The 144,179-nt window shown below is 38.0% G+C and overlaps 2 protein-coding genes across 2 annotated transcripts; both read right to left on the minus strand.

Moving 5' to 3' along the window:
• Positions 1–7,400: 7,400 nt before the first annotated feature.
• CCDC169 (coiled-coil domain containing 169) lies at positions 7,401–50,364 on the minus strand. Its single transcript, XM_065895911.1, has 10 exons — positions 50,284–50,364; positions 49,374–49,450; positions 47,788–47,867; positions 31,662–31,772; positions 31,539–31,579; positions 17,387–17,485; positions 17,115–17,168; positions 11,105–11,133; positions 10,737–10,784; positions 7,401–7,500 (listed from the first exon to the last, which is right to left on the minus strand). The coding sequence occupies exons 1-10, from the start codon at positions 50,362–50,364 to the stop codon at positions 7,401–7,403; spliced, it is 720 nt and encodes a 239-aa protein (XP_065751983.1).
• A 3,017-nt stretch (positions 50,365–53,381) lies between these two features.
• On the minus strand, positions 53,382–93,527 carry SPART (spartin). Its single transcript, XM_065896094.1, has 9 exons — positions 93,519–93,527; positions 82,345–83,156; positions 78,455–78,652; positions 76,075–76,230; positions 73,475–73,598; positions 68,870–69,064; positions 67,680–67,838; positions 67,512–67,602; positions 53,382–54,255 (listed from the first exon to the last, which is right to left on the minus strand). Exons 2-9 carry the CDS (start codon positions 83,152–83,154, stop codon positions 53,985–53,987), a joined length of 2,004 nt encoding a protein of 667 aa, XP_065752166.1. The 5' UTR covers positions 83,155–83,156; positions 93,519–93,527; the 3' UTR covers positions 53,382–53,984.
• Positions 93,528–144,179: the final 50,652 nt, after the last annotated feature.

Below are 144,179 nucleotides of genomic sequence, written 5' to 3' on the forward strand. Positions count from 1 at the left end.
AGGGCATAAGGGGCTGGAAAGGCCAAAAACTCTGAGAGCCAAAAAGCAAGAGATAAGACCGAAAAGGGTTTTGAGCAACAAGAGGCCACTAAGACAGCCTGTGGCAAAGATCAGATTATGGGTGTTAGCTTTATATCCTAACCTATTATTTCAAATAGCTGCCATTAGGTAGAGAGAGAGGCCAAAGAAACAAATCATGCTCTAAAATTATCATTATTATACATGGAATTGACTACTATTTTGATGGAGCTATATTATCCAAGAAACCATAAACTTAGACTGAAAAGCTTTTGACTACTTGAACTATGATGCCACCACCCATGGGAATCCAAGTTTGTTCTAACAGAAAATGAGCTCTAAAAGCTGTGCATCTCTAAATGAGGGTCTAACCTCCACTGCCTACTTCAAATATGAACCAGAAGACTGAAATGAAAGAAACTCCCAAGGAGTAGAGTTAGAGGTCATTAAGAAAAATGGAGAACATTCCTACCAGGAAGCAGAATCAGAGCCTGATCAAGGAACCCACCCAACGCCCAGGGAAGAGGGCTTTCACCATATCTGCCCAACAGGATTCCATAAATGCTATGGATCAGTGATGCTGTGCATTCTTCCTTTTCTGAGTGAAAGTGATTAAGGGTATCTTCCCCTCAGACGTGGATTGGTACATTACACGGTTGTTTGGGCCCAGCCTCTATTTGGCTTAGACTGTGCAGCATTTGTACAAGGCTTTAAAGAGCAGTATCCTAGAAACAAATTGATGAAAGAGCAAGAGATTCTGTTTAGTAAAAAAAAAAAAAAAAAAAAATTATTCTGGTTATGTTCAGCAGACTGGAAAATACACTGAGTTAGAGTCACTTTAAAAATATCAATTGAAATTCTAGATTCTGACTGAATGGTGCAGGCAGGCCAGGGGCCATCACTATCAACGAATGGCTGAATTTATCTCTATGTAGTTGCAAAGAAAGATACCATTATCTACTGAAAACAATATCCAAAGACTTGTAAGTCTTACTAAAAATATTGTTTGATACTATATTAGTGAGCATAGGCTGCTTCAACAAGTAAAATCCAGATCTCAGTAACTTAACACACACACACACACACACACACACACACACACTCACTCACAAAAAGGATTTACTTTTCACATACACCACAATCAAATGAGGGCTAGCCAGGTAAGAGAAATGGATTTGCTATATGTGATTTTAGTACTTATTTTGTATCACATTGAGATATCAGAATTGAAAACAAACTTATGGCTACCAGGGGGTAAGGGCAGAGAGGGATAAACTGGGAGTAGATTAGGATTGACATATACACACTACTATATATAAAATAGATAACTAAAAAGGACCTACTGCATAGCACAGGGAACTCTACTCAATACTCTGTAATGACCTATGTGGGAAAAGAATCTAAAAAAGAGTGTATATATGTGTATGTATAACTGATTCACTTTGCTGTACACCTGAAACTAACACAACATTGTAAATCAACTGTACTTCAACAAAAATTTTAAAAAAATAAAGCAAATAAATGTTTTTTTTTAAAAAAAAGATACCAGAATTGTTTCAAATAAAAGGGTTTTCCAGCCCCCTCCCCTTCCCTATCACATACACATAAAGGTACCTTTGAAATCAATTAGTTCTATCTTCATTCTACAAGTAGAAACTTAAGACAGGAAAGTTAAGTAAACACCCCTAAGTTAATTAGCTTGTTAAAACATGTTCCCTTCTAGTATTCCACAAGTTTCCTCTCTCCCTCTCCACCTATCTCTGAATCACCACTTGGAGCCTACCTCATCTTCCCCTGTAGAGCTGGACAGGAAATTTGTGTAACAGAACGCACTTTTGGCACTATCAGTAGACTGAAGCCCTCTTTTTGTAGCCTCTCCTATATTTTAAAGTTGTTAAAATCATATTTTATGTGTGACACTGTACATTGTGTCAACATTCTAACATTAAGTCCTCCCACGATCCTATAAACTCTTGCAAACATCCATTTAAGTTAAACAAAATGTATTAAGTGCCTGTCCTACGCTAGGTACTAAACTAGCTGGTGACAAATGATGAATAAGAGTGTTCATTACATTAAACTGCTGGAGATAAATTACACTGAAGTACTTCAGAACACAAGAAATACATGAGAAGAAAGAATTTTAGTATAAGATGGCAAATGCTAACTGCTGCATAATATTTAACCATGTGGATGAATCACAGTCTGCTTAAGCATCTCCCTATAATTGTGCATTGAGAGAGTATCCATTTTGGGGTATTATAAATAATACTGATAAAGTGATTGTCCTTGTATGTTTTCTATATGCAGGATTTTTCATTAGAATAGATTACTAGAAGTACAAATATTAAGTCAACATATTAACATTAAGGCTATTCAAGAATATAATAAAATTGTCTTCCAAAAGAATTATATGAATTTGTACTCCCACCTGCAGTATATTAGAACTTCTTAACTTCAGATCTATTAGCACTGAAAATTATCTTTTTGAAAACCACTGTTTATTTTATAGGTGAAAAATGGTATCTAATTTCAGTTTACATTTAACAAATGGACATTGATACTATTACACCTGATTTTGTTAGTTTTGGCTAGTGGTAAACAGCCCAGTTTTGAAAGTTCATATTTACAGCCTATACATACACAGCCTATATGATGCAACCAACATATATTTTAGGGAGTTATTTTTTGGCTCTAGTTTCCCTATCGGATAAATGGGCAGGGAATCACAGTATCTTAGCATCAGAAGGGATATTGGCAGTCATTGAATCCAACTTCCACCCACTGCAGGGGTCCTTTCTATAACATCCCTGACAAAGGGACACCTAGCCTCTGCTTGAACAGCTCCGATGATGATAATCTCACTGTTGGGTAGTTCTCTGGATGATAATACTCTCTCTGTAACTGAGATAGAAATATGAAATTGCTTTATAAAGTTAAAAGGATGCTCTATAAATTCAAGATTTTTTTAATTCATAGGTCAGATTAATCTGATGTTAACTTGTTTTGAAAATAGTGCCCTACTGTCAAAATCATATGATCTTGGGCTTCCCTGGTGGCGCAGTGGTTGAGAGTCCGCCTGCCGATGCAGGGGACACGGGTTCGTGCCCCAGTCCAGGAGGATCCCACATGTGGTGCAGCGGCTGGGCCCGTGAGCCATGGCTGCTGAGCCTGCGCGTCCGGAGCCTGTGCTCCGCAACGGGAGAGGCCACAACAGTGAGAGGGCCACGTACCGCCAAAAAAAAAGATATGATTTTGCATTTAAATAGTGCTTTATTATTTTAAAGATACTTTCATACCTCAATCACATTTAGTGATTTTAATAGCAGTTTTTAGGATTCTGGTATGCTTACCTCTCTTCAAATGCCAAAACTCCTAGCATCACTGTTGTCATAATTCTGTTTTTCTGGTATTAAAAAAATTAAAAATCTAAATTATTTACATCTTGAAATAACTATAATTCAATTACTCAATTTACTTAAAAAATCACATATAATATGTGGTCTAAACAGGCTCCCACTTGGGCACACAGCAAAAACAAACCAATTATTGCAAGACATAATTCTTAGTCCAAAATAAAGTTTCTGGTCCAGTAGAATATGACTTTCAAAGTACTAAAATTGATATAAGTAACTCTGCACTGTAATCTCCAGATATACATGATAAAACTAATGAAGATGATGAAAACTAGAAAAATTTTTTGAAACAAAAACTATATAGCTCTCTATAAATTAGAAAAAAAACCTAGTCCTAGTCAAAAGTCAAAAGGTGTTTTATAAATATCTCTACAAGGTTATTAAACAAGAGATGGGATTATTCAAAAGAAGTCAAGGAAATACTGGGAAGTAGCATATAAGCTTCATTGTTCTTTTGACTAGCGTAGTATCTGAAACAGCTTCTTAGGTGGAAAATTATGCTGATAATATACTCTTGACTCAACACTGGCACTAACGACAATGCATTTTGATGTTTAAGATCATATTTTCTAAAATCAAATAATATTCCATTAAAATTTATCTGCAGGCTTCCCTGGTGGCACAGTGGTTGAGAGTCCGCCTGCCGATGCAGGGGACGTGGGTTTCTGCCCCGGTCCAGGAGGATCCCACGTGCCACAGAGCGGCTGGGCCCGTGGGCCATGGCCACTGGGCCTGCGTGTCTGAAGCCTGTGCTCCACGATGGGAGAGGCCACAGTGGTGAGAGGCCCACGTACCACCAAAAAAAAAAAAAAAAATTTATCTGCTAGTTTATATTAAAAGGTTAACATATGTTTAACATTTTTTTATAACAGCTTTATTGAGGTATAAATCATATAACATGCAATTAACCCATGTAAGGTGCTTTCCATGCTTTTTGGTTCATTCATGAAGTTGTACAACTATCACCATGATTAATTTTAGAACATTTTCATCACCCCCCCCAAGAAACCCTATACACATTAGCAGTCATTCTCCATCACCCACCCTTCCCTCAGCCCTGCCAGCCTTCAGCTGCTACTATTAACCTATTTTCTGTCCATATGGATTTGTCTATTCTCGACATTTCATATAAATGGAATCATACAACATGTGATCTCTTGTGACTGGCTTCTTTCACTCAGGATAATGATTTCAAGGTCCATCCATGTTGTAGCATATGTCAGTCCTTCATTCCTTTATACTGCTGAATAATATTCCACTGTTTGGATATACCACAATTTGTTTACCCATTCATCAGTTGATGGACATTTGGGTTGTTTCCACTTTTTAGCTATTATGAATAATGTTGCTCTAAACATTTGTGCACACATTTTTATGTGCACATAGGTTTTCATTTCTTAGGGCTGTACACAGAGGAGTGGAATTGCTGGGTCACATGGTAACTCTATGTTTAACCTTTTGAGGAACCAACAGACTGTTTTCAGAGTGATGGTGCTATTTTACAGCCCCACCAGCAGTGTAAGAGGGTTCCAATTTCTCCACATCATCATTATTATTCATTAATATCTGTCTTTTTTATTATCACAACATCTGTTTTTATAAATGGTACTTTTTAATATTTTGTAATATATTTAGACATTAAAATTGTTTTAATATATTAAATATTGTTTACTGATATTTTGCTTTATGAATTCTGAACTCTTCAAATACTGATATTAATACATATTTCAGTATTAAACAAAACAGAGACCCCAAACTATCATTTTTGCACTGATTATTTCAATAAATAATTGCAAGTCCTCATAAAGCTTTACATGACAAATTACCTTCAGAGCTTAGTATTAGGTACAGCTTTTTCTCCACTTGTATATTTCCTTATACAAAAAAATGAGAGCTGTGTAACTCACTCTTTCTTTGTGCTGATTACTAGAAAGCTTAAAGATAGAGCTTTTTCTTAGTTGGGAATCTTGCAAAACTTTAACTTTTATTTTTACCTTTTATCTTATGAGTCTTGTTTTTATATCTCTATATTTAGTAAAAGGTAACACAATCCTTTGTAGAGAGAAAATAGGGTATAAAAAAGTAAACAAATACATATGTAGTATCTAGCAATTATTTAATAAAATGAGTCATGGTACCTGATATCTATAGTTAGCTTAAGAATGGGGGAGAGGGGGCTTCCCCGGTGGCGCAGTGGTTGAGAGTCCGCCTGCCGATGCAGGGGACACGGGTTCGTGTCCCGGTCCGGGAAGATCCCACATGCCGCGGAGTGGCTGGGCCCGTGAGCCATGGTTGCTAAGCCTGCGTGTCCGGAGCCTGTGCTCTGCAATGGGAGAGGCCACAACAGTGAGTGGCCCGCATACTGCAAAAAAAAAAAAAAAAGAATGGGGGAGAGGGACTTCCCTGGTGGTGCAGTGGGTAAGACTCCACGCCCCCAATGCAGGGGGCCTGGGTTCGATCCCTGGTTGGGGAACTAGATCCCGCATGCATGCTGCAACCAGGAAGTCCACATGCTGCAACTAAAGATCCCGCACACCGCAACGAAGGTCCTGCATGCTGCAACTAAGACCTGGCGCAGCCAAAATAAATAAATAAGTAAATATTTTAAATATATATATATATAGAAAGTTACTTTATATTTCTCTGCATTACTTTTTAAAGTCACATAAAAGAATTATTTGTCTATATGAAATGCATGCATTCTTCCTTAAAGAAGAAAAGTGAGTATCTATAAGTAGTTATAGAAATACATTTGGCATTCATTACTGGTGATACTGAATAGAATTTAGGTTTTTGGTGCCAGAAACTATACTTACTTCTGAGTGATTTCTGTAAAGTTAAAAGTCCAATAATTTCACTTATTAAGTTAGGGGAAAAAATCATATGTATCTTCCAGACCTAGGTGACAGTAACAAAACAGTCTAAACACAAATAGGAGAATTGAATAAAAGTTTTAACACCTTAAAAGAACACTTCTTGGGCTTCCTTGGTGGCGCAGTGGTTGAGAGTCTGCCTGCCGATGCAGGGGACACTGGTTCGTGCCCCGGTCCGGGAAGATCCCACATGTCGTGGAGCGGCTGGGCCCGTGAGCCATGGCCGCTGAGCCTGCGCATCCGGAGCCTGTGCTCCGCAATGGGAGAGGCCACAACAGTGAGAGGCCCACGTACCGCAAAAAAAAAAAAAAAAGAACACTTCTTGTACCCTCATTCTATTTCCACTCTATACTTGAGTATCATGAACGCTTGGCAAAGTTTGGTCCAAAGGGCCATCACTATAAATTAATAAACATCATAAAATGACTTAAATTACCATGTGCTAAGTGGCAGGACCTTGCAGTTGAGTAAGTATTAATTTTCTAGAATAGTAGGAACCTTAGCAATTGTATAGTTTGCCTCAGTCATTTTACAGATGTGGGAAATGAAGATGAGGTGAAAGAACTTGCCCCAAATGTCCTAAGTTCACAGCAGGGTGGGAACTATACCCAAGCTGATTCCTGTTTCCACAATACCATGATAGTTCAAATCAAAGTTTAAAATGCATCTGCTTTGCAGCTTTGTTTAAACCTTGAGTTTTAAAGAGCTGAACATGATATAGCGTAAAATAGCAAAAAGTTTTGATGAATGCACATTTTTAGCTAACAGCCAACTAGAATCCAAATAAAATAGCAATGTTACTATCAGAGCAGATCATGGGTATATTATTAAAAGCAAGTGTAATGATGTCAACCTTAAGGCTTTCTAGGATATTTTTAAAATCGTAAGAATGCTATTAGATGGTATAGGGTCACTTGAGAAAATTACTTTCATACAGGCAAAGGAACAAACTTCTGGAAGAAGAGCTAAAGGGAAGTTCAATAGCTCTTTCTTATCTATTCCAATCCCTGAAAAGTGTGTGGAACATTAACTTCACAAGTTGAAGATTACAGATGAAAAAAGGGAAGAAATAGTAAACCATACAGTTCTGGAATCACAGATTGAGTTTTGGAAGATGGTTTGATCTTGAAATCTTTTTTACTGGTCCTCTCATGGCATTCATTGTCTTCTGATTAACTGAATTACATCTTCCCCTGAAATAAAATAAGTGTTAATCGTGACTTTTCCGTTGCTGTTGTGTACAACAAAAACATTGTATGTCACGTGGGAAGGACTGTATATTTCACCTAGTTGACCCAGCTCACAGTCCTTCATAAAGAAATTTCCCTATGCAGATTTTCTGCTTACTGTATAATCCTAAACAGCCATATGTTACACCATATCATCTCGTCAAGCTAGAGAGGCAACTAGCTCAAGAGCAGATAATCCAAAGGCTTGGAAGCAGCCCATGAGGCGGCCTAATGTGGAGAGCTTTGTCCCAAGAGGGATGAGATGGACCATTCTGATACTTGCCTCTGGAAATGTAAATTAAAGCTAGGAAAATACATAGAGAGAGGCCATGAAGTAGAGCAGGGACAAGGTGGAAATAAGGATCCATGAGTAAACCAAAGATATGTGACCTAAAATTACAATAAAATTGAAACTATGATATATACCAAGGTCTATGATATAAAAGTGATATAGAAACTGAAGATAGCAGTTGGTAATGAGAAGAAAAATGAAGTGGAGAATAAACTAGGGGTCTATTATACTACAAATAGTAATAACACCATTTTTATAGCATATAATCTGTGTCAGGGACTGTTCTAAATTTTATTTTTTTATTTTTTGTTTATTTGTTTATTTACTCCTATCAACTTCACAAAATCCCTATGGTGTAGACACTATCATTAGCCCTGTTAGATAGAAGAAAGAAACAAAGTTATATAGTTAGTAAGTAGATCTGTAATTTGAATTCAGGAAGTCAGAGTTCAAAGCCTGTGCCTTTAATTTCCATTCTATATGGCAAATCACTAAGGTGATGATCCATGAACATCTGCTAAGGTCTTTAAAGCTTCCCTGAATTCTAATTCTAATATCTGTGGGCCCAGTTATATTGGAATTCCTGTTCTTAGATTTCCATGGGATCATCTTTCCCTTACTGACTTATATATCTTTATAAAGCCAACTTCCCCGTATGCTCACTTGATGTAGTAAGAGCCAGCTTCAATTCCCTGCAAGGTGCTTTAAAAATTATTTTTCTCAGGGAGTGATGTCAGCAAAAATGACGGAATAGAGACCTCCAAAAATTATTTCCTCCATAAAAGCAATGAGAAAATCGGCAAAAATGGTCAGAAGCAACTTTTTCTGAAGTCTAAAAATTAACCAAAGGCTTGCAGCAATCCTGGAGAACTTAATAAACACACACACACACACACACACACACACACACACACACACACACACAACTGAAACTCTGCAAGAACATTGAGCGTTGTAATATTTTAACTTGCCCTACCCTGCTTTCCTCAGCTCTGTGGTATTGCTGTGAAGAAATTGACAAACTAATCCTAAAATTCATATGGAAAAAGGGACTCCGAACAACCAAAACAATCTTGAAAAAGAAGAATAAATTTGAAGGACTCAGACTCACTGATTTCAAAACTTTCTGAAAAGCTAGAGTCATCAAGACAGCATGGTACTGGCATAAGGACAGACTTATAGATCAGTGGAATAGAACTGAGAGTCTAGAAATAAATATATGTTTATGGTTAATTTTTTAAAAGGGTGCCAAGGCAATTCAACTGAGGAAGAATAGTCTTTTCAGCAAATGGTGCTACGACAACTGAATAGACACATGCAAAAGACTGAAATTGGACCCTTATTTCACACCATATATAAAAATTAACTCAAAGTGGATCAAAAAGGAGCTAAAACTATCAAACTCTTGGAAGGAAACCTGTATAAATCCTTATGTTCTTGAATTAGGTAATGATTTCTTAGATATGATACCTAAAGCATAAGCAACCACTAAAGTGATCCTACGAAGCCAATATCAATTGGACTTCATCATCAACAAAACTTTCAGTCTTCAAAGAACATCATCAAAAAAGAAAAAAAAACCCAAAATTGGAGAAATTTTTTGCCAATCATATATCTGATAAGGTCTAGTAACCAGAATATATAAAGAACTCTTACAACACAACAAAATTAAGACAAACAACTTATCAGTAATTGAAAAATGGGCAAAGGACTTGAACAGATATTTCTCCAAAGATAATATACAAATGGCCAGCAAATGCATGGGCACTAAGTATCTAACGAGGGTCCCTGGAATACAAAACTTTACATGTTGTCACAACTCATTGCTGGAGGAACTAAGTCTGTTCCTATATGACTCCACTGGGGGACTTTTAGACACTTGTGCCTGGTTTCCTCCAAACTTCACCTCATACACCCTTTTCCTTTGATGATTTTGCTTTGTATCCTTTTGCTGTAATAAATCTTAGCTGTGTGGGCACATAGATGCTGAGTCCTGTGAGTTGTTCTAGTGAATCATGCACGGGAGTGGTCTTGGGGCCCTCCAACACAGAAGTATAGTAGTTTCCAGAGGGAAGTCCTTTTCCAGAATTTACTTTAATGTTTTAACTATACTGTATTTCCACTGATGAAAATGTACAAAGATAATGAATTATAATTTAAAGTATTTATGATTACTCAAGGAAGAATACTTATTAGTCTAGCCAAATATTGAACAAATTGTTGCTTTCCCATGAATTTTCACCAAAGAAACTTGCTATATTGCATGCACCTTGAATGCCTGTATTTGAAAAGGATTCTGATCTATAGCTAATTTATATCTTCATTTACAATTTTTTATATTGTTAAGTTATATATGCATATCTTCCCTATGTGAGGTAAGATTATAAAAGAGAAGGATTGCCTGAGTAATTCTTCTGTACTTAGTACAGGACCAGGAAAAATCATGTGTAGATATAACCTCCTAAACTCATAAAATATTCCTCTGTTCTTTATTCATTCTTAATTGTTTTTGTTCACATAGGGAAAGACAGTTTAAACTGCACTGGCATCTACATTTATTTCAGCGTCCATATTTCCTCACTAAAAAGGTTAAGGCTGATAATTTAATTGGATTATATCGTTGGTAATGGTGTAGTTGTATGCTCTACTTGGGAACAGTATTATTCTAGCTTGGAAAACAAGATCTTATCATGTTTGAGGATGAAAAGCATTCCTGGAACCTACAAAATATATATAAATATTGAATGGAGAGAACAAACTTCTTTAAGTTCTCTTATCATCTGCTATTTTACATTGTTGCTATAAAATCTGGACATTCAACTTCCAAAATACAATGGACAACTGTTTTGTGAGTACCACTCACACGTGAATATAATTAATTAGAAAGGAAAGATATAGTTAGACTTAAGTTTTCACTAGATTCTCTTTCATTCTAGGCAGTTGATCCATCTGTTGCCTTTTATTTATTTATTTTTTTAAAGGGATTAAAAATAATTTAATTGAAGTATAGTCTACAAACACAAAAGTACACATATAATAAATGTACAGCTTGTTAAATTTTCATAAACTCAACACTTTCATGTAAGTAGCATCCAGATTAAGAAGTAGTACATTATCAATACCCCAGGAACGCCTTATTGTGTTTTTTTTTTAACATCTTTATTGGAGTATAATTGCTTTACAATGGTGTGTTAGTTTCTGCTGTATAACAAAGTGAATCAGCTATACATATACATCTATCCCCATATTGCCTCCCTCTTGCGTCTCATCTGTTGCCTTTTAGAAACTTGGTAGGAGCCAGAGACCTGAAATACAAATAGTTGAGCATTTATCCTCTTATTTCATGATTGCTTTCAGAGAGAAGAGGAACTGACAATTCCCAATTAACTCTTTCCTAGCCAGGTCCTTTTGTAGCATGACTAAGACAAGTTGAAGAATAATGGGAAATTCTGGCCTTCTCCAGTATTATCAGGCTTCTAAAGATTCTGGAAACCCCTCTATCTCAACCCCATAGTCCATGCAATTTTTAAAATAAATATAGAGTAAATTATGAAAATCATATCATCCATTTGGTAAAGACCATTAAAAGTTTTTACAGACACTAAATATAAATAATATATGTACTCTGCCATTAGGGTTGATAAGACAATAGGAGCTGTAGGTATCTTGAAATGGAAAGACAAGATCAGATTTTCATTTATTGTCTATTTTTAAATTCTTCCAGGATACAAAAGTGGACACACCTTGTGAGTGATGTAAATATAATCTGCAATTCAGGAGAAACTGAGGCCGATGACCTTAGAGATGGTAACTGAAGCCATGAGTAAATGAGATCGTTTGTTAAGAGCACACAGAGAGGTAAGAGAGTTGGTGATATACACTTGGAAAAGCAACTTTTAAGGGATAGGAGAATCACTAAAGATAGGGCCATCATTTAAACAACAGGAAAACCCAGGAAAATATACTGGCATGGAAGTCAAGGGCGGTGGTGATAGTTTTAAAAAGTGAGCACAGTGAGCAGTATGAAATGCCGCAGACATGTCTGCTACCAGGAGGCTTGAAAAGGAGTCATTGTATTGTATTTGACTATTGAGAGATAAACTGTGTCAGAACCCAGTGGTGGGGGCAGAAGGCAGCTGAAAGAGGTCGAGGAGTGAATAGCAAAGGCAGTGAGTGTATCCACTCTTTCATGAAGTTTAGCTGAGAACAAGAAAGCTAAGGTAGTAGTTTTATGAGGATAGGGCAAATAGAAGTTTGTTTTTGCTGTATTTTGTGGAAGAGATGAGCATGCTGCAGACAAAGGACACACCACAGTCAGTGGAAGAGAGACTGGAAATATGAGAAAATAATTATGAAAGGAGTCCTAGAGGCAGCAGATAGACTTGGGAAGAAGTATGGGATCCTTTTTCTTTAAGGCAGAAGGAGGAACGGGAAAGATGGATAAAGATGTGAATACATTTGAAGGCAAAAGGGAAGGCTGTTGGATTTCACACCTGAGGAACTCTTTGCTTTGTGAAGCAAAATGTTAACTAATTTTCTAAAAGTGACAACTTTGGACCAGAAGATAGAATTCATTCATTTATTCACTCAGCAGATGTTATTGAGCATCTTCTATGTGCCACGACTACATTAGGCACTGGGGTACAAGGACAAATTGTGGTTCTTACAATCTATTGGGGAAACAGCAAAATAAATAGATTGTACAATTAGCTGCCTTAGCAGAGGTTTGCATAGGTGCTTTGTAAGCATACAACAGATGCAACTAATTCTGGCTTTAGGGGGATCCACATGGAATAGTAGCCAATTAAGAACTAGGGAAAGGACATTCCAGACAGAGGGAGCAGCACAGGCATCAAGGTATAAAGCAGATGATAGACACAGGAATCACATATATCATTGGTCTGGCTGCAGTACAGGGCGTAAGTAAGGACATAGCTGGAGAGGCAGGCACTGCATGTCAGACAGGACCTTGTAAAACACACTGAGCAGCTTTGCTGAGATCCTTTGGACAATGCAAAGTCACTGAAATTTTATACACTGAAATGTTCTTCACCTGTATTTCAGAGTGATTGCTCAGAGAGCAGAGAAGAAAAATGAGTATGGTGAGGACAAGACTAACAGCTATGCTGTTGAGATTATATCTCAAGTCTACATTTAAACCTGGGAGCTCTATTTTCAAATGAACAATAACAAGATAGAGTTGTCGAAAAAGGCAATGAAACAGCTGGATAGTCTAGAACCTATGTCATGAGGAATGGCTAATGTAACTTAATATTTTAGCTTAGGGGGTAAAAAAAGCCATGAGAAGACGGAGAGCTGTTTTCAAATCTTTGAAAAGCTGTCGTATAGAAAGAGTGTAGACTTCCTCTTCAGAGGATGGAACTAAAAGCAATGGGTTTTAAGGAAGTCTCAAAGAAAAAGAAGAAGGAACAGAAGTTTCAAGGAAGAAAAATAAGGAGTTGATGCTTTAACAAGCCTAAAAATTAGAATTGCCTTACAATCAAACAGAGCTGCCTCAGGTGCCTTATCTGGAAACCAAAGCATTATATTCAACAACTCTCAGATGCATCGCTAGAATTCTCTGTTTGTGGGAATAGAAGTTAAGTTTATTGTGTGTCTCAACAAGCTCTAGTCAGTCTTTCTGCCTGACTGTGAAGTATACAGTGCACTGTACAGGCATACCTTGCTTTATTGCACTTTGCAAATAAATCTGTAGAAATTTTTCTACAAATTCGAGGTTTTGTGGCAACCCAACACTGAGCAAGTCTATCTGCACCATTTTTCCAATAGCACTTGCCCACTTCATGTCTCTGTGTCACATTTTGGTAATTCTTGAAAAATGTTTCAAACTTTTTCATTATTATTATTATATAATCTGAGAAAAGATTCCTTTCAAAATATTACTGCTCATTGACAATGCACCTGGTCACCTCAGAGCTCCGATGGAGATAGACAACAATTGGTTTTCATATCTACTAACACAACCCCCATTCTGCAGCCTATGGATCAAGGAGTTATTTTGACTTTCAACTCTTACTGCTTAAGAAATGCATTTCGTAAGGCTATGGGCTGCCATAGTGATTCCTTTCATGGATTTCAGCAAAGTAAATGGAAAACCTTCCGGAAAGGATTCACCATTTAGATACCATTAAGAACATTCATGATTCATGGGAAGAGGTCAAAATATCAACATTAAGAGGAGTTTGGAAGAAGCTAATTCCAATCCTCATGCATGACTTTGACAGGTTCAAGACTTCAGTAAAGGAAGTAACTTCCATCTGATGGAAGTAATGAGAAAACTAGAATTAGAAGTGGAGCCTGAACATGTGACTGAATTGCTACAATCTCATGATAAAACTTTCACGGATAAGGAGTTGCTTCATGTAGATGAGCAAAGAGAAGTGGTTTCTTGAGATAGCATCTACACCTGGTGAAGACTGCTGAAATGACAACAAAGGATTTAGAATAGTACATAGATTTAGTTGATAACAGTGTCAGGGACTGAGAGGATTGAGTCCAATTTTGAAAGAGGTTTTACTGTGGGTAAAATGCTATCAAACACCATTGCATTCCACAGAGAAATCATTCGTGAAAGGCAGCGTCAATCCCTGTGGCAAACTTCACTGTGGCCGTATTTCAAGAAACTGTCACAGCCGCCCCACCTTCAGCACCCACCACCCTGATCGGTCAGCAGCCATCAACGTCGAGACAAGACCCTCCACCAGCAAAACGATTCTGACCTGCTGGAGGCTCAGATGACGGTTAGCATTTTTTTAGCAATAAAGTATTTTAAAATCAAGGTACGGATATTGTTTTTTAGACATAATGCTCTTGCACTACAGTATAGTGTAAACATAAATTTAATATGCACTGGAAACCAAAAAATGCCCGTGACTTGCTTTACTGTAATATTTGTTTTATAGTGGCGGTCTGGAATCAAACCTGCAATATCTCTGAGGTATGCCTGTATATCCTTTTTTTAATCTTTCATTTTTAAAAACTGAAATAAAATTGATGTATAATATTCTGTAAGTTACAGGCATATACTATAGAGATTGACAATTTTTAAAGGTTATACTCCGTTTATAGTTATTAAAAAATATTGGCTATATTGCTTGTATATTCTTAAAAAGCAATGTCTTATACACGGTGTAACTTAGAAGAATCCTGATATGTGGAAACTCAGTTTCAGTCAAAACAGTGAAGCCAGCAGAAATATAAACAGCAGGCTCAGCAAAAAGCTCTAGTTATCTACTAAAGAATCAATTATTTATGTATTCAGCATGGGAAGAACTGCAAATCATTCATTGACCTTTCCAGTCACCATAGTATCCACATGGTCAGAACCATTTTGACTATAAAGATTAACAATTCACTCTAGAGTGAAAATCCTTATTAACATTTATACAGGGAAACAGGATTAACATCTTCCTGGGAAGCTGTTAAAATAGGCTTTGATTGTATGTTCAGTGATCCTGTATAATCAAACTAGGAACTATTCCACCCAAATGATTTTTTCAGATAAACAAAGCTAAAGGAGGATGGCTAAGGCAAGTCCCTGTTGCAGAGAGAGGGGCTAGGGAGATTGGGAAAGAAACACAGGAAAATAATATTCACCGTTTACTGGAATTTAGAACCAATTATATGCCAAGCATTTCACTCAGCACTTTACTTACATTATACCTCTAAACCCTCACAAATCCCCTGCAAGATAACTACAGTACCACTGCTTCCCTTCTACAGAGGAAGAAAGAAATTGAGGCCCCAGAAGATTGAACGACAGTTAGGCACAAATGTGGTGTTCAAATCCAAATCTGCAGTGACTCCAGAGTCTGTGGTCTTTCATCGTATCACGGCCTCATAAGGGAGGTGGGTGGCATTTTGCTACACCTTGAAGGAGGCAGAACTGGAGTGTAAGAGAAACAATGTACTCCAAGTAGAGAACGTGGTCTGAGGAAAGGAATGTGGGTGTCAGTGCTGCAGGGCTTCCAGCCAAGCACCCAGAACCATAAAGTTTGAAGTGATTGTCCATTTCCTGGATAAGAGACTACCGTGAGCGATGCTATTTTGTCTCAATTTCCTGCTTACCTTCATTGGCACTAGAAGTCCAAGCCTCCCTTTATCCCCTATTGCCCTGACTCTCATTCTCAAGTTGTTCTATGCATCCCCTTGTCGGCTCCAATCCCCAGTGCTAGCTCCCTTCCTCTCAGTCCTTTCATTGAACCTCCGGAGACTCCAGATCAGTGATTAGCCGATTACCTTTATGGCAAAACCAGCCCTCAAGGTCCTCTACCTCCTCGCCTCATGTAGCTATGTCCTGACGACTCCGGCCCTCTTTCTGGCTCTTCTTCCCTTGACTATTGCTGTTGAAACTCTTCAGAGCTATATCTTAGACTATCTCTTCTTTTCACCCTGTGTATTCTCCCTGTTGCATTTCATTCATTCACATGGTAGCATTTACCATCTCTGTGCTAGTAAGTTCTAAATCCATATCTTCAATCCTGATCTTTTTTTTTTTTCCTGAGATTCATATATCCAATTGCTCTTTGGACACTTCCATTTGGATAATGCACACTGAAAATTGAATTTATATCCTAAACTTAAAACATATACCAAAATAAAGTTAGTGAACATTAGATATTTAAATGTCAAATATTAAGCCATGTAAGTACTAAAGAGATGTGATGAATGTTATGAAACACTGAGGTGAAGACAGTCTTTTAAACTATGACATAAGAAGCCATAAATAAAAGATAGGTCTGACAACATCAAAACAAACTCTATATACCAACATCATAAATAAAATGAAAAACCAAATGAAAAACTGGAAAATATGTGCAATGTCTTTCATAATTCACTGATCACTTTCCTGTCCTGTCATTTATAAGTATACACTTTCTAGCAATAGCAATGCTGGGTCTATCTTAGACTTCACCATGCATAACTATGAGGTAAAATGCCTTAAGTTTCATGACAGCAGAGGGATAACCACTTATTTGTCTGAATTCTAGCAATTACAAATCAAACTAAAAGAACAATTAAGGAAGCAAATATGCAAAATACACTCTTAATATGGGAAACTTATATCTCATTTTTACCTTTTTATTAAAGTTATATGTTTTCCTTTTCACCCTCCATATACAGAAACTTGGTACCTTTGTTACCCATAATTCCAACAGCTGTTTCCCTACCAAGCCAAACCAATCAAAAACCTAGAAAAGTGAATAACATAATTTACAGTAAGAGGAAACTCTTAGAACTTGGAAGTAAAAAAAACAAAAGTTACCTGAGACCTTTCGGCAAGGTATGTACAGCGCTCACGGCTGGTCTTGTGGTAATCCTAGGTGAAAGATACAGAAGTAGAATCCAACATCAGAGAAGATTTACAATACTAGCGAAACTACTGCTAAGTTAAGTTTATATCACTATGCTTTTTTAAAGTAATGTACAAAATAGTTTTGTAAGTATATTGTGAGAATTATATAGTAGGTTTGTAGATAACATACTAAAACTCACGGCCATTCCAAAGGGACGTCTTAGTATAGAATAAAAACAAACCTTTGACTCTTGTTCCAGTCTCAGTGCAGAGTATTTTACTTGATTTTCAAGACTCCTTTTTTCTTTCTCTAGTTGTTTAAGCAATGTATTTAAGGCTTCCTGAAAGTATAAACAGTAAATTTTTACATGTGATCACATTCTAAATAACAATAAATATGACCACCAATTTCTTCATTGACAAATTCCCTCTCCTCTGTATCAGTCTGTGATTTCAGAAGTCTTTAATATGTACCTTTTCAGTAATAGTAATAGTAATAATTACAATATTCATTGAACCCTAGCAATATGCCATGTGTTAAGTGCTTTCCATAGATTATTTCATTTAATTCTTATTATAGCCATGGAGATGGCTAATATATTTATTTCCATTTTATTGTTGAGAAAACTGCTAGAGGTTAAATAACTTGCCCAAAGGCACAGAGCTAATAAATGGCAGAGCTGGAATTAGAATCCAGGTAATCTGACTCCGAAGACAACACACACTAACAATTATTGTATGTGTATTCATAAGATTGTTACCAGGGTAACAAAAGCAGAGTGTTAGAACAGGCGATAAGGTTGATAATGAGGGGAATTGTGAAAATATTGTAGAGTAGGACAGTTCTGGAATCTAAGACATCAATCCATGACAAATACCCCTCATCACAAATAGCTGAAGCCAAGTAGAGAGGGTTAGCCAAGTGCCAGAGCAATAATGCACTACACTGATTTGGTTTAAAATTTTAATTCCTAAACTAATAACTGATCTTTTCCAGTAATTCCAATTACTTCCCATATTCTTACATATTAGATTTTAAAATCGCCAAGTCAAATTCTACACAACTCTTGTTGGTCATGATCTAGGTCACCGAATTTATTAAAAGACACATTCAAATAAAAATGGAAGCTGCCGATTTAAATCTCCACAGAGCAAACTGCAAGCTGTTTTAGAGCGCATACCCTTCTCCTGAAACACAGCTCATTTTTGAAAAAATTTGCTTATTCTCTCTTAGATACTTGTTAATAACTATTAGAAGTGTAAAAATTGTATTAATAGGAATAATTAGGTCAGCTGAAACAGGACAATTTCTAGTTTCTAAAAATAACAGCAGTGATAAAACAAAAATCCTTCGGAAGTGACAATTCTCCACTATGCATATGTGCATCCCTGTTAAAACATGATCAGTGATGTTTCTCGGGCAGGCATTATTTGTCTTCAAAAATTATGCACTGGCGTCCTGAATGGTTTTCAATCCCCCTCCCCCAAATACAAACTTGCTCCAGAAGAAAATCAATGAAAGCCCTGTAAATACAAGAGGATAAGCCGACTGAGTTCGCTATAAAAATCAAACCCTTATAAAATACACCAATGCTCAAGGATGACAGTTTTTGAAGGGACAATCAGGGAGTGATGGATATAGTTCAAAATTTTGCTGCATAGACCCTTTCTCCAAGGATTCCAAGCTTAGCCTTCCATAGTAATATGCTTCACTTACATCATTTGTTAAATACATTTTTAGAGATGTAAAATAGGATCTCATCATTTTTAATATTGAGTCAATGGGAAAATGCACTCCAAATTCTAAAAGGAATTAATTTACAAATAAACAACTGGAATAAAATTATTTTTATATTAATGAGATATGGTCCAAAACTGAATGAGATATGGTCCAAAACTCTAGAAGCTCATACAAGAAATGTAGATAGGAAAGACATAAATTCAAGAGCTGAAGCAAAGTATCTGAGCAATAAATAAGAGGCAAGGTAAGATCACTAGGGAAGGCCTTGGTTAGCAAAGGCTTGGTATATGCCAGTTTCGGGAGTCTACGCACTGGGAGCTATTGAAAGTTATTAAAGAAGTGACATGATGAAAGCAGAGGTTTAGGAATATTAATCGAGTGGCAGTTTCTATGACAAAAGGATGATTTCTGTTACTTGTTGGTGTGGATTTGCAGTTTTAACCTTTGAGGTTTAAGCATTTTTAATATGCTTTCTCTGTGTTAGAATATATCTTGCTGCTATTCTCATGCAGACTGGATTCCTTGTCTTGTCTCCTAATTTTACAATTCATTTATTTATTAAAAAATTTTCATCAAGCCCCTCCTGTGTGTCAGGCATTGTTGTAGGGATACCACAGTGAGAATTACAAACCTAGGTCCTATCCGCATGAAGCTCAGAGTCTAATAGGGTGCCTATTAAACCACCAACGTGGTTTACATTGGTGAATGTTACACGTAAGCTTGAGAAGAATCTGTATTCTGCTGTTGTTGGATGGAATATTCTATAACTGTCAATAGACTGAGTTGATTGATAGTGATGTTCAGCTCAGCTATATCTTCATTGATTTTTCTGCCTTCTTGATTTATCAGTTGCTGACAGGAGGTGTTACGTCTCCAACTTTAATAATGGATTTGCCTGTTCTTCCTCCAGTAGTTCATCACATTTACCATATAAGTGTTCCTATCAGTTTGTGTTTGCAGCAGCTTCTGGTCCAGGTTAAGCAGATCTCGGTGACTGTCTGGATTTGTCTATTCATACAGATTTTGGGGTGGGAACTTTTCCTGCAAATTCAGATTTCTAAGGAGTCAAGAAGAGTCATTGATTTTCAGGTTATCCACCTTTTTTTATTATGACATGATTGACGACGCCCAAGCACTATACATATTGGAGCTGAAACCAGAAGTCACAAACTTCTTGAACCTCTTTTCTAATTGGAATGGAAAGAGTGCATTCTCCAAATCAGTGGCTGCATACCCTTATGTTGAAGACTTGTTAGTCTGCTCTAGCAGTGATACCACATCTGGCAAAACAGTTGGTGCTACTAATTGGTTAAGTCTGCAGTAGCCTACAGTCTTTCTCCAAGATACACCTAGTTTATACAGGGGTCAGACTGGCAAATTAAACAGAGCTATGTTAGGCCCTCTTCCTTGGGATAACAAATTGTTCTTGTTTTACAATTTTGGCCCTGGGTGGGGAAGGCACCCCACCACATTTCCATTAGGTTTTCTGCACCATGATAGCTTTTACTTCAGAGATGAGGGCCCAATGGGGGGTTAACTTCAACTGCCAAGTATGTCTACTTCAATTACTTAGGGACTGGAAAAATTATCACTGTGGGAGTAGGGGAGTCCGTGGGCACATTGGGTCCAGTGTGATTTGAACTTCAAGCACAGATTGCCATTCTGGGGATCAATGTCAACTCAGACCTCGAAATGTCTGGTTATTTCCTTTCCCACAGTGTACAGTCACCTGTAAAAGTGGTCAGAGGTCTCTTCAGGGGAAGACTGGAGATATTGTCATGATATGTACTTGGACTGATGTTGTGGGGTCTTTCCTTTTAGGAACCCAGCCACTTCTTTGGTCTATGATTTCTGGATCTGAAAATTGGTTCAGGTCTGGGAAATGAGCAAACAACTATGTCTTCTATTGGGTTAACTGTCCTCAGCCTCTCCTCCTCCATTCTTAATTTTTTTTAATTATAGCTGTTGAACAGCACCATCATGAATTGGCTTGGCAGCCAGGATTGGAGGTGGGGCAGCTCCTGAGGCGGGGGGGAACTGGTTGCCTTGCTGCAGAGAGGCGTGTCGAGCAGCTTCCAGGACAGTGAGTGCTCTAGCCCTTACTAAAGCTAGAGGTGGGCCACCTCTGCCCATCCAGAGGGTCCAGGTGGAGTTGTAGAGCTGACATCATCACGAGCATCCATCCAGCTGTCCTGTCACAGTTTTAGGATCCCTGGTTATCCCCATCAGGGCCCTGCCCTTCACATAACAGGCCTGCTTGGACTGGGTATTCAAATGCCTCTGGAGCTCTGCAACCCTCACAATCGGGTCTTCAGCCTCGCTGTTCTATTGTGGCTGCACTTTCACTACTGGTATAGACGGCCTCTTTAGAAGCTACCACAAAGGCTCTCTGCTTTTCACTCTTAGATATTAAGTGCTTGCTAACTATTCTCAGCCTCTCATTATCCTTATGAAGGATGACAATACAATTTGGCAATAATCCCATATTTTCCAAATGCCTGCATCATGGCTTCTTCCACAGTATTTCCCTACATGAGAACATTTTCCAAGGTCACCATCAGTGAAATCTTTAGCAACTCAACAGCCACACTGAGCCAGGATCTACTGGTGCCACATCTACTAATCAGGACAGCCCCTACTGCCTGCTACATAGTGAGCCAGTGCCAAATCCCATCTAACCTCCTGTTTTCCCATATCACTCCCAGTACCTCTAGTTGTAGATGTGGTCTTCTGAGAAGCAGATAACAAGATGGGGTTAAATGTGAAAAGATTCTATTATTAGAAATGTCTGTGTGAAAGGAAACAGGGAAGGAACAGGAGAGGGCTGGGAAAGTAGTCAACTGTAATGCAAGTCTGACCCCCAGTGAAGGGGAGAGGGAGAGAAGGTCCTGGAAGTGGAAGCATCCCAGGCTGGCATGCAGCCTAAGGAAAGTCTGGCAAAGCCAGCAGGGAATCCTTAAGCCAAAGTCACTGACAGTGGGGTCCCATGTTTCCTAGGAATAGGTCTGCCTTGGTATCCCCACTGCACCTGATCATGGGCCTGGAACAGCCTGTGGGAGGTGTGGTCTTGATGAAAAGCAGTGATGGATTTCGAGCCCAACACCAAGGGTCCCCAGTCAGTTAACCTTCCTGTCCTGGGAAGTCTGTGAGGTGCATTCTCTGAGTGGACAGACCGACTGCTTTTCTTAAGGGCATTTCAGTTTTTCAAATGAAGAATCCTCCAATCTCCTACTCTTTGAGGGTTAATCCTAGCTGCTGGTTTTCTGGGAGTAGGGCAAGGTGGGGAGAGCTGAGAGTTCCATTATCCAAATCACATATTTTCATTTAATTATATCATTTTAGACCTGTATCTCACTCTCACCCTCATCTGTGCCTGAAGGCCCAAAGTCCAAAGCTACTGCAGCTTAATTTTTTTCCAGAAAATAGACAACTGACTGAAGGAGAGTATCCTGGCACATGGGGTGGCAGAGGGGTCCCAGTAACTAACTGCTCCATGTACGTACATATGTTCAATTAATCTCTCAGTTTCCAGCTCCATCCTCACCTCCACCTTCTTCAGCACCTGGTGCTGCCAAGTTCTAAGGCACTAAGTGGGTCTGAAGAGTGACTGCTCTAATTTCATTGATATTCCTCTCGGCAGGCACTTTGCTGTTTCTTCCTCAACTCTAAGTCAATGACTATTCCTCCAACTGAGGGTCTTCCAAAATTTGTTAATACATTTGTCCAAACGCACAGAATGTACAACATCAAAAGTAAACCCTAGGGTAAACTATGGACTTCGGGTGATTATGATGGGTCAATTTAGGTTCATTTTGATGAGTGATGTTGATAAGGGGAACAGCCATGCATGTGTGGGGTAGAGGGTATACGGGAAATCTCCATACCTTCCTCTCAATTTTGTTGTGAACCCAAAACTGCTCTAAAAAATAAAGTGTTATGTAAGTAAATAATTTTAAAAATTGCCTAGAGAGAAAATGAGAACACATTTTGGATTTTGCAGAACTACATTAGTCATTAAGTACCTTGGACCATTAAAAGCAATACATTTGTGATTCCAATTATAAAATTATTATACACATCAGAAATCCTTTAAAAATTATAAAACCATACTGTAATAACCTTAAGGTTCATTCTAGAGTTTGATTCTTTATTTTACTTACTTCAAAATAAACTAGTATTTAAAAACGATTTTATCATAGGCACATAGTCTCTCATCCCATCACTTCCAGTTCATTAGAAGACCCACAACTTAAAGTTCTTGGTCTTCCCAAGGAGCTGGTTTTATCTGATTATATAATCAGTCATCATGTACTAGAAAACTGCAGCCTAAAATGATATCCTAGAGCTACAGCTAAATTGAAGACACCACTAGAAACTACCCACCCCACCCCAAATCACGCACACACAAAATTAATTCTTACTATCATGGAAAAGCTGTTCTGTTTTGTTTTTGAAACTAAACAGATCTTAGCATTCCAAACAGTATCATACTTCACCTATATTCATGTCTTAATTTGCTTGTAAAAAGTCACCTTCCAACAGGAGATTGAAACAACAGGGAAAGAATAAGAAATTTCAGGATACTATTCACATACCTGAAATCAAATATACTTAGATTTTTTTTAAGTCCCTTTCATCTATACCAAGTGGAAAAGAAGCTCTATTAGCCACTTATTCTTTTTAAAACAATCGCAATTACTATACTGAGGAGCACATAAAAACTACAAGCTTAAAAAATCACTCTATTGAATGCTTACAAGAGAAAAACCTGAGAATACAATTAATCACAACTCCTAGATATGCTGTACCTCTTAGTGAAAGCAATTGCAACAATGAATGAGCACGGCGTTCTGCATGCTTAAGTGACAAGCGCCCCCTGGTGGACAACATTGTTATTAGATTTATAAATAAAATCTGTAACTTTTCTCTGATTTGAGGCTACACCTGTCTCCAAATTAACCATTCTGATCTTTGGGGAGAACACGAATCTGGTGATGCCTATAACATAATATCTCATATTGATTCTACAGACTTAGTTTTTAGCTAATTGAACCTTTCTTTAAATGCCTTAAGATATTTATAAGGACGTAGTAAGGATTTGAATTTCGGCAAATTGGCTTTCTAGCAATTGATTCTCTACAAATTGACCAAGAGTCCTGCAGAGAACATTTGAGGTGAGACTAAATATCTTCCCTCCCTTGTGCCTCCCCCAACCAGGCCGTCTTGTTGGCTTTAGGAGCGGGATCTCCTGTGCTCTAACCATCTGATTGACAGAGCATGTGTGCTGGTAAGAGGTTTCCTTGAAGGGTCCAAGTTGTCTGGATGTAGTGGAAAACAAAGGAGAGTACACTGATGGAAAAATTAGAAGCAGAGAGAAATAGGGGTGCTATGGTCTGAATGTTTGTGCCCCCCCCCAAATTCACATATTAAAATCCCAACGCCTGATGTGATGGTATCATGGGAGATGCTTAGATTATGAGGTTTGAGCCCTCATGAATGGGATTAATGTTCTTATAAAATAGATCCCCCAGAGCTCCCTTACCCTTTCCACCATGTGAAGACACAGCAAGAAGGCGTTGTCTATGAACCAGAAAGCGAGCCGTTACAAAGCACTGAATCTGCTGGTGTCTTAATCCCGGACTTCTCAGCCTCCAGAACTGTGACAAATAAATTTCTGTTGCTTATAAACCACCCAGTCTGTAGTATTTTTTTTTAACAGCCCAAACAGACTGAGATAAGGTGTCATTGATTTTGATTCCAGATGAGTCAAGGACCAAGACTCCCGCTGTCACAGAGTTGACCACAGGGAAATGGTGGAAGTTGGTGATAAAGACTTTATAGTAACTCTTGTCGCAAGACATGCTGTCTTGCACATCTTTCTCTGAGGAATATAAATTCCTTAAATTGGTTTGTTTCTTTTTCCCAGATTGTGCTCTGTAATAGAACCTATTGAAATGCCTGCTAAAAAGACCAATGTTCAGGACTTACCCTAGACCTACGAAATGAGGACCTCTGGGAGTAATGCCCAGAATGTATACTTTCAATAAATTATCCATGTGATTCTTATAGAGTTTGAAAATTAAAGAACCACTACTCGAAAGACTGACCAGCAGCTAAGGATGCAGCATTGCTGGGCAGTAAAGGGAAGTTGGGAAGTAGAGGAGCCAACCCACTTTCCTGTTTGTGGCACAGTATCAGAGGTACTAAGCTTGACTTGGCCTGAACAAGCTAATCTAGGAAACAAGACATGCACTGCCAAATGTTAGTAGTGACAGTAAAGCACTGAAAGATTACTCAATTTCTTGCTGGGGAACCCTCTGCAGGGCTGCACGGTGCGAGCCATCAAGCTCTGATAAAGAGTGCAGTGCATCCTTAGCTCTGTAACCTAACTACCTAACTAGAGATTAATGAAGAGGCCTGGAGGGCCAGGTCAGAGCCTGAGAAATAGCTATTGCTCATCAGAGGTGAAACAGCCGGATTAGCCTTAACTTTTAGTTATTTGGTATGCTTAAAACAGATTCTAGCCTTCCAGAAAGGCCACAGATCTTTGCAGGACACACCTGGAAATTCCTGATACATTAGGGAGCCTCTACATTCTTTTTCTGGTGGACACAAACAGAAGGGGCTAGAAAATGTACACCCAGCTAGCCCAAGGGAAGTAAAGGTTCTGTGCCTTTTATTAGAAGCTTTAACTCCCTGCAGAAGCCCCTGCTTTCTGGGCAGGTACAAAGAACCACAAAATTCTGTGAGAGCTTTAAGAAGGTACCAGAAGATTCACAACTGTGTAACAGCAGAGCTAAATAAGTCAAACAGATTGCACATCTCTGGGCCTTACCCTTGCCCTTATTCCTTCCAAATAGATTAAGGTTAATCTCACAACAGACTTGTTTCAATGAAATTTTACTTCTCCTTTATCAAGGGAAGGAAGGAAGAGAACTAACACGCTGCTCACTCTGTCAGCCACTGTGCTTTTGGTTTGACATATCTCTAGTAGTCTGCATGACAACCTTGCAAGAGAGTTTAACTAACTCTATTTTACAGATGAGGAAATTAAGCCTCAGAGAGATGAACTAACTTCCTTAGTGTCCCATAGTTTGAATTTGAACCAGAACAGTTTAATTCCAGAAGCCATGTTTCCATGGCTTACACTCACTCCATTTTCTCACCCCTACTTTCCTCTGCACCACTTTTTTCCCCCAATATCCTCTCTTCTGGTTAGCACTTGCTTACATCCTTCGCCTCTGAATAATTTGCCCAAACTATGGCCCATGCGCTCTATCCTACCCTGCACCAGAAGTTTCCTGGAGAACATCCTCTGCTGATCATTCACAAGCCTTCTCCTCCCTCGGCTTCTGGGATGCCACTCTTGCCCACTTCTCCCCCTCATCCTTTTTCAATATTTTTCCTTCTCATTGATCTTCACTGAATTACCTTAAATGTTAGTATTTCCCAGCGTTCAATCCTCAATCCTATTTGTCAGACTATATATTTTTGCCTGAGCAATCTTTAAACTTTCATGACTTCAAGTGACACTGATGACTCCATGGTCTCTATTTCCAGAGAGACAACGTTCTGCAGTCTAAAACTATTTCCAGTTGCTGACTGACCACTGGTATCTGTGTAATACACACAAACCTAAGTCATTTCCTATTATCCCCACTAGTTCTGATTTCTAGAGCCCTGCTCATTTTAACCCAAAGTTATTCAAGCTTAACCATCCTCAAATCCTCTCCCACTCTCACCCGAGTATCTAGATACTTATAAAATCCACATTCCTCAACATCTCTTCAGTCTGTCACCTCTGCTCCATCCCCATATACTACTGTCCAAGCTGAAAAACACCTTCCCTTACTTAGATTATTACAAGAGCATCCTAACTGGTTTTCCTGCTTCAAGTCTCACCCATCCCTGGGGGATCCTGGGGGGTGGGGTAGGAGATGACTTTAAAACTGTATGCAAAATACTTCAGTAGCTTCCCATCACATATAAAAAGTTCACACTCCCTAACATGGATACAAAATCCTTTATTATGTAGTCCTTGCATGTATTTCCAAGCTCATCTCCCATCACCTCTCTTATTTACTCCTGACATACTGAGCTAACTGTAGACCTGGGGTGTCTTTAGATAGATCGATCCAGAGTGACGTTATCTTTATTTGAAAATTTGAATATGTGCATATCTCATGATCTAAAAACTCCGCTATAAGTGTGCTAGAGCAGCGGTTCTCAAACTTTGGTGTGTATTCGAGTTAGCTGGAGAACTAATAAAGACTGCAGAGGTAGCAAGCTGGATAAAGAATGGGGTTGAACTTTATATTTTTATGAAGTTCTCCAGGTGATTCTGTTACTATGGAAGTTTGAGGACCACTGCCCTAAAGCAAGAGCCAGCAAATTACAGCCTGGACACCAAATCTGGCTGTGGCCTGTTTTTGTAAAGGAAGATGTGTTAGTACACAGCAGTGAAAATGTGTAGTTGCAAGGGAGATGGGGTGACCTATAAAGCTGAAAATATTTTCTCTCTAGCCTTTGCAGAAAAGTTAGCAAAGTCCAGAGGAACACTCCGTACTCAGAGACGTTTATAAGGATGTTCACCTTGGCAATGTTTGTCATAGTGAGATTTTGAAAAGTCTTCAATGTAGTGAAATAGAGGAATACATAAATTAGGATATATACATCTAATGGAATACTATACAGCAGATAAAATTTACTAGATCTTTATGTATTAACATGGATAGAATAAAAAAAAAGAATGCCACATACAGCATGATTTTTTTACACGAATGTTTAGACACAATATATGTAGAAAGGTATTTTATTATTTGTGTGTGTGTGTGGTATGCGGGCCTCTCACTGTTGTGGCCTCTCCCGTTGCGGAGCACAGGCTCCAGATGCGCAGGCTCAGCGGCCATGGCTCACAGGCCCAGCCGCTCCGCGGCATGTGGGATCTTCCCAGACCAGGGCACGAACCTGCGTCCCCTGCATCGGCAGGTGGACTCTCAACCACTGCGCCACCAGGGAAGCCCTAGAAAGGTATTTTAAAATAAACTGGAATGGCATATACTAAATCCAAGATCATCTTGCCTCGACTCTATAAAGTATTTTCATTAAAAAAGCTGAGGTCAAAAAGTGACAAAGATCCAAAGATTTGCAAATACTACAATATATTTTTTGCCATATTGTCCTCTGTGGGTTTTGTTGTATTTGAAATTGAAACCAGAAATACCCTAAACTATTGAACTATAGGGGAAAGTAATTGAACATTAATAATCCAATGCAATGGAATATAATGTAGCCCTTAAAAATGTACATGAAGAAAACGTAAGAAATAATTGATTTAATTGTCCATGGTGAACATACCAATAGAATACAAAATTGTCCATGAAGTAAGGTTACAATTACATATTTTTTAAAAAGTGCAGTCCTTTTTTTTATTCCTTTTTTCCCCTTTTGGTTGTCTTATCTATTGAGTTGTTCCTTTTAATCAATATATATACATACCAAAAATTACTAAGAAGACAACAGTAGATGTGTTTAACTTAATATTTTTCTTCTCTTTTATTTTCCAAATAATATTAAATAAACACATATTACCTTAAAATGAAATGTGGTGATAGAGCTTGTGCGTGGCAGATGGAACTGACTGCACATCCAATGTCCATCTTCCCCTTCGTCCTACTATGCTCAGTTAAAACACTACAAATCTCAGCCTTCCTTGCAAACATGGGTGGCCAGGTGATAAAGTTCTAACCAATGAGATGTACAGGGAAACTGCTGGGTGCAGCTCGTTAAGAGGAAGCTGACTTGACTAGCTTTCACCTTTCCCTTTTCCCTTCTCCTACTTCTTTCCTTGAATGAGACTGTGAAGCAAGTGAGAAGCCATCTTGTGAGCATGGGGACAAAGCCACTCATTAAAGGACAGCAGAGTGGAAAGTCAGGAGGAGTCTGGACTCCTGAAGGCATTATAGAGCCACTGCACCAACCCTGGACTGCATACCTTCCACCTTTCCTATTACATGAGGAAAAGCTCCAAAATACCTTACTTGTTTAAGCCTTTCTCCTATATGCAGCCAAACATAACCCTTAACTGAGACATCTTGCTAAAATTAAAGTTTAACAAATTATACCACTGTAAGGCACTTTAAAGTTTATCTAAGCATACTGCCTTCAGATGAGAAAAGCAATCTTCAGAAAGGTTGAAGGCTTGAAGCCCATCTGTATCCAAACAAGGACTAGAACCCCACTCTCACTTAAGTAAATACTTTTTCTAAAATATTAAAATCAAGTCCACTTTAGTGGTCCAGGTTGAAAATAATTTATTGGATGTTTCATATTTCTTTTTCTAATGATAACATTTAAAGAAATTAGACATGCACAGGTCAAAAACCAGTGCTCATAAGCAAAGCTGCACTTTGAAGTTACTCAAAATCAGTATTCAAACTAACTGACATCAGTTTCTTAAGTATGTGGGTTCAGGTTTCTCCTAAAGACTAAGCAAATCTACAACAAGGATAGAGAGTCAGTAAATTTACAAATGGTGTTTGAAGTCATACTCTGTCCCACAAAACAACTAATTTAGGCCCTTTTCTCTGATTATCAACCTAACAGAAAACCAAAAATATTTGTATTACACAAAGGGTACATGTCTGAATCTCACAAATATTGTTTCTGATATAAAGAATAAGACTCTTTTGTCCTCAGAAAAGAGAGATTTCTTTCCTATACTGGATATAGGATTTTTGGATCCCTAATGCTTTTTGCTCAGTAGTTGGCTACTTCCATCACCAACTCCCTGGTTAGATTCCTAATCCCTGCTCTTCAGACAAACGCCCTCTGGATTCCACTGTGTAAGAAAACCCAGGTACTCAGGGCATCTGCCCAGAGAATAGAGAGGACCAGCTCCTTAAGAGCCTGAACTTTCATTCTCTCTCCTTTCTGCTTAGTATGTGGCCCCACTCTTGGTTCTTCTAACATTTCTTTTGTTCTTTACTGAAGAGAAATATAATTTTCTGCCTTCAGATCTAAACCTCTTAGAGAAAGACATTTTCTTCAAGAATAAGACAAATTCATCAAGGGAAATAAGTATTTTTATGAACACGAATAAATTACAGAGTCTGAGGCAGCAATGAGAAAACTGATTAAATGCTTTTTAGATATACTACAGAGTCTTCTCCCATGTCACACCAGCACTTGTTGCTACCCTCCAGGAGGCTAGATACCCCGTTTCTTGAGCTATGACTGGGGGTAGGCTGTCAAGAAGCAGGAAGCCAGAATATATTATATTCTGTAGGTAGAACTTGATATTTTATATTCTGTAGGTAGTAATAAAATTCTACCTACAGTTAAGAAACACTAAGCTTAAAAGAGCCCTTGCAGCAATTTCTAACTACCACAAGATGGAGCTATGACTCCATGGCAGAGGAAAAAACTTCACCACTTTTCCAACAACAAAAAAACGTTATTTTCCTGACTTTCCAACACACAGACATAAGGGTATTTCTGGGTTGTAAATAACAGAGAGGTCTGCAAAAAAGTTAATTTCTCCCTCAATTCATTAACAAACATACAAGATTTTTCTATGTCTTTCACTAAAGGTTTGCAGTTATTCAAAGAGCGCTCTCCATAAATGCCCAGGGCTTCTGTGAATACAGCAGGCAGCTTAGTGCTCTACCTACAGCTACTGAGAAACACATTATTTCTGATCAGCAGTATCAAAGGGCTGCTGGTATAGCAGAGTTAAATGGCAGAGGTTTAAGAGGGAGAGACTCTGACTCCACATTTCCAGACTGTGTGAAACTGAGTAAATCATTCAATCTCTTTAAGCTTAGAATCACATGTATTAAAATAACAATATAAAATTGTATGTCATGGGGTTTGTTGCAAGACTGAAATAATGTATATAAGTTAATTTGCATATTACATATGTTAATTTAGGACAAGTTATTATAATTATTAGTGTAATATTAAGTCCTGCCAATTGGCTGAGTATTATATTTTCATTTTCATGCAAAGTACCCTTGGTTTATTTACGAGATTTCCATGTTTTTCTGAGTATTCTTGAAATAAAAATTCAGCAAGAGTTCAACATAAGTCATGCTTTGGGCCTCCTCTACATTAAAAAAATATATTAACAAATATTTGAATGAATGAAAAACAAACGAATACTCTTTGTAAAGTAGAAAACATAAATTCATTTATCGGAGATTTAAATTACCTCTCAAAAGAAGAAAGATGTCACTAGGGCAACCAAAAGAAAAAGTAGGTGAAGCAGCCCAGTGCGGTTACAGGGTAATTTATGGGTTCTAGGAACTAGAATGGAACTGTTCTAGATGGGTATGAGAGAGGTATTTCTGAGTTAAACAGGCTCTTTCAGGTTGTAAGGAATACACTCAGGTTTCCCCCCAGCCTGACCACTGAGATCCTTTCACTTCCATTTTGTTTGTACCTGCAACAGAATCCCTGCCCAGCTTTTTACAGGAGAGACCAAGCTGAAGGCCTTGTTTATAGGATTCTTTACATCACAGGAAAGCTCCACTGAATAAGATATTTTATTTGGACCTTGTCACAGTCTTTAAACTTTTGTTTGAAATCTGTCTGGGGAAAAGTACACATAATTTCCTTCAATTATTCCTTTTGTTTCAACATCTTTTACTCACCACTGGCATCCATTCATAGACACGAATAGGAGACAGTCTGTCTACAATAAAGCAAATATGAGCAACTGATGTTTTATCAATTTTAACTCCACTTATAAAACATATATATAGGCGCTTCTGTACCTGAAGGATTTCCACAGATTTTTTCCATTTTCTCTTTGAGAGAAACAATCTGCTTTTCTAGTTGGTCATTCAATTCAAGTTGTGTCTCATAACGGGTTTTCCATTCACCACCTGAGTGAAAAGGTGGGGACGGTCAAGCTCACCTCACCACCTCTCATTTATTCATTAAAACAACATTAATTAGCTCCATTACTATACTGGACTTTATTAGTAACACAGGTGTACTGGAGGGAACTCATGTCTAAGCGTGCGTTCTCCGTTACACAGGATCTGTGCAGACACCAGACTTACCTATTCCCACCCAGCCGGCCTCACTGTCACCATTGTGACCCCTGGTCTTCTTACTCGCCACTCCCTTTTCTCTTTAGTTCCTTGTGTATCCTTATAAGGAATTCTATTAGAGGAAATATCAGGAACATGTTTCTTTCCTTGGAACTTGAAATATCCATATATTACAGCCTAAGGAGCACTAGCTTCCCATACAATGTCATATTCATTTTTTTCCTTTGCAAAAGAATTCTGAAGTCCGTTCAACAACTACCAATTATGTGTTTGCTGTGTTAAAAGCACACAATACCTTACATATATAAACTAATTTAATCCTCATTTACAAAAACTTACCCATTTTACAGATGAGGAAAACAAGGTTCAGAGATGTCAAATAACAGTATTAAGATGACAAAGTAATAAATGGGGAACTGGGGTTTCAACCAGTTTGTTCTGACTTGAAAGTGTGTCCTCTTATCCGCTGTGCTATGGTAACACTCTTTACCTTCGGCTACCTATTCAGGTATCTTCTCTTATCTGTAAGCAGTTTTCTTTCACTAAATCCCTTTGGCTACTGAGGCCAAAACATTTGTCTTCTTGCTCTGGGAGGACGAGGAGGATGCAGCCTAGAATTAAAACCTCCTTTTCGGCTCCAAGGTCCAAAGCTAATTTTTTTTTTTTTTTTGAGTCTTTAAAGTCACACTTTGTAGAGAGAAAAAATGGTGTTTCTAAACTTTAAATGCTCTTTGCATATATGGGGCAACTTCTACTACATAATGGCTGATGGAGGAGTCTAAGCAGAAAGACGTACTAGCTCACACCACTGCCAACCTCCGCAACCTTAACACAACCCTGCCCTCACTCTCATTTCTAATCAGATGTGGTCTACCAAAGAGGGGCAGGAACGCCCTTCCAAACCGAAGTCCAAAGTCATTAATCCAAATGCTTAACAAGTGGATGGAGACCCACAAAACTGGAGATTGATAAAATTTTTGCTTTCTTTTCACATACCAGCATTGCCCCCCACCCACAAATTTGGTCAGCTTCCTGCTGTCAACTGTTTTCTTTTTCTGAAAAAGGACCACACTGAGTTTGACTTCCCCTGCCACACTTTGTTCTGTGATAAGCCAGAAGTACTGATTTCATACTGAGGTTTGTAATTTTTACAAAATTTTTGAAAAATAGTTTTTCATCTGTCTTTAAAATGCAATAATGTTTAAATTATGCTTTCAACTGGGAATAAGATTAGCAATTCAAAATAGCAATTTCTGGAATAATCCTGACACTAAGGAATGTTCAGAGCCATCTAAAACCAGCCCAGGTAAGAGATGTGGTGCTCTCATTAGATGGTCACAATAAATGTGACCCTAAAAAAGATGATCCTTGACCTTGAGCACCACAGCAGCCAACCTATCAAGGCCTAAGATGTACTTAATTATCAAAATACAGATTGTGAGGATAAAAATTTAGCAGAAACATTTGTGTCTCTTGGGAGAAAAAATACTCTGAGCAGTAACTCCATGAAACCACTGCTTTTGCAGTAATTCTAAAAACAAACAAAAAACAAGCACTGTACCTTTGAAGGGAAAAATTAAATTGCTCTGCAGTCTCAAAGAGGGATCTTGGCTAGAATCACTACAATGAAAAACAAAATCAAACCAAAAATTGAAAAATTCTAGAAATATGCTTCATGGTCAAAATTGACCTTAAAAGAGGAAGTTCATAAAGCGAGAGAATATTAGGTGGAGGCTTATCTTTCAGATATGGACATTTTTTTCCCCAAAGAGAGATAGCACGTTAACAAAAACAAAACAAACAAAGCCCAACCAAACAACGCCAAATAATAATTTTTAAATTGTTAAGAAGAACACAGTTGAACTGATTGAAACTTGACCCTACATGGACATTCATGTTTGTGTTGTTCACTATATTTATGATTACAGTGATGGAGTTATATTAACTTGAAAAGACTTTGTAAAATAAGAAAATGTTAACAAGGAAAGGAAAGGGCCTACTATGTGGCACTGTACGAGGCACTAGGGATTCAAAAATAAAATAGACACAATCCCTGCCGTCAATCAGCAGTAGGAGAAGTTGGGAGGGGCAGAGAGTACAGAAACATAGCCAGAACATTTAAGAAATTTTTGGTTAATTGGTTGTAATGGTACACAAAGAAAGATATCCAATCTGGAAGGTGGCAGAAGGGAATCAGAAATGGGGAGGTCAAGATTGAAGAGGGACAGAAAATGCTTCTTGGGGGGAATGACACCTGTTCTAAGTCAGAGAGGGTAAAAAAGAATATTCAAACAGCAAGAACTGCATGAACAAAAATGCCAACATGTACAAAAAGGGGGCACGGTGCAAAGACTATCTCTTTGAGTAAAGTTGCCCCCCAGCAAATTTTCAGAAGACTCCATGAGGAAAAACATCCCCAAAGTAGGACTAGTGGGTTTAAGCCATGTCTCCACCAGTTTATTTCTGTGATCCTGAGCAAGTTACATTTCCTGTGCCTCAATTTCTCAACTGTAAAATAAGGATACTTAAAGTTCCTACACTATAGGATATTGACAGGATTAATTAAAACATGTGAAGGCTTAAAGCAGTGCAGGGCACACAGAAATTGCTATAAAACTTAGTTGTTTTTGTTATTATCATTTTTATCATCATAAGAAATTTACTGCAAAATTTTTTCCCCAAAGGGTAGTACTACACTGCTATCAGTAATGTATAAAGTTCCTATTTCACTTATAAAAAAAATCTCTACTTCTTTTATAGGCAACAAATTTCTTTGACTTAAAAACAAGTTGGATATTTTCCCATATTCACGAGTTGCCTCTGTGTCCTACTCATATTTATCTACTGGGAACTTAGTGTTTTCTAACTGAATTGCAGAGGACATAGATGTGGTGAAAATATAGACCTTTTGTCCATCATTTTGGCTACCAATGTCTTTCCCAGATTACTGTTTGACTTCTCATATTGGTCTTTTTTCCTTTAAATCAAGGGAAGCTATTTTCACAAGGGAAGTCAAACCTAAACATGTTTTCCTCAGTGATTTATTGCTCTTTAAGAAAGGCCTTCTTTATCCATAAACAAATATATATTCATCTATATTTTCTTGGTTCATTTTAAAATATTTAAATCTTTAAATTTTAAATATTTAATAATTTTAAATATTAAATCCATCTGGAAGGTTTTATTTTATTTTAGAGTAATTTTTATTTATTTGGCTGCCCCGGGTCATAGTTGCGGCATGCGAACTCTTAGCTGTGGCATGTGGGCTCTGGTTCCCTGACCAGGGATGGAACCCGGGCCCCCTGCATTAGGAGCACAGAGTCTTAGCCACTGGACCACCAGGGAAGTCCCCTCAGAAATTTTGAGAATTAAGTATAGAGTGAAGATCTAAAGGGATTATTTTTCTAAATACTATACCAATTTTCCAAATGGAATTTATTGAATAATTCACCACTTTAAAAGAAGCTCATGTTTCTTTCTTTTTTTTTGGCAGTGCCATGCAGCATGCGGAATCCTAGTTCCCTGACCAGGGATCAAACCCATGTCCCCTGCATTGGAAGCACGCAGTCTCAACCACTGGATGGCTAGGGAAGTCCCTCTTTTAGCTCTTTTAAAGCTCTGTGTGGTGACACAGATTCCCATAAAACATTACTGGTAATTGGCTCTTTGGTTCCAGTTCTCTGCCCAGAAGCCCTTTCCCAAACTTGGGCAGGCAGGCTAAAGTTGTTCTTTCTTGATGGTGGGAAGGGGAAGACAGTAATTAGAAAGTGATAGCTTCATGATTTTTATGGAATGTTTGTGTCCCTCTAAAATTCATATGTTGAAGCCCTAACCCCATGTGACTTTAGTTGGAGGTGGGGTCTGTGAGAAAGTGATAAAAGTTAAATGAGATCATAAGGGTGGGGCCATAATCCAATAGGGCTGCTGCCCTTATAAAAAAAGGAAGAGGCACCATAGCTTGTTCTGCCTGCCATGTGAAAACACAATGAGAAGGTGGTCATCTGCAAGGCAGGAAGTGGGTCCACACTAGAGACCAAATCGGCTGGCACCTTGATCTTGGACTTCCAGTATCTAGAACTATAAGAAAATAAATTTCTCTTGTTTAAGCCACACAGTCTTATGGTACTTTGTTATGGCAGCCCGAGCAGACTAAAACAATGATCATTTGGTACTTTCCTATTTCAATGTCTGGCGCAGTTTTTGTAATAATCTATTTCCCACAAGTCTCATAAATGAAAATGGTTTTCTCCTTTTTTTCATAGATAACTGAAAACAATTTTTTAATTAACTTAGTAACCTGGCCCTGAATTTCACACTAGTACAGCGTTTTAATAAATTAGAATCTCTTTCTGTTATGGGCTGAACTGTGTCTGCTTCCTCCTCCCAAATTCATATGTTGAAGTCCTACGCTCCCAGTACTCAGATGTGACTGTACTTAGAGATAGGACATCTAAAAAGCTTATTAAGGTTAAATGAGGTCATACGGTTAGCCCTAATCCAATATGACTGATTTCATTATAAGAAGAAGAGATTAGGACACAAACAGGTACAGAGGGAAGATCATGTAAAGACACAGAAACAAAGCCCTCAGAAGAAACCAACCCTGTGAACATCACACTCTTGGACTTGTAGTCTCCAGAACTGTGAGAAAATAAGTTTCTGTGGTTCAACTCAGCCTGTCTGTGGTACATTGTTATGGAAGCTCTAGCAAACTAATCTACTACCTATTTTGTTTTATTGATTTGTTTTCAGGTTTAATGACTTTAGCTTTATTATATATTGTAGGAGTCCCGTCAACCCCCAAAAATTTCTTATCAGTTATCCCTGTCTATTATTCATCTCATTAACTTTAGAGTCAGTTATTGAAGAAAAAATAGCTCTATGTTTTAATAAGAATTACATAACAATAAATTAATTTGAAAAGAATGAGCACATTTATAACATCCAATTCTCCTATATAGGAAAAGTCTATGTCCCCCTTATAAAACCTTAATAATAAATTTCCCAATTTCATTTCACTTTAGGGTTTCTCTACAGTATGAAATCCCTTACGTTGAACAAGGTGAGAATTCCGTTTTTTTAAAACATCTTTATTGGAGTATAATTGCTTTACAGTGGTGTGTTAGTTTCTGTTTTATAACAAAGTGAATCACTTATACATACACATATATCCCCATATCTCTTCCTCCTTGTGTCTCCCTCCCTCCCACTCTCCCTATCCCACCCCTCTAGGTGGTCACAAAGCACTGAGCTGATCTCCCTGTGCTATGTGGCTGCTTCCCACTAGCTATTTTACATTTGGTAGTGTATATATGTCCATCCAACTCTCTCATTTTGTCCCAGCTTACCCTTCCCCCTCCCCGTGTCCTCAAGTACATTCTCTTGTAGGTCTGCGTCTTTATTCCCATCTTGCTCCTAGGTTATTCATGATCATTTTTATTTTTTTAGATTCCATATGTATGTTAGCATATGGTATTTGTTCTTCTCCTTCTGATTTACTTCACTCTGTATGACAGACTCTAGGTCCATCCACCTCACTACAAATAATTCAATTTCATTTCTTTTTATGACTGAGAAATATTCCATTGCATATATGTGCCACATCTTCTTTATCCATTCATCTGTCGATGGACACTTAGGTTGCGTCCACGTCCTGGCTATTGTAAATAGAGCTGCAATGAACATTTTGGTACATGACTCTTTTTGAATTATGGTTTTCTCAGGGTATATGCCCAGGAGTGGGATTGCTGGGTCGTATGGTAGTTCTATTTTTAGTATTTTAAGGAACCTCCATACTGTTCTCCATAGTGGCTGTATCAATTTACATTCCCACCAACAGTGAAAGAGGGTTCCCTTTTCTCCACACCCTCTCCAGCATTTATTGCTTGTAGATTTTTTGATGATGGACATTCTGACCGGTGTGAGATGATATCTCATTGTAGTTTTGATTTGCATTCCTCTAATGATTAATGATGTTGAGCATTCTTTCATGTGTTTGTTGGCAATCTGTATATCTTCTTTGGAGAAATGTCTATTTAGGTCTTCTGCCCAGTTTTGGATGGGGGTGTTTGTTTTTTTGATATTGAGCTGCATGAGCTGCTTGTAAATTTTGGACATTAATCATTTGTCAGTCGCTTCATTTGCAAATATTTTCTCCCATTCTGAGGGTTGTCTTTTCATCTTATGGTTTCCTTTGCTGTGCAAAAGCTTTGAAGTTTCATTAGGTCCCATTTGTTTATTTTTATTTCTGTTTCTCTAGGAGATGGGTCAAAAAGGATCTTGCTGTGATTTATGTCATAGAGTGTTCTGCCTATGTTTTCCTCTAAGAGTTTGATAGTGTCTGCCCTTACATTTAGGTCTTTAATCCATTTTGAGTTTATTTTTGTGTATGGTGTTAGGGAGTGTTCTAATTTCATTCTTTTACGTGTAGCTGTCCAGTTTTCCCAGCACCACTTATTGAAGAGGCTGTCTTTTCTCCACTGTATATTCTTACCTCCTTTATCAAAGATAAGGTGACCATATGTGCATGGGTTTATCTCTGGGCTTTCTATCCTGTTCCATTGATCTATATTTCTATTTTTGTGCCAGTACCATACTGTCTTGATAACTGTACCTTTGTAGTATAGTCTGAAGTCATGGAGCCTGATTCCTCCAGCTCTGTTATTCTTTCTCAAGATTGCTTTGGCTATTTGGGGTCTTTTGTGTTTCCATATATATTGTGAAATTTTTTGTTCTAGTTCTGTGAAAAATGCCAGTGGTAGCTTGATAGGGATTGCACTGAGTCTGTAGATTGCTTTGGGTAGTATAGTCATTTTCACAGTGTTGATTCTCCCAATCCAAGAACATGGTATATCTCTCCATCTATTTGTATCATCTTTAATTTCTTTCATCAGTGTCTTATAATTTCCTGCATACAGGTCTTTTGTCTCCTTAGGTAGGTTTATTCCTACGTATTTTATTCTTTTTGATGCAATGGTAAATGGGAGTGTTTCCTTAATTTCACTTTCAGGTTTTTCATCATCAGTGTATAAGAATGCAAAAGATTTCTGTTCATTAATTTTGTATCCTGCTACTTTACCAAATTCATTGATTAGCTCTAGTAGTTTTCTGGTAGCATCTTTAGGATTTTCTATGTATAGTATCATGTCATCTGCAAACAGTGACAGTTTACTTCTCCTTTTCCAATTTAGATTCCTTTTACTTCTTTTTCTTCTCTGATTGCTATGGCTAAAATTTCCAAAACTATGTTGAATAAGAGTGGTGAGAGTGGGCAACCTTGTCTTGTTTCTGATCTTTGTGGAAATGGTTGCAGTTTTTCACCATTGAGGACAATGTTGGCTGTGGGTTTGTCATATATGGCCTTTATTATGTTGAGGTAAGTTCCCTCTATGCCTACTTTCTGGAGGGTTTTTATCATAAATGGGTGTTGAATTTTGTCTAAAGCTTTCTCTGTATCTATTGAGATGATCATATGGTTTTTCTCTTGCAATTTGTTAATATGGTGTACCACATTGATTGATTTCCGTATATTGAAGAATCCTTGCATTCCTGGAATAAACCTCACTTGATCATGGTGTATGATCCTTTTAATGTGCTGTTGGATTCTGTTTGCTAGTATTTTGTTGAGGATTTTTGCATCTATGTTCATCAGTGATATTGGCCTGTAGTTTTATTTCTTTGTGACATCTTTGTCTGGTTTTGGTATCAGGGTGATGGTGGCCTTGTAGAATGAGTTTGGGAGTGTTCCTCCCTCTGCTATATTTTGGAAGAGTTTGAGAAGGACAGCTGTTAGCTCTTCTCTAAATGTTTGATAGAATTTGCCTGTGAAGCACCATCTGGTCCTGGACTTTTGTTTGTTGAAAGATTTTTAATCACAGTTTCAATTTCAGTGTTTGTGATTGGTCTGTTCATATTTTCTACTTCTTCCTGGTTCAGTCTCATAAGGTTGTGCATTTCTAAGAATTTGTCCATTTCTTCCAGGTTGTCCACTTTAATGGCATATAGTCGCTTGTAGTAATCTCTCATGATCCTTTGTATTTCTGCAGTGTCAGTTGTTACTTCTCCTTTTTCATTTCTAATTCTACTGATTTGAGTCTTCTCCCTTTTTTTCTTGATGAGTCTGGCTAATGGTTTATCAATTTTGTTTATCATCTCAAAGAACCAGCTTGTAGTTTTATTGATCTTTGCTGTCGTTTCCTTCATTTCTTTTTCATTTATTTCTAAACTGATCTTTATGATTTCTTTCCTTCTGCTAACTTTGGAGGGTTTTTGTTCTTCTTTCTCTAATTGCTTTAGGTGTAAGGTTAGGTTGTTTATTTGAGATGTTTCTTCTTTCTTAAGGTAGGATTGTACTGCTATAAACTTCCCTCTTAGAACTGCTTTTGCTGCATCCCATAGGTTTTGGGTCATCGTGTTTTCATTGTCATTTGTTTCTAGGTATTTTTTGATTTTCTCTTTGATTTCTTCAGTGATCTCTTGGTTATTACATAGTGTATTGTTTAGCCTCCATGTGTTTGTATTTTTTAGTTTTTTTTCCTGTAATTGATATCTAGTCTCATAGCGTTGTGGTCGGAAGATACTTGATACAATGTCAATTTTCTTAAATTTACCAAGGCTTGATTTGTGCCCCAAGATATGATCTATCCTGGAGAATGTTCCAGAGCATTTGAGAAGAAAGTGCATTCTGTTGTTTTTGGATGGAATGTCCTATATCAATTAAGTCCATCTTGTTTAATGTATCACTTAAAGCTTGTGTTTCCTTATTTATTTTCATTTTGGATGATCTGTCCATTGGTGAAAATGGGGTGCTAAAGTCACCTACTATGATTGTGTTACTGCCGATTTCCCCTTTTATGGCTGTTAGTATTTGCCTTATGTACTGAGGTGCTCCTATGTTGGGTGCATGAATATTTACAATTGTTATATCTTCTTCTTGGATTGATGCCTTGATCATAATGTAGTGTCCTTCTTTGTCTCTTCTAATAGTCCTTGTTTTAAAGTCTATTTTGTTTGATATGAGAATTGCTACTCCAGCTTTCTTTTGATTTCCATTTGCATGGAATGTCTTTTTCCATCCCCTGACTTTCAGTCTGTATGTGTCCATAGGTCTAAAGTGGGTCTCTTGTAGACAGCATATATACGGGTCTTGTTTTTGTATCCATTCAGCCAGTCTTGTCTTTTGGTTGGAGCATTTAATCCATTTACATTTATGGTCATTATCGATATGTATGTTCCTATTACCATTTTCTTAACTGTTTTGGGTTTGTTATTGTAGGTCTTCTCCTTCTCTTGTGTTTCCTGCCTAGAGGAGTTCCTTTAGCATTTGTTGTAAAATTGGTTTGGTGGTGCTGAGTTCTCTTAGCTTTTGTTTTTCTGTAAAGGTTTTAATTTCTCCGTCAAATCTGAATGAGATCCTTGCTGGGTAGAGTAATCTTGGTTGTAGGTTTTTCTCCTTCATCACTTTACATATGTCCTGCCACTCCCTTCTGGCTTGCAGAGTTTTGCTGAAAGATCAGCTGTTAACCTTATGGGGATTCCCTTGTGTGTTATTTGTCGTTTTTCCTTTGTTGCTTTTAATGTTTTTTCTTTGTACTTAATTTTTGATAGTTTGATTAATGTGTCTTGGTGTGTTTCTCCTTGGATTTATCCCGTATGGGACTCTCTGTGCTTCCTGGACTTGATTAACTATTTCTTTTCCCATATTAGGGAAGTTTTCAACTATAATCTCTTCAAATATTTTCTCAGTCTCTTTTTCTCTTCTTCTTCTGGAACCCCTATAATTCGAACGTTGGCACGTTTAATGTTGTCCCAGAGGACTGAGATTGTCCTCAATTCTTTTTATTATTTTTTCTTTATTCTGCTCTGCAGTAGTTATTTCCACTATTTTATCTTCCAGGTCACTTATCCGTTCTTCTGCCTTATTCTGCTATTGATCCCTTCTAGAGAATTTTTAATTTCATTTATTTTGTTGTTCATCACTGTGTTTGCTCTTTAGTTCTTCTAGGTACTTGTTAAATGTTTCTTGTATTTTCTCCATTCTATTTCCAAGATTTTGGATCATCTTTACTATCATTATTGTGAATTCTTTTTCAGGTACACTGCCTATTTCCTCTTCTTTTATTAGGTCTGGTGGGTTTTTACCTTGCTCCTTCATCTGCTGTGTGTTTTTCTGTCTTCTCATTTTGCTTAACTTACTGTGTTTGGGGTCTCCTTTTCACAGGCTGCAGGCTCGTAGTTCCCATTGTTTTTGGTGTCTGCCCCACCTGGCTAAGGTTGGTTCAGTGGGTTGTGTAGGCTTCCTGGTGGAGGGGACTAGTGTGTGTGTTCTGGTGGATAAGGCTGGATCTTGTCTTTCTGGTGGGCAGGTCCACGTCTGGTGGTGTGTTTTGGGGTGTCTGTGGCCTTATTATGATTTTAGGCAGCCTCTCTGCTAATGGGTAGGGTTGGGTTCCTTTCTTGCTGGTTGTTTGGCATAGGGTGTCCAGCACTGTAGCTTGCTGGTCGTTGAGTAGAGCTGAGTCTTGGCATTGAGATGGAGATCTCTGGGAGATTTTCGCCGGTTGACATTACGTGGAGCTGGGAGGTCTCTTGTGGACCAATGTCCTGAACTTGGCTCTCCCACCTCAGAGGCATACCCCTGACGCCTGGCTGGAGCACCAAGAGCCTGTCATCCACATAGCTCAGAATAAAAGGGATGAAAAAAGAAAGAAAGAAAGAAAGAAGAAGATAAAATTAAATTAAATTAAAAAGTTTTTAAAATAAAAAATAATTATTAAAAAATATATAAAATTAAAAAAAGAGCAGCCAAACCAAAAAACAAATCCACCAATGATAACAAGTGCTAAAGACTATACTGAAAAAACAAAAACAAACCAAAAAAACGGATAGACCAAACGCTAGGACAAATGGTAAAAACAAAGCTATACAGACATAATCACACACAGAAGTATACACATACACACTCACCAAAAGAGAAAAAAGGGAAAAAATATATATATATTGTTGCTCCCAAAGTCCACGTCCTCAATTTGGGATGATTCATTGTCTATTCAGGTATCCCACAGATGCAGAGTACATCAAGTTGATTGCGGACAAGGATGAGAATTCTTGCTGAATGGTTATTATTCCATTATAGTCATAGTCTTCTGCTATCTCTTCATATAAGTCCTGAATATTTCTTATCAAGGGTATTGTCAGACATTTTATGATTCAGGCTGGAATTGTTGTGCAATCATTAAAAAAAATCCTATTTTATAACTGGTTATTGCTAGTGTTTTGGGGTTTTTTTAATAAAAATTTCTTCCACTTCTGTATCCAACCATTTTCTAATTTTTTAGTATATTATATATATAATATATATATAAACTAATATATACTATATTATATATATCTATATATATAAACTAATATAGTAGTTTTTTAGTTGATCCTCTGGAAAGTTCTGGATATCAAATTATAAAAGTTAAAAATTATAATAAATTTATCTCTTCCTAATAGCTATAATGCTTACTTCTGTTTCATATTTTATTGATTGACTGGAACCTTCAAAACAATATTAATTTTTAATGGTGGCTGGAGGCATCTTTGCTTTTTTCCAGGAATGGTAATGCCTCTAACGTTTCATAATTAAGTGTTATGCCAGTTCAAGATAAATAGAAATATATTTTTTTAATAAGACAAATTGAATTTTATCAAAACATTCTTTTTAGCATTTACTGAGACGAGTTTTAAAAAACTATTTGATCTACTAATACATTACTTAATAGCCAAAGAGTTTTAAACTAGAAACCAGCCTATAAATGAAGACTCAAAGGGAGCTTAAAGGAAAGGTCTGGGATGGAGATGTAAATCTGTATGTTATCAGTATACAGATGGCATTTCATACCATATGACCAGAGGGTATCTCCTAAGTAGTGGGTGCATGTATCAAAGACAAGTCAGAGGACTGAGCCCTGAGGCACTCCAGGTTTTTAGAACTCATGAAGATGAAGAGAAGTGAGCAGTGGTCAGTAGATATGAAGAAAACCAAGACAGCGTGGAGTCCCAGAAGCCAAGTGAGCAATGGGTTTCAATGATGAAGGTGATCAGTTCTGGCAGTGCTGCTAATGTCAAGATGAGTACTGAGAGATGACGCTGGATTTTGCAAATTGAAAGTCACTGGTGACCTTGATAAGAGCAGTTTCAGTTGATCAGAGGCGAAACTTCTGATTGGAGTGAGTCCAAGAGAGAATAAGACAATCATGCTTGTGCTGGGCAAATCCAGCCCATTTCTATGCCTAGATGAGCAATGTCCCAGAGCCTCAGTAAATCAAGGCTCTCTTCTCCAGATGAAAAAACGTTAGAAGCAAACTTAAGAAACTTAAGTGGAAAGAAATAGAGGCTGAGTTTGGGATCTGATGGCAAAATGCCTGGATCCCAATTCCAGATCTATCCTTCCCCACCTCTATAGCCTTGAGAAAGACATTCAGAATCCCTGAATCTCAGTTTTTCATCTATAAAATGAGGTGATACTGTTTTCAAGGGGTAGCGGTGAGGTTTCAATTTTTTGAAATGCACTTAAACCTCTACACCAATACTGACTCTTCTCACTTTTTTAGGTCTCCTGGACATTTTCTTTCCTGTTCTTTGTCTTGTGGCCAAGCTTTAAGATGGTGAAATTCAGATTTACTTAAAACATAAACCACTCTTTTTGAATATAGCTTCCTATGAATCCTAAAGGGCTTCAAAAAGCCCCTATGTGAATGTGAAGCCCTTTGAAGTTTGTTCTGCTTGCTGCTTTGCCTAAAAATTAATCCTGTTACAAAACAGGTAGATTAAATATGAATAAACAGGTAAGAGTGAAAATTAAAAAAATGATTCTATTGAAATATTTTGCTGTACAGAGCAGTGAAAGGTGAAAGGGGATAATGGTAGAAGGGGAAACATGGGGCCAAAGAAGGGTTGCTATCTGTTTTTTAGATAAAATAAACTCGGCATGTTTGTGTGCTGTTGGAGATGATTCAGTGGAGCAGGGAAAACAGTGCAGCAAAGAGAGAGGACAATCTATTGCTGGAGTGATATCCTGGAGGAGGTGAGAGTAATGGCATCTGTTGTACAAGTGGAGGGATTGACATTAAATAAGAGTAACAGAATATGCAGAGGAACAAGAGGGAAGTAAGAGGATGTGCAAAGATGCATGTATGTAGGTGGGTAGCTTTCTTGGTAGAAACATGTGGAAATCCTCTTCTGACTGCTTCTTGGTTCTCCTTGAAAGAGGAAGGTAAGTTCATTCGCTGAGAGTGAGAATGGAGAGAGGGGTGGCGAGATTTGAGTAGAGAGTGGAAAGTGTGAAAGAATTACCTAAACAGATGTATCCATGGTTATCACCTGTGCATTTATTTCTTTTATAATGTTAAACAATAATAAATTTATTTTAAAAACTCCTTTAATATTACCCCATTGCCTTCAGGATAAATACAAATTCATCAGAATCATATTAAAGACTATTCTTCGTCTTCTTCATAAACTTTTATCTCATCTCCTGTCACATTCTCATTACAATCTATGTTCCACCCTTATCAGTAACTTAAGAGTTCTCAAGAGGCATTATGTTTAATACTCCCTGTGGCAGACTATTTGCCAAAGATGACTGCAAGAATCCATCCCATTCCACATGTTCTTCTGCAATGTGACCTTGACAAGTAGATTTTCTCCATTCCCTGAAATCTGTGACTGTTTGTTTGTTTGTTTTTTGTGGTATGCGGGCCTCTCACTGTTGTGGCCTCTCCCGTTGTGGAGCACAGGCTCCGGACACACAGGCCCAGTGGCCATGGCTCACGGGCCCAGCTGCTCCACGGCACGTGGGATCTTCCTGGACTGGGGCACAAACCCATGTCCCCTGCATCGGCAGGCGGACACTCAACCACTGTGCCACCAGGGGAGCCCATCTGTGACTGTTTTGACCAATAGAATATAATGGGAATGACACTGTCATTTCTGGGAGTAGCCCTTAACTGGACTGGCAGTTTCTGTCACGGTGCCTTTTGGAATGCTTGCTCTTGGGATACAGCCTCTTGGAACCCAGGCACCATGCTGTGAGAAGCAAAAGCTACAAAGCCATGTGTAGGTATTTCTGATGGGTGGTCCCAGCTGGGCTCCCAGCCAATACCCGGGATGAGTTACCAGCCATGTGGGTGGGTCATCTTGAAATGTCCAGCCCAGTTGAACCTTCAGATGACTGAGTGCCAGACTACATCTGACTGCAATCACATGAGAGACCCCAGTTAAGAACTTCCCAGATGAACCCAGTCAATCCACAGACTTGTGAGAGACAAATGTTTTTTAGAACCCTAAACGATAGGCTGGTTGGCTGTGCAGCAGTAGATAACCACAACTACTGAGTGCCGATGTGGGGAGACAGCAGTTGTCATGGTAGTAGTGGTGGTGGGAGACAGGTGATTTAGGCTAAAATCATGGCTCTGCCACCCCCTGGCTCTGTGATCTTAGCAAGTTACTTAAATTCCTGAACTTCATTTTTCCATAAATGGGAATAATAATAACCACCTCACCTGACACAGTTCCTGGAGTTAGTTGATTCTGAAGAAGGGATAAAGGTTTCCGCCCTTCACCTTAGGTTTTAGCTTGGCCCACTGAGGAAATACTTTCTCACCTGCCATTTTACCTTATCTCTTTATATCCATATTCCAGCTCCTCCCCATGAGAAGAGCTGTTGATAATACGACTTGCTGGGCTTACATTTTACTTGTGGGCATAGTTACTGCATTGTGTGTGTATCTGAGCATGACGTGTTTCGTCTGTAGTTAGATGGATGAGGAAATTCCAGCCAGCCTTGCCAGTGCAACTACTTGGTAAGTGTACTCACAGTCTGCCTCCACAGAGCCAGTTTATTAAGGATACAGACATGGAGACGTAGGAAGCTACTTCAGCCTTGGGACAAAGCAGTGTTCTCTAAGCAAGCTTTCATAGCATTGGGTATTATGAAAAGTAGCATTATATTTGTCATATGGCTACTAGTCCATTTTGTTCATGGCTTCCCCAATAGAAGAAAAGTATGAATGGGTTTAAGAAGCAAAGCCCACCCCCATAACCCTAATAAACGTCTACTGTTCTTTAGTAGTCAGTTCAACACTGCCTCCTCTGCCCTCATGCAAGGTGTGTTGGGGTCCCCTTACCTGAGTTGCCATTTCTCCTCATGCAGAACTTATATTACTTCTGCTCATATTTTAGTTTGACACTTCCTCCCAGTAGTCAGTGAAACTCTTTAGAAAATGGAAAAGAAAGGTCTTTCATTCAAAGTGTTGACATATGGCAGGATCTCAATCAATATTTGTGTAATAAATTAACATCTTACAGACATTATAAATTTTAAGGATATATGGGTATGTTCCTGTGTGTAGGTGTGTGTGATAAGTGTGTGTGTGCAACACTCACCTGCCCCTCCCCCATTCTTTCAACACAAATAGCCAAAACCTAGATAAGGATTTTAAGGTTATATCCCAAATCTAGCAGTTAAGATATAAAGGTTACTACTTGAGTTATATAGAAAATGTGTGATATTTTATTACTAAGGAAATAATGTATTTATCTCACGTAACAAAGGTTTTGCTAATTGAAGAATGAACATTCTGAACTCGTAAGTAGACAAATAATTATAAAGTAACAGGTTTGACACTCTGAAATACATTTTTAAAGCCCTCTATATTAAATTATTATTAATGCTGCCAAAAAGCAATACGGAAATCTTGACACTATTATTCCAAATATGTAATTTAATGTACTAAAGGTATCTTGGTAAAATGAACAATAGCTATACAGGAGTCATAAATAAAAATATTTACTTATATACCTTCATCGTCAGTATTGAGTTTGGCTTCCAGTTCCGCTATCTTGTGTCTTATTTCAAGCACTGAGAGTTGCACTATATCCCTATTATTAAACACATTTTGTTAATTATGATTCAATTAAAAATAACATGAGAAAAATAATACACAGTAACCTACCACTACTTCAGGAACAACCTATTATGAAACATCACTTATTGAAGGCCTGGTTGAGAATTAGTAATCAGGCGAACGAAGGCTTCCGATTACCCGGGTCCAGGAGGACACTAAAATGCACTAAAGCTCAAAGCTCCCCATGTAACCACTTAAAACCCTTTATTCTTAAAGTTGGCCTCAAGAAGTCTGACAATTTTGGTTACCTGGTTTCTCAAAGCCCAGCAAAGGAGCTGCAAATTACTATAGACAGGAACAGCTAGGGCAACAGGTAACAACTGACAACCTGAAATAAAAAGGAAAAAAAAAAGAAACACTAATAAAAAACACACACACACACACACACACATAGCATTCCAGAGATTATCTATTTAGGACATCAGCAAGTGGCATAGTAGTTATCAAAATACGATGACAGAATCATTTATATTTCTGAATGCCTATTATGTTAAAGGCACTGTGCTAAGTGCTGAAGATACTACCGTAAGTGAACAGAATAGCAATTGCAGCAGCTAACTTCCACTGAATGTTTATTACAAGCCAACGCTAAGTGCTTTACCTACATTTCAGTCCTGGTACCAACCACATGATGTGTGAGATACCGATTTCTACGCCAGTCTTAGACTTGAGAAAACGGAGGCTTCAGAGATTCATTAACTTGCGCAAGATCATGTACTTGCTGAGTAAGTGATAAGAGCTGGGATTTGAACTTGTGCAGGATTCCTCTAAAGGACTGGCTCCTACACGCTACTGCTTCAGGAAATACAGAACCTGTCCTCAGAGTGCTTACAGCTTAGTACCAGACCAAGAAATAACTGAGCAATTTAAAAAGTGTGGTTGGAGCTACGACAGAGGAAAGCACAGGAAGCTACAGGGTGACCCAAGAGAGCCTAGCCCTCCTGTGGCCTGCGGGTCGGGGTGGGGGTAGGGTATCTAAAAAGATACTTAAAATGTTCCAAAGACTTAGTAAGAAGTACTGATATTGAGTACTTTAAGAAGTATATATAGTAGGGGCTTCATTTTTACCAAGTATCACCAATTCTTAAGCTCTTCTAAAGGGATGAAAGAGAAGCATAACTAAACGAAACCTTTGGAATTTGAAACAGAAACCCTGAACTTAGTGGAACATCACAAGCAAACACGTTTCAGAATTATAGTCTGTGCACACCGTACACTCCACCGGACTCGCTCCTGAAGGCAGAACCTCAAAACCCGCCTATTTATAATACCAAACGCAAGGGCTAAATGAATCTCTCCTATAAAACACTGTTTTCAGATGTCACCAGTTCTGCCCGGGGATTAATGACACTGCAGGTGTCACCTCGGCCTCAGGGGCTTCGGCCTTGAGCCGCGGGGCTCACACAGGCGCAGGCCCTCGGCTTGGCGGCGCCAACGTGAACCCCACACCCGGCGGGGCGCGCGCCGCCCTCCGACTCACTTCAGGTGCCTTTCTTCCAGTAACTCCAGTTTAAGGCGGTCGGTGTTCATACCGTCGAAGGTGTCGCCTCTTCCTTCCTCCACCGTGTCAGATCAGAGGCCACCCACGCCCTTCCCTCACACGGCTTAGAACAGACAGGACCCCCTGCAGCCGGGAGTGGTCAGGTTCTGTCAGCCGTAGTGGGGGCGAACTGCCTCACGGTCGCTGCCTGGCGCCGTCCGGTGACGTCACAGGGCGGCGCCCGGGGGCGGGGCCAGGCTGGGACGCCCAGGGCCGCTCACACAGAAAGAGGGCTCTGTGCTGGGAAGTTTGGAATTGAATTAACTAGAAAGTAATGTAGTATCACGTTAGACCGACAGGCTAATGTCCAAAAGAACCACCCAAATTTGTGGGCAAGAGATGATGTGAAGCATTTTGAGGAGTAAGTTCAATTAATAGCAATCGAGGGTTTATTTTATACAGAGTGGTGTGTAAGAGATGCTAAGTACGTTCACTGCTTTCAGAGAACCTACGGTTTAACTGAAAAGTGAAGATCTCTTGTCAGTGTGTCAGTCACGTGGTGTGGCAAATCTTGTACTCCCGACTTTTGTGCCCAGCCTGAGGCAAACTGTGGGGAACAAGCTGCTGGTCACCTCTTAAACACTCACCGGTGTCTATTCTGTCTTGGTGGCTCCCTTCCTTCGTCCTCAGCCAGCGTTCCTAATTCTCTGATTGACTGGGGAGGTGGGGATGAGAGGGACCTGCATGGCAGAGAGATAGTCATGCATTTTATAGTCTCCCAAATCTTTCTGGTTCACACCTAAATCATAGCTTTTGAAATATCAAAAGCTAAGAACTGATGGTTTTGTTCTCTAGTTTCTCTGTAGAACCCCTGCTCCTTTAGGTCAGGAGGGTCAGGAATCCTCTCCACCTCTAATGCTGCTTCCAGGATCTCTACTCTTCCGTCCTCCTGTAAAAACTCACTCCTTATTTCATCTGGGTGTGACACCATCTACTTCTCCTTGCTTCACCCAGAGACTTAATGGTCACAACCTGTCTACTGACTTGGACAAAAAAAGTAGTTTTTCCACCATAGGTCTTGTCTACAACCTCACCCTTCAATATGCAACTCTCATCACTTTATCTCCACTCCACATCCACAGCTATATGCTGAACCCTGTCATCAGTGTGGCTTTAGTTCAAAAGCCTTAAATTTAAAAACTGCTGTATACCAAAGCCCCTTTTTCTGCTCCCAGCTCAGTTACTCCCTAAATAGCAACGTTTTAACTAGAGACATTATCTGTGGGGCTTCTTGAACATGCAAATGCTGGGATCCTATCCCTTATCTCAGTAATCTTGCTTCTTGGTAGCACTCTAGCAAGTTGCTTTTCAGCTGGCTAACTAAATTTGAACAGAACAGATTGGGTGGGATGCCGGGGGAGAGAGAACACTTTCCCCCACTAGTCGTTTTTTCCTCCGATGAATAGCCTCCAGGTTGATCAAACTGTTTCTTCACATATGACAACTTTTTGCATAGAATACATTTAAAGACATTATTTTGGCTTTCTATCTTTCATCTGACCTGTGTTCTTAAAAAAATTTTTTTTATTCACCTTTCTGGATCTTTAAAATATACTGTAAATAGAAAAAATGTCTTTGAAGAAAAGCTATTCAGAAATCAACAAAATATTCTCTTTTAAGCAATTCTGTTGCTAAAGTAAACACAAAATAGCAAAATCCATTAGGAAGTCTGTTTAAAAATACCTAGTCTTAATTCTGGCAAGAACAGACCAGAGAACTAATTTATTTGAGCACAGCATTATAGACTTAACTGATATGTCTGGCTTTTCTTAGCTTACCCTAGAACACCTACGAAGACAGAGAAAAAGACTCACACTATCAGGTAGGTAGTGATGATCTATTTTGCTAATCTAGGGCTGATGATCTATTTTGCTAATATCTCAAGAAATTTTCTACCAACTATTAAGCCAATAGAATTGTAACAAAAAATTAATTTGATAAGCAGCTGGAATCAGAGGAAATAAGACCATTTGTCTTTCCCCATCTACCCCTGCTTAAGAAAGACAAGATGCCCGGCCTAACAGGCCCTCCTTTTTGAAGCATGTGTGTGACCTCTTCTTTCATACTGTTCCCTTACATCTTGGGAAGGTTACTTCACCTCTCTATACCTCAGTGTCCTATTCTGTAAAATGAAGACTGTAATGGTATAACCTCATAAGAATATTGTGAGGTTAAAATGAGTTAGTCTGTGTAACAGCACTTAGAACATTTTAACACTACCTAAACATTAGCTATCATTATTTTTATAGCCAGTAGGTTCCTAGAGGCAATGCCAGAAAACTACCCAGTACAGCATGGGGGAATGACAGTCTGTAGAGGCAAAGTGAGGAAAAACCCTGGTAGCAGTAGATACTGAGAACTGTTTGTCAGACACTAGATCTGTTGCATCTCAAAAAGCCAAGAAAACCTAGGAGAAAGACCTCTAGAAAATAAAAACCGGGCTAAGAAGCTGTGATGGTTAATTTTATTGTCAGCTTAACTGGGCAACGGGGTGTCCAGACATTTGGCCAAATATCATTCGGGGTGTGTCTGTGAGGGTGTTTCTGGGTGAGATTAACATTTCAATCGGTAGACTGGGTAAAGCAGATTGCCCTCCTTAAAAAGATGGGTGGACATCACCCAATCAGCTGAAGACCTGAATAGAACAAAAGGGCTGAATAAGAGGGAACTCTTCCTGTTTGATTGCTTTCATTGGTATATTGGTCTTTTCTGGCCTTCAGACTCAGACTGAAACATAAGCACTTTGGGGTCTCAGGCCTGCCTACCAGCTTTCAGACTGGAATATACATCATTGGTGCTCCTGATTCTCAGGCTTTCAGACCTGGACTGATACAGCACATCAACTCTCCTGGGTACCCAGCTCACTGACTGCAGATCTGGGGCTGCTCAGCCTCCATAGTTGAACGAGCCAATTCCTTATAAAACATATTGGTTCTGTTTCTCTGGAGAACTGGAATATAGAAGCTATACTTACCAAAATTTTGTCTAGCTGTTGATCTGAAAAAGCAACCCACAAACAAGTGAACAGAGTAGAATGAAGTGAAATGGACAACTAGGTTCCCGTTGACAAGTCCAACTTTGCTGACCTCTGCTCTAAGGTAATTTTTTAAACTTTAGGCTCCACTATGTGTCATTCCATTTCTTAAACTTAAATAAGGCAGAGACTGACTGGAAGCTATTTACCAATTCAATTTTATTTCCATTTTAACTAGTACATTATCCTTGGCCGTAGGGAAAGGCTCCACCAATTCTGTGTCCCTGAAATACAAACCCATGAATACATTTGAGGCCAAGTAAATCAGACAGTTTATTCACAAAGTGCATTCTTTATATAGTTTCAAATAAAGCCTAATAAACTAAATAGCAATTGGAGTTTCAGAAATATTAAAATGGACTATACTAAGAAAACCAATACCAATCTTTTAAAATCATTAAATAAAAATAAAATGCCATTAGCTATTTTACTTACATATTTGTAGCTTATAGGTCTGTGAATATCCTCTCTTCTGCCAAAGTGGACACTGTTATGCCTAGCCACCATGGATTAAAGCCTAAAGTCTTCACATTCTTTACCTTAATTATGAGTAAAACCTTTTTAATAATTTAATTTATTGGCTTTTTAATATATAAAATTCCAATGACTAAATCCCAAAATAAAAATTATTTATCATACATAAACTCAACTGTTTATATTTTAGTTTTTACTAAATTTCAGCCTTTTGGCAAAACTTACAGAAGTAGACACAGTAAAGTGATTAGAGTTTTGTCCAATTAAGCTGATAATAATCACTTTGAATTTTGATACAATACCAACCATACCCCCAAATTTCCTAGGCTCCTAACAGATCAATAACAGGCTAAATCTAGAAGACTTAAAAATCTATTTGTATTCATTTAAAATCAAAAAGACCATTCCATTTCCTAACAAAGAGATAAGCTACCAAATGATTTTATAGAACCTCATTTTATTTTCCATGATTAGTCTACTCCTTGTTTTGAAAAAGTCTTTTAAATGTTACACAAGAATTCTTTTCATTTAGGGTTAAAGTTTTTGTTTAGCTTACACACTGAAAATTCTCACAAGCACCTAAAAAAAAAATCCACAATTAGTGCAAAAAGAAGAAACAATGTTTAAAGCATTCATTCCCAGTACAAACATAACTAAGGTTACTAAATGCCAAATTTTAGGTAAATATATAATTTCCTACTTTGCTTTCTGAAAGACAGCAAATACAAAATAGTTTAACGTTAGGTTTAATGAGATTTATAGCACATTATTAGTCTTATTTTAACTGCAAAAATATTTTAGCCACATTTAGAAAAAAATCAACTCACAGAGAATGTAACTGTATTTCTAAAGGCCAGATGCAAGAATACTGATTCTTTTCCTTAGAAGTAGAATACATGACATAAAGCTTATGAAATAGTCACTTTGTAGGAATGAATACATTTTAAAAATCCTGGTTAATCTGTAGGGAATTCCACATTTGCCATTTAACAAAATTGCATCCATCTGTAAGGCTTTGGTATAGACAATTCATAGCACTTCCATCATTTATCTTTCTTCTTTGCCCCATCCTTCTCTAGTGCCTCTCTCTGTTCATCTTTCTCCTCTTTCATGTTTACACTTGCTCCTCCTCGATTTTCCCCCTTAGAATTATCAACAATTTTATAGTCCTCAAGCAGCGTGTGTCCCGTTTGTTTTGCAGTTTTCTTCACCATTGCTTTGATGCCAACGTTGTCAATATTATAGGCAGTTACACCAACATTGATGGCAGAATCTACTGCATTGTGTGTAGCTTCTCCTGCGGTATGCCCGTATCTTTAAAAGAAAGATTAGAGAAAATACAATGAAATTACAAATATAAATTAAGATCTTCTGAATTAGTATTAAATAGGTCGCATGATTAGCATGTTATCCGAAAGCAAAATCAGAAGTTAGGTTTCAATTTAATTAATAACTTAAAACACAGTAAAGAATAAAATCACACTGTGCCAAGGCTGTTATTTTCTCCTTTAGCAAAAACACTGTGAAAATAAACTGAGGCTGAGATTAATGTAATAAAGACTGTTTATGCTGAAGAATAAAATGTTAATTATAATAAAGGTTGTTAGTCAATATTTCCTTTTTTATCTTCTTCTGGAAATATAAGAGAATTCTAACTGAAACAACTATAGGTCACTATAAATGGTTTTGAGTTTTACCTTAACTAGACTTTGGTTAAGTCTTTCAAACTACTGGAATCTGAGTTTGCCTCTAAGCAGAGATTCTACAACACTCTTCCTCACTCCACTCCACCCCACTGCAGACTCACTGGCCTTCTTGCTGTTCTTTGAACCCACCAAGCACACATGCGCTGCCCTATGACTTTCGTACTGGCTGGTATCTGCCTAGACTACTCTCACCCCAGGTATGCATGTGGCTAACTGCCTCACCTTCTTCAAGTCAGCTATTATCCTCTCAGTATTTAACCTATTTTAATTGCCTTATCTCACATGTCCTACCCCACTGCCAATCAATCCCCCCCTTAAACTTCTCTTTCTTCTATAACTTAGTCTGCTACATACTATAGAACTTTTTTACATCCATTGTTTTTGTTTTGCTTATTGTTCGTCTCACTAGAATATTTTTTGTTGGGCTTATTGTTTGTCTCACTAGAATATAAACCCCATTAGAGAAAGATCTCTTTACTTTGTTCATTAATGTATCTTAAGTACTTAGAACAGTGCCTGACATCTAATATTTGCTGAATGAATTAAATGAAGTCCTGCCCTATCCATCTAAGAGTTTCTTGAGTTCATATGTATAGCAAAGGGCTTGGGAAATTACAAAGCATTACACAAAAGTAGCTATTCCTGACCATAATCAATACCGCTGATGGTGTTTAATACCACTTCCATAAGAAAATAATACAACTTGAGGTCTTAAGCAAGGACACTAAAACTTATCCTACTTCTTGTTTTGCTCTTTACCTTTTTTTAAAGTACCAGGCTTTTAAAGCTTTTCTTGTCCATACACTTCCCCAAGTAGAGGATTGCTTTAACAACATACAAGAACAAAGAGGCAAAATTTTACAATTTTCTCCAGGACACACTGAAGTTTCCTAGATGCATTGAGACCCAATATCTGGACATTTTTTCTAACACCGGATCTGTCCTCTGAATTAACAAGTACTCTATTACTATTAGCCTGGCCTAAAACAGTGGCTTGTGGGCCTATTGGCTTATTCATGCTTGTCTGTTTTTTCAACTTCAGTGTAGAAATATGAAATAATCTTATTATGCTTCTGAATGATATCTCATTCTGTCCTTTGCCTAATGTTAATCAGAGCCAGGGCACAGCAGAGCCTACAATCTGTCAAACCTTATGTCTATACCACTCTTGATTGGGGCTATTTCAACGGTCACCCAACAGAAAAGCTTCTGACTGCTTTCTGCCTGTCCCGGTTGCTTTGCAACCCCTCAGCACTCCATAGGATTGCTGATGTTGCAGAAGACACTGGGCCTTCTCAAGTCAACCAAGTCAACCAAGCCCCAGTCCCAAAAGCTACTGTCAGGTGGAATGCTCAGGCTCAAGGAGGAGAAAGGGGCGGCAGCAGTTTCAGCAATGGAAGTGTGCCCGTAACTCCTGGTTGAGCAGGTTTCTCTCGGGGCTTCTCTCTCCAGGCCTGTGTTAGCTACAATGAAGCGACAATGATAACTTAAGAAGGCGGCCGTATTAGTGTTTTCGAGCACAAGAAATCCTCCAGACTCATAAACTTCCACTTCTGAGTATTTCGCATGTTCCCTATTCTACTGATGCAGTTTGATACCTCAAATTGCACTTATGATATTTCTATACGCACTACAATTCTAAAGACTACATTAAAAAAAAAATAATATACTGAAAAAGAAGTCTGTGTTGGTCCCCTGATGATTTTTCTTGTTCTTCCATTCTGTCTCCACTTTAGCAGCAACTCCTGTTAATCTGGAGAGAAGTACCAAACTGGGAGCCAGAAAACTAGATTCTAATACCGACCATGCCAACAACCAGCTGCGTGACCCTGGTGAAGTCTCAGCCTCTTTGCATCTCATCAATTTCCTCTCCTTTATCTTATAAAATGAGATGTATATGTTAAAGCACTTTGAAAATTCCATAGTACTAAACATACAGTTATCTTCAAAGACCCTATACAATAGTTTTTCAGCAGTTGTGTTTATTTTTTAAGTATATCCTCACTTATTACCTCTGCTTCCCAATATGCCCTAAAACCAGGATTCCTGGCAGGCACCTACTCTCTTTTCTTGCTTGATAAATAACTGTTCAGTTCTTTTCTTTATTCAGATTCAAACTACACAGTTAAAGACTCCTAGAAAGCCTATCTCTAGCAAACATTAAAAAAAATAAAGCTTAATTTTTATTCTTACTTTTTAAAAAGTTAACTATAATTAGAGCTTATTAAATTACATTTTATATACTGAGTAACACTACCAATTTAAGAATAAAAATGAATATGAAGAATGCTCTAAATAAGTCAATGGGATTCAATTTTCAATTTGAATAAGACTTTTCTGAAATTTCTCCAGTGCATTCAGTAATGTATAGCAAAACAGCATACTGGCAGTGATTCCAGATTTCACTAATTATAGCAAAATTTCAGTCACAACTTTCTAATAAATCTGCCTAAAATTCAATTTACATGCAACCTTCAAAACTACTCTTAGAAATATTAACCTTAAATATTTAAAATACACATAGCTTCTTATTAGTCTATCCATCAAAGGCAGATGGGTTATGAAGGACCTTGTAGGTGAAGCTAAGGAGTTTAAACTTTATCTTGAAATCAATGGGAATGGCATGACCAAATTTATGTTTTAGAAAGGTCTAATACAGGTTGCACTGTGAACTGTAAGGGTTTAAGACTGAGGAACAAGTTAGGAAACAAGTTGTGAGCTGGATGAAAAACGAAGAAAATCTATTCTAAGGTAGTGCTAATGAGGCTGAAGCAAAAGGGATGAATATATAAAACAACAAGACTCAGGGACTGAATGGCTGTAGTGGTATGTAGTTGGGATGTATGAGCCTGAAGATTAAAAGTTAAGAGGAAACATAGATTTGAGAGTTGCTGAAATACAGGTGGTAATTGTAGCCACAGATATAGATGATATCCACAAAGAGCAGAAAAGGGAGTATAGAGTAAATCCTTAGACAGAACCAATATTTAATGAATGGGTGTGGAAGACAACCACGCTAAGAAGTATCTAATAAGACAAAACTGAAAGATGAGAAATGACAATACTGTTAGGAGATTTGTAGACAGCTGACCCACCAATCTCACTAAGCATTAGATCTTGGAAAAAGATCAGTCAGGAGGAAAGGCTACAGTAAGCATGTGAATAGATTTTATCCACAAAAAATTGTGGAAAATATCTAAGATGTAAAGAAGACATGTCTTTCAAATCTACAGGTAACACAAAATGGAAGGCTAATATGACATACATCAAAATCTGAAGCGAAAATTATAGATTTAATGATGGGTCAAAATCAACAAAGTGCAATTAAGCAAGAATAAATGTAAACTTTTTATTTAGGTACAAATATCAATTGTCCAAAAATAAGACAAAGGTCCAGATTTTAAATAAAAGGTTCATTTTAAAAAAACCCAAGTTTGGACAGAGATCCTGAACCAATATGGCAGAGTAGAAGGACATGCTCTCACTCCCTCTTGTGAGAACACCAGAATTACAACTAGCTGCTGGACAATCATCAACAGGAAGACACTGGAACTCATCAGAAAAGATAGTTCACATCCAAAGACAAAGGAGAAGCCACAATGAGACAGTAGGAGAGGTGCAATCACAGTAAAATCAAATTCCATAACTGCTGGGTGGGTGACTCACAGACTGGAGAACAATTATACCACAGAAGTCCACCCACTGGAGTGAAGGTTCTGAGCCCCACGTCAGGCTTCCCAACCTGGAGGTCCAGCAACGGGAGGAGAAACTTCTAGAGAGTCAGACTTCGAAGGCTAGTGGGATTTGATTGCAGGACTTCGACCGGACTGGGGGAAACAGAGACTCCACCCTTGGAGGGCACACACAAAGTAGTGTGCGTGTCGGGACACAGGGGAAGGAGCAGTGACCTCAGGGGAGACTGAACCAGACCTACCTGCTAGTGTTGGAGGGTCTCCTGCAGAGGCAGGGGCTGGCTCTGTTTCACTGTGGGGACAAGGACACTGGCAGCAGAAGTTATAGGAAGTACTCCTTGGCGTGAGCCCTCCCAGAGTACGCCATTAGCCTCACCAAAGAGCCCAGGTATGTTCCAGTGCTGGGTTGCCTCAGGTCAAACAACCAACAGGCAGGGAATCCAGCCCCACACATCAGCAGTCAAGTGGATTAAAGTTTTACTGAGCTCTGCCCACCAGAAAAACAGTCAGCTCTACCCACCACCAGTCCCTCCCATCAGGAAACTTGCACAAGCCCCTTAGATAGCCTCATCCACCAGAGGGCAGACAGGAGAAACCAGAAGAACTACAATCCTGCAGCCTGTGGAACAAAAACCACATTCACAGAAAGACAGACAAGATGAAAAGGCAGAGGGCTATGTACCAGATGAAGGAACAAGATAAAACCCCAGAAAAAAACCCAAATTAAGTGGAGATAGGCAACCTTCCAAAAAAAGAATTCAGAACATTGATAGTGAAGACGATCCAGGACCTCGAAAAAAGAATGGAGGCAAAGATTGAGAAGATGTAAGAAATGTTTAACAAAGACCTAGAAGAATTAAAGAACAAACAAACAGAGATGAACAATACAATAACTGAAACGAAAACTAGACTAGAAGGAATCAATAGCACAATAACTGAGGCAGAAGAACGGATAAGTGACCTACCTGGAAGACAGAATGGTGGAATTCACTGCTGCAAAACAGAATAAAGAAAAAAGAATGAAAAGAAATGAAGACAGCCTAAGAGACCTCTGAGACAACATTAAACACAACAACATTCGCATTATAGGGGTCCCAGAAGGAGAAGAGAGAAAGGACCCGAGAAAATATTTGAAGAGATTATAGTCGAAAACTTCCCTAACATGGGAAAGGAAATAGCCACCCAAGTCCAGGAAACACAGAGTCCCATACAGGATAAACCCAAGGAGAAAAACGCCGAGACACATAGCAATCAAACTGGCAAAAATTAAAGACAAAGAAAAGTTATTGAAAGCAGCAAGGGAAAAATGACAAATAATATACAAAGGAACTCCCATAAGGTTAACAGCTGATTTCTCAGCAGAAACTCTACAAGCCAGAAGGGAGTGGCATGATATACTTACACTGATGAAAGGGAAGAACCTACAACCAAGATTACTCTACCCAGCAAGGATCTCATTCAGATTTGATGGAGAAATCAAAAGCTTTACAGAAAAGAAAAGCTAAGAGAATTCAGCACCACCAAACCAGCTCTACAACAAATGCTAAAGGAACTTCTCTAAGTGGGAAATACAAGAGAAGAAAAGGACCTACAAAAACAAACCCAAAACAATTAAGAAAATGGTCATAGGAACATACATATCGATATTACCTAAACATGAATGGATTAAATGCTCCAACCAAAAGACACAGGCTTGCTGAATGGATACAAAAACAAGACCCAGGGGAAGCTTCCCTGGTGGCGCAGTGGTTGGGAGTCTGCCTGCTGATGCAGGGGACACAGGTTTGTGCCCCGGTCCGGGAAGATCCCACATGCCATGGAGCGGCTAGGCCCATGAGCCACGGCCGCTGAGCCTGTGCGTCCGGAGCCTGTGCTCCACAACAGGAGAGGCCACAACAGTGAGAGGCCCACGTACCACAAAAACAAAACAAACAAACACAAAAAAACGAAGACCCATATACATGCTGTCTACAAGAGACTCACTTCAGACCTAGGGACACATACAGACTGAAAGTGAGAGGATGGAAAAAGATATTCCATGCAAATGAAAATCAAAAGAAAGCTGGAGTAGCAATACTCATATCAGATGAAATAGACTTTCAAATAAAGAATGTTACAAGAGACAAGGAGGGACACTACATAATGATCAAGGGATCAATCCAAGAAGAAGATATAACAATTATAAATAGATATGCACCCAACATAGGAGCACCTCAATACATAAGGCAACTGCTAACAGCTATAAAAGAGGCAATCGACAGTGACACAATAATAGTGGGGGACTTTAACACCTCAGTTACACCAATGGACAGATAATCCAAAATGAAAATAAATAAGGAAACAGAAGCTTTAAATGACACAACAGACCAGATAGATTTAATTAGTATTTATAGGACATTCCATCCAAAAACAGCAGATTACACTTTCTTCTCAAGTGCATATGGAACGTTCTCCAGGATAGATCACACCTTGGGTCACAAATCAAGCCTCAGTAAATTTAAGAAAACTGAAATTATATCAAGCATCTTTTCTGACCACAACGCTATGAGATTAGAAATGAATTACAGGGAAAAAAAACATAAAAAACACAAACACATGAAGGCTAAACAATACATTGCTAAATAACCAAGAGATCATAGAAGAAATCAAAGAGGAAATCAAAAAATACCTAGAGACAAATGACAATGAAAACATGATGATCCAAAACCTACAGGATGCAGCAAAAGCAGTTCTAAGAGGGAAGTTTATAGCTATACAAGCCTACCTCAAGAAACAAGAAAAATCTCAAATAAACCACCTAAAGGAACTAGAGGAAGAAGAACAAACAAAACCCAAAGATAGAAGAAGGAAAGAAATCATAAAGATCAGAGCAGAAATAAATGAAATAGAAACAAAGAAAACATTGGCAAAGATCAGTAACACTAAAAGCTGGTTCTTTGAGAAGATAAACAAAATTGACAAACCATTAGCCAGACTCATCAAGAAAAAGAGGGAGAGGACTCAAATCAATAAAATTAGAAATGAAAAAGGAGAAGACACAACAGACACCGCAGAAATACAAAGCATCCTAAGAGACTACTACAAGGAACTCTATGCCAATAAAATGGACAACCTGGAAGAAATGGACAAATTCTTAGAAAGGTATAACCTTCTAAGACTGAACCAGGAAGAAACAGAAAATATGAGCAGACCAATCACAAGTAATGAAATAGAAACTGTGATTAAAATTCTTCCAACAAACAAAAGTCCAGGACCAGATGGCTTCACAGGTGAATTCTATCGAACATTCAGAGAAGAGCTAAAACCCATCGTTCTCAAACTCTTCCAAAAAACTGCAGAGGAAGGAACACTCCCTAACTCATTCTATGAGGCCACCATCACACTGATACCAAAACCAGACAAAGATACTACAAAAAAAGAAAATTACAGACCAATATCACTGATGAATATAGATGCAAAAATTCTCAACAAAATACTAGCAAACAGAATCCAACAACATATTAAAAGGATCATACACCATGATCAAGCGGGATTTATCCCAGGGATGCAAGGATTCTTCAATATATGCAAATCAATCAACGTGATACACCATATTAACAAACTGAAGAATAAAAACCATACGATCACCTCAACAGATGCAGAAAAAAACTTTTGACAAAATTCAACACCCATTTATGATAAAAACTCTCCAGAAAGTGGGCATAGAGGGAACCTACCTCACCATAATAAAGGCCATATATGACAAACCCACAGCAAACATCACTCTCAATGGTAAAAAACTGAAAGCATTTCTTCTAAGATCAGGAACAAGACAAGGTTGCCCACTCTCACCACTCTTATTCAACACAGTTTTGGAAGTTTTAGCCACAGCAATCAGAGAAGAAAGGAAATAAAAGGAATCCAAATTGGAAAAGAAGAAGTAAAACTGTCACTGTTTGCAGATGACATGATACTATACATAGAGAATCCTAAAGATGCCACCAGAAAACTACTAGAGCTAATCAATGAATCTGGTAAAGTTGCAGGATACAAAATTAATGCACAGAAATCTCTTGCATTCCTATACACTAATGATGAAAAATCTGAAAGAGAAATTAAGGAAACACTCCCATTTACCACCGCAACAGAAAGAATAAAATACCTAGGAATAAACCTACCTAAGGAGACAAAAGATCTGTATGCAGAAAACTGTAAGACACTGATGAAAGAAATTAAAGATGATAAAAACAGAGGGAGAGATATACCATGTTCTTGGATTGGAAGAATCAATATTGTGAAAATGACTGTACTACCCAAAGCAATCTACAGATTCCATGAAATCCCTATCAAACTATCACTGGCATTTTTCACAAAACTAGAACAAAAAATCTTAAAATTTGTATGGAGACACAAAAGACCCCGAATAGACAAAGCAGTCTTGAGGGAAAAAAACGGAGCTGGAGAAATCAGACTCCCTGACTTCAGACTATACTACAAACCTACAGTAATCAAGACAATATGGTATGGCACAAAAACAGAAATACGGATCAATGGAACGGGATAGAAAGCCCAGAGGTAAACTCATGCACCTATGGTCAACTAACCTATGACAAAGGAGGCAAGGATATACAATGGAGAAAAGACAGTCTCTTCACTAAGTGGTGCTGGGAAAACTGGATAGCTACATGTAAAAGAATGAAATTAGAACACTCCCTAACACCATACACAAAAATAAACTCAAAATGGATTAAAGACCTAATAAAGACCAGACACTATAAAACTCTTAGAGGAGAACATAGGAAGAACACTCTTTGACATAAATCACAGCAAGATCTTTTTTGATCCATCTCCTAGAGTAATGGAATAAAAACAAAAATAAACAAATGGGACCTAATGAAACTTCAAAGCCTTTTCACAGCAAAGGAAACCATAAACAACACGAAAAGACAACCCTCAGAATGGGGGAAAATATTTGCAAACGAGTCAACGGACAAAGGATTAATCTCCAAAATATATAAACAGCTCATGCAGCTCAATATCTAAAAAACAAACAACCCAATCCAAAAATGGGCAGAAGACCTAAATAGACATTTCTGCAAAGAAGACATACAGATGGCCAAGAAGCACATGAAAAGCTGCTCAACATCACTACTTATTAGAGAAATGCAAATCAAAACTACAATGAGGTATCATCTCACACATGTTAGAATGGGCATCATCAGAAAATCTACAAACAACAAATGCTGGAGAGGGTGTGGAGAAAAGGGAACCCTCTTGCACTGTTGGTGGGAATATAAATTGATACAGCCACTATGGAGAACAGTATGGAGGTTCCTTAAAAAACTAAAAATAGAATTACCATATGACCCAGAAATCCCACTACTGGGAATATACCCAGAGAAAACCATAATTCAAAAAGACACATGCACCCCAATGTTCACTGCAGCACTATTTACAATAGCCAGGTCATGGAAGCAACCTAAATGTCCATAGACAGATGAATGGATAAAGAAGATGTGGTACATATATACAATGGAATATTACTCAGCCATAAAATGGAACGAAATTGGGTCATTCTTTGAGACGTGGATGGATCTAGAGACTGTCATACAGAGTGAAGTAAGTCAGAAAGAGAAAAACAAATATCGTATATTAACGCATATATGTGGAACCTAGAAAAATGGTACAGATGAACCGGTTTGCAGGGCAGAAATTGAGACACAGATGTAGAGAACAAACGTATGGACACCAAGGGGGGAAAGCCACAGGGGTGTGGTGGTGGTGGGGGTGGTGTGATGAATTGGGCGATTGGGATTGACATGTATACACTAATATGTATAAAATGGATAACTAATAAGAACCTGCTGTATAAAAATAAATAAAAGTGAAAAAAAAACCCATGTTTGATATGGGCCAATAAAGTAACAGCTACTATAAAGATATACTCTTTGTTTTCTGTGCCACATTTAACACATGCTAAATATGACCAAAACAAGAGAGGCAACCCTACTGTATTTAATCTGGTCACAAGACCTTTGGAATATTAGATTCAATTCTGGGTTCCATATTTTGAGAACAACACTGATGGAGGAAGGATCTGGAATTCAAACTATATATGGAATTGTTAAACTGGGAGTATTTAGTAAAGAAAAAATAAGTTAAGATATAATAATTGTGTTTAAATATTTGTATAGTTACCATATTGAAAAGAGAAGACTGATCCTATATAACTCCTGAGTAGATGTTATATAGAATTCATTTTGGGTAACATGACATCTGCCAAAGGAGATACCCTCAAATGGATTTGAATTTGCCCCTTCACCCAGTGCAAATTTAAGGGGAATTTTAATTAAAATTCATTAAATAAACCAATAAAATACTATACCTTATAAGAGTAAATTCTTATAGGAAAATATTTTTACTAAGCTTATTCTTCACAAATGTGTTCTAAGATAAAATATTACTGAGGGGAAACGAAAAATGCATCTAACTTACTGAAGTTATATTATTTTCCTCTAAACAATTTAAAGTGGAAAAAAAGGAGCTTAAAGGTGAACTTTAGAAGCTATGTAGAAGAGTGATGAATTATTTAATAGATACTATACTGCAATTAAATATAGCAGGTTTAAAGTTACTTAATTGCTTTTCATTGTTCCTGTAGGTCTTCATGTTCCTAAATCTAAAATAGGACAAAACTATTAATGTAACCAACAAAATAAAGTCTTAATAAATATTTCGTATACATCTACCTTAAAAATTTAGGAGAGTAATTAATTATATAGATCTTTAGGTAAATCATTCATAATCAATGAACACAGTCCTGAATCATAATCAAAACCATAAAAGGCATGGAGAATATACTTCTCTAATACAAACTGCCTTTAAATAGCCTAGATTAAAAAAATAATCCTCTGCATTGGCTTATACTACCAGAAATCAGATAAAGAAGTTTATATAATACTGGGTGGGCCAAAAAGTTCGTTTGAGTTTTGCCATAAAATGTTACATGACTACTTGAGGAAATAATTTCTCACAGACAATAAGAATACACATGTTCCAAAAATAGTAAGTTTTCTTTACTATACAAGCATCAGTTGGATGAGAGCAGAAAAACACAAATGCTCACTCTATCAGATAATTTTCACAGTGTAAATAAATGTAAACTCATAAATGTAAATTTATGTAAATTATTGAGAACTAAATTAAATGAAAGAACAACTAGCTTTTCCAATTCTTGAGTGATAAATATCACTGAGTTATTACTGGTTTAATACTTGCAGTTTCTTCCCCTAAAAAGCAATTTCTACTTCTGAGCCAGATTATTCATAAGTGAGAAAACAGTATTACTTGGACAAAACCTGTTATTCCCCACTGTCCCTCCCATCTTTCCAAGTTTTCTAATTAAGTTACTGCTAAGACTAAAGTACCCTTATAACTGGAAATACAAACCTACTGAACTAAATTCTCACCTGCTTTTTTTCACTCCATGAATCTCTGGAGGAAAGGATAAAACTAGCAATGTACACCATAACAGAAATAAATTAGCTCAGAACCACTGTTAAAATACCCTATTTATCATATTAAGTTCTCCTCACTAAGGACAAGAAATACAAAATCTACACCAAAACCTGTACTTCCTCATTATGTGAATCTCAAACCTTTTAACAGGGCTCCACTTAACTGTACTTAGGTAAGCATTTTTTTTTTCATTAAAGTAGGAAATGGGCAAACCCAATAAAGCACTTCCTACTTAATCATATGACTGCCTATTTATCTGTGCTAACATATGATAATCTGAAAATAACCCACTTTTGGTCTAAAAGACACTCTGACTTTCTCCTACTCTTGCAACGAAAGAAGAAACCATTTTCCTAATTATGACTCATCCATCAAAGTAACCTGAAAGGCATAACAAAAAGAGTGTTAGCGGTCAATGCCACAAGTAGCAGGAAGTGAGCTGGGAGACTTGAGTTTTACATCTCCACCAAAATTTCAGATCTACTCTACATTTTCTTTTCCAAATTCTTTGGTAAAATCGGCACTCCAAGATGATATGGCTGTGTTGCTTTGATTCTAAGGTATGCATGCCCCAGACTGAGCAGATAAAATCAACTCAGGCTGGAAATTAAGTTAGTATTTCCTAAACCAAAGGTAATTTATTGTGGTGGGAGGGAGTCTAAACACATGCTAGGTAGTGTTAGAAAATAACTCTAGATACTAAACTTGCACAGATATCCCAGTATCTGTATTCTCTGATACTGCATGACAGGGGGACCTGGCTTACATCCCAGCTCTACCACTTACTAGGGGGGGTACAATTCTTAACAAGTATTTAAGGCTCAAAAGCATTTGGTTTCTTCATCTGTAAAATGGAGATAATAGTGTTAAAGATTAAATACACATGGAAAGCACTGAACACAATGTTTGATATATAATTATTAACTCAAATGCTGTCAGTGAGTAAATAATTAACACAAATAACCAAGAGTTGAGAACACCATTATTTTTTTTCTTCAAAATAAAATTAAATATTAAGATCTAAACTAATTCAAAGCTAAGAAGGCAACTCAGGTCCTCCATACTAAATTTAAGTTTAGCCCTCTAGTACTTATAAAGACAGAATAAAGAGCTAAAATCAGAAAATCCTGTTCTTAAGTCTTATCTTTAATACCACTTATCGGATAAGCTTGAATAAATCATTCATTTCTGTTTGTCTATTTCTTAATGGTAGGTCTTCTCATACCATCTGTCTATTCCAATAGAGATGCACAGTGGTAGATTCATAAGGTGTGAAAATTTAACATTCTTTGTATATAGAAGGGGCTAGTATTAACAAAGTACAACAGTTTAATTACAATTCAAGTTTTCCCCGTCAAAACTATAGGCAAACATCACCCATCAAGAACATGCAGTTAATAAGGCATACAGAAATTCCAGGCATTAAAAAAAAAACTTAAACCTATTCTTTCCATTAATGATGAACAAGTATTTGTAACAGTAATGTAAAGGCAAAGTCACAGTAATACTATTAATTTGCTAAAACTTTATTTTTCTCCCTACTTAAAAATAGCAAGTGAAAAAAACTGTTTTATCAGATACTTAATAAAAATAACTACACAATCATTTTAACTGTCCTAGAGTTTTACAAATGCTACAAGAGATTTCATCATTAAAATGATAAAATTCAACTTACTTGTATCTGACAGTTTGTACAGTTTCTACTGAAACATTATTAACAATGCATTTAGCTGCACATTCCAATCCTTGCCAGACAGTTGAAAATCCTGCAAATACATTTAAAAGTAAGTCAAACCAGCCCTCAGCAAAAAGATCTTCCTAAAGTTTTAGACCTTTATGTTACCTTGAACACTGCTTGCTGCTACAACCATAGCACCATCCAGGGGAGACTTCCCATTTTTGTCTTTTTTAAGAGATTCTGGAACAAGTTTGCTTCCATGCTTCTTGACATGTGGAGCTAATTCCTTTCCAACACAATTTGCTACAGTACAAACTCCGTCAACTAATATAACCATAAAAAAACAAAAACAAAAAAACTTAGCAAAAAATGTATTCTTCCCTTGATTTTACCACTCTCACTTAGCAAAAGTCTTCCATGAGCATCTAAAGTTGTTTTACTGTATAATGTTACCATTCCTACTTAAAAAAGAATGAAAACAGGGCTGGTTACTTTTTAAACAAAGGCTATTGCTTAGTTTAAGGATGTGTTTGCAGAGATTATTGACTCTTAAATATAATGTTCTTTTTGGCAATTTGCTTAGAAGAGAACCATCCACCTTTTCTATCTGCAATGCAAGACTGGTAGGTCCAACTTTCATGTTTTCCAGCTAAGCGTATTCATACTTTTTCTCCCTATCAGCAAATACTCACTGAAATAGTAATAAAGTATTTAAGTCTATGTAAAAATAAACAAACCAAAAATATGACTCCAAAGAATACCAAATACCAAAAAGATAATCTAGCTAAATTTTATGACAATCCTCTAAGGAGCTATCTGACCATCTTAAAATACCAAACTTTAGAGCTGTGATCCTCAAAGGAGAGGGGTTTAGAGGCATATTACTAGGGAAGGCTGATACCAGAATCACTAGGTCAGCTTTATTCAAGGCAATACATCCCTCACTCTTGACTCTCAACTGCTTATGCAGTGAGTTGTCCTTAAAAGAATGTGTCATATTCAAGGATAGCAAATACATTCCTTTTCAAATGCACAGACACTCCCCTCTCCAACACAACAAAACCACCCCTAACCAGTGTTTCTCAGACTTTAATATGCAAATAAGAATCACCTAGAGATCTTATAAAAATGGAGGTATTGAATCAGTAGGTGTGTCAAGTGCCTGAAATACTTCTAAGGCTCTCAGGTTGATGTTGCTGGATTACTGATTCTACCCTGAGTAGAAAGGCAAAACTGCTTTGTCCTAATTCTTTACTCTTAAATTTAAAACATCTAAATGAGATTTAGATTAACCTGGACTAAGAGATTATTTTTATTTAACTGAAAAAAAGTAAAGGAATCTAAAGTTACTTTACCCAGGAACTGACTGACTTTCGCTGCTCCTCCGGTAGCCTGTTTTGCTATATAAAGTCCCTTGGTCACAGTTGGACTAACTTCCACTGGTTTTTCTTCTGGTTGAATCCGTTCTCGGAGTTTAGAAGCACCTTTCTGGATGGCTTTGCCAGTAAACTCAGCACCTTTGACCAAACCCCAACTCACCCAGGAAGCACCTTTTTAAAGGAGGAATTTTTGAATTGCACAAAATTAGGACTGATTATATACCTTTAAGCCCTTTAACAAATAACTGATCAACAGGAAAAAAAAAACCAAGGAGTTCAATATTCAAATCCCAAACATGCCATAAATTTTCAAGCCAACTTTGTACTTGTAGTGTTCTGCCTGTAATATATACCTTTTCTAAGTAAATCTGTGTTTCAATACTTAGGTCATAGATCACTCAACAACAGTTCTGTATTACTCTATGCTGTCACTACAACTTGTAGGCATCTCTATATATTACTTACCACAGTATACTACTGTTAGGGACTAATTTGGGGTTTTGGTGCCATTACGATGGTATTTGGCTAGAAGACCCAGTATCCTTGTTCTTTTTGCCTTAGTCCAGGCACCACTTTTCCCCCACAAAGCCTTGAAGCTGACAGATACACCAACAACCTGTATCTCAAACACCAAGGCAGAACTTTTGCTTGTTTGCTTTGGGCTAAAGACATAAGGCAGGGGGTTCTGCTCCTTCCTCAACCCCAAATCCCTTGATCTCAGCACCTTTTAATTTGCACTTTAAAGCGAACGACAAAGACATGAGAACTCCCAAAAAATTCAGGAGAAGAAAAACTCTAAAAGAAAAGAAGATTGAGCTATTTCGAGCTATTTCTCATGAGACGAGGCCCTAGCCTTTTGCTTTGCTCATGCTTCTTGCAGCAAGAATGAAAGAAGCAGAGATTGTCAGAGAGAAAGCAGGGTGACAGAGACTTCTCTAGTGAAAAGAAAAGGCCTTGAGCTAGACAGCATGTGGGAAGAGGAGAAGTGGGAAGGAGATGGGAGAAGCAAGAAAACAAACACAAGGGGAACAGTTTTCCCTAAGGGGGGGAGGAAAGTGTTACCCTCCCCTGGAGAGAGTTACAATTTTAAATAACTCCTTTTTGGCTATACCCTGAAACAATGAGCTTTTAAAAATACTTAAGTATGTTTTCCAAGATCTGTGCCGTGGTTTTTACGTAATTACTTCAGCCCATTAGTAAGCATGCATCCAATGATGTGAAAATCATACCCATTTAAAAATGTGAATGAAAAGTACCAAGTAGTAACTGATTGGAAAAATTGATGTGTTTCTCTTCCTGTTTCAGACAACATGTCCACCTCTGGCTCCAACCCTATCCCCACTGTCCTACCCTTGGCGGAGGATCAGGGCACAAACCCAGGCAAACAGGCTCCAGCCAGGAGTTCACATAACAATAAAGGGACTGAAGATGTCTAGTCAAGAAAAAAATTATGTGTTTTTAGAGTTAACTGATAGATTGAAAAGTGTTAGGTGAAAAACAGCTGAACTTGAAGTTAAGGAAAACTAATAAATCATAAAATAAATGACAATGAACAAAGGAGAGCTCAAGTAGACTATAATCCTACAAAGAAACTATATCAAACAAGGGGGACGGAGTCCATCGATGACTTTCAGAAAAATAAGTGGAAGTGAGATACATGAAAAGTCACAGGACTAATAAAGAGAAAAACTAGATGTTAATTATAAACAAGATATCACCATGGAAGAGATAATTAAAACTGTAAAGGCTGCAATAGAAGATACGGAAATACAGTATTTAATTGGTAGCTATTAAGATCTTTCAAACGGCATGTGTAATGCCAGATATAGATTTATTCTATCCATGTCTGTGTCCTACACACCCAGTTAATGCTGAGAGATAGCAGGCAATGAATGAATGCTGAATGAGAGGTTGGCAGATGACATAAAATGACCTAATTCAAACCTAACCCAATGGGGGCTCTATTCAGTCTACTGCCACCAATCTTCTACCTCCTCCCAAATTAGCTTATTAGACGCTACTCCATCTAAAATGTTTGGCAGCTGCCTTCTTAAAGTGTAATGTAAGTCTAAGCTTCTCACACCAATTTTCTACATGTGTAAATTTTAAGCATTGTTTTTTCACCTCTTACATTCATACCGTCCAAGACTACAGCTTTCACTGATCTTTACTCATCATTGGCTAAGGTGAATGAGCTCAGTTTAGATCCCTGGTTACTCATCTTTGTACAGAACCTACATGAGTCAGGTAGAAATAGTCTCTTGACAGATCAGATAATTTTTTCTGGAGTAAATTTTGGATATTTCTTACACCTTTCTCTGTAACTCGTACCTTAAGTATTCAGTGAGCTAGTTGTTTTTCATGCTACCTATTAAAAAGTATAACTAAGGAGACAGGTATTCTGATTGGCAGTTAAATAGTTTTAATGTCATTATTAGGGCTATTGCTAAAACTCTAGCCCTGAGGATACAGGATGAAAAGGAAGAGAGTAACAAGCCTGAAGACACTAAAGTCCCAAGTAGTAAAGAAGGTCTCTAAGTGTTACTAGAAGGTAGTTTTGGCTCATTTTCAAATGATGCACTGCTAACAGTTCTTTTGAAATCTATGAAGAGATCTCTCCTCAGCATCAGCTGGCTCTCAGGATGATCTACTTCTTCGAAGAGAACCAGTGTGTGGAATCTGTATGGTATCTAGGAGTCCTAAGATTTTGTGGCCCATGGTATTTTCCAAAGACGGTCAAAAACAGTATCTCCTGTTCCACATGTTCTTTCAACATGACCTTGACATTCTTCCCATTGAGAAATGGGGTCTATGTCACATTTCCTTGAATCTGGGCAGGCTTGTTACTTGCTTATAACTAATGATGCTGGAAATTTCCAAGAGTATGTCAGAGATGGTAATGCAGCTTCTGCCTATTTGGTGGACCATTCACACTTGAACCCTGAGCTACTACGCAGATGCCAGATGAGCTTAAGGCTGCCCTGCTGTGAGGAAGTCAAGAGGCATGGAGAGGTCATGTGTAGGCAGTCCTAGATCTTGAGCTCTCCTAACCCAGATGCCAACTTCAGTGTGACTGAAGGAGCCTTCAAATGATTCCAGCCCCCAGCTACTGAGTCACTAGTCGGCCTTTGACTCTTCCTAGCTGAGGCCCTGACATCATGAAGCAGATACAAGCCATCCCTGATATGACCTTTTGGAATACCTGGCCCACAGAATTCCTAAGCGTAAACAAATTGTTGTTTCACATCATTAAGTTTGGGATGGTTTGTTACACATGGATACTATACAGTCTTATAGCAGTATAAACTCAAAAACTTAATTACCTTTGAATTTAGTTACCTACATATGTGTGGATAAGGGCTAATTTTCTGAACACTGAGCTAATTAACAACTTAGCAACCTGTAAAGTTAGGGTGCAAGGTAGTAAGAGTGAAGGTTTCTCTTTACAACTTTTGTTTTTTTGATGTGCACCATTTTTAAAGTCTTTATTGAATTTGTTACAATATTGCTTCTGTTTTACATTTTGCTTTTTTTTGGCCGGGAGCCATGTGGGATCTTTGCTCTCCAACCAGGGATTGAACTTGCACCCCCTGCATTGGAAGGCAAAGTCTTAACCACTGGACCACCAGGGAAGTCCCTTTACAACTTCTTTAAAAATCTCTTTCAAGGATAAATTTTAACTGTTACACATATATTTGAAAATTTGGCTTTATCTTTTCTACTTGTCTCAAGCAGCTCTTTGACACTGGGCAAAATATTTTGTTTGCTCCTAGCTACTTAATCATTTTTCACTTATTTTAGTTTGTTGGTTTTTCATGTTAAAGATTTCCTCTGCTTTAGACACCTCCATTATTCTAATGAGTTTAAACCTATAAACCAGAGATCAAAACCTATATTGATAGTCTATTAAATAACTAGTCAAGATCCCCTTACTGGGTCATGAATTTGACTTACTGAATAATAATGACTGGCAATGTTTTTTAAAAAACAAAATATAAGGTCTCAATCTGAGACTGCAGTTAAATTGTTAACCAATTAAAGTATAAATACATGTGTCAGTAATGATTATTTTGTTTTTAAAATAAATGATCTGAAGCCCTTTCTAACCGTAATTAAATAGTAGGGTCTACTTCCCAAACAGCTTGGCTTTAATTCTCAGGTCTCCTCATGCCTGTATTGCCATAAAGTTAGGCAAGTGCTACTTTGCTTCCAAAGACGGATGAATGTCATTTTTTTGGTGGAGGAGGAGGAAGGAGAGGGGAGAAAAAAAGATTAAGGGGGAATTTCAAACGGGAAAGGAAAATAACTAATTTTATGTTCAGAGCTATTCTGAAAGTTTGGAGATTCTTGAAGCTTTCCACTACCAATTTTCCCAAGAGTAAAACAGAGAATAATAGAGCAAGAAGAACTTACACCAATATGACAATATGTGACATTCAAAGAGACTAGTTCCTTCTATTTTTAAATATTTATAAACTGATCATTTAAAACCAAAACATAAAATAGTATCTTTCCAAGTATTCTCTAATGGGATTCAAAGGTTTCACATTATGCAGGCAAAAGTTAACATTACTATAATACCTGACAAAATGTTCTGAGCCACTTTCTCACTCCATTCAGGTAATTCCTTTGCTTGTTCTTCTGAAACTGGCTCGTAAGGTACAATGTGACTCAGATTAACTTCTTCACTTGAAGTACCTTTGGTCTAAACAGTAAAAATATTTCAAAATGTGAAATAAATACTAAGAGGAGGAAAAATCATAAGCATTTTGTAATAAAATATTAAGCCAACAAATACTAATTAATGAAAATATTTCCAGGCAACCTAGTTATAAGTACATTTTATTACATAAAGCGCAATACCATAACCACCGTGAAGGTGAAAACTGTTCTGGTCTTATGTTAGGTACCATTGGTAAGTAAGATTTAAATACCAACATACCTCCAATACAGCATTTATCAAATTATAGTTAAATTGATTAATTTTTTTCTTTCTTTGACCACTCTGAGTTCCTTCATAGAGCTATCACCCCCTAGATATTGGTATGTATGCATACAGTACTCAGTAAGGTTAAAAGATTTCTGTTAAATGACTCAGTCAGTAAGGAAGAATATATCCAAATAAACTGGTTTTGACAGAAATCAAGTAAAAGTAAATAAAAGTATATAAACACAGAATCTACCATTCCATTTGAATGGAAATGGGAAACAGAAATACTTGTACTTTGCTAATTTAACAGCTAGGGCCAACATTCAAAATCTCAAAGCTAAATTTGTTTTCATTCTAAAAACTTAGGAGTAGGCTAACTCAGACCTCATTATAATTTGCAACTTCTATCTTTGACAATGTGCCAATGTCCCTAACATATAAAGAGCTCCTAGAAATTGTGAAGAAAAGGACTAACAACCCAGTAATAAAAATGGACAAAGGACATAACTAGACATCACACAGAAAACAAAATTCAAGTTACCCTTATGCATTTGCTCAACTCACTCATAATAAAATTGATGCAAATTCATATATTCCAATATATTTCTCTCATCATCGGATTGCCAAAAAATAGACCACCACTCTGTTGAGCAGGCTGTGGGGAGACAGGTATGCTCCAACAGCTACTGGTGCAGTGCTGAATAGTATACTCCTTAGGGAGGGCAATGTAGCAAAATCTATCAGAATTACAAATGCATTTACCTGTTGACACAGTAACCCCATCTCTAAGAATTTATTTGATGAATTACCTGCAGATGTATGAATCAATGGCTCTACAAAGTCATTCATTGAAGCACTGTTTGTAATACCAAACAACCACACCAAACACCCCTCAATAAGAGACTGATTAAAGAAACTATGATATATTCATACAATGAAATATAAGGTAAAAAAGACTGAGGAAGTTCTCTATTTACCCCAGACTTTATTATCAAAAAAAAAATATATATATATATAGGACACTCTATATGATGTTCCCTTATGTATAAGAAAGGGAGAGAAATAATTACAGATTTTGTTTGCTTTTATCTGCCTCAAAAAATCCAGGAAAGAAACACAAGATCCTAATAAAAGTAATTACCGACAGTGGCAGAAGGAATGGTGTAGACAGGGACAAAGGTGGGAGTAAAGGTTTCCAAAAGTATATATATTTTAAGATAATTGGATTTTTTTTTTAACCAAGGAATTAAATTTTTAAAAATGAAGTTCTAACTTCCATTTTGAACTCCCAATGTCCTCATAAAGCTGGTCTAAGATGCTCAACATAACCCACAGCGACAGTTGGCAAGTAAAAGTAGAATATTCATGTGATATTCATTAATTCCAAAGACAATTACTGAGCACTTATAATATGGAATACAACAAAGAACAGTACGAAACTGTTTACAATTCAATACTCACACAGTGTTACCTTCTTTCACCATAGGTTTGCTTATTTCACCTTCGGGACTCATCTTAGCCATAGTGCCTTCCAGGAGGAGCCTCCTTAACTGCTTCCCACACCACTCATCTAAGTGGAAGGTATAACCTAGCGTTCTAGACAACTTATGTACTTTCATCTAATGATCACATTGGGTAGAAATTATCTCTTTGCTAATCTGTCCTCCCCACTAGATGGGAAATATTTTGAGATGAGAAATTAAAATTTTTTCCCACTATGCTCATCTTTCTAGCACTCAATAAATATTTCCTAAACTCTAATCCAAATTTACCATTTGGAACATATCACAAAATCTAAGAAATGAAAGAAGAAACTACTAAGTGTATTTTTTTAAAAGCCCATTTTCTCTGTTTTGTTGACTATTAATGAAGAAGTAAGGAACTGAATAAAAATGGTAGTGTAAGGAAAAGCATACCTAGCCCCAAGATCTTGGTGTATATAGGAAGGTGGAGAATAACACAAAACAAAAAGCATACACATCATTAACGTAATTATAAAAATCTTTCAAATAGTTGCAAAAAACTATCCCCCCAAACATAGATTACCTTTTAAAACAGTTTAAATAACAAATACTTGGAAAGGGAAATACTAAAGCTGATTATAATTATTTTACCAGTGATAACTTTGTGAATCTGCAAGTTGCTCTGCTTCAGTAAATGGGGATCTTATAAATAATTTAAACTGGTGAAAGGTACCATTAGAATAGAACACACACTCATACCTTGTTGATCTTTCACTTACTCTACTAACCTTTTTCCCCCGTTTTCCCTTATGACGCACATCCTTACTGCCTGGGTCCAACTGTCTCACATCAGTGCCACTGGCTTCCTTCAATTGGTTAGAGGGGCATCTTGATCTTCCAGGGATTTGGAATTCATTTTCTCCTTCTGCCCGGTCCCAGTTGGCCTAGGGAGTAAAGGCCTAAGTTTAGCTCAAATTCAAATTTCCTCTAAGCTACAGTACACCATGCTCCAATAATATACCTATTCAAATGACAGTGTTTTACAACTACTTTTACTAGTTTTTCTCTATACTTTTATCTCACCACCAAACCTCAAACGTTTGAGTTCTTTGGCTCACAGGATATGGCCTAAAGCAAATTTCAAAAAAACGAAGTACAAGAGATAAACTTATAGCAGTAGTTGGTACAAGTGATCGTTAAATCAGATGCAGCTACATTTGAATTTAGTTAAACAATAAATTATAAGTTTTAGAAAACACATACAAGACTAAATGAGTTTAAAGGCAATTAACAATTGGGAGATTGGGATTGACATATATATACTAATATGTATAAAATGGATAACTAATAAGAAACTAATGTATAAAAAAATAAATTAAATTCAAAATTTCAAAAATAAATAAATAAAGGCAATTAACAAACCTCATGTCCAGTTTAACTACTCTGCATTGTTGGAAGGCTGATTTTGTTTTTCCATTTTTGCACTCAACACTAAAGATAATCTGCTTGCGTACACTTTGCTGAATGAATGCTTAAGAGTAAAGGCAAATCAAAAGTATAGCTAGTAACTAGCTTTTGTTTACTGTTGGAGTTCTAGGACAATATAGAAAACTAAAAATAACATTCAACCAAAAAAATAAAACTGAACAGAGGAAATAAATATATAACCTAAAGGTCAGTTTAATTTCTTTCCTAGAGTCCAGTAATACAGGCCAAATGAATGTAGGGGTAAAGGGAGAAACAGCTCCATAAAAGGTCTGGAATACTTAAGGAATGTCACTTCATTCAGCTAGTAAACAGCAAAGCTTATTAGACTTAAACCCATATCCATTTGACCATGTTGCTGCTTTTGTAAACTCCTCTCCTAAGCACATCGAGGCTACACAGACTTCTGTATGGGGGCCATGGGTTTTGTTAACGCAGCTTAAATATCTAGTATTTAAGAACATGTTGATCACCAGGTCATTCTCATATATAGTTCTTACAACGTAATGCTGAGATGACTCTCCGACCTTTCACTTAGCTGGTGATCTGCTCCCACCACCTCTGATCTTAAATTTTTAATACAGGTATGGATTAAAAGTGTATTCTATTTCCTCAGAAAAAAGGAACCAATCTTTCATGACTGAACTCAAAGGAAACTATTTTGTGAAATCCTCCCAGACCTCCTTTCACTTTTATTTCCATCACCTCTCATACTGTACTGTGGTTATTCAACAGACTGTAAGGTGCTCAAGAATAAGAGCTGTTATATATGTATCTTTATAGCCTCCTCTGTTCTTTCTTCCCACCCCATCATTTAACATAGAACCAGGTTAAATAATGAATTCTAAGTATCTGCTGACTGAAAGAGAAAATAAAAGATTACACTACCATGCTGTCAATCTCCTTCAACCTCAGATAACTGTCAGTATTCACAATCAAACATATTTTCCCCCTCTTGTCCTACATTAGGATGGGCAAGAACACTTAAAGAAAACATCTCCATTATACTCTATTTCAACTCCCTATAACAGATCAGCATGTGGGCAGAGGAAATGGGCTAAATAAGGCAAGTTCACAGGATGACCAACCGTATTTTAAATCACATTTTATTTTGCCTTCGTTCATCATGAGAACAAAGACAATTCCCTCAAACGAAACCTGTTCCTCAAGTCATACCCCTAAAATGTCCAATATTACCCAGATGCTAATGCTGAAATTACCGTCACTTCACCATTTAGTCCCATTGGCCCACTTTCCCAACTGAGAAGTAAGACAGTGGTCATAACAAAAGCAAATATTCACAGAACATTACTACTTGCTAGCACTGATGTATGTGCCTTAATGTATTAACTTTTAATCTTCATCAGAGCCCAATGAAGTGGATGTTACCATTATCCTGACTTTATGATAAAGAAACTAAACTATAGAGAAGAGCAACAGCTTGAGTTAAACAGCTATTAAGCGGAAGAGTTCAAATTCAAACAGAGGCAATCTGACTCCAGAGACCACAATCTTAATCACTATTTACAGCCAATTCCCAACTTGTATTTGTGAATACGCAAGCAAATTATATACTCTCAGTTTCCTAACTCTGATCATATTAGAGCTTATTACAGTTTCTTTAAAAGCAGAAGTGCTTATGTTACAGTAGGTTTACATCCTGAAGGTGATCGCACAAGTTACCTGGAGCCGAAGGTCAGACATTTGTCTTAATAGATCCTCAAAGAGTTCTCTATCATCTTCTGGTAATTCAGAAGACAAGACGACCCCCACAAAGCATCCTGATGCTTGTAACATTGTATCAGGAAACATGTAGGCTCCTATAGTACATTTAAGAACTGGAGATCTATCAGGAACTAGAGGATACAACCAGTCACAAACCTGAAAAGGTTAATTTAAAACAAATCAATTAATAGAACTAGGTTTTCACCGAGGTTTTAAATATTGTTATACTAGCAAACGCACATTTTAAAGTTTGAAATGCATTTTACAAGGCTTTCTAGAACCATTAGCATCGACAAACCCCCAATAAAAATCAGCCATTTGCTAGTCTGATCTCCCTGCAAAACACTCACAGGAACTGTGCTAAAAATGTTATTGCTCCACTAATTATATAGTCTTAAAACTGGTGCCCTTAAACAGCCCACTGTTAACCAATAATGAGTCTAGCTTTAAATAAATGGTCAAAGTAAATAAGGTTTTCTTTATTATTCAAATTAGACATCCCTTTGTGGAAAAAAATAAAATCAAACTGTTTCCAAGTACTCCAAATGTATTCACTGATTTAATCCTCTTGGTTAGTGTTGTCATTTTAACTACAAGAAAACTGAGGCACACAGAGGTTAAGTTGCTCAGAGTCAACAACCAAAAAGTGGGGCTAGGGTTTAAGCACATGCTATCTGCCACGGGAGAAACTAAACAATTATTTTAATTAGAAACCCAGCATTCAAAATGTTGAATTTTCTTTTAACTAAACCCAACCTGATCTGACAGAGCAAGAAGATTAAGTTACATTTATGGGTTCACTATCTATTGGGAAGTTAAATCAAAATGGCACAAAGCTGCCCTGCAACGTCATCTGGCGACGTCAGATTATCACAATAAGACTTAATTAAGCTCACCTCCTAGAGCTCTAAATTCAGAAGAAACTAAGTTTAAATCAGAATACCCAAATTATTCATTTCCATTATTCTTTGAGTGACCAGAATATAACTTCACCCCTCACCCAGGACACGTTCTTCCTAATATTAAGAAACTTGGGAGAATAGATTATCAAAATACTGTGCAATAAACATGAGTCAATGGGATTAAATATTTCATATAAACGATGGAAAATCCTGGTATATTATCATCATCTCTGACCAACAGAATACGAATGTGCAGGGATCAAGCACTCAAGTCTGACTCTTTCCTAGAAAGTGCTTAACAAACATTTTCAAATTCTTTTTTTAAATGGATTCTCTTCTTTTAGTCATCTCAAAAGCCACTCTCCAACTTTTATAAAAGTCAAACTTCAGACAAGTTACAATAAAACTGATTACTGTATTTTCCAAAGTATGATATATAACCATCTGTGGTATACGAAATTACTTCAAGTAATATACAAACTAAAGTTGAGTAGCAACATATTTTAAAATGTATTAGGGAAAAATATGGTATCTTTCCCTCAATTTCACAGTTGCTATTGTTTAGGAAAAAATTAACAAATGAGACATTTAAATAAAAATATGAATAACAAGTGTTGGATTTAACAAAAAAAAATCATAATGGTTATACTTAAATGACTAAAGATTGGGAAAGGTTTCTTTTAATATGCCATGATTTCTCTAAGATTAACTACAATTCTGGTCATCTTGACTGAAATGGAGTATCCTCAAATCTTCTCAAATAAAACTTTATAGACCTTTCTCAGGGTAGATTATTACAGATTGGTGAGCTCATCCACCACAGGCTGACTTCTCCCAGTTTCACTTTCAGAGGGCAATCTCATGTCCAAGTTGCCTATGAACTGACTATAAATTTAACAGGTTTAAAAAGTATATTAGAACTAAAGTCAAGAGAAAAATAGTTGTTAGAAGCCACAGAATTCTAGTCTGCCTATTTAAAACCAAATTAATTTCTAATTTCCTAAATAAAGCAATAGTGATTTTTTTGCAGCGTAAAAAATTACATCTAGGGCTTCCCTGGTGGCGCAGTGGTTGAGAGTCCGCCTGCCGATGCAGGGCACACGGGTTCGTGCCCCGGTCTGGGAAGATCCCACATGCTGCAGAGCAGCTGGGCCCGTGAGCCACGGCCGCTGAGCCTGCGCGTCCGGAGCCTGTGCTCCGCAATGGGAGAGGCCACAACAGTGAAAGGCCCGCGTACCGCAAACAAAAACAAAAACAAAAAACAACAACAACAACAAAAATTACATCTAACTTCTAATACTTAGCTGTTTCAATGTTTGATTTTTAGAACAAAAAAATTCAGTAAACACCTGGTTACTCTCTTTAAGGACACTGCTACAAATATCCGAATACATGTAAATGAGAGCCCCTTAAAAAGACTCAAACTCTGGGTACAATTTTACATTTTATTTAGGACTCAAAATAGGAGATGTTGGAAAGGTTAAAAACAAAATTAAAAGAACTAAGACAGAACAAATTTTTACTAGAGAACAAGTCATTTTAATGGTTGAGCTCATGAGCTCATTCTGCATGTAGTAGAATGTTTCTGATGTTCATTCCCCGCACCTCCAGTAGCCCAGGCCCCAAAGGTTTTTTAAATTCCACTTTTACTCTATTACCAGATCAGCAGAAAGTATTATATCTTTTATCAGCCCCCTCCCAATGCCAGTCAAAAAGCCTACTCTTTTTAACCTCAAGGCTTCTTTTTTAAAATAACTTATGGGATTCACACTATTCTTCCTGTCCATTAATGAAGTTTTCCTGTCAACAATGCCCCAAAATATCTCCTTCATACATCCCTAGTAAGTCTCCAACTATCTTTAAACAACCTTCAAGTTGACTCCATGTACAAGCTGCATAAGAACTGAAAATAGAATATACCAAGAGAGAAAATAAATCTGGATAACTAGTACTGTAACTAAACCACATCTTCTGGACTCTGGATAAAAGCACCTGCCTTGCTCAAATAGTCATCTCCCTTATATGCAAACCCTTTTGTTATACCCAATGTATACTGAATCCTTACTTCTAGAACCCCATCTCCCTGTACCAATGTCCACTCTTTTAAAAACAGATTGATATTGGACCATCACCTTCAGAATACCTTACAAATTCCACAAGTTTCTTAACAACAACTTTTATTTAGCACCAGTCTTTGTTCTTGGACCAAGGGCATCCTGGTAAATTTAAGTGCTTGGAAAGTTAGAACTGCATCTTAGATGATCGTCACAGTCTCGACTTGTAGACCAGGGTTTCTCAACCTTGGCATGACTGAAATTTTCAGTTAAATTTTTTATTAATGAGAGTGATCCTGTTTAGATGTTTAGCAGTACACCTGGCCTCTATCCACCATATATGCCAGTAGCAATAGCACACTCCCCAGTCCCAGTTGTGACGACCAAAAATGTCCCCAACTACTGCCAAAATATCCCACGATGGGGAGACTAGGGGTGGCGGGTATTCCTACTAGTTGAGAACCACGATTCCAGACACTGGATCTAGCCCAGTTCAGCCCCTCAGCTGGGGCTTGACATGTATAGAAATTTACAGTTATACATTCACACATGAGTTACATAAATCCCTTTTGAAATCAAAGTTATTATGTTTCTTCTTCAGATAAAAAATTACAAGTTAAGGATGAATATTCTGATTTCCCTCAGGTGCTGTATTCACAAATTCAGTACTAAAACAAGAGTTTACATCTAAAGAAAAGGAAAAAGAAAGGCTATCAAACACAAACATAGATTGCTCAAGGCTCATAAATTTCATGAAATATATTTTAAAAGGAACTAGAATTTATAATAATCTTTTTGCACTTACTGTCTTGGGCACATTATAAATATTGACAAATAAAAAAATATATTCTACACATATTTCAAATTATGTTTACATTTTTCTTTGGCTTACCTGAAGAAACCCAGGAGGACGGTTTAGAACTGTATCAAGAGAATTATCCAAGAACCTCACGATTCGAAGGTACCCAGGATATGAAGGTGCACTAACCTCCCCTGCAGGATTTACAAAAAAAATCTGTACTCCATTTGGTATCAAAATCAACTCATCTGCATCTAGCCCTAAGGTCTCAAGAGGAGGTGGCTGAGAATGATTCCTATAAAAGTTTTCCCCAACTGATGAGAACTCCCCAGATTCTGTTCCATAGGATACAGTGTAGTGACCCTCAGCAGCCTGAGGAGTATAAGCAGGAGGTGCTTCTGATGGATGACTTTGAGATGGTAAGGAAAAAGTACTAGGTGTAGAAACTGGTTCTGTACTTGTAGTTGAAGTGTTTCCATTTACTTCATTGTGCTGAGGAAGTGAATTAAAGGAATGAGGCTCCAGTGACTTTTCGGACATATCTTTAGGCGGAAATTCTGGATATAACTTGGGCACCTCCTGAAGATCATTCCGTAGAGAAGTGGCAAGACCCTTCTCTAGAATTTCCAACCTGGTACGTACATTCTGTAGTGTTTCTTTCATTTTCTGTTGCATCTGTCTAGCAGATTCCCACCCAGGACCTATGTGTTCGGGATTTGCTGATGAAATGCTGATTCCTCTGAGCAAGTGCCCTATTCCTTGCTTATAGTAGTTCTTTGCTTCTTCTTTCTGACCTAATTCATCTGTATTCAGTCCTTTATTAACAAATAAAAAGGCCTTCTTGTATGCTTCCTTGATGATCTTAATTTCAGCAGGTTCTCCGTCTTGTGGCTCTTGTTCCATTTCTGCAAAACAGGAAATACATCTTTAATTACCTTATTTAGCTCTTTGTTTACTTATTATCAGTTTCTCCTACCCAAATATATTTCAGAGGATTGGAGCCTTGCTTGTCTGTCCTGTTCACTGATGTATTCCCTAAGCCTATTATTAGATCTGACAATAGAGAAAGCACTCAATACGTATTTGTTGAATGGATAAATAAATAATACTCTTGGTCCTAAATATCTTTTTTTAACATCTTTATTGGAGTATAATTGTTTTACAATGGTGTGTTAGTTTCTGATAAATATCTTTTTAATTAAAAAACATAAGAGAATAAGCCAGAACACATCTGTTGAATAATTTTCTTGTTCTAGTTTCTTACAAGAAATAAAAGTTCCCTGTACCTTTAAGGTCGGAACAAAAAAGTCTTACTCTAAAATTCATTATAATTCCACATTATAGTAGCAAATTAAAAATGAGGTTGAATCGTACATTGGAGAGGACAGAAATGAGAAAAAAAAATGATCTGAGTGAAGCTTTAAAGTACCCAACTTCCACTTAAAGGCGGCAGGTTACTCACATGCAGTTAGCCCTGTTCCCTCCCAAAACTCCATTAAAATGACTTACAAGGTTATGAAAAAAGCATAACCATTCTTTTCAATGAGAAAAAGGCATGAACAGGTACTTCACAAAAGAGGATATTTAAATGACATGTGAAAAGGTGTTCAACACATGATTCCCTCAGGGAAATGAAACTAAAATCCATAATATGACTACAGCTGACCCTTGAACAGTAGGGGATCCACTTATACAAGGATTTTTTTCAGTAAATACAGTACTGTATTTTCATTTTACAGCTCTTTAAATTAACTAAGTATGGGGGAAAGTGTGTTTGATTAGAGATCACGTTACATGGAATCAAAAGAACTGGGGTCTGCATCCTGCTTCTATCCAAACTGTTTCAGCTTCCTGCCCTTGGATGAGTCATGTATCGATTCCTTTGTGTTTGAGGCAGAGACAGCAGCAGAGGGACTTCTGATCGTGTGGGGACTGGCGCCCCTTATCCCCTGTTGTTCAAGGGTCAGCTATATATACTTATCAGGAAGCTGAAACTGAAGACTGACGAGCGTTAGAGAAGATGGCAACTGGAACTCTCATATACTTTGCTGGTGGAAGTGAAAAATGCTACAGCCACTATGGAAATTTGGCATTTCTACCAAAGCTACATTCACCCACTCTATGACCCAGCAATTCCGTTTAGAGGTATATAACCAAGAGAAATGAATGACTATGTGCAACAAAAACATGTACAATCATATTCACAGCAGCTTTATTCACAAAAGCCAAAAAGTCGAAACAACCCAAATGCCCACCCACAGAAGGGATAAATAGTGGCATATTTATATTATGCAGTTAATACGTAGGAATTTTTTTTTAAATTGATGCCTGTAACACTGATGAATCTCACCAACTGCACAAAAGAAGCCACATACAAAAGACTTCATATTGAGACTACTATACTATATTATATGATTTTACAGGTAAAGTTGAGGAACAAGCAAAACTAGTCTATTAAGATAGAAACAAAAATAATGATTACAGGTGTTGGTATAGACTTGGAAGGGACACGAGGGGACCTTACAGCATATGAAAATGCTCTCTATCTTGATCTGAGTGATTACATGGGTGTATACATACATAAAAAATCTGTAAATCTAAGATTAGTGCACTATATTGCACCTTATTATATCCTTTTATAAAACAAATAACAAAGCCGTAACTCACAAAGAGGGAGGATGAAGAGTCAACAGGGCTTTGTTTCTGAAAAAGGAGGAAGATGAGCAGTAACTCACAAAACAGATTTGAGAAAGCTGAAGCCTACACTGTCAATCGGGAAACCAGAGAAACAGCCCCATTTATATCTCATCACAGAATCTCCGAAAGGCACAGGAACTGATGGGATTCAATCTTCCTCTGGAAGAGGGAGTAGAGGTAGAGCTGAAAAAAGGACTGATTCAAAGCTAATTTACAAAGTACACCTTTAGATCTCTCCTATACCAAGCACCCCAAAACACTATTTCTCTTCAGCCCTGAAAGAAGACTGGATATTTTAATTCAAAAGAGCATAAAATAAAATGTCTCAGGACAGGAACTATCAGACATGATTAAGGGTAAATATCAAAAGCAGGACGATGAAAAATTAGATACTGAATACTGAGACCTTCAACCTTTTCTCCCCAACTTGGGTCTTAGAGTTCAGGCAGATAGGTACCACTCCAGAAAAAAGATTATAGTGTCTTCTCTGAGAAATCTGACCACTACCAAGAGGAAAAACCTAAAGAAGTGACACTGAGAGTTCCCCCAGGAACTGTCCAAGCAACTAACTCTTCAGAGAAGCCATGGTTGATAGGTTCTACCCCAGTCTCCAATTAACATTTTAGTGCCCCAATCTTATACATAAGCAGAGAGCTAAGAATCAGAAAACTGGTGAGGAAAACATCTAATATGAAAGAAAAGAAAAATAAGAACAATGCAATTTGGTTGAAATGGATAATATGCAGGGAGAAGAACACTTCCAAAAACCTTTGTATCAACATAAAGAAAAAGAAAATACTGCATCCATGAAATAAAAACAGGATATACACATACAAAAAAGGACAAAGAACTAAAGGAGCTTTTAAAAATTGTATACAAAATAGCTGGAAAGAAAAACTCAGTAGAGGGATGAGAATATAAGTTTAAAAAATTATAGAAAATTTCTGCAAAGCAGAGCAAAAAGACAAAGAAATGAAAAATAGGAAAGAACAGACAAGAAAATTAGAGAGAACTCAGTCTAGAAGGTCTGACATCTGAATAACAAAATTTCCAGAAATAGAGAGTAGATAAAAAAAAAATATATCAGGGATAGAAGAGCTGAAGAAACAATTCAAAGAATTTCCCAGAACTGGAAAGCACAAAATCCCAGAATAAAAAGACCCATGAACAAAGGATGAAAAAACCCCCACAACCATGAAATTTCAGAACATTAGGCTCAAAGGGACCATCTTAAAAGGGCTTATCCATAAAAATAAATAAATAGAGAAATAAGATTGCTAAGGAACTTCTTAAACCCAACAGAAGTTAGAAGAAAATAGTATAATTAATTCATGACTCTGAGTGAAAATAACTTCCAAACCTAGCCAAGTGACTGCTCAGATATTACGCCTTCTTTTTCTTGGATTCTCTGTTTGATGAAAGGAATCACAAGGCTGATGACAGCAGTTTACAGATGACAATTACGCAACCAGTTCTTACTGGAGTAGAAGACAGAGCTCCAGAGATGTCTTCAAGCAACTAAAATTGACAGAATACCTAATGTGTTCTTAAGTTTTGAGAAGAGATCTATTAGGTTGGCCAAAAAAATGCCTCTGGTTTTTTTTTTTTTGCTTTTTGCGGTATGCGGGCCTCTCACTGTTGTGGCCTCTCCTGTTGCGGAGCACAGGCTCCGGATGCACAGGCTCAGCGGCCATGGCTCACGGGCCCAGCCGCTCCGTGGCATGTGGGATCCTCCCAGACTGGGGCACGAACCCGTGTACCCTGCATCGGCAGGCGGACTCTCAACCACTGCGCCACCAGGGAAGCCCGCCTCTGGTTTTTAAGTAAAAATAAAACACACATTTTTCATTTTCACCAAGAAATTTATTGAACAACATATTCACCCTTTTGTTCCACTACCTTCTGCCATTTTTCAGGCAACTTCATAATTACATCTTCCCAAAACTTTTTATCCTTTTGAGCAAAGAACTGTTCCAGGTGTCTTTTACAGTCTTCCAGGGAACTGAAGTTTTTTTTTCCATTAAGAGATAAAGACAGAAATGAATGGAAATCCGAAGGTGCAACGTCTGGTGAATATGGTAGATGAATCAGAACTTCCCAGCCAAGCTGTGATAGTTTTTGCCTGGTCATCAAAGAAACATGCGGTCTTGTGTTATCCTGATAGAAGATTATGTGTTTTCTGTTGACTAATTCTGGACACTTTTCTTCGAGTGCTGCTTTCAGTTGGTCTAATTAGGAGCAGTACTTGTTGGAATTAATCATTTGGTTTTCCAGAAGGAGCTCATAATAGAGGGCTCCCTTCCAATCCCACCATATACACAACATCACCTTCTTTGGATGAAGACCAGCCTTTGGTGTGGGTGGTGGTGGTTCGTTTTGTCTGCCCCATGATCTCTTCCTTTCCACATTATTGTACAGTATCCGCTTTTCATCACCTGTCACAATTTGTTTTTAAAAAGAATGTTTTCATTACGTTTAAGTAGAGAATCTCATGCGGAAATACAATCAAGAAGGCTTTTTTCGCTTAACTTATGTGGAACCCAAACATCAAAACGATGAACGTAACCAAGCTGGTGCAAATGATTTTCAATGCTTGATTTGGATATTTTGAGTATGTCAGCTATCTCCTGCGTGGTATAACGTTGATTGTTCTCCATTAATGTCTCGATTTGATCGTTATGAACTTCAACTGGTCTACCCGACTGTGGAGCGTTGTCCAGCGAGAAATCTCCAGCATGAAACTTCGCAAACCACTTTTGACACGTTCGATCAGTCACAGCACCTTCTCCATACACTGCACAAATCTTTTTGTGTGTTTCCATTGCGTTTTTACCTTTCTTAAAATAATAACCATAATATGCCAAAAATGTTGCTTTTTTTGTCCCATCTTCAATATTAAAATTCACCAATTTTGATAAGTCTTTTTTAAAATGCACGCTGATATGACAGCTGTCACATACAATCTAACAAAATTGTTTTGAATGAAGTTAAAGACAACTAAGTGCTACTAGAGCCATCTTACTGAAAAAACCAAACTAACCTTTTGGCCAACCCAATAAATAACTGTGGGAGGACTCAGGGTTTAATCAGTGATAAGTACATGGTAAACTAAGGAAATAAAAATCAAGACAATTATTAACTCCAGGGAAAACAAGATGCTGAGCTAGAAAGAAAAGTAATCATGTACAGCATGTTTCAGTTTTGATTAATGTCATAATAATGTAAATAATGAATCTTGATACAAGCAAAATTATAATACAACCATATTGAGAAGATGGGAAGATGGATGGATAGAAAGTTTCTCTTCCTGTGGTACAGGATGCAAGACCTGAAATTTCATCTTTCCTACTAGGAAATTAATGGACAATGCCTAAAACTGAAAAATAAAATAAAGTAGCAATATAAGCATCCTGTTCACAGATTTAGACAGAAAGACCAAAAAATTGGTAAGAAAATTGAAACATGCTGCCTTTGGGAGTAAGGGATGAGGCTGGGAGGGTGGGACCTCTGATTTTCACTGCAAGTCTTGTAAAAATATCTAATTCTTAATAATATGTACAGGATAAAAAATTAATTACTAATTTTTAAAAAGTAAACTGAAGCTTTAGAGCAGACTGTCTAACAGAATTATAATGTTAACTGCATATGTAATTTAAAATATTCTAATAGCCACATTTAAAAAGTAAAAAGAAATCTCAGTGATGCTATTTATTTATCCAAATACAGCCAAAATATTATTCCAACATATACCCAATATGCAAATTATTAATGAGATAGTTTACCTTATTTTTTGGCATTAAGTCTTTGAGACTTAGTGTGTATTTTATGCTTGAAGCAGATCTCAATTCCAAGTACCTTCATCTCAAGGATACTGCAGTTTTAGAGACTGTCTTCCTGTAATCTCATTAAAAATTATAATAACAGAATAAGGCTGTTTTTGCAACAATTTACATTATAAAGGCATCACCAAAACTGGCCTAACCATACTTTCTAACCTGAAAAAGAAACAAACCATTGGTTAGCTTTATCATGCAGTGACTTCATAGTAGTCGAGAGAATATATATATTCAGTCTCCAATTTAGAAAACATCATATACAATTGACCATAATCAGACCTCACTTGCCCTACCTTGAATCCCCTATCAAAATCAAATTTCCTTTCCCTGGAATTCCGTCTTTAGAATAGAATGTCAGTAGATCTTCCCTTAGAAACCAGGGGACAGGAATTCTGCACTCCACGTCCCTTAGGGTACAAGGAGGCTCAGTGTTCAGAAAGCAAGACAGCAGAGGTTAAACAGGCTTTTGTGAGCTGATCTGGGAATTTAACCAGCATTTTTAAGTTTGTCAAATTGACTTGAATAGGGTCTTGAACAACACTGTGACCTGGCACCCACTTTTTTGCTATTTGCTACAGGATACCACTACCACCAATGCACAATTTACAGAGCGTTTAATGTGTGCTGGAGACTATGCTAGATGTTTATCTCATTTAATCCTTACAAACAACTCCTGAGGCATTGTTACTATCACTAGTACTTTGCAGAGGGAAAAAAATTGAGGTTTGAAGGCAGTAACTGCCTTAGATCACATGTTCCTGAAAGACCTTGGAGCTAATAATTATATTCACATTTTTAAAGGGTTATAAAAACAAGGATATGCAACAGAGATCATATGTGTCCCACAAGCCTAAAATATTTTACTATCTACTGTCTGGCACTTTACAAAAAAAGTTTACTAACCCACTGCCCTAGGTTATAAATAGTCTGATTCCAAAACTAATCCTCTAAACCAGGGCTTCTCAACCTCGGTTTGATTGACATTTTGGGCTGGAAAATTCTTTGTTATGGGAGGCTGTCCTGATCACTGTAGGATGTTTAATCACACTCTGATCTCTATCTACTAGCTGCCAGAAGCAGCACACCCTCCACCCGCCATGTGACAGATCAAAAATGTGTCCAGACATTGCCAAATGCACCCTGGCAGCAAAATCATCCCCCGTTGATAACCACTGCTCAAACGGTCTTTAAATTAGGGAATGTGTACCCCTAGGGTACGTGAAGATTTGTCAAGGAACATGTTGCAACAACATATATAATCCTAAGAAAAAGGTTTCCAGATCCCTGTACTTCCATTTAGTACTCCTCACTAAAACTGACCTCCCTGGGAATATGCCTGCAGTTCAGCTATCAATACTGTTGTCTTTCCTCTTCCAAGCTCCTTTCAATCTTCCCACTTTACAAAACTTTACCAAAAATACCTCTCACTCATTCCTATTTTTACTATGGTGTATTCCCCAGAATGGAAAGGCATGGTACTATGAAACAGCCCAAAAAAGTCAGAGGTGTCAATTTCAACTGAGGCACCACTCCAACTATCAATCGTGTTAAGATATAAATTTCCACTAAACTTCCATTTTTCATATTTATTCTTTGTCAAAATCCATCAGGTATTACACTGTTCTGACCAACTATTACTACTTGTAATAATTCAATCCAGAAGAAAAATAACTCCTAGAGTTACAGTTAAAGGAAATTTTTAAAACTTAGTTTCAACTTACACAAATATTTTTATTAAAGACATGTATGACAGAATAAAAAGCTGTCAGGCATAAATAAATTACATTAAGATAATATCCAGTGGGGGTGGGTAAAAATCAAAGTATAATTTCAAGAAAAAGGAACTGTGTAAAATACCACGTATTGGGCTTCCCTGGTGGCGCAGTGGTTGAGAGTCCGCCTGCCGATGCAGGGGACACGGGTTTGTGCCCCGGTCTGGGAAGATCCCACATGCCGCGGAGCGGCTGGGCCCATGAGCCATGGCCGCTGAGCCTGCGCGCGCGGAGCCTGTGCTCCGCAACGGGAGAGGCCACAGCAGTGAGAGGCCCGCGTACTGGAAAAAAAAAAAAAAAAAACAAAAACATGTATTTTTAAAACTGATGGTGATGGCTATAAAAGTGCAATATGATACTCCTTGAGATACAGTTGAGTGATGTACCAATTTTATATTAAAATGTCAGTATCTATACCACGTGGGAAACTGCATCCTTTCCAACTACCTGAAAGTATGATGTAAAACATTATAAAACAACCTATCGTGTGCAAGGGGGATAGTTTTACAAAAATTATTTTGGGGGTTCGCAAGCAAATTAAAAACACTGTTCTAAAGCCACTCACTATTATATTGCAAACACAAAATACACATGGTCTGTGGCGCTTAGAAGCACCGTAATTCACTACCTCTTATTAAGCTCTTTGGATGTGCTTGGCACTGTTCTACGCTCCATTTACTCCTCACATCCTTGGAGGTTTGACCTGATTTAGAAAATCTTTTACAAATATTGAGCAGCTTGCTCAAGAACTAGTAAATGAACTAGTAAATGGAAGAGACAGATTCAAAGAGATAGGCTCAACAGATATTTGTCAAGAAAATGAAATGAAATGTCTGATTCCAAAGCTAAACCTCCTGCTATGCTTACAAGTTAGCAGAGTGAGGGAGGCGTGAAAGGTACTTGGAGTGTTTCATGGTAGACTTAGGTCTTAAGCCTTAAAAAAACAGATAACATTTAAAGGCAGAAAGAAGGCACAATAAAGGAACCCTAGGTAGAAGCAATATGACCTTGCATATATTTTTATTTCAAAGCTTATTTCACATAGTGTGCTGAAAGATTTCCTAAATAATGTGTCACTGAAGGAAATGGGAGAGCTATTCAAAGGGAAGGCAGGCATGTGTGTGCACACACGTGTGTGCATGGGGGTGGGGGTGTGTGATTCCATGGGTCAGCTGCTGCTGAACAGCCTTCCTTGCTGGGCATCTCTACTCTGAAGAGAAAAAAATTTAGCAGGGAGGAGAGCCTGTGTATCTTTCCCGTGAAATGCAGTTGGGAATCTCAACACAGAAAGAAAAAAGTTTTTACTAAAATATTATATTTTTATTTTGTCGTTGTTCTGGGATTTGCTTTATTATCAGTAGCCTCTGAGAAAATGCATTTCACAGGAATAGGACTATACGATGGTGACTTTAGAAAAAAACAATGTCTATCATATCCTTAACCATAGTTAAGTGTTTATCAAGTGTCTTGAAAAGATAAAAGCTATTATTACATGATTTGACGCTTGAATTTTTAAAGTTGGGGACAGAAAAAGTCTTTGAAATGTCAATCTGAAGTATTAAATAAAACAGTACCTACACCTCTATAACCATCTTCAATCACAACCAAAAGCTGTCTCCAGATACCAATGGCACATTTATTTTTTTAAACGTTCTAATAAAAGAAGTAAAATATATTTGTTTCAAATATAACCGTGTGCGCGCGCGCTTTAAAAAAAATACTGAGGAGCAAAGGTTAAATTCTGAACCAAACCCTTGGACTTAGTTCAATCCCATAAACACTGAAAGTAGTAACATCATGTTAACCGTCAACATCACTAGTAGTCTTTAATAATACAGCTACTCATCTCTCTAGAAGGAGCATCAGAAGTTGCTCTAATGCCCGCCCATCTGGCCCTTTACAAAACAAAACAAAAAAAAAGGAGCGGGAATTTCTTCCAAAGACCTGTCTGTAACTGCCTCCTGTAGCATCCCACCCTACTCTGGCTTGCTAGAGGAACTACACACAATGACGTTTCAGAAAGCCCCACAGGTTAAGAGACGACACACATAAAAGCTTCCTATTTCAAACACGTTTCATATAAAGTCACCAAATGAGGTCCTTTAATGTGAACGAGAACGAATAAAAAAATAGTTCCATTTATAATGGGGGGGCTTTCTTATATTACCTTTTTTTGACTTGCTTTTGGAAATTTCAAAGAAAACTGCTGAATCCCTATATATTTAAGGCAACGTAATTTCACAGGCAACAACAATCTTGAAGGCAAATCCGTTAAATTACAATACACTAAGGCAAATCTCGAGCATTCTCAAGAGTCAGAGTAAAGCAATTCATTACAATTAGAGAGTGCAGAACTGTGCCAGCCCTACGGGAACGCAATAATGCCGTGTCACGAACCCGCGCATTCCAAGAGAAACTTCTTCCAGACACAGAAATGAAGTCGGAGGGACCTGCTGCAGTGCTCAATCCCTAATAAACACGAACAATCGTATTCGAAGGAGTAAAATCGCGAGCTATCCGTTCCTAATGTTGACCTTTGTGGAAAGAAAGACTATCGAACTTTCACGAAGCTGTAAGCGCTGGGTGAGGGTGAATAATCGATTCTCAGAGCCAACGTAAACACCGCGGGTGGGGGAGCACAAATTGATCAATAGAGATGCGTCGGGAGGACTGCGACCGAAGCGAGAAAGGCGGCGCTCTGCGACAAAACAGTAAATAGAGGAGAGGAAGTAGGGAGCGCGAAGGTCCCGTAAACCTATGCGATGGGGGTTAACTTCTCAGACTATTCTCTTCCAAAACTGCTCCCTTCCAGGAAAGTTTCATCTCCCAGACTTGGATTGGGGGCCGCGGCCTTCTCGGCCCTTCTCGCCCGGCCAGCCCGCGGGCTCGGGACGCTCGCACAAACCCGCCCGCCTTGGGGGCCCGCGCAGGGGCGACTCCCTCCCGCCGGCCGCAGCCCCACCTGTGCCTTCCAGACCTCGGGCGCTTCGGCACTGGCCGAAGAGCTCCCCGCCCGGAGGCCGCAGCCCAGCGCCCGCTCCCTCAGACGCGGCGCAGCCGCCGCCGAGCGCTCAGCCGGGACCAGCCCGCCGTTCCGCGGTTCCCTGCGCCCCGCACGCTCGCGCCCGCACGCCGGAACTGACAAAGCCTCCGGAGCCGCGCGCCACGTCACGCTGCCGCGCTGCCCGGCCCACCAGCCCGGCTCCCGCGTGACCCGAGCGCGAGCGCGCAGCCCGCGCAACTCGGCTTTCACGGGAGGCCCACTCGGGCTTTTGCCCGGGGGACTCGTCCCCGCCTGCCCAGCCTAAATTCTGTCCACTCTGACCTTCTCAATGGTCTCTGGGAAGACGTCAGTCCACTTCGAACCACAGAGTCCCGTAAAACTCTAGGGCGAGAAAAGGATGGAGGGCGGAAGGCCCGGAGACAACCACTTGAGCCAGCGGCTCAGCGCGGACCCCCAACCGTGGTCTCCCGGCCACGTCGACGGCCCCGCGCTTGCGCAGTCTCTTGCTCTCCGCGGACCCCAGGCGGCTGGGGGGAGTGGGCGAGAGCGGTGGGCCGTGAGCGCTCTGACGGCTAGGGGGAGCCGTGTGCGCCAGAAGTCTGCAGCAGCACGGCAAAAAATGTTAAATTCCTGATTCCTAAGGTTAAATAGCAAGTGTGCCGATACCATTTATGATTATGGAAAGCTAACAGGGGAAAATCAGAGTAAACGTACTCTACTTTTCTTCAGAAGTTCTTTAAAATTAGTAAGATAGCATAGCTGTGTGGACAGGGAATGCTACCTGCTTTTCCGGTCCTACAAGGATCAAGCCAAAGCAACAGCCCCTGTCCCCGGCCATAAGCCCTGAGGGGAGTTTCGGATGGAGAAAAATCGAAAGCGGTCTATGCTTTGGATACTGGCCCTAGGTAGTAAAGATGCATATCTATGGAATAATGAGCCCAGACTCTTGCGTCTTCCCATATAGAGAAAAGCACTAAGATCATGAACTTTAGACGTCTGTTCTTTGTGATTAGCGGTAATCTTTTGATGTTCTACCACATTTTTTAAAGCAAAAAAAAAAAAAAAACCAAAACCAAAACCAGAAAGCCCCACAGAACTCCTACATATCCTGGTTCCTCCCTTATCTCTTCAGAGCAGTTCCTCAGAGTTATCTGAGAGGCTGTGTCCCAGGCAACTGTCCTTAGTAAGAGCCCTGAATAAAACTTAATCTTGAAACTTTTAGGTTGTATGTTTTTCTTCAGTCAAAAGATGTCAGATTTTATACTCTTGAATAGACCTGCCTTAAAAAACTATATACATATGTATACATACATATATATGATGTGCCCTGAGCTCTTAAGACTAAGTGACTTTTTTAAGGATGGCAGAGACTTAATTCCAGATGAATTGTTACTCCTCTCAATCAAAATTAATTAATGATGGGGAATATTGGATGACTACTGGGGGAGAGGCTTTTAAATTTAAAATCTGGTAGTTCCACTTGGTAGTTCTCTGGAGTCTCAGAAAGATAACAGCCAGCCATCCCAAAGAGAAAAACCTCTTAGGGTTGTATACATTAACACAGTGGTTTTAGATGATTTTGCTCTTATACACCTTAAAAAGAATTCTGAAAAACTGTGACTCTGTACCTTCTCCCTCATTTTTAGATGGAGCATCAAAATTTTTCATCTCACTTAGAGAGTTGCAAGGGATGCAAATTGTTTTATTGTAAATTGACATTCTAAAATGAAACAGTTACATAACTTAGAACTGTAGCCAGTGGAACCTAAATACCAGATAATTTTATATCCATCATCAGTTTTTAAAACTATATTAACAAGCTTTTCTTTAATAGGAGGAAATTTTACATCATTCCTTTTCTTCTTAAACTCATATCACTTGATGAAATTTTATCCCAATATTTATTTATTCTGGTTAGATATGACCCCCCAAAATATAATCAATAAAAGAAAAAAAAATGGTAAATTGTACATCATCAGAATTAAAACCATTTGCTCTTCAAAAGACACCATCAAGAAATTGAAAATACAACCTATAGACTATGAGAATATATTTTCAAATCATCATATTTTACATGTATTTCAAACATACAAAGAACTCTTATAACCTAATAATTAACAAGGTAAGTAATATAATTTTAAGTGGGCAAAAGATTTGAATAGGCAATTCTCTGAAGACATACAAATATCCAGAAAGCACATGAAAAGATTCTCATTAGTCTTTAGGGAAATGCAAATCAAAAACACAGTGAGATGTCATTACTTACCCACTAGAATGTTTGTAATAAACAAGATAGATACTAACTGGTGTTGTACAAAGATGTGGAGAAATTCAAACCCTCATGCATTACTGGTAGCAATGTAAAATGATGCAGTCACTTTTTGATAAACAATTTGTTTCTTGAAATGTTATACATAGACTTGCTATATGACCTAGCAACTCCTCTCGTAGGTGCAGTTGTGTAGACATATGTTTTCATTTCACTTGGTTCAAAACATCAAGTGATGATGCTGTTATAAAACTCTTTTCACTCCTGTTTATTTAGTTTGTTTAGGTGGATAGAGTTTCTCAGTTTTCACATCTATAAATATTAAAATTGAAATAGAATGGATGCTGAATTCTGTCTTGTTCTGGAAATAGAGTACATATAATACAAACAATAATACAAATACTTGTATACACAAAGTGCACAAGTGTACTTGATAGAGATGTTCATAGCAACATCATTTAAAACAGTCAAAAAGTGAAAATAATCCAAATATCAATCAACCAATGAAAGGATCTTTGAAAATGTGGTATGTCCATACAATGGAATATTGCTCTATCCCCAAAATGAATGAAATAGTGATATATACCACAACATGGATGAACCTCAAAAACACTATGCTCAGTGAAAGAAGCCAGACAAAGACATATATTTCTGTTTCAATGATTTTCTTTTTTTAAAGAGACAGAAAGTAGATTATTGGTTGCCTAGGTCTGGAGTTAGTAATGGAATCGACTGTAAATGGGCACAAGGTTTTCTTTTTAGGGTGATGAAAATGTTCTAAAATTAGATTGTGATGATGGTTGTACAGCTCTGTAAGTATAATAAAATTCATTGAATTGCACACTTAAAATGAGTGAATTTTATAAATTATATTTTAAACAGTTTAAAAAATATCTCCTGCATTGACTATGATAATTATTTATATTATCTGTATTCTACATTTGGATAAATATTTATTGAAGAAAGAGCATATATTTATTGGAAATATATCTTGATGAGGTGAAAGCAACTCTTTTTCTCAATTAATTCATCTATTTGCAGATGATTATCATTTATTTCTAGAATGGGACAGAATTCAGCATCAATTCTATTCTACTTTTAATATTTAAAAATGTAAAGCCTGAGGAACTCTGTCCACATTAAAAAAAAACAGAATTAACAGAAGGAATTTTATAACTGCATTGTCACTCAATTCTTTATATCATTCAAATTTGTTTTTTAATCCAATAGATCCTTCTTCCATTTTTTTTTAAATTAAAGAATTGGAAATCACTTGATTGCAAAAATATCTGTCACCAAGTGGGTATAGTAATTCACTTCCTCAGTTTCTGGGAAGAACACCAAAAACACTTTACTAAGATTGACCATCTGGTACCACTGAGGCCCCAGCATCCTTAGTGGTGCCACACCCAAGGTAGTGACTGCATCCCGCTAGTGGTGGCTGGGCACAAGAAGGGAGCCTCCACCTCTCTGCCACACACCCAGAACTTAGCTTCAGCAATAGGTCGCTGGAGGCAGGAGGAGATATGCTGGTGCCCTGCCCCTCCCAGGCAAACAGCCCTCCCACTGCTAGCTGTGGCACAAGGGAGCCCTGTGCTCTGTGCTGTACCAGTCTGGAGAGGAGTTTCTGCCTCGCTGAGCTGGGAGGGTAGAGGGAGGTAATGGCTCTTGATAATACCACAGACTCTCACTGTTCTTACGGAGTTTTAGATCTTTTGAGGAGTGGTCTGCAGAGCGCGTCATGCTGTTATGCCAGAATTGGAATTCTCAATAAGCTGTTTTAATCGTCCTACTGAAAATGCACAAAAATCTAAAATCATATTGAAGTTTTCATCTCTGTGTTTTATCCTCTATAACTTGATTAATTTGGCACCCCCTGGAAAACATTACCCCTGTATTTTAAATGATCACCATAATGTGTGTTACTTCGTTAATTGTCAGGCTCCTTTACTTGCGTAGGCTCCTTCCAAGGCAGACCTTGAAATGTGCTCACTTATATGTTTCAGTAAAACTCACAGAAAGGAAAAAGATTTTATCAACAATCAGTTAAGACTGCTGACTCTTTACACTTGAATTCCCTTCCTGTCCTTGGTGTTGACATGGCTGTAGCACTTCTGGGATGTGGGTAAGGAGAAGTTGAGTTGGTTGTACATATAATTATGAGATATGTTTATAGTCAATTCTGTGTATGATTAAGTTATCGCTAGCCATCCTGTTGTAGTACTGACTTCCAGGAAAATTCCTGCTCTGCTGGCTTACCTGTTGCCCTAACATAAAGATGCCAGCTCAGGGTCATATTGCTCTGTGAATGTATCCTACAGCATACTGCATCAAAAGACAGGTGGAGGAGAAACAACGTTTGAAATACATGGGGCCAGAAGCTAATCTATTTAAAATTATTCCAGTCATCAGACTTGTAAAATATAAGCAAATAATTTCGGTCTCATCAATGACTAGTCAGAAACCTATATTAGTAGCTCTTATAAACTTGACAATTGTAAAAAATTATGACAGTATCAATATTGAATTGTGAAGATGAAATAAACTTTCCTTTACTATATTTTTAAAACTTATCCTAATAAACCATGTCCGAGGAAAAAAACGAATTCTCTATTTTTTTATGGAACGTATTACAAAATCATTTTCATATGAAGAAGTAATGAGTATAGAGCCAAGAAAAGAAAAAAAGAATCATGAGATATGTTAAATACTTAATAAAAGATTTATATTATTTTTTCCGGATTTTGTGATGTCTGGACAATTTGTCAGCTTTTTCAAATTTGTAATTTTGGTGTAAAATTTGTAATTTTGGTGATTTATTTTTCATATTCTTAATAAATACTCACTTTTGTTCCTAATTTTGTTTTTTCTTACAGAAGTCCACCCAAATTATAAAAACAGCAAGCATCACATAACTGGATCTTCCCCTGCTCCTAAGGCTGAAGAGGTACTTGAGATTAGCAGAAAATAATTGTTTTTATTTTATTATATCTTGCTGAGATAAAAATAAAAAGGGTCAGAGAGTCAAAACAGACTGATGAGAATCAGAGCTTTTATCTAGTATTAAACTTTACTATTATAATAATTTAAAAGAATACAAGTGACTATGAGACACAAGCAAATAATGGAGATTTCCGAAACCACCAACCCAGTCCCCCGGGTTTTCCCATATCACCTAGGAACACACCCCAGGGCCCAGATCTACCCTTTGAGATCACCAAGTAAGGTATGCCAGGTATCACATAAAGGGAACTATTTCCGTTATGAACTATCTCCAGTTTATACTTAGATAATTATATGGCTGACACTGACATTGCCCAGTGGGCCATTCCATGGACAGCCATAAATTCCAGGTTTACTTACCTTAAACCATCTGCACGTACCATTTCATAGACGGGACTTTCCACTGTCTTTGCACCAGTGTATACCTTGGCCCAATTAGCATGTTTGCATGATTTGATTTGGTCATTTTCACCTGGGCATCCAAAGTTAGCAACAATTGGTTGTAGACCAGCTGCTAATACATAACTTCCAATTGATTTCCCCTGTCTTTTGTTCTCACCAGATTCTTCTCAAAAGTCATGCATTCTTGGGGGATTTCCCTGGTGGTGCAGTGGTTAAGACTCCGTGTTCCCGATGCAGGGGGCCTGGGTTGGATTCCTGGTCAGGGAACTAGATCCCACATGCACGCTGCAGCCGAGCGTTCTCATGCCGCAACTAAGAGTTTGCATGCCGCAACTAAGGAGCCCACCTGTCACAACTAAGACCCAGCACAACCAAAATAAATAAATAAATGTTAAAAAAAAAAAGTCATTCATTCTCTAACAATAGTGAAGAATTGGAAGAGGCAGGTGAGGTCTTTAAATGACACTACCATTTTTTTCACACACTCTACACTATATCTGATTTAATAACATCCCCCCCCCGCCCCCGCCAAATACTCCTCCTTTTCTAAGGCCTTTACCTGAAATATGGATGTCTAAGACAGGGAAAGATGGGAAGCCCTAAGGTTGGTTTAGGATGGTTTAAAGGCGATTTCTCCTCAAATAGTATTTTGACTTGTCCTTTTATTTGGCATTCTTGCGATTTTTACACCCTGGGCAATGCGTCGGAATAAGATTTGGGGAGGTGAGAGCTGTGCGTTTTTTTATGCAAAGTGGGAGGAGTTTGTTTTGTTTTGTTGAGTTCTAATATGAAAGTTTGATATGAAAGTAGGAAAAGAGATGTTAGGAAATAACACATAAGAAATTAAAATCTGGAAATTGATTATCTGGAGACTCCTTTATCCTTGTAAAGTCTTTGTGTGCCTCGAGTGGTGTGCTGCCCCACTTTAAAGATGTTGATACATATCATATACTTGTAGCTGAGTGCCTAGGACCACTAATTCTGGAATCTGAGTGCCTGGGCTGGAAGCAACCTTCATGTCACAGTTGCTATTACTTAATCACTCTGAGCCTGTTTTCTCATCTGTAATATGGAGGTTTGATAATAGGACCTACCTCAGAGGGTAGTTATCTAAAGTAACTGAAATAACTTATTTATAGTTGGTGCCCAATAAATAAATATATATATATATATTTTTTTTTCTTTTTGCGTTACGCGGGCCTCTCACTGTCATGGCCTCTCCCGTTGTGGAGCACAGGCTCCGGACACACAGGCTCAGCGGCCATGGCTCACGGGCCTAGCTGCTCCGCGGCATGTGGGATCCTCCCGGACTGGGACACGAACCCGTGTCCCCTGTATCAGCAGGCGGACTCTCAACAACTGTGCCACCAGGGAAGCCCTGAATAAGTTTTTAAAATGTAATTTTATCTTCATTAAGAGTGAAGTTATTTTCTTTCAATCAAGAATTTGTTTCAGAGGGAAGGAAGGAAGGAAGGAAGGAAGACCTGGAGGGAAAGAGAGGCAGGGAAGGAAAAGAGGGAGAATAGGGATCGGGGAAGGTAGTGTTGGAAAGGGGGAAAGTTAAATAGAATTTTAGGAAAATCACTTAGGTATAAATTCTAAAAAAAAAAAAAAAAAAAAGGAAATGTGAATACTATTTTAACTCTGTCACAGTGCCACTAATAAAAACAATAATATTACCTAGAATTATTTTGATAACACAAGTGTTCTCAGAAGGAAAATCTATCGATACTTGTTAGTGAATTTTAGGAATGATATATGCCTATTTAAGTATTTAGGCATGTCATAGCCACCATAATTACAATTCCTGGGTGATAATGTAAAAGACTTAAGTAGAAGCCAGCATTTTGGTTAGATGAATGTGCTGAAAGTTTTATAAATTACAATAGATTCAATTTCATCCAGGTTGTCCAGCTTGTTTTATCCACATGCTGAAAATATATTGTATTTTTCTCTTCATCTATTATATGATATTGTCAAGGGGGTTAGAAAACCCAAAGAGTGTATCACATAATTATGAATATCATTAAAAGGAAAAGTGTCCAAATTACTTTAGACATGAAGTGAGTTAGTTATTAGTGCATCCCTCTCATGAACTGATCTAGCTTATCACTGGTGATATAACCTAATTGGTCCAAGCTCATGTTGAAATCAATAGGATGACTCAGTATAAAATAAAACTCCTGGTAAGTGCATTATGTCGAGGACTAATGTGATAATATTCTAAAAGTTCTACATGAGGCTAGGTCTATGATATTATATTTTCCTTTGTTAAACTGTTCATCTATGAAAAGCATGCATTTGATGAAAGATCAATAACTGTGATGTTCTTAGTACAGTATAATTTTCCTCTTGCAGACCAAATAGTGGGTGATGGACAAATGCATCATTTTAAAAATTGAATAATAAGTAGATAAAAGTAATTTCTTACCCATAGAGTTAGAGATACATATGTAGTCTTTGTAAATTCCATATTTCCATATAAAGTATACAGTCTGTTCTTTAGCAAATACATAAATATCCTTTTAAAAAATCTATTAATTAAACTAGGGAAAACAATTCCTTTAATATTTCTTACTAACCTGATTTGGCTTAGTTCTGGTCAAACTGATACTTTTTTATTATAAAGAGGCTAATGAGTTGCTCAGTAAACTACCTTATTTCCTATACACTTGTATGCATATTAGGTGGAGTTTAACACCAGACACCAAAGTTCTTATTCTGCCTGGCTTCAGGAAACATAAGCCACTTATAGTCAAGGTGAGTCCCAGAGGACACAGGCAAATGAGACGAATAAATGAAAGAATACTCACAGCATTTTGTAATACTGTTACTGTATTAGAAATGAGCAAAGATTGGCAACAAGTGGAGTGAGGAATGAGAAGCAGTGCACACTGAGAAGAGAGGAGAAGACAGGCAACCTGGTAGATTGACAAAAAACTCAGAAGAAAAAAGTTGCCTCCTTTTGCATTTGAAGCTGTTTTTGCTATTGTGATGTACGAAGCCTAAATTTCCTGAATCCTTTAGTGCAGTTTGCCCAAAAATCCATTGTGTTTTGTTTTTGTTTAATTTTGGCTAGAAATTTTGGAAAGAGCCTCAGTATGTCTTGCTTACATGGTCCAGAAGAAGACAAATATGTGAATGACGCTGAACTGAACTAAATTAGGGAAAGCAAAGGCTCAGAAACAGGGTGTCCTTAAGACTGTAACCCCCTTGGGAATGTCTGGATATTTGGATGAGAGCATCAGATTTTCTACAAGAGGTGGAGATGGAGACTCAAAGTAAATGGCAATGCCCTTCAGTCAAAGACTAGCAAGAATACACCTGAAGTCTGAACTTCTGTTTCAACACTGCTTGACTTTTTGTAGGAGAAACCTGTAAGTGGAATGTGAAAGAACCCCTTGATAAAACAGCAAAGCAGTTTCATTTTCTGCATTATTAAAATGGTGATTATATTTACGTATCCCATGTATACTTGTAAAAGTTTTCCAAGTTCTGTGTAATTAGGGATTACAAGCATCAAGGGAAGAGGATATCTTTAGTGCTGGTTGGCTAGTTAGACGTGGCTCCCTTCTCCTTCTTGAGTATATCACCTATGGGGAAGCTAAGAAGAAAAATATGTGATGAATTGCTGGTAAAAACCACTGAACACCAGGAATTCATTGTTGGACATCCTCGATTGTCTTGGGGGGATTCCCCTTCCAGAACAGCTAATTCTTTTCTGGCATATTCAGGCAGTTTGGATAGAAAGATCTAGGTCCAGAAATTCCATTCTCAGCACTCTCAGTACTTGGGGCTGACGCATCCCAGCCTGATGGTCCCCAAAACTGATGTTACAGCAGATGACACAATACTTGACACAGATCTGAATGCATCAGTTCATAGAGAGTTCAGAAGCAGAGATGCTATTCATGGAAAAAAAAAGAAAAGTCTGCTATTTTATGAAACTTTGCAAAAATACACCAAGGGTTACATTTTACAGTTAAAATTTTCAAACAGTTCTCTCCAGAAATTCTTTCTTTGTTGTTCGGTCATATTTATTTCCTGAACAGTCTGTGTTTCTTAGTCTTTTTTGCACGTTTGGATTGCTAACTGATGATGTTGCTTTAAAAATAAAGTCTCTTTTCCTAAAGTAATACAAACTTTAAGCAATATTATTTTCCTAATAGAGCTGCAAATACTTGGTGCCATAACTAATATATGAAGATGAGAAATCTAATAAATTTGAATTTATTTTTATCTAGAGTCCCAGTTTGTCTGGAACACTTAAGTATTGTTATTACCAACAAAAAAAGTTATTGGCTATTAAAAAATCACACTCAGGACAGAACTAGATCTTGAGAATGCCTATTTCTTTTAAAAGAGCCAGTTCTGCCATCCAAAAAATTTATTTATTTTAATTTACATATAGACAAGTCCCGTGGTGTCAGAACACAGCATAACTAAGCATCACTGAACTTTATTTAGTCGCAAGGCTTGATTGTAACAGTGGGTTGCTTCTTATGCAGTTCTGAAGTGACAGAAATTAAAATGCTAACAAAATCAAGTTTAAAACAGCCCACAGAAAACTGTGTATATATTAAGCCTACTCTCAGAGTCTCTAAATTACTCCATCAGAGTAAGTTAAGTAAGGACTTTTGGAATTTGTTTAATTCTTTTAGATAGAAACGGTTTGTATTAAATTTTTTGAAAAAATAAATTTGGGGCGATAGTAATAAATAGCATTTTTGTGAAGCCCAACTCTGTGGAAGGTCCTCTGCTGGCCATTTTATTTCAACCCCACCTCCCCAACAATGAATCAACGAGGAGGCAATTGTCAGATGAAGAAATGAAAGCTCAGAAGGTTTATGTAATGTATTCTAAACCACACAGCAAGTATCTGACAAAGCCAAGATTCCCAAAGATTTTCAGAATTATTTTGTTGAAATTAACATTTTGTTGAATAACTATTACTGTATGTCCAGTATGAGTAGTTTCCATATAATATCTTTGAATTCCTCCAAAAACCATACGGAATGAGGTTTATTTACATTCAGTAACATGATCAAAATCTCATGGCTAGTAAGTGGTAGAGCTATAATTTTTTTCTTTTTCTTTTTCTTTTTTTTTTTTTTGCGGTACGCGGGCCTCTCACTGTTGTGGCCTCTCCCGTTGCAGGGCACAGGCTCAGCGGCCATGGCTCACGGGTCCAGCCGCTCTGTGGCATGTGGGAGCTTCCCGGACCGGGGCACGAACCCGCGTCCCCTGCATCGGCAGGTGGACTCTCAACCACTGCGCCACCAGGGAAGCCCTAGACCTATAATTTAAACTGGAATCTCTTACTTTAAAACGTCAGCATTTCCTACTATAACACAGCGTCCTGTTGGTTACCTAGTTCCCAAGAGGTGACATCCTTTGGAAGAATCTGAAACATCCTACTAAAGAAAATTTTCCCAAGACTAGAAATTTGGTGGTTTCTTCGATTTAGCTCCAAAAATAAACATATACTTGAATCATGAACTCTCAAATGGGCTCACGTTAGAATCCTTACCACTATTACCTACTACCTACATAAACTTGGGCAATTTACCCTCAAAGCTTCAGTTCTCACCTTTATATAATTGGGATAACAATAACTACTTTGGAGGACTGTGCTAGCCATTAAATAAGATAATGTATGCAACACTCTGTACCCTACAAAGAGGCAGCAGTTTGGAGTGGTTAAGAGCAGAGACCCTAAAACCAGCTGCCTGAGTTCAAGTTCTGAGTCTGTCATGTCGGCTCTGTGATCTTAGGCAAATTTACTTTACCCATCTGTATCACCATTTCTTCACTGGTAAAACGAGGTAATGATAATAACTGCTTCATGGGTTAGTATGTGTAAAGTGCTTAGGAAAAAATTGTTCCATTAAATTAAATGTGCCTGACATACTGAAAGCACTATTTAACACGCTGTTAAATTTTAAAAATACTTTGAACATAGTAGATGCTGAATATGTGGATGCAGAATAGCTACTTTGTAGTTACTTGGGTGATTTGAATATTATATATATATATAAAATATTATAATGGGACTTCCCTGGTGGTCCAGTGGTTAAGAATCTGCCTTCTAATGCAGGGGACTCGGGTTCGATCCCTGGTCGGGGAACTAAGATCCCACATGCTGCAGGGCAACTAAGCCCGTGTGCCACAACTACTGAGCATGTGAGCCACAACTAGAGAGGCTGAGCCACAGCTAGAGAGAGAAGCCCGCACACCGCAATGAAAGATCCCGCACGCCACAACAAAGGTCCCGCGTGCCGCAACTGAGACCCAATGCAGCCAAAAATAAATAAATAAATAAATATTAGAAAAAACAAATTTTAAAATGTTACAATATATAATACATATTATAATATTACATATATTATATATTTAATATATATATATTAAACTGGAATTAACATTTTTGATCTTTGGAGAAGATTCCTTTATTGCTATTAAAGGAACATGTAAAACTAAACCAGCAGCCCCAGAATGATTAGTCTTGTAGCTACCTTAATAAGTTCCCTGGAGTTGGGGAGTGGGGAGGAGAGGTGGAGAGGAAGGGATTAAGCATATTTTTCAGATTTGGGGGTTAAGCAACTGATTGTGCCTCTAAGTGCTATTTACTGAGATGGGAGACACTGGAGAAGGACTGCACACAAGAGAACGAACAACTGTTTAGTGTCTCCCAGGTACCGAGCATTGTGCTAGGCACTTTGTATACATATTGCATCATTTCACTCTCAGCATCACCCTATGGGTATTACTCTCTCCATTTTATAGATCTGTGAAAATCTTTGAAGAAGTGAGTTGTGCCATATAGGCAAGTGAATCAACTTGTCAAATAAAAGAGTTTTTTATGTGAAGTGGTAAGAATCCCCCACCCCACCCCCCGACCTCCTCCCCGGCCCTTAAGTTCTGAAATTTACATCTATATTTATTTTGTTGTGTTGGAATAGTCACTACTGAAACCCAAAGAGACCCTTTCCTATTATCCCTGTAGTCCTTTATTTAATACCTCCATAGACAAAGAAACTTTTGAGATGTGATGCAGGCTATAAAACTTCAGTAATAACTTGGAAATCTGTAGTTAGTTTACTCTGCCCAGAAATGTCATGGGAGTTGCTGTGTTTCTCTAACACTTGCTTTAGGCACAGACATACTAACATGGAGCTAAAATTCACCGTGTAATAATATTGCACATTCACTTAGTAATGTTACCTGTATCAATTTCAACATTAATAGAATGTAATTGGTTGCAGCTGAAAGCAAATCAAAGTATATGTTTCTACTCCAGTCTTCTGAATAATGCATGCCATCTGCATTACCTCAAACATTTGGGAACAAAATGCATTAAAGTAAGCAGAACCTCAAATGGTCAAAAGAATTTGTCTTTCTAAGGGTGATACTTCTTAACTTTCTAAAAAAAACAACGTCCTGAATCAGAACCCTTGATGTTTTCAAACAAAAGCACCACTAGAGGAAATTGTCCTTCGTTTTAAAAATTTACTATAGTGCAAATATTAGGTAGAACCACACGAAGCGCTGATACAAGCACTTTCATATGGTTCCACCTAATAGATCATAAAGAGTATAGTTCATAAATCTCAGGGAACATTAACTACCATAGTTATTTTTTAAATCCTTGCATCCTTCAAAAGTCCTCTTTCATTCTGATGGAAAACCAAAACTGAAAGCTTTCTAAACTTTACTAAGTATTTATTGCTACTATTTACTTTTTAAATTATATTACAATATTCTTATAATCAAGCTATACTGATTACAATAGATATATTTACAATCAATATATTTGTTCTTTGATTTTAAGATCAATTCTTGATATCATGAATATCAATAATAACTATATTTTATGCTGTGTGATGCTCCACGGGTGTCAGCATGCTTGGGCAGATATCACCTTGTGCGGTCCCTACGACCCTTCATTTTAGGTGGCTGTTATTATCACTCCAGCCCTCACAGCAGACGCGTGGCAAATACTACCCACATCTTATGGAAGAGGAAACAGACTCAGTGAGGTGACCTGCCATGAAGGGGCTTGGCTAACCCAGATCTCAGGAGTCATAGCTCCTGAGTACAATATGTTTGCTACTTCTCTGTTAAACAACCTGTCCAGCAGTGACTCAGTTATTGGGGGAAAAAAATGGATTCCAACACCACAGTCTGAAGGAGGCACTGCTGTCAGACAGGACACATCCCAGGATGTAGAATCCCTGACTCCTCTCTCCCCTCCGGGCTCTTTCTGTGCTCCAGCCCCCTTTGGGCAGCTTCCCCACCAAAGTGAAGAGGAAGCTCATGGCCATGGCCAGGGGGAAGCTGCAGGGGCCATAGGGTGAGCCCTTCCTCACCCACAGGGGTTGTCTGGTGCCTGACAAAGCTCCAGGGCCTGCTGCCTCTGAGCTGCTAACCGGAAATCAGCAGCAGGAAAGCAGACCATAATGTGGAAGAGGAAGACTTCTTTTGAAAATGTGATTTTGTTCCTGGGGAATTTAAAAATTAATTTTATTCCCACTGCTCTTTTTGTGTATGGGAGGTTATTTTCCCATGTGCTGGCACGAAGTGACCTCTTTGTTAATTTTCTGTTGATGATTATGAAGGTGGTAGAAGGGCAGGATTGGCTGGACCAGGGCTCTGCATTCTTCAATGTGCATACACGTCCTCTGAAAGCTTTAAAAAACAGATTCAGATTCCATAGGTCTGGGGTGGGGCCTGAGATTCTGCATTTCTGGCAAGCCCCCAGGGAATGCCAGTGGCTCTGGTCCACAGACCACATTTTGAGTAGCACGGCACTAAATCACTTCAAACGATCCTTATATCCTGAAGGATCTATGAGAATAGGCTACATCTAAAGATCATTAATGATTTTTATGTTTTCTGGAAGCAACAACAACCAAAAAGAAAAACTAGCTGATTTTACTTTTCCTTTGTTAATTTTTCTATGGAAGTGTCTGAATGCAACAGAATTCTTTTTCCTAGTGTCTGGGAATAAACCAGGTGTTGGGTCGAACAGGTCTTTCTCTCTTAGATACCCAGAGTCACAGAGAAATGCAGGGGCTACTTCCTCTTGTTTCACCCCCTCCTAGAATTTTCCCTTCTAGTCTTCCCTGCCTCTGCCTGATTCTTTTCTTTGTTCCTGTAAAGATTTAGGGTTGTTATTGGCTGGAGACCGACTGTAGCAGGAATGTCACAGTTGTTTTAGCTTGTGCAGTTGGTTGCATTCTTTTGAAATTAGCCTGAAATTAGATCGTTGCTCAAGAGAAGCATGAAATATCAGCACACGATATCTTACTCCAAGTTATCCAGCAACTTTGGATCAGCCCTGTCTAAATGGGCATGTCCAAGGCTATCCACAGTGATTCTGCTGCAGCCTCATTTTCAAAAAATAAAAAACTTTTTTATTTTGAAATAAAGACAAAGATGCAAAAATACTGGTTTGTGGACTCTTCACCCAGCTTTCCCCCAAAATAACATCTTACATAACCATAGTACTTTATCAAAAATGAAATTTATACCAGTACAGTACTATGAACCCAACTACAGACCTTACTTGGATTTCACCAGTTTTTACATGCACTCTTATGGGGGGAAGGGCAGTGTACAGTACTATGAAATTATATAGATTCATGTAACCACCATCACAATCTGACTCATTGTTAAATATTGGTATCCCCCAGCATTTTGTTCCGATCCCTTTCCAGTTTTCATTTTTCACATGCTCCCTGGACCTTCTCATCCGTAATTGTGACGTTAACTGTCTTTTGTATTTGGATAATTTTCAAATTGATAACCCCAACCTCTCTCTTGAGCTCTCTACCTAACCATTTCATGGCCTACTTCTGGACTCTCACTCAATATTTTATCTGCACTTTAAACTTCAACATATCCAAAACTGAACCAGTATTCCTTCATTTTAAAATGAAATAGTCCCTATATGGGCAGATAGCACCCTGTAGCCCAAGCCAGAATACCCAGGGATCAGGCTAGATGCATCCATCATCCATGTTCCACCTCCACATAATAAAAGCAGTCGACACTCCTATGGCAGGTACCAACCAAAACTGGTTAGCTTATTTCATCCTGAGAGCAATCCTAAGCCTTGTCGGAAATGGCTCCAAGCTTCCTGAGGCCTGAAACTTGTATGGTTTTAGGGGTCTTGTAAAGTAAAAGGACAAAAAAGTGTAAGCACCAAGAAACCCTGCAATATGGTACAACATGGATGAACCCTGAAGAAAGACATTATTATGCTAAGTGGAATGAGCCAGTCACAGAAGGACAAATACTGCATGATTCCACTGATATGAGATATCTGAGATAGTCAGACTCAGAGAATCAGAGAGCAGAATGACGGTTACAAGGGGCTGGCAGGAGGGGGAAATGGGGAGGTGCTAATCAACAGGTATAAAGTTTCAATTACGCAAGATGAGTAAATTCTAAAGATCTGCTGTAGAACATTGTGCCTATGGTTAACAGTACTGTATTGTACACTTAAAATTTTGTTAAGAGGATAGATCTCATGTTAAGTGCTCTTACCACAAGAAAATAAAATTTTAAAAAAAGAAGGAAAATTACAAATACCAAAATTAGTACTTACAAAGTAAATACTTGGACTGGTGCAAGTGAGGGGTCCTGAAAACTGACCTTCATTAGTTGTTTCATGATGAATCCCCCTTTGAGGCAGTGGCTATTACCATTTGCATTTTACAGACAAAAGCTGAGGCACAGAAAGGCTTCACACTTAACTTGACCAGGGTCCTCATGTCGTGGGAGGTCTCATCACCTCTTGGCCTCCTACGTGATCTCCCAGCCACTAACCAATCCCCTTCAGTGCATTTTCCATGCTGACCCTAAGTGGGCCTGTGCATGGTCCAGGTCTCTCTCCTGACTGGAAGCTGTACCTAGTTCCCTATTACCTTTAGGCTTAGTGCTAAACTCTTCCGGGCTGTCTTTGCACTTGATGTTTTGTGATGATGAACTGATAGTGACTCGCTCCATAATCCAAGCTTCCAACTCCTTTCCACTTGCCCTTCCCTCTCCCATGCCCTCTACTATCTATCAATGCTCTTTATCATTTTTTCCAAAGTAGAAATAATAGCATTATTAGTTATTTTTAGCCTATAGGAGTAATACATAGTTAAAAAAATTTTAAATTATACAGTACAGGGACTTCCCTGGTGGCACAGTGGTTAAGAATCCTCCTGCCAATGCAGGGGACATGGGTTTGAGCCCTGGTCCGGGAAGATCCCACATGCCACAGAGCAACTAAGCCAGAGCGCCACAATTACTGAGCCTGCACTCTAGAGCCCGTGAGCCACAGCTACTGAGCCCTCGTGTCACCACTACTGAAGCCCACGCCTAGAGCCCGTGCTCCGCAACAAGAGAAGCCACTGCGATGAGAAGCCCGCTCACCATGACGAAGAGTGGCCCCCGCTCACCACAACTAGAGAAAGCCCGCGTGCAGCTACGATGATCCAACCCAGGCAAAAAATAATAATAATAATTTTTTTTAATTAAAAAAAATTTAACGAAATCTAAAAGAATAAATAAAATTATACAGTACAGAAAAAGCACAAGGAATTAAATAAAAGCCACCAGACCATAACCTCATTATCTGAGAAGAACCACTATAAACAAGTATAGTGTATACACTTTTCATATTTCCTACACGTTAGTGTGTGAGTGTGTGTGCGTGTGTGTGTGTGTACATGTGTGCACTAGTCTATAAAACTGGGATATGTTACTGTGGTATTATTATTCTTTTCTATTTTTATCAATCTGCCAGACTCTCCCCCCAAATGTTTTTGTTGTTGTTTTAATGGACATCTCATTGATCACTAAGAAAGCCAAGCATCTCTTCACGTGTTTCTTCTCCTGAGAATTGCCTGTTAATATCTACCTACTTTTTATCTCTGCAGCACCAGAATCTAGTACAATGCCTGCAATAGAATAGGTGGTTGATGAATATTTGTGGAATGACTGAGTGCACTAAAGACACATCACCTTGCTTTTGAGTGCCCACTGTGTTGGGGGTAAGGTCTCATCCTCTGATTTCCTTACTCCTTGCACAGAACCAACAGCCAAATCCTGTGAATTCTACCTTTGAGATGTCTTTAAACCTCCCACAACTGCTGCCCTAGTTCAGACTGTTGTCATTTCTTACCAGGATTTTTGCAATAGCCTCCTCTCTCCAGTCTCTCTAACTTAATTCTTTCTCTACCTATGACCAGAGTTTTCTAAAACGCAATTTGTTCATTTCACTCTCCTGCTTAAAACCTTTAATATTGCCTGGAGAATAAATCTAAACTCTTGACAAAGACACCCAAGACCTTCCATAAAATGTGGTCTGACTTTCCAACTCAGCCTCAGCCCTCTTCCTTCCCTCTTTTTACATCTGTGCTCCAGCCACACCACACTTTCAGCTGTTCTGGAACAGACTCTGCATTCCACAATCCTTTGCTTCTTAGATCTATTTCAAATGCCACAAGTACCATGGAAGCTCATCCTATCCCTTCAACAAATTTATCACACTACTATCACAGCCATCAGGACTACCACCACCACTAACACCCTTGTCTTATGCACCACCCTGGAAGTCTCTATACTTCTTCATTATTTCAAAGATAATTTTATATTTCTCTTCTCAATCCAACTTCCTGCCTGCATAGGAATTCTGGATCAGCAAGTTTAAAGCATCAGTCAAATATCTGAGTATCTGTTACATGTAAAGTACTGACTCCATTTATGATATGCAACTCAGTTTCCAGCTGAAATTTCGAATGCAGCTGAGTTCTGAAAATATATTATTTATAAAAGGCTGAAAACTTACATGCACTTTTTTTGTTGTTTTAAAATAGTGTAATGTGAGTTCCTCTTAGATCATGGGATCTGAGAGCAAAGGGGGAGTTAGGTGTCAGTGTTTGCTCAACCTTGTTAGCTAAGCAGGCAAAGGAGAAGCTTCTGGTTCCCTGGTGACATCTTCTCACTCACAGTGTGATGGTACAGTCATCAGGTGTAGCGGTCTATTCCAATTAAATATATACTAAAGAATTTTTGGTCCAAACACAATAGACACAAATATAAAAATTATTTTAAGATTAACAAAAATACGTTCTCTGAATAAGGATGAATAATCACATGTCTCTGCAAATTTCCAGTGCATAATTTGTTAGTGCATTCCCCAGTCTTGCTGCAACATGGTTCAGGTTTAAACATCATAAACAAGAAAAAGATTCAATATGTTATACATATATTACTATTCATAAACCCTGACCACTAGTCAATGACTGTGGCTGTAAAACTTTAAGGCTTATTGCTTTTCTTTCAAGGAAATGACCAGTCAAGGATATTTTAAACACGTCAACAGAAAGTATTCTTTCTTTTATCCCTTTCTTTCTCCAACTTGCATAGTACTGACATGCATCAGGGACTGCTGAGGATACAGGAATAAACAACACAGACATATCCCCTGCCCTCACTGGGCTTATATGAGCTTCCAAATAAACAAAAACCAATCTGGAAATCAAAGAGGAAGAAGGGCCGTCAGAAAAAGGAACAGAGAGAATTTCAGCATTCAGATCATGTTTATCAATCCCTGCCTGAAACAGAATGCTACCAAGCAAGGGCTCGTGTGCCCACGGTGCAGAAAGCCAAACTCTGACAGTGCGTGTTTGCAGCAAAGTAAGGGCTTATTTGCAGGGTGTCAAGCAAGGAGAACAGGCAACTCATGTTCAAAAGACCCAAGCTCCCCTATGGCTTTCAGGCAAGGGTTTTTAAAGACAGTGAAAGGGGAGAGGGCTGTAGGATGTGTGACCAGCTCATGGACCCTCTTCTGATTGGTTGGTAACAGGGTCATGTTTCCGGAATCTCGATCATCAACCTTCTGGTTCCAACCAGTCTGGGGTCTACAGGCTTGTGATCAGCATATAGTCACCATCCTCCACCTGGATGGGGGTCTTAGTTTCTCCAGAACAACTCAAAGTATGCATCAGATTGTTATCTATATCCCTTTAGGACAAACTAGGACGTCTTGTGACTTTATTTTTCTAGTCATTAACGGTGTGAGTCTGCTCTTTGGAACTAGGGGAAGGCCTAGGAAACTAAAGCCTTTTTTCTACAAACAGGAAACCGGGGACATGGAGAAGCTTTTGTACTGGGAAAGCCCCAGAGGGTCCTGCTTGGTTTCAATCCCCCCTGCCCCCATCCTTTGATACTTCAGTCCTGAGGGGAACAAGGGCAGGACAAGAAAGAGAATACAGTTTTGGATTAAGAGGTTACTCATAAACTCAGTTTTAGGAGGACTCAGTTTCAAGAAAATTACTTCCCCACAATCTCCATGATTCTCAGCCAAGATATTTTTATTTGTCCTTACTTTAAAAAATTTGCCCACAGGAAGTTATTTCTAATGTCATTTATATGGCTTTCCTAATAGATTTGCAAACCAAAGTGTTAGAACTTAAAACATCTTGTCAGGGGGCTTCCCTGGTGGCACAGTGGTTGAGAGTCCGCCTGCTGATGCAGGGGACGCGGGTTCGTGCCCCGGTCCGGGAAGATCCCACATGCCGCGGAGCAGCTGGGTCCGTAAGCCATGGCCGCAACATCTTGTCAAGATAATCAGTTGGTTACTATGTGTCACATGTAATATTTAGAGAAGTGCAAGCTATTAATATATTAAAGATATTTGTTTTACATTTTCTAATCAGTTATTACTGAAGCTAACATATAAAATCTTGATATATTGCACTGTAAGTGTTTTGAGCACAAGTATAATGATTAAAAAAATAAATTGCAGTACAGTGGAGAAAGGACAGCCTCTTCAATAAGTGGTGTTGGGAAAACTGGACAGGTACATGTAGAAGTATGAGATTAGATCACTCCCTAACACCATACACAAAATAAGCTCAAAATGGATTAAAGACCTAAATGTAAGGCCAGACACTATCCAACTCTTAGAGGAAAACGTAGGCAGACACTCTATGACATAAATCACAGCAAGATCCTTTTTGACCCACCTCCTAGAGAAATGGAAATAAAAACAAAAATAAACAAATGGGACCTAATGAAACTTTAAAACTTTTGTACAGCAAAGGAAACCATGAACAAGACGAAAAGACAACCCTCAGAATGGGAGAAAATGTTTGCAAATGAAGCAACTGACAAAGGATTAATCTCCAAAACTTACAAGAAGCTCATGCAGCTCAATAACAAAAAAGCAAACAACCCAATCCAAAAATGGGCAGAAGAACTAAATAGACATTTCTCCAAAGAAGATATACAGACTGCCAACAAACACATGAAAGAATGCTCAACATCATTAATCATTAGAGAAATGCAAATCAAAACTACAATGACATATCATCTCACACCAGTCAGAATGGCCACCAACAAAAAATCTAGAAACAGTAAATGCTGGAGAGGGTGTGGAGAAAAGGGAATTCTCTTGCACTGCTGGTGGGAATGTGAATTGGTACAGCCACTATGGAGAACAGTATGGAGGGTCCTTAAAAAACTGCAAATAGAACTACCATATGACCCAGCAATCCCACTCCTGGGCATATACCCTGAGAAAACCATAATTCAAAAAGAGTCATGTACCAAAATGTTCATTGCAGCTCTATTTACAATAGCCAGGAGATGGAAACAACCTAAGTGTCCATCATCGGATGAATGGATAAAGAAGATGTGGCACATATATACAATGGAATATTACTCAGCCATAAAAAGAAACGAAATCGAGCTGTTTGTAATGAGGTGGATGGACCTAGAGTCTGTCATACAGAGTGAAGTAAGTCAGAAAGAGAAAGACAAATACCGTATGCTAATCCATATATATGGAATTTAAGAAAAAAAAAAACTGTCATGAAGAACCTAAGGGTAAGACAGGAATAAAGACACAGACCTACTAGAGAATGGACTTGAGGATATGGGGAGGGGGAAGGGTAAGCTGTGACACAGTGAGAGAGTGGCATGGACATATATACACCACCAAATGTAAAATAGATAGCTAGTGGGAAGCAGCCGCATAGCACAGGGAGATCAGCTCGGTGCTTTGTGACCACCTAGAGGGGTGGGATAGGGAGGGTGGGAGGGAGGGAGACGCAAGAGGGAAGAGATATGGGAACATATGTATATGTATAACTGATTCACTTTGTTATAAAGCAGAAACTAACACACCATTGTAAAGCAATTATACTCCAATAAAGATGTAATAAAATATAAATAAATTGCAGATTTTTAAATTTAAATAGCTGTAATTTTTTCTAAATTAAATCAGCTATTGATTTGCTTCCAAAGTCATTTGCCTCCCATCTTTTTTTCTCCCAATGATCAACATCTTGTCGACTTCACTATTTATTAAGACTTTAAATAGCAAGAGGCCCAGGCAGAATGAAAAAAAAAATTATATTAATTCATTTAGTCACTTGAAAGCTATCATAGAAGTTGTAATAGGAAAAATAACACAATTATTAGGAGTACTGCAATGGAGAGTTTATCTGACACTTGAGTTTTATACTCCTCAGGATAATAGGTATTGAGCTTTCATACTATTAGCAGATGCCTTATATGTTATATGATGGCATATAACATAATTTGTCTCCAAATGTTATTGTGATCTCACCATTGCTTTTTTTGTTAGCTCTGAGTTTTCATTTTCAATTGGAACCATAACTCATCCCAGTTGTGAAGATTGCCTGGACTCTGGCTTGGAACATTTCCAAACCCAAGGTACCTTCCTCCCTGAAAATGTGGAAGATCTCTTCACCCAGATGCAGAGACACATAAGGATCTGGTTTGTCATGCTTTACTTCAGGATGATCCTAACATGACTTTATGTACTCTTATTATCTTTACTCCTAAAGGTAAAAAACAAAGGATTCAACTCTTAGGAACTATCCCTCTCATCTGACAAATGGGAAAATTTCTGTACGCTTTCCATTGCCAAGTTACCTCATTCCTCTCTCACATTCACTCAGTAATTCACCAAATATTCATGGATCCCTTATTCTGTGCAAGGCAGTGAACTCATCACTGCAGGAAGGACTGAGGTATGGGTCCAGGTCTGACTCTACATCCCCTTGGTTTGTGAAGATGTTGAGGTCTGGTAGCGGACAGGACAGATACCCAGCCCTTAAAAACAAAGTCCCCCCTTAAATACCTTACGAAAGAAGGAGGGATATCGTGCATAAATAAAATAATAATGGTTAATAATTATAATAAAGTTTATTCCTTTACTCACTAAAGAGCAATCCTCTCTGGGCAAGTTCCTTGAAATTTCCTTCCAGATTTGAAGCGTGCATTTACAGAAGGGAGGTGAGGGCTGTTGCTGGTGCTCTGCCTGTCATGGAGGAGGGAAGAAGCAGGGAGTGAAAAGGCTCTTCCATTCCCTTGGCAAAGGTAGCGCTGCAACTGGGGCCACGGTCTGCTCTGCTGATCGATGGCCTCCCGAGACAGCATGTGCTCCTCTGAAGATCTCAGTCTTAGCCACCAGCCTCTGGCAGCAGCCAGGAGATGGGGAAGACAGTTAAATGAACCACTTAATTTCATAGAATGAGGGTAAATATTTTATTTTTCTTCCAAATCAAGAATGTCTACTCAATTTAAACTTTTACCTGCCGTCTCTCTTCCTCAGAACCTGGATTGTGAATTTCTGTTTAACAAGTGTGTCAGAAACTCCTTACCCCATCAGGTTCCTCAGCTGTAAAATGAGAAGGTAACAGATGTTCCTAAGGTTCTTTCCAAATGAAAATAAATATGATTTTTAAATCAATAGAATTTCAAGGGACTCACAATTGACTGTTAAGAAAATGAATATAAAAAAAGCAGTTTGCATATTTTCCTATTGACCTTTTTTCTATCATTTTAAGGTTACTTATTGTTATTTTTATTTATTTTTTAATTTTTTTTGCGGTACGTGGGCCTCTCACTGCCGTGGCCTTTCCCGTTGCAGAGCACAGGCTCCAGACGCGCAGGCTCAGCAGCCATGGCTCACGGGCCCAGCCGCTCCGCGGCATGTGGGATCTTCCCGGACCGGGGCACGAACCCGTGTCCCCTGCATCAGCAGGCGGACTCTCAACCACTGCGCCACCAGGGAAGCCCTGTTATTTATTGATCCCACTTTTTAGTTTATTACTCCCTCCACTGGCATCCCTGGATTAAAACAAGCAAAAATTTAAAGGTTAATATCCTCTTCTAAAGTTTAAACACACACACACACACACACACACATACACACGCACACACACTCACACTATGGGTGATACAATATGGAAATGAAAGCCCTCCCAAAACGTAACTCCAGTGTTTCTCAAACTTTAGCAAGTATTAGAATCATCTACCTAGGTAGGTAAAGCAGAGCCCTAGAATGAATGTTTCTAAGAAGTTCCAGGTGATACTGATGCTACTGGTCTGGGACCACACTTTGAGAACCACTGCTATTTAGCACAATTCCCTTGGAGACACAGCCCCAGTGTCTTGTTCTCTTCAAATCTCTTAAAGTCATGATGTATCTCAGGCAATCGTTTCTCCCTCTATTTGTCAATTGTCAGTGAGCACTTTCCATCTATTCCTAATCGATTGTGGGCTGATTTCTCTGTTCCCTTGAGTATTTCCTTGAAAGGAGTTCAAGTCACTGTAAAGCTTGCATTTTAATATCTAGCATGAAACTTTTCCTTTGTTTTTTTGTTTTTGCAGCAGATTAAGAACTGCCACTAGCAAGCATATCCATTTTTAATCCCTCAACCATCGTGGTCCAAAACTTTTAACTCCTGTGCTTCCCAGAACAGGAAATAAATGGAAGGATGAGAGGACACTCAAACCAGGGTAGTGAGGCAGAGTGTTTGTAGTGCATTTAGCTCATGTTCCTAGAGGTACAGTGTTTCTTGTATCAAGTTTCCACCTTTGCTTTAAGCAGGATAGGAGCCCAAGATTGTAGAAGGAAGGATTCTGTTTAAAAAATTTATTTTGTGGTATTTGGGTAGATAGTCCTTACTAACATAGAAGCAGTTTTATACCTACAGGACTAACTAAAGGAAAAGCTCTTCAATTAAGCCTTCTTTGTAATGAATGTTCTCAGTCCCTGTCTTCTAAGAGGGATCTAGAGAATAAATTACCCTGGGAAGTTTGTGGTATAGCACAGAAGGAGGAAGAAGGGGTGCTTATTTGCATGAAATAAAACCCATAATTTTTTTAAAAAGTACTTAGATGACTTAATTTCTTAAAAAGCTGATACCGTATGCTAGAGATATGGGTACATATCCTGTTCTCTTTTCATCTGCCAACATAAGGAATCAAGGCTGATGTCTTGTTAGAGTGCAAGCATTTCAACAACATGAAACAAGACAATTTTAGGGGCTTATTTAGCAGCCCTCTTTCAAGATGATAAAGCAAGGTCCACTCCTCTGTTATATGCCCCTTTCCCCACTTCCCTTCCTGCCCATAAGAGGGTCTTTCTTGGCAGGAAGAGGAGTGACTCAGGAGGAGGCCAATGGGAACAGAGAGAGCAGAGGGCTGCTGGTGCTGATTGCATGGGCTGGGATGATTTCACCCTAGTTCTAAAAAGAGCCAAGCTTTATTTGCAAACAAGCTTGCTGAAGCCAGCCGCTCATCACAGACTTTCCAAGTTCAGGCCACCCAGTGGGTCTCCCAGGCACTAAAACATTTCTCTCCCATTCATGGTTGTCAATGACATATTTAAAAACCTGCATGTATGTTCGCAGTACGTGGTAGTGGTGGTGGTGGTGGTGTGTCCGGGTAAGGGTGACTATGCTTCAGGATTCACTATCTTCTATTCACTATCCCTCTATCTTAGGCTTCCAAAATTCTTTTCCTCTAATGCTTCTGATTAGAACTTTCTGTCAAATTTAACCTATTCAACAGAACTTCAAGCCTCCCTTTAAAATGACTTAAATATGTCAAATAATATGTTTTTTAAAGCCACTCACTTCATGACATCCTTGACATTTCACATTTCCAGAAACATTTATCGTATCTTACTAAAGAGATTCCAATGTCACACAAAACTTATTCAACACATTGCCTTGGCTCTAGTGGCTGTGTTGTGAATTATTGCTGTGGTCAGAAGGTATAGTATGTCTCCATGACTTTTATCAGTATAGATTGACCAAAACATTATTATTTCTATATTTCTTATATTTTATTTTATTCTTTAATTAGAATGAGGTACTAGAGTGGCCACTCCTTTTGTAAGTGTGAATATCCTCATTTCTATTGCCATTTATAATGCAAAGATAGATGTTTCCTATTTATTTACTCCGGCCAGGGGCATTATTTATTTATAGAGCTGATAATGTTACATGACTCTTGTGAACTGATCTGTATCAGGGTTTTGCTGTTGTTCTAAATTTTGCTTTCCATTTAATTGCAACCTTGAGCTAATACAGATGTCGTTTGCTTTTAGCTTTTCATTAGGTATTCAGGTCAAGAAGATAACAGATCTCCTGTTTGTTTGAACTCTGTGTGAAAGCAGAACTCCTCTGAGGAGTTTCTAAGAATTGTATCTCTTCGAGGCTGAAGCTGCTGTTCTCATCAGTTTGATTTGATTTTTTTGATCTAGATTTGATTTTTTTGCGATTTGTGATGTAGTTGTGTACACATATTGAGGAGTTGCTCAGACAGTGAACATAAAGGATTGGCCTCTACGATATGACTACCAGAGGGCCAGGAAGGGGGCTGGGGAGAGAACAGCTGTCAAGGGCTTGTTTTGCCTTTGCTGCTTGTGAAAAACTATAGCCTTCTCTTGTTGCCTCCCTTCTCCCCAAAGATTCTGTGAGTCTCATCACCGGAAAGCCCTGACACATACTCAGGTTTGCAGAGACCGATGCTTGATGACCAATGTACCTCAAACAGCTTCAGGCCCTGGCACATAAGAAGACTGATTCTTTTGAAGGGGAGCCAAACCAATGTAAACCAGAGCAGTCTTTCTAAACAGAAAAATGTTATTAGTCGTGAAAGTGATTTTACCCCTTCATCCTGTAATCTCAAGTCTACAAATAAATACTGATGATAATGATGAGGTGGATGATGATGACTTAATTCCTATATATCTAGGGATCCACATTGCTTATTTTCAGAACAAAGACATTCCAGAGGCAGAATTTAGCAGCAAGGAAGTTTTTTTTTCTTTAATATCTTTTTTGGAGTATAATTGCTTTACAATGGTGTGTTCGTTTCTGCTTTATAACAAAGTGAATCAACAGCAAGGAAACTTTAAAAAGTGATTACGTTCTTTGCTTTTATTCATTGAAGAACATTAGATGGATATGATTTATAACACGGGATAGCACCGTTTAAAAGCCCCTTCTGGGACTTCCCTGGTGGCGCAGTGGTTAAGAATCCACCTGCCAATGCAGGGGACATGGGTTTGAGTCCTGGTCCGGGAAGATCCCACATGCCACGGAGAAACTAACCCCATGCACCACAGCTACCGAGCCCATGTGCCACAACTACTGAAGCCCGCCGCCTAGAGCCCGTGCTCCGCAACAAGAGAAGCCACTGCAATGAGAAGCCCGCGCACTGCAAAGAAGAGTAGTTTCCGCTCGCTGCAACTAGAGAAAGCCCACATGGAGCAACAAAGACCCAGTGCAGCCAAAAATAAATAAATTAAAAAAAAAAAAAGCCCCTTCCTCCATCCTCCAATTTTCCTGTGCTCCAGGACCTCTTCTATGTCAGTGCTCTAAAACTGTCCCTCCAGCTCTGCCTTACATTGAACTTTTTTTCTTCTTTCCTGCTCTTGTTCTGGGAGGTACCTTGGCTTCTATTCCAGAAATCCAAAAAAAAAAAAAGAGAAAAAAAAGGTCTTCTTTAAGGAGAAGAGAGAAGGGGACGCCTGGTCAGGCATTGTTTTTACTGGATTCCTGGATTTGGTTTTGGAAGTTGAGGACCAGGAAAGGCATCCTACTTAATAATTTCGATAGTTAATAATGTTTGCTGCAGCACAATAGCCACTTCTGATTATGCTATTACCACAATGCAACCACATGTCAGATGCTGTATTTGTGTTTTACCATTTAAGTTTTACTAGCCCCGTTACAAAGAAGAGACGTCTGAGCTTTTGAAAGGATAATTAATATTCACAGAGCACATTGCCTAAACGCAGGTAAGTCAAGATCTGAATTCGAACATTTCTTCCTCCAAATTTTGCGCATCTGCCACTAGTCACTATTTCTGTTATCTTAAAGAATTAATTCAAACGGAAACAAACCATTCATGTATGTCATTTAGATTAAATGCTGGTCAAGGTGTCAAGGTACAAAACTATGATTAAGTAAATCATTATCCAGCAACTTAACAGACCTAGGGAGCCTTTGAAACTTACAAAATAATGATTGATAAAAAAATTAAATGATGTTTATAATACATACAATTATAACCATTTAAAACTAAGCATGCACACAATTAAAATTCATAGTCATAAAGATGCAAAATTTGTCTATTAAGGGGAAGGGAAAAGGGTTATATTTTTCTCTAAGACGATTTTAACTTTATATGACTTTTGTTTGTCGTTTGATGGAAGAGTGTCATTCCTGGGATTGTACTGATTCTGCTGACTACAAGCTTTGCAAATTCCAATCAAGCTGGCAAAGCAAAACTCCCATTATTTTGGTGGATTTAGACAATTCCTGTTTCTACCAAAATGTACTTGAAGGTAACAAAGCCTAACAAAAACAAACAAAAAAACCCAGCAAAAAACCAAAACCCCAAATCCCTGCTCTTCCCCTGCAGGGAGCACTGTGGGCTTGTTTACATCCAAGACTCCCAGTGCCAGCCCCAAGCAAAGTGGTAAATTAGCGAAGTCTGACCTCAGCCTGCCTTGAGGCCCTTTCCTCTGATGTCGGACTCTAGCTTTCCCTGGTCCACCTGGCCACTCGGATAGTCATCCTAGTATAAAAGACTGGTGTCATCTCAAGTGTGACTTCTCTTGGGGTATTTGTGTCAAATCTCAAAGCCTCACTCTCCAAGGGAAATGAAGACTCTAAGCTAAACTGAATGGAGGCATTATTAGGAAGGCAGGAAAGATACACTTAAAGCCAGGCTCATTCTGCTGCCCCAAATCACCTTTTTTGCTGGTGGTCAGACACCCTTCCTGAGGGTTGTATCTTCAGAGGAAAATGTTCTCTTTTTTATTTTTCTTTTTAATAGCAATTGTGCTGTTCATAACTTGCATGAAAGTGTGATGTTTGAAAGGGAGACTTATCAGAGTATATAAAATAGCTTTCTGTGCTCATATGTCAATTCATGAATTTTCTCTAAAGAAGTACCTCTTTTTTTTCTGAAGGTGCATGTGGATTCTCTCTTACTAGACAACTCGTATGAAAGTTCAAGATTCAGCAGCTCTACCATTCTCTTGAGCCGATCTACTTTAAATTCATGTTCTTTTTTCTTTTATAGTTTATCATAGATGCCTCACTTTGCTCCAAATGTCAGGCTTTGTTCAGACTCTGAGCTTCTAGCAGGCAAAGCATTCTGTGTTCCAGGTGAGAACTTGTGGTTGATGGTGTGTGATTCAAGAAGGTATTTCATAAGCAGAAACATTTCATCTTCTGCTACTCTCATTGTACCTACTGCATTTTTATGCCTATTGTATTCAAGAAGGTGCCTAGTATCAGAGAGTCAACAATTCCATTCTTCCATCCCATTGCTTGTAGCTTCTACTTTATTTCAAGTATTTGACTATGCACAGAGCCCTGTGGCATGGTTCCAGGTCCACGCTGTGCACCAAATAACAGCTTAGAGATATTTTTCTTGATGAAGAACGCTGGTCTATCGTCCAGAACACTGGACTACACATATGGAATTTAAATCGGGGAAACTTTAACTCTGTATAAATCTGGAAGATAATACAAAATCATATTTTACTGTCCTTACTCTCAGCATAACATTGTTCAAGGAACAAACTAAAATGAATTACTCTTCTATACGAAGAAGCTTGACTAAGAACGACTATTTGACTTCCTGTGTTTCTGATGCAGCACAAACTCAGTTCCAGACAGGCTGCTGTGGTCCAGAAAGAACGTTTCACTGGGCTTCTGGAGAAACAGAATAGAGCTCCCCTCTAGAACTCATTAGCTATACCAGGATCTTGAGCAATTCTCTTAATCATTCCAAATCTTATATGCAACGTTGTGCTAACAATAGTTATGAAAAAGGTGTTTTCCGTAGTGGCTGCACAACTTTATATTCCCGCCAAGCCTTCCTTTTGCTCCACATCCTCGCCAACACTTGTCATTTCTTAACTTTTTGGTACTAGCTACTCTAACACGTGTGAGGTTATATCTTTCATGTGGTTTTGATTTGTATTTACCCGAAGATTAGTGATGTCGAACACCTTTTCATCTACCTATTGGCCATTTATGAGTCTTCTTTGGAAAAGTGTCTATTCAGATCTTCTGCCCATTTTAAAATCACATTTGTTTTGCTACGGAGTTGTATGAGAGTTTTTTTTTTTTAACGTATTTTGGATAGTAACCCTTTATCAGATATATGATCTGCATATATTTTCTCCCATTTTGCAGGTTGCCTTTTGATTTTGTTGATGGCTTCCTTTGCTGTGCCAAAGCTTTTTAGTTTGATGTAGTCCCACTGGCTTATTTTTGTCTTTTTTGCCTTTGTTTTGGGTGTCAAATCATTGTGAATGATCTTAATACCACTGAATTATACACTTAAAATAGTTCGAATGGTAAATTTTATGTTATGCCTGTTTTACCACAATAAAAAAAAATCACAAACCAAGATTAACCTTGAGTGTGTCTTTCTATGGATCAGCTTGCCATTTCCACACCTAAAATGTCCTTTCTGATATTTGTTGTCAATTTCTTTGCCTCTGTTTTGAACTCTACATACCCATCTGACCATGCATGAGCCAGAATCATGCTTGAGCCGACAACAGCCTGACCATCAGGCTCCCTCTCTTTTAATCTGGCTTCATCTAAGTGCCTGAAATGCTACCTTGCCTAACACTTGCACCATCCAATTATGTCCCTAACTTTTCCTCTGCTTGTGATTGGCAGATTGTATATCATGCTCTATTCTCTCCCTCTGGCTTAGCTCTCCTTCCTATAGGGGCTCAACTTTGCTGCCCTGTTTGTTCACCGTCAACAGTGAGGGCTGACAGAACAGATGAGAGTGCAACACACATCCTCTGCTTCATTACTATCCCCAGATCCCAGCACACATTTGTTACATCTGTGAAGTCTGGCTGGGGCGGTTCTTGAAATAGCATTCTCTTTTTTTTCAACAGATTGAGACTTTTATAGAAATATTGATACTTAAAATTTAGAAGGAAGTTATATATTTACCATATTCTTCATCTATACCAAATGCTAATTAAAAATCTCAACTCATTTATGATAAAGAACACTACATGACATATATTGGTTGGAAATAACTATATCCCCGTTGTGGTGACACATCTCTACTGCAAGGAAACTGCTGGATCCAGATACTCTCCTCTTTCCCCTCCTAGACCATTGAGTCTGCAATGCAGTCTGAAAAATAACTGGCTATTATGAAATATACCAAGCCACAATGTGACTCTTCATTACTAAAGAACAACAAATTATTATATGCTCAGCTGGAGAAGGCATTGCTTTGAGAGGAAAATCTTTTGATAATGAAAGTATTCGTGACTTGATAATATATCCTGACAACTCAAAAATGTTTTTAGAGTGATTGTGACTCCACAAGGAGTAAATAAGCTTGGTGCCATTTGGACATGTCATTAGTTATTAGAAAACTATTCAAGGAAGCAACCCCTTTCGTATTCATGCACCCCATGCACTCATGCATGCGTTCCACAAACACTACTGAGTGTCTACCATCAGTCAGGCACTGTTCTAGGACCTATGGGTATAGTGACAAACATATGAGGGTAAGTATGAGGTTCTCTTCCTTTCCTTTCTATTCTTGGAGTTTATATTTGATTTTCATTTGAGTTCTTTTTGACCCCAGGCTCTCCAAAATCTTTAATTTTCTGGAAGTTGTTTGAGGATGGCCACCAAGGCCAGACACAATGGAACCTCCTCCACCCTCAGTCCAAACAGCCCTATTTCTCTTTCTTAGGAGGTTTCTCTGACTCCTGAGACAACTTCCCACATCCATCCTGAACAATGTCCATGGGTAAAGTCTTGTGAAAAAAAATCACCTTCTTTAAACTGTAACACAAAGTTGTCTGCCCCCTAAAATAGAATTGGCTGCTCTTTTCACTTTCTGAAACTCTATCAGGAAACCCAAGTAATCACTGGAATTCTGAAATTTGAATATATTCAAATTTAATATTTAATTTAATATTTTTAACTTTGGCTTATGTGACTCATAAAGCATTAGAGATATTAGCTTTACAATCTTCCATGCAGAAGAAAGTTCAATTTTCTTCTGGTCTCAGCTGTATAAATTGGAAATTGGCTGAAGGGATTTTAGCAAAAGGCAAATCTATCATTATCACATTAGGATGTATTAGAGGCAAAAATGGGACCATTAGTAAGAAACTACAACATAGACTATATTTTGGTTGTTTATACTTTTGGTCAAACTGTGTAAAACAAGATAATCCCTCCTGGAAATAAGATTTTAGAGAAACAGGATAATTTCAGGATCTATCGAGTCCATCCCACTTGAGGTTTTTTAAAAAATAATTTTTATGAAATTCAATCATCATTAATACAGGAATGCTAATTTGTCAAGGAGTAATTAAAAATTTGTCCAAGCCCAAAGAGACTGCCTATTCAGTAACTAAAAACTGAGAAATTTCCCTTTGTGGCTATGAATTTGGAAAGAAAATTTCTAAACCATTTAGTTTGCAAAGATGTCTTGCATTCTCTTCAGGAAAAGACTGGGACTTGATATAAGATCTACCTGATGATGTAAAAACTTTGAGATTTTTCAGCAAGACGACAACAGTACAAGCTCCATAAAGTGCTGAGTAGCAGGCATACCAATCCTACCCTGGCACTGAAAACACCAGACAGGAAGATTTCCTAAGTATATTCGTTATCTTGTTGCTACTATAACAACAAATTACCACAAATTGTGTGGCTTGAAATAGCACACATTTATCCTCTCACAGTTCTGGAGCTCAAAAGCCCCAAATGAGGCTTACAGGGCTCAAATCAAGGTGTCCACAGGGCTGGTTCCTTCTGGACCCTCCAGGGGAAAATCCATTCCTTGCCTCTCCAGCTTTTAGAGGCTCCCCACATTCCTTGGTTCATAACCATTTCCTCCCAGTCACTCCAGTCTTTTACAACCCTCATCATCTTCTGATCTCTCTTGTAAGGGCCCCTGTGATTCCATCAGGCCCACCCAGATAATCCAGGATAATCTCTCCATCTCAAGATCTTTACCTTAATCACATCCATGAAGCCCCTTTTACCATGTAAGGTCCCTTTGACTATTCACAGGTTCCAGGGATTAGGGTGTGGACAACTTTGGTGCATCACAATTTGACCTACCACAACCTCAGGTCAGTTGTTTAACTTCTGCAAACCTCTCAAGTGGAGAAAAAGATGAAATAAAGAAGATATTGGGTTGGCCAAAAAAGTTCGTTCGGGTCTTCCATAACATAAGACGTATTGGCCAGCCCAATATTTTGTAAACTCTAGAAGGATGATACCCATGTTAGTAGTTAATGCCATTTCTGCTCTGTAGATCTCTGAAAATCTCACCCCAATCAGAAGAGCTGCATTGCTCTTTAGTTTTTTCAACTTTACTGAGGTATAATTGACAATAAATTATACATATTTAAAATGTACAACATGATTATTTGACATACATATACTTTGTGAAATGATTACCACAATCAGGTTAATTTACACATCTATTTCCTCATATAGCTACATTTTTTCCTTTCTCTCTTTCTTTTTTTCTTTTTGGTGAGAATGCTTAAGGTATATTCTCTTAGCAAAGTTCAAAACACAGTATCATTAATTATTGTCACATGCTGTGCATTCAATCCCCAGAGCTCATTCACTTTGTAACTGAAGGCTTGTACCTTTGACCAGCATTTCCCCATCTCCCCAACTCCTCAGCAACTAGTAACCACCATCCTACTGTCTGCTTCTGTGAGTTTGACTTTGTTTTTTTAAGATTCCACATATAAGTGAGGTCATACGGTATTTGTCTTTCTCTGCCTGGCTAGTTTCACTTAAGCGACTTGGGGTGGGTGTGGGCCTGTGCTTGATCTTAATAAGATAAGCTAGCATCTCACTGCCCAGAATGACAGGACAAGCTGCACAGAGAAGGAGGCTTGAAGTTGAATGGAATTGCACACCACTTGCTCTTATTATCATCTTCTGCTTGTCTACAACTAAGCCCTGTCCTATGGGGGAGTCAAGGTATCAGGGGTAAGAAATCACTAAGATTACAAGATGTGGTTGGAGCAGGAAAAATATCCTTTCACTTCTACTTAAACCACAACATGTTTAGATATCCCAGAAGAAATTTTGTTCTCACCTTTGCAATATGCCAACTGTTCTAAAATCAGTAGCACTTGACCCAGTTTGGAAATATGAGGGTGGATGTAACAGAATGGGACAAAAGGACATGTAGGTAGGGGAGTGAGTATTGAAAATGGTATGTGGGCTGGAGAAGGAATTAAAGGACAACGAGGTACTGATCAACTATGCAGCTGCTATTTGCTAATTAATACTATAGCTGTGAAATGGGAAAAGAAGTAAAAAATGTGATATCAAGTTAGTGATTATTTCAGGATGAAATTATTACTAGAATAATTACTAGTATGACAATTATTTGTTTTAAGCATTGGTTTTTACACAAAATCATGCTCATTAACAAATTTAAAAAGTGACATGATTCAAGTACAGTCCGAAGCTGATAATTGATACTATAAATATCTTGTAACATAACTAAAAAGAAATGTGGATTTAGCTATAGAAATGTAATTACACATAAAGGTTGCAACTTCTTTTGAGAGATTGGTATTTGAAAGGCTTCCAATTATTTTAAAATCTGTTTTTTGTTATATGACAAATTTGAGGAAATTTAAAAGTAATATTAAAATGTTTAAAGTTAATTCTAAAACTGCCTCATAAACATTTTATTAAAGTCTGTGGAATGCTAATGTATTTTAGCATTCTATGGTTTTAAAGCCCTCAGATCCAAAGCCCACAGATCCAAAATATATATCTGTAAAAATCTCCCAGTGTGTTATAAAATCTCACCAAGGGTTCCTTGGGTAAAAGGCACCTAGCTGTTCAACCAATCAAAATTTGAGCACAGTACTTTAGGAACAGAAATTCAGAGATCTACCTCTTCATGCTTTTCTTTATGCTGCAGAGTTGGACATAGCCTGGAGGATCTCAGAGGAGGATGGATGTTTCTTGGGACATTAGATAATCATACCTATTATTGCAATAGAAATATTGCCAAGGAGAAATATTGCTGGCAGGTGAGAATTATCTTGGATGAATCCATAGTCCTCATCTTTGTTAGGCTGAGAAAAATAAATACAATCAGTGGGTTTGAAGTTGATGGAATTCTAGGAGGTTGATTTATTGAAGACAGAAGGGAGACTCATAAACCTAAAAATTAAGGTATTAACTTACAATGGGAGCAATAACTGGCAGGATAATTTGGAACCTGCCATTTGTTAAGGGCACTCTGTCCTGAAATCTGCTCAGAGGAGTAAATACGAGGCTGAACGCAGAGGTGGAATAAAGGGAATGAGGGGCTGACCAACAATGAATGCTCTTTGCAACACTGGAGACACATTTATCCAGATACTGGCTCCTTTTCATCGATCTGCTGTTATCTTAGGTAGCTAAAGGGCTGTCTGGTCTCCACAATACATGTACATTACATCTCTAGTAAGCTCATTTGGCTGATGATACATATTTAAAATATTTTGAGGTTGGCTGATCTCTTTAGCATTTTGTTCATTCTCTATGTTTTTCATGTTGGATGGCCATATTTTCTGATATTATCCCTAATTTTTTAGATGTTTTCTTGTACTGCTCTACAGACTGGTGTTCAATTGTATCTTCATCTTCAATTGGAAATCCCATCTTATGATTAACCTGCCACATAGATGGCACAAGATATATCTAAAAGGCAAATCTAACCATGTAACTGCCCAGCTTAAAAACACTTCTGTAATTTCCTGCGGTCCATGTACTAAAGCCTAAACTTTTAGCATGCCTGACCAAGTGCTTCCTGAGCTGACCTGTGCCTTTCTCTCAAGCTCTGTCTTTAGCAGTGGCCCCAGCCCCACTTTTTTCATGCTAAGGCCATGTGAAACTTTTTTGCAGTTCCTCTAACATGTTATATGATTTCACACGGATCCTCTCTGCACACACATGCATCCTTCCCCCAGCATGCCCTTGATTCCCCTGCTGGCTTGGAAATACTTTTTCTATGAAGTCTTCTCCAGTCTCCTTGGGTTTCAGAATCAATCACTCCCTCCTTTGTTCTCCTAAGTGTCTAGAATATTTCAATCACAGCATCTCTAACATCGTGCTTCCTGTACTTATTCATATATCGGTCCAGATAGCAAGCCGTTTTGTATCTTGTGTCTGGCACAACCCCTGGCGCAAAGCAAGTAATCAATGTTTGCTGAAAACATGAATAAAAGTCTTAAATTTATGAATTTGCAGCCTACAGTACTGAAAGAGACAAAAAAAAAAAAGCGGGGGGAGAAAGAGGGAGGCCACATGTTAAAATCTTTGAAGGATGAAGCCAAGGACTGCTCACGTATAGGATGATTCCCATGACAGGAGAAAGTAATATGATGGAGGAGAAATTTATGAAGGGGATTAAATGCTTTGATAACCCTGCCAAATTTTATCCCCTAAATTATGATGTTATAATATTTATATATATCTATCCATATTTGCAAAGTTCTTTGTTTTACTATTCCTTCTTTTATCTCAGTTCTTCCTTGTGGAATAATTTTACTTCTTTCTGAAGTAAGGAAAATGTCTTTCTTTTGTTCACATTCTTGAGTCACATTTTAGCTAGGTAAAGTACTCTACTTTGATGTTATTGTCTCTCAGCATCTTGAGGATATTATACTTTTCACCCTATTCTGACTTCCATTGTTACTTTAAGAGGTCAGCTGATAGTCAATGTTTCAGAGATAATCTGTTTTTTTCTCCAATTGTACATTTCTTTTTACTTACTATAAAAAGTACTTTTTATAGTAAGTACTTACTTACTTTTTACTATCCCTTCTTGGGATATAGCGTGCTTTCTGAATCTGACATATATACACATACATATATATGTTAAGATATATATCATATATATTAAATTTCTTATACATATAAGAAATTATATATATGTTAAGAAGTACATATTAAAATAATTTATTGAGATGAAATTAATGTAGCAAAATTAACCATTTGAAAGTGAACAATTTAGTGCCCTAACTCATATATTAGAATATCATCTCTGCCCTATTCTGTTTATTCTCTTTCAGGAACTCCAAGTTATCTTCAATTTTTTTAAAAAAATTATTTATTTTTGGCTGCATTGGGTCTTTGTTGCTGCGTGCACAGACTTTCTTTGGTTGTAGCAAGCGGGGGCTACTCTTTGCTGAGGTGTGTGGGCTTCTCATTGTAGTGGCTTCTCTTGTTGCGGAGCACGGGCTCTAGGCACGCAGGCTTCAGTAGTTGTGGCACATGGGCTCAGTAGTTGTGGCTCGCAGGCTCTAGAGCGCAGGCTCAGTAGTTGTGGCCCACGGGCTTAGTTGCTCCGGGGTATGTGGTATCTTCCCAGACCAGGGCTCGAACTCATGTCCCCTGCAGTGGCAGGACGATTCTTAACCACTGCACCACCAGGGAAGCCCTACCTTCAATTTTTAAAATTGTATTGTCTATGATTCTGATCTCTCTTTCATTTTCTCTCTTTGTGCTATATCATGTGTAATTTCTTTAGTTCTATCTTTGGCTTCAGTGTCTCTTCAGCTGTGACTATTTTGCTGTAGATAGTATTTTTTCTTGTGATGAGAAATTTTAAGATCTACTTTCTTAGCAACTTTCAAATATGCAATACTGTATTATTAACTATAGTCCCCATGCTGTATATTACACCCCCATGACTTATTTATTTTATAACTGGAAGTTTGTACCTTTTGACCCCCTTTACCCACTTCACTTACCCCCCTCCCCCATTCTGGCAACCACCAATCTATTCTCTGTATCTGAGTTCATTTTTTTTTTTAAGATTCCACATATAAGTAAGATTATACAATATTTGTCTTTCTCTGCCTAATTTCACTTAGCATAATGCCCTCAAGTTCCATGTTGTTAAAAATGGCAAGACTTCCTTCTTTTTTATGGCTGAATAACACTCCATTACACACACACACACACACACACACACACACACACGTGTGTGTACACATCTTATTTATCCATTTATCTATCCATGGACACGTAGGTTGCTTTCATCAATGACGATATTTTTAATTTTTGGAAGTTATATTTGGTTCTTTTCCAAACTTCCTGGTCATTTATGATACTCTGCTGTTCTTTACTCGTATTTTTGGTACCTTTAGAGGAACCACATTGAAACTGACAGCTGGCCTCTGTAAGCACTTATTTTATATTACCCATGTGATAATGTCAATATCTGAAATCCTTTGGTATCTTATTCAGCCATGACTTTTTGCTCATGGTGGCTTATTTCCTCTTTTTTTTTTTTTTTTTTTTTGCCATTTTATGTTGGTGTCACCAGCACAGCCCATTAACAATTCCTGGGGAATAAAAATAGAATGTGGGTAATAAAATAAAGTCTAACCTTTCTTTCCTTTGTGCTTAGTCTAGTTTCACTTTCGCATAGGTGCTGCGCCTTGAACCTGGCGCATCAGACCCGAGGCCCTGGTGCCAAAGACTGCGCGGGCACCTCAGCTCTGTGGGTAGAAGCGCAGCTACGCCTCTCAATCCAAGATGGCGGTGGGGCCGTGGGCAGAGACGCTGTGCCCCCCCAGCACTGTGATCTGGAGCCTGAGCTGCACAGCTGCCCCCAGCCCCCCAGGAACCCCACCCCCTCCCCGAGATCCCTATAAAGCAGCCCTGCTCACGGCGTGTCTGGAGACCATGTCCTCTAGAGCCAGAGCTCACACCTCTCCATTCTTTGATCGAAGACTAAAGCCTTCCTTTGCTTCTGAACCTAACTCACTCTCGTTCTATTGGCTCCAACAACACTGGGCAGGAGGACCCTTGCTGGGGGCCGACTTGGGAGGGCTGGTAACATTGGGAGCTCACATTTGGCTAACTTGGGGAATCCTAAGTTCTGAGCTGAGGGTATATATCTCCAGAGAAGGCCTGTATTTGCTTCTGCCAGGTGCTCCAAGAGTCTGCCAACATTTAAATGTTTGGTGCTTCCTGGGTGCTGTAGGTAGTATGATTTGAAACACAAATCCAAGTGAAAGGGCCAAAGTTAAAAATTCTCAGGTGAGAATTCCTGGGTTTTATATTACTTTGTTACCCGGAGCAGGAGTCAGAATACAAAGTTTCCTGGTTTTCTCCCTTTTTCCAGGGGCAAAAAAAAAAAAAATTTTTTTTTTCTAGTTCACCATTTTAATGAGGGGGAAGTCTTTTGAGTGCACTAGTGTCTTCCGGGGCCTGGATTCTAACTCTGCTTTGCTCAGGTCTAAGGCCTTCCTTCTTATTCCAGAACAATCATTAAAACCCAAGGTTCTTTTTACTATACTTGAGATGTTTTTGTGCGGTAATAGTTAACTTTGCAGTACGTGCTATGTCACTGAAAGGAACTACAGACTTTGACAGTGGACATACCTCCTGGACCATTTCATATTAAATATGTAAAGAAATCAGGAATTATGACTTAAGAACCATATAAAGTCTGGTAATAATTTTCTTAGCATTTTTTGATAAAGAACAAAAATATCAGCTAGTTGATATACGACAAAAGTTGATGTATGTAATGAAATTCTGAGAAGAATTTTATTTTAGGATAATACAGATATTATGTTTATTCTAACATGATAGCCACAAGACTACTAGTGCAATTTGGTAGTTACTAATGAATATCATTACTTGGTTGAGGTGTTCGGGTTTTTAGGTTTAGCACCCTAAAAATGTATCTTTTTATATATTGTTAAAGGAAATTGGCTTTGATCCATGAGCATATATGCATACACTGAGAGTAGTTCACAGTAGAACTGTTAGTTTAAACCATGTGAAGCTAATATATATCTTCCTTGACAAGAATTCCACTAAAAAGGAGCCAACTGTCCCTTAAAGGTCATTTAGTACAAGTTCCATCTAATATCAAATTTGTGGTGTTTCATACAAATTCCATTCTTACCAATAGATTGGTGAAGGTATGCTACTTTTTAGATTTTGACACTTACTTTTTGCAGATTGTTATTAAATGGAGGAAAACTAGCCACTTCTCATGTTAATATTCTAGGAGTTCTCCATTAGTTTCTAGTCCAGCGGTAGATTAACCAGAACATCTCTTAAAGATATCTAGTTTAGATTTACTCTGGGGAACCACTAACTCATTCATATTGAGCCAAAGGGAAGCTGGGAACAGACAGACTCAGGAGCCAACTTCTCCATTTCAGTATTTGTAGAACTCACCAGGGAGTTATGGGGAGTCCTCACACAGCCTGGGGGAAAGCTCCTTCTCTGTAAACATGAAAGCTGACACACATGTAGATTGTTAGGGTGCTTATTAATAAATGAATGCAGTGGAATAATAATAATGATGATGATGATGATTAAAGAAACAAGGCTCTAGTTCCCTGCTGTTCAGATTATCTTGAGGTCAGCTGAGGTCTTGTAGCTAGATTAGCTTTCAAATATTAGTCCCTTCTTTATGTAAGATCCCTAGGTATTCTCTTATTTTGTATGTTCTCAGGTATACATTTTATTCTTGCCAACCTGAGGATTATAACCCAGGATACAGTCTTTTTTTTTTTTTTTATCTTTTGGCTGCACCACGTGGCATGTGGGATCTTAGTTCCCCAACCAGGGATTGAACTTGCACCCCCTGCATTGGAAGCGTGGAGTCTTAACCACTGGACCACCGGGAAGTTCCTCGGATATATATTTTAAATAATTTTTTAAAATTAATTAATTAATTTATTTTTGGCTGCGTTGGGTCTCCGTTGCTGCACGCGAGCTTTTCTCTAGTTGTGGCAAGTGAGGGTTACTCTTCGTTGCGGTGCGCGGGCTTCTCATTGCGGTGGGTTCTCTTGTTGTGGAGCACGGGCTTTAGGTGCACAGGCTTCAGTAGTTGTGGCACACGGGCTTCAGTAGCTGTGGCACATGGGCTTCAGTAGTTGTGGAGCACGGGCTTAGTTGCTCTGGGCTCAGTAGTTGTGGCGCGCGGGCTTAGTTGCTCCGCGGCATGTGCGATCTTCCCAGACCAGGGCTCAAACTCGTGTCCCCTACATTGGCAGGCAGATTCTCAACCACTGCGCCACCAAGGAAGCCCCTTTTAAATAATTTTTGTGAAATGTATCTGGCATCTAGGTGTTCTGCTGCAGGAGGATTTAAAAACACCTGTCTACCCTCTTGCCAGAAGCAGACTATCCTAGCCATCTTGTATCCCTTATTTTTGATTCTTAGTAGGTAACTGTCATGTTTTTGTTAAATGCAATAATAAGCACATTCGTCAGATCACTGTTAAAAACAAAACTGAGAGAGATACTATCAGCTTCACTTCTGAGCAGTAGTTTATCCCAAATATATGTGTTTTCTCAGCTGACCTTTTTATTCATTGTTTGACTTTGGAATTTCAAGAAAACAATATAAGCAAGAGAAATAACATCAAAACAGCCCTTTTAATTTTCTTTCCAAAGCAACTTTATATAATGCATTGCCATTTGTAACTTGGTCCTTTTTCTGGAGTGGTTTTCTTTGTCTTAGCAAACAAATAACAACAACAACAACAACAAAAATCTCTGACGTCTCTAAATACTCTATTTTTCCTAGAGCTTCTATGATATCTCTGTAGTGTAAGTAAATCTGAAAAGCTTTGTGGATAAATGTTTGAAAATGAATTTTATATCATTTCTAAAATCTGGCAAGGGAAATTATCTCTAAAGATATCAATCTCATTGACTTGGCAGCTTAATTAAACCTTAATCACCTTTTCAATATTTTCATTGTTGAGGAGTACATGTTCCCATAAGGTAAAGAGTCAGCCATCTAGAACTTGAAAGATAAATAAATAATTTTCATAAAGGTCCTGAAATCATTAGACACTGGTTGAGCAATAACACAGAATTAAATAGAACTGTCAGCACTGAATCTATCAGTGAGACTGAGAGTCATAGCCAGCGACCTGTGCTCCAGAGGGAGGAGCCTGGACCCTTGTGCAAGAGAGGGTATTTGAAAATGTCACTGTTTTAAATCTAGAGTTTAATACAGAATTTAAAACAATTGGTAAGATCGATTCACAGCCACTATTAGAAAAGTAGAGAGTAGATTATAAATTCTGAGGACAGGAACCCATGTCTCTCTTGTGTACTGTTGCATTCTCAATACCTAAGAAAGTTCCTGCCACAGAGTAGGTGCCCCATAAATGTTTGCTGGAAAATAGATGGGATGAACACAGAAACAGGAAGGGACAATAAAGCTTTATAGTTTTATGTACAGTTTGGATTCTCAGCTAAGAGCATTCCCATGAATCCAAACTCTGCCCATTTACAGCTTAGCAGTAGGAGAAGACTGCAAGATTGTTAGAGAGAAAATAGCAATCATTGTTTCACTTTCATTCTAAATATGTTCTAAAAAATACTTATATAGACACCCAGCATGGATAAATATCAGGTTAATTTATAGAAATCAGATATAAAAACATTAACTAAAATGTTTGGTAATACTTATTATTTTGTGAAACATCCTAACAACTGCAAAAATATAATCAATTGATAAATTACAAGTCAAACTTATCATGGTAAGGTATTATATGAAAGAATATATTCATTCAAACTTTTTAAAAGTTCTACGAATATGTTAAATCAAAGGTAGCAGTAGGGGCTGGATTTGAGAGTATTTTAGAGGCATATCTAGAAAGCTACTAAGGAAATCAGAATTTGGGAGTTATGCCTATTTCTGTTCTGAGAAACAGTATTTCATAATAGTAAAATAATTCCTATTTATTATATGTAAAATATAAAGAATTTCAGTTCTTAAATTATAAGCCTTTTCCAAAGGTAACATGCAATGTATGGGTTTTTTTTTTTCCCCCAAAAGAACATAAGAATGTTCAGAAAAAAAATTGGTGTGCAATTTTGTTTTTACATAATTCAGATCCCTATCTCTCCCCAAAAGTGCACTTTCAAAGTGGAAAATGCAGAGAGCAGCTCATAGGAAAAAATGATTAAACAAAGTCTTTTTGATTAATGACTTAAATCAGAATTTGAATGGATATGTTTAAATCAGTTCCACCCTGAAACACCCTTAGAATACTTTGCTACAGATTATTAATTTATTCAAATGGGTTAGAATTTGCATTTTATTTGTCACATAGAAATCACTGCTATTGTTGAGCTGACAGATGGTCAATCCTCAACAGATTGCAGTTTATTAGAAGGAAAGAGGAACATTATACCCCAACATATCTGGGGAACATGCCCAGCCCTGTTCCTCCAGCTTCAGAAGCTTTTCTCCTTTATTTCTCCCAGTGGGATTCAATTCTTTTGCAGTGTTCCTTCCTCATGACTGCTTTGGTCTCTGCTTGAAATCAACAGAACCTTTAATCTGAAGGTCAGAAGTTTTCATTTTGCTTATTCCTCTTGTCTTAGCAACACAAGAAATTTGTTGTTTTCTGTACTTCTTCAGTAAAAGGATACAAAGCCAGCTTCCTACAAAATGCAGACAACTTAAAAATGGTTCAGTTCTAGTGGGATAAAATACTGACTGTGGATTCAAAGTAAACAAAAAGAAACAAAGAAAATATCTACTATTTTCATCACCTCGGCTATTACTCAGAGTATTATTTCCAAATCCCATTTATAAAGTACACATTACGTTATCACTGTTTATTTGAACTTGTTTTCATTAACTGGGTAAATAAATTTCCTGGTTATTTTCCCAAAGGGCTGGCATAGCAACACTTGGTTAGACTGATCTCTCTAACTCCCTAGCTTCCTGTCTCCCTCCAGCCTGAATTACAAACTCTCCATTTCTCTCTTTTTAGCACCTGTTTCTGCCACCTTCAGTAAAAATTTGTAGTTTGTTCTAAATGAACTCTCTTGGGTTTGAAAGCCAAAAATAACTCATAACTCTAGCTATATATCATCTATATTCATTGAAATTGTAAAGATTTCTCCCAGAAAATTTCTACTTGAAAAACCTATATCATCTTAATAATGTTCCTGTTATTCCCAGCACATCTCTAGAATTTTTAATCACTATAGTGTTCTTGCTTTATCAAGTAAATTAATATACAAAGGAAGGCGCTATGGAATCTATTAAAAAATAATCCTACTCAATTAAGGAAACTACAGAGAGAAATGATTTGTTTCCCATAATATCAAGAAGCAGAATTGTGAGCACACTGCTGCATAAATTAACTCTTCTTATCTTCTGGAAAGCAGAAGATCGTTCCTACAGATAAAGTGTTTCCTTCCATCAGGAAGCAAGAAACAAAACAATAGATCCCAAATAAGGAGGTATCTTGGGTGCTGGTGAAATACTGGTAGAGAGATGAAGATTTCACAAACACTGGTACCAATCTGAGAGGTGAGCTCTCAAATCAAGGAAGGAGGGTATGAATTTGGTCTCAAAATTCAACATACAATTTTAGTAACAAAAATAAAACTTAAGCTGAAATTTATATAAACTATTACATAAGTCCAGCATTCAGCAAATCCAAGTAAATAGTTACAGCTATAAAATGAAATGGTGAAGGTTTAATTCACCAGGTGAACAGAATCCAACTTGATCTTTCAGTTGTGCTGGTTTTATCTCTGGATTATTGCCTGATCGGGGAAAAGGATGAACTTTTCATTTTAACAAGGAAAAATGCAATTTCTGGATGAATTTTCCTTGTTCATTTACAAATGGGTCTTCTTTATGAATCACATGGTGAAGTCAATTCTTCTCATAGAACCTACACTGAATAGATGGTTTTGTGTCAGTATTTATTCGTGTACTTTATCCCAAATTATGGCATAAGAATAACTTAGGAGGAAGCTAGACAAGATATACTTTCACATTTGCATATACAGTAGAATTAGACTGTCCATGATGCCTCAGTGCTCTGTGACTGTTCTCAACCATCAAATATTCTAATCCTGCATTGACCAATATGGTAGCTGCTAGCTAGACATAACTATGTAAACTAAGGTAAAAATTCAGTGCTTCAGTTGAACTGGCTACATTTCAACAGTCAATCGCTATACTTGGCCACTCATTATTATATTGGACAGTGAGGATATAGAACATTTCCGTCATTGCAGAAAGTTCTATTGGACAGTGTTATTGGTCTGATCCTGTAACTCACCCGGATAATTTACTTCGTTAATGATTTTTTTCTTATTCAGCAATTAATATTGTTTATTATAGGAAATTCAAAAACTATAGATATGCCAAATGAATTTACTTATAATCAGCTAATTCTGTGATGCACAGATAACTACTAAATACTTGGTATTTATTGTTGCTTTTTCTAAGCATATAAAAAAATTTTTAAAATGCAACATACTAAACACTGTTTTTATACTTTTATATCTCCTAAAATTATGAACATTTCTGTATGTTATTTTAAAAATCTACATTATTTTACATGGCTGCATAATAGTTATTCAGACTACTGCTATCTTTGAAGCTATTTATGATCATGATTTCTTAGGTAAATCCTGGAATTAGAAGTCATGTGTGTTCATTTATTTCTGAAACTTCACTTTCAGGAGCTGAATTTTGAAAGAGAGAGAAGTCTGAACCCAAGTGTCCTCATCTGTGTAAAACAAGATTTAATGAAATAACTTCCATCCCCTTCCAGCTTTCCAAGTCTAAGAATGTTTTCAATGAGTGCCAAAATCTGAAGTTACTAAAAAGGAAAAAAAGAAACAAACACATAGGCTTGAGAAAGCAAATTTAAGAAATTAGTGTGTTTTCTCTCTTGAACACATACATATTGCATGAGTTCGGGGATTTGGGAGAGCAGGGAAAAGATATGACCACAGGGTGGCAGTAGCACACAATGAGCTTTATTTCGGTGCTGCTTTGAGAGGTTTGCATGGGGGCAGGTGGAGGGGTAGATGGGAAGTTCCACCAACCATGAGACCTTCAGCAAACAATGGTGTGGGGTCACCACCCAAAAGAAAAAGAGAACAAGGGCATTCCTGTGTGAGAGAGGAAACGGAGAGGGAAGTTACATGTCCAGGGGTGTCACCCTGCAGCAGGTGAGTCTCTGGGTCAGAGAGCTCCAAAGGGCAGCAGGGACTTGGGGGCTTTTAAAGTCCCAGGGTTTGTTTATCTAAGTCTAACAGATGTTGGGTACAGTTTCATAGGAAATGCAAAGCAGGCAGGCTCTAAATGACTAAAACCTATGCTTATTGGGGGTATATTTAAAACAATTGGATGTGCCAGAATCTGAGTTTAGGACTGGCCGGCTTTTGAGCTAATGGTCCTGGGCTGCTGTGAACAAATTAACAACATTGGGCCAACATACACAGGCCATCTTTGGCTCATTTATGTAACAAGTGTAAATTACATCTTATTATTCAGTCATTTAATCTGCAAACATTGAATGCCTACTCTGTTCTGGACACTGTGCCAGGAGATCCTACAAAGTTGAATAAGATGCAGTCCTTGACCTCAGGGGACTTATGGTCCTGGAAGAGGGCCTCTTGAATGGAAGAGTGGTACCCTGAAACAGCAAATGGGAAGCTGTGGATCTTTTATTCTTCACGGGTTTTCCTGGTATAACCACGTTAACTGCTAATTACAATGGGGATACTAGACAAACACTTGAAAAATGTGTTACAATCTCCATTACCTCCATCTCCATCATCACCCCCTGAAAACAGGTGCAATTCAGTATTATCATAATTCATATATACATAGGGATGGAGATGGAGGGTCCTGGACAGGTATTAGGAAAGACTTCTATCACTATGATGTACAAAATTAAACTTGTTCTTTACTTCCTTTTTCCTCTGAAACCAGTTAATCTGGCATTCCTACTTCTGTCAACCTTACTATTGCTCCATCAACCTGACCTAGAAATTGCAAAATTATGTTTGCCTCCATCTTCTCCTTCAAAAAAAACATACAGTCAGTTGCTAAGTCATGTGGATTCCACACTCATGGTGACTTTATTGAGCCTGTTTTTCTTTCTGTGCCCACAGCATGGTCCCAGTTCAGGTGTTCATTTCCTCCAGCAATTGTTTCCTAATGCATCTCCTACTCCCAAATCCTGGGCTATTCATTGCTCTCAGGTTGTTTCCCTATAAATATAGTTCTAATGTTGTCATTCCTCTGTTCAAAAGTCTCACAGCAAACTCCTCACTCTGGCACTCAGGACCCTACATGATGATCCCAATGTTCCTGATTGTCTACTATCACCAACCTGTATTCTATATTATAAACTCAGGTGCCACAAAGCACCAGCATTCCCCAGAACTTGTTTTGCAATTTCTTTCTCAGTGTCTTTACTCATGCAATATTTTCTTCCTAAAACAATCAATCCAAACCCTACTTATCAAAACCGGATCTAAATTTCAAGGCTAAACACAAAAGCGCCATCTTCAGGAAACCTTTCCTGATTTTCTTAATTAACTGAAAACTCACCTGGACTTTAACCAGAACTTTCTCTGGACTTCTTAGACAACAGCCTCACTCTACTTTGTGGGTAATCATTTGTGTATTTGTTTTCTTCCTCTATAAGACTGAACTTTGAGCAAGATTATTATTCACTTATGTAACCCCTATGTCTATCACAACAACTAAAATGGTTGCACTCTTCATTATAGAACACAATGCACTTCATATGGACACAGTGGTTTTGACTGACTGTTGACTAGGCAAAAGGTTCATTAATGATAAAAATTAATTCTGGTAATATGGACAAAAACACTAAGCTGCCTCATTTCATATATTAGATGCCTTAAAAAGAACACATATATACGCAGTCAACTTTATGAGTCGTTGCTATAGGAAAAGTTATATGTGTTTGAGATATTTTTTATCTAGATAGAATTTTCATATAGTGAGGGCTATATGAATTCTTTAGGCTAGATAGTCCTGATAGTAATAAAAAAGGCATAAGAAGCCTGCAACAAGATTTTGATTTTTTTGGTCTTTAGCATGAAAAGTTTTGTTTTGCAAAAAATCTAAGTTCAGAATGGGAACCAATCTCATTTGTTGCGACCACTGTTGATATTAATTTACAGATGAGCAATAAAAGAACTGAGGCAATGCAAAACAAATTTTACAAATATTCTGTGATTTACCGGCAGGAGGATTTAATTAACAAAAATATTAATATGCAGAAAATATTAATAAATGATTACTGGAGTGAACAGGACATGAGCCTGTTTTCAGATATGGTATTCATCCAGACAAAGTCACAGACAGGTGATGTGAAGATTCCATAATGTTTTCAATTAGAGATTCAGAGAATTAGAGACAAATGTAAAACATAGGAAATCTATTTTATAGAATTAACTGTCATAGAACTGATGGTAAAATAATTGATTTTCACAGAAAAACTAGTATAAGCGGTACTATAAACTAAAAAGATATAGCCAATAAATGACAGCTAACTTTAATGATGCAATGACCTCATAACAACATATGGGTCATCAGATGAATTTTAGATCTAGGAAAGGTTGGGTAAAATCCAGGTTCTTGACTTCCTCTAATAATAAACTGATTTTCAGTAAAGATCTGGCAACTCAAAACTTTTCAAATTATTTAAACCACAATGGCTCCATCGTCCCACTGAAACTTATTTTTCCCTTGGTACAGAGTTTTGGGGAGGCTACAGCCAGAGGTCTCAAGTCTGCAGCGATAGGTATCTAATTTTAATAGTGCACCTCTAGGTGAGCACATTACTGGGGGCTGACTCATGGTTACTAAAGTCACCAGAACCAGCTTCCTCTCACCCAAGTTGCTGGGAAGTGGACTTCTTCATGAGATCGTTGCTGTGGAGTCTGCCCCAGAACCAGGACTGACAGTCTGGAGGGGTATTTTGAGACACCACAGTTTATTGCTTTCCCTTGGGAGACTGGGAATAAACACTGCTGACAATTCTTGTCCTTTGGGTTTCCCCTTTCTAGAATAAATGTAGACTATACCATCTGTCCTGCAAAAAAACTGTTTATTCTAATCATCTTTATTAGCAGATCTGGATACTGCTTCCAAATCTCCACAGCAACATGCATTCTTCCTTTTCGCTAAGTTCTTACTGCTCTCTGTTCATACATCTGTGTACCCCATGATGAAATAAACACTAATTATGCGGCACCTTATATAACAATCTATTTACCTTCTCCTTGTCTGAACAAAAAGCTCCTTGAGAGCAGGGATACTTTTTAATTGTCCCATATCCAGCTACTGCCTGGTATAAGATGGATGCTCAAAAAAATATTTGTAAAATGAGTGAATGAATAGTAGACTTTGGTCACTATCATGTATGTATTCAAACTATTTTCATTCAGAGAAAGTGACTTTACAAACTTCAGTGAAAACTAGCTTCACCTGCTACGTATTAAGGGATCCACTTTGCACCACCCAAGGATATAAGCTTCCTAAGGAGGTACATTTTTTGGCTGCTTCTCAAACTGGACTCACTGGATCCTTTGGTCAAGTGGGCTAAAATGTCACAAATCGCCCGCCATCCCCAGCATCTGTCCCTCATCTTACCACATAGTTATGTTCTAAATTTAAATGTATATTGAGAACGGCAGAGGCATGTCCATGAACAGGCAAAATAAGTCCCTAAAAGGGACAGAGGTCCTTAAAAAAAAATAGCTCTTCTACTTTTTCATCCCTATGCTGAAAATCAACTTGATTTCATACAAATGAATGAAAACTGAAATGTGTGAACAGAAGGTTAATTACTAGCTACAACGAGCAAATGGAAGAGAAGTAATAACAGCTTCTGAACTGCCAGGTAATTGCCGGCAAACAGAAAAGACTGTCTTTGAATTGAAGTTTGGAGGGGGGAGGAATCAGCTTTAACAGGACTTGGGGATTTAAAAATCCCTAGTAAAGAATTCAGCTGTCATCCTTATCATGGAAATCAATCCTAGCATCAAAACTAGCCGAGCACTGAATATCAGGCAGGAAGTGCTGACCAAGTAAATTTTTAATCTAAGAAATTATTATGTTAGCATATAAGTTATACCAAATATTTTAGACATTAAAGATGTATTTGTAATAAAATGTATTGTTCACTTCTCAATATATTAACAAATAGTTTAATTATTCAGACATTGAAAATCTACTCAACTTTGAGTCCTAATCCTGATTTTGTTACACTAATAGCAAAATTATTGATATAATTATGAATCTCACTAAAACTGCATAATTTGTGAGAAAGTCCTTTCTACTCTCTCTGCTCCTATTTTTCCTAATTATAAGGCCAAGTCTTCCAGCACTTAGTTGCTCCGAGGCATATGCACCTATTTATTAGTTGAGTTTGTCTTTATGCCATCAATCATTACTTGTTCAAATATTTAGCGACAATTTTTTAAAAAAACTCTGGAAATCCGTAAGTATTGCACAAGCTATATAAATATCTGAATTTATATGTATGCACATATAAAAAATACATAAAAGTTCACTTGAATTACTCTCCAATTTAAGATCTGAGCTGAGGACTTCAATGATTTAATACTGAATTCTAAGGCAGCACAGCAATAAACTCATAAGCCACATATCACTTCCCTTTGCCAAGTTTAACAAAGTGGTTGGAGAAAGAAGAAAGATGGTAACATGTAATGATAATAATAATATTTCATATTCATT

The sequence above is a fragment of the Phocoena phocoena genome, chromosome 18, assembly GCF_963924675.1.
Source record: "Phocoena phocoena chromosome 18, mPhoPho1.1, whole genome shotgun sequence".
In the NCBI taxonomy this organism is placed as follows: domain Eukaryota; kingdom Metazoa; phylum Chordata; class Mammalia; order Artiodactyla; family Phocoenidae; genus Phocoena; species Phocoena phocoena.

Excerpts from the sequence above, each read along its gene's own strand:
- SPART (XM_065896094.1), bottom strand. The coding sequence starts at position 83,154 with ATGGAACAAGAGCCACAAGACGGAGAACCTGCTGAAATTAAGATCATC. Across the intron at positions 76,231-78,454 it reads TGTCTGACCTTCGGCTCCAG|GCCAACTGGGACCGGGCAGA; the intron begins GTAACTTGTGCG and ends TTTACTCCCTAG. Across the intron at positions 54,256-67,511 it reads GTACAAACTGTCAGATACAA|ATACGGGCATACCGCAGGAG; the intron begins GTAAGTTGAATT and ends TTTCTTTTAAAG.
- CCDC169 (XM_065895911.1), bottom strand. The coding sequence starts at position 50,364 with ATGGTGTCACACCCAGATGAAATAAGGAGTGAGTTTTTACAGGAGGAC. Across the intron at positions 47,868-49,373 it reads CTGGAAGAAAGGCACCTGAA|GGATATAGTGCAACTCTCAG; the intron begins GTGAGTCGGAGG and ends GTTTAATAATAG. Across the intron at positions 7,501-10,736 it reads AAAGAGAATCTAGTGAAAAC|GGGAAGATGTAATTCAGTTA; the intron begins TTAAGTCTAACT and ends ATTTTATTTCAG.